General features: G+C 36.5%; 2 protein-coding genes across 2 annotated transcripts in view; both read right to left on the bottom strand.

The window, feature by feature from the left end:
• Nucleotides 1–42,925: 42,925 nt before the first annotated feature.
• On the bottom strand, nt 42,926–103,389 carry LOC144371205 (uncharacterized). The gene is made up of 5 exons (XM_078033635.1): nt 103,386–103,389; nt 103,191–103,292; nt 102,252–102,409; nt 101,693–101,911; nt 42,926–44,302 (listed from the first exon to the last, which is right to left on the bottom strand). Exons 1-5 carry the CDS (start codon nt 103,387–103,389, stop codon nt 42,926–42,928), a joined length of 1,860 nt encoding a protein of 619 aa, XP_077889761.1.
• A 36,517-nt stretch (nt 103,390–139,906) lies between these two features.
• Nucleotides 139,907–144,179, bottom strand: part of LOC144371333 (uncharacterized) — a 10,795-nt gene continuing 6,522 nt past the window's right edge. Inside the window, exon 3 of the mRNA XM_078033704.1 lies at nt 139,907–141,862. Within this exon, the coding sequence (XP_077889830.1) occupies nt 140,830–141,862 (1,033 nt within the window). The 3' untranslated portion in view covers nt 139,907–140,829. The remainder of the gene's footprint in view (nt 141,863–144,179) is intronic.

Below are 144,179 nucleotides of genomic sequence, written 5' to 3'. Positions count from 1 at the left end.
TGCTGTCAGTCCAAAGTCAAGAAGTGTACCTGGGCAGGACTCTTTAGAATATTTTTTTTCTCATGTTTAATGCTCACAAAGAGAAATCAAAATTTGTAAACTGTCATCCATTTCTTAAAATATACATATATTTTAGAGGCACTTCAGAATAGTAGGCTTTTAAGTAATAGGCTTTAACTTCTTTAAGGGTTTTATTGGGATGTAGAAACATTGCTGCCTCAGGGAATTACTTATGAGTAGAAATCTCAAGCTTTTTTCTCATCAGATGTTTAGAAGTAATAAAGCTTACCAATAATCACAGGTATTCTTTTAATTGTAAAAAAAATTATAAAAATAAAGGCCCCTCTAGGGTCAACAGGCACTTCTGAAGGCTGCTCATAAATTACAACTATATTCCTGTCTCCTTTTTTTCACTGAAGCCACTCATCTTTTAGGATCCCTGGATCTCTGGTAGCTAGGGCTTGACCCCAGCAATAGAGATTTTTTTTCCTTTAAATTTAATGTAGACTTTGTTGATGGGCTGTATTGAGCTATAGTTGTGTGTGTATATATATACCTGTTATTTGTGCTCATGTTCTCATAGTACCTCATACCAATGGCGGGGGGGGGGGTGACATCATAATCCTACCATTATGCTCAAGACAAAATTGCAAATAAGTGTGTTTTTAATTGCTTTTACTCCAGAGTCTCGGATACTGACAGATCTAGAGACCTGGCATTCTCCATCTCTTTTTCATTTTTAATGTTAATACTAGAAACTTTAAATTTTATTTGTGCCTCATTTTTTTTTCAGGAAGTAGGAACATTGCTGCATCAGGGAATTACTTATGAGTAGAAATCTCAAACTGTTTTCTCATAAGACCAGAGAACAGAATTATTAAAAAAAAATTTTAAATTGTGTTTTTTATAAAAATATATACATATGTATTCACAAATTGATTTATCCTTATATACAGTGATAAATTTAAATGCACTTCTGTCTGGGCTTGGTCTATGTATTGGGAGAAAACAATGCCATGATATGATTTCATCCTGAGACACTTAATGCAATTCATAGCAAAGTATGAAAAATAAAAAGATTCCAGGGCTATGAAACATTATTTTATATCAGTTAGTTTAAAATCAACCTCAGGAGAATTAGAGACCCTGTCCCAGGAATATATATATTTAAGAATGTTTCAATCTGTCCATCAATCTATATATCAATCTGTGGTCATTGGGGCTCTGTAGAAAGTACCCATGGATCTGATTCCCTTTTTTTTTTTCTATTTTCTTTTTTTTTTTTTTTTTTTTGCTACTGGGGATTTAACTCCATGTCACATAATGACTGAGCCACATCTCAGCCATATTTTTATTTTATTTAGAGGGAGTGTCTCATTGAATTTCTTAATACCTAACCATTGCTGAAGCTGTCTTTGAACTTGCAATCCTCCTTCCTCAGCCTCTCCAGTTGCTGGGATTACAGGCATGCACCACAGCTCATGGTTGATCCCCATTCTTTTATCAACAACAACAACAAAAAAGAGCAGCCAAGAACCTGTCTTCCTGACATTATTTCTTTCTGGATTGGATCCAACTTAGTGTCACTCAAACATTTAGCCTGCTAGGCTTTGTTTGGAGGAAGTGCCTGATCTGTCTCTTAGGTGAGAACTGTCCAATCTTCACACAGCCAGTGACGAGGGGCAGGCTTGCACAATCTTCTGTTTCTTTTGTTTCTGGAGCCTGCATTCTTTGAATCCATTTCTATGATTTCAGTCCTCGATCAGAAGCCCCAGGTTTCTGAACTACACAGGAGCTGAAAGAAAATTTGGGGGAAAGAAAATAAGCATACTGAAAGCCAGGATATGGTAAGTGTGTGTTTGTATGTTGAGACTGGGTAGGTAGGCTATTTGAAGCCAGTGGGACTGGCGATGGCAGGAAATGGAATTGGTGGTCAGAGACTCCTTAGACTTCTCTCCAGAGTCTGGAGGCCAGAAGGTCTCTCTGTGGCAATTCAGTCTTCAGTTTGCTCTGATAAGTCTAGTGGAGCTTAGATCAGCATTTGAGATACCTCTGGCATTCTTTTCCATCATTGTATGGTGTTTTTAGGGCCTTCCTGAATTCCTATGTGGGAATCTGTGTGCCACTAGCCTGGCATGACCCCAGATTGTGTGTTGAAGACTTGGATAATCATCATGAGAGGTTCCCCACTACATAGGCTGTGTTCCTGCATGAGAGAAGCTGTGGTTTTTATGAACCCCTAGTTTTGCTCCTCCTGAAGTTTTTTTTTTGTTGTTGTTCAAGTTTGTTGGTAACCAGGAATTAATTCTAGAAATATTTATCTACTGATTCACAATCCCAGTCAATTTTTTTATATTTTTATTTAGAGACAAGGTCACACTGGGTTGCTTAGGGCCTCAGTAGGTTGTAAGGCTAGCTTTGAACTTGCCATTCTCATGCCTCTTGAACTTTATAAATGTAGGGTTAGCAGTATCTCAAATCCTGAACAGCTATCTGACATCCAGAATTCCAGTTTAGCTATCCTTAGGTCTGAGAATAAATCTCTAAATTTTCAGCTCTCCCTTCAAATTCCCCAAACAAGGTTTCCAAAATGACCAGGCTGCTTTATAATGGAGAGCTTTCTCCCACACCCAGAGGCTAATGGATAGATATGTTACTGAGCACCATTAAGGCCTATTTCAAATGTAAAGCACATTGAGGCTCACTTGAGGGAATACCTTTAACCAAATTATTTTTCCCTGGGGTGAATCCAGATGGAAGTTACAGGAAGGAGGATGGGATTCAGAAAGAACAGATGTAAACCTAGGTGGTAGCCTAGATGCTTTTTTAAATATTTATTTTAAGTAGATTTTTTCTAGTGCTCTATCCAAAACCACACATATACTCCAAAGCTGGCACTGAAAACCAGCCTCTACCTCAGAGAAAAGCCTTTCCAAGGAATGGGCATGAACTTTGTCCTTGGAAAGACCCAAAGAACACTCCTAGGCACACACCCACCCTGCAGAGATTTTAATCTACAAATAATAGAAGAGATCTGATTCATTCAGGCTAGGTGAGGACCCATAGCACCCCCTAGAAACCACCAATCAGCATGAGGCAGGGAAAATACCTGCAATGCCAGATGACCCGCCCAGTACTTTGTGGTGGTTGATAATATGTTGGACAACCATGTAGTACAGCACATCTTCGCTTTGTGGTTTAAACCAATCATTTCAAACAAATCCCCCTCTTGTACTAACCAATCACCCCTACCCAACTTGTTTGCTGTTGGGTGCAGAGCAGGCTGAACTGTGTTGTCTGCAGGGCAGGCTGAACAGTTGTTGGTTGCAAGATAGCCCACGCACTAAAACCCCCCTTTAACTGGTCCTTTATCACCTGTTTGCCTCAAGTCTGAACATTCAACCTTGCTCAGGGCTGAGCACTCAACCCCTCTTGGGCCAACAAGGAAGCTTGCAGACCCAGAGGCCTCATTAGATTAGGGCTATAAAAACTCCCTCCTGCCAGGACCCTCTCTCTCTTGCTCTTTCTCTCTCTCTCTCTCTCTCTCTCTCTCTCTCTCTCTCTCTTACTCTCTTTATCTTTCTTGCGCACACTCTCTGTCTCTTGCTCTCTCCCTCTTTATCTCTTCTCTTTTCTCTCTTCTTTCTTTTCTCTTTGTTGCACTGCTGCAATAGAGATCTTTTGGTTGCTCAGAGTGTTGTGGTTACTTTCCTTTTATTTCCAACAGTGAATATGCTAATCATGTTTTAGAGTTGTTTTATTATTTTCCCGCAGTGCGTGATGGTTTGCTAAGAGACGCTATGACGTATGTGAAGTCCTGCTTTCCCCAAAGAGCGTATAAAACTGCTGCAAACCCTGGGCTCGGGGACTCTCAGCATCACCAGTTGCTTTGTGCACATGGATGACTGAGCTAGTGAAAATGTAAAGTTTCTAAGCTGCAAAGCCTGAGTTAAAATGTAAAGGACCAGGCATGGTAAACCTGCTTCTAAACTGCAAAGCATGGGTTAAATTCCTGAGGCAGTTAAGACAAGGCCCTACTGGAAATTTAGTTGATTTTTGGCCTGGGATCCTGTGTAACTCCTCACATAAGCATTCAAGACCCTGTGCTGCTTGTCATTTAGACATTCAGGGCCCGAACCAATCAGTTAAAATGTAACCCCCTCTTTAGGAATGACCTATCACTCCAGCTCACCCTGTTCCCGCCTATGAATGTACTAATCAAGTCTAGGAGTTGTTGTTTGATTTTCCCCTGGTGTATGGTGATTTGTTAAAGGAGACTATGATGTATGCAAAGTCCCCGCCCTCCCCAAAAAGTGTACTTAAGCATTGTTCAACTTCTGCTCTAGGCTCTGGGCTGTTTTCCCTTCCTGAGTGAACCTAGAGTCTCAGCGCGCTGAATTAGATCCTCAATAAAAATCCCCGTCTGCTTATTGCATGAAGCCAGTGTCTTTCTCTTTCTTGCGCTCTCTCTCTCTCTCTCTCTCTCTCTCTCTCTGTCTCTTGTGGTCTCTTCCTCCGACGTTTCGCCGGTCCCTTACACTAGCTTAGAATAAACACCTCTTTGCTGCTTACATCGATCTGGGTCTCTGGTGGTCTTTTGGAGGTCCAGAATTTGAGCATAACAGCACACCAAAATGGTGTTTATGTTTGTTTGTTTGGTTTTTGTTTGCTATTATTCCCTCTCCCATGTCGTGGAGTTCTATTTTTTCTTCTTAAATAAATTTTATTATTTTTACTCTTACCTTCCCTGAGTGTCCAAAGATTATAATCTTCAAATTTTATGATACAGGATCCCAGTGAAAATTGGTTAAATGGGAAATTTAGTTTCATCTCAAAACTCCAGTTTCAACATGATTAATTATTTTTTTCTCATGTTTAATTTTGAAGGGATGCCTTATTTGTAATTTTTTTCTCCATGAACTGGAGGGCAGATATTGCTTTATCCTTGTGAGTCTTTCACATAAAAAAGAAGAGAAATTAGAAAAGCATGTGACGTTAAAAAGAATGACTCTCTTCTAAATAAAATAGTATAGTTAATGTGTCCTAATTAAGGATTTTTCCCCTTATATTTGAGACCATTTTTTTAAAATGACCTGCAGAATCATTCCAGCTAACATCTTTGTGGTGGTGTGGAGGAAAATAGTAATGAGACTAGACTTGTTATAAACTAAAGAAAAGTTTAATCACAACGGCTAGAGTACACAGTAAATTTGAAGGTCAGAAGCCATGTAAATAACCTTGTACACTTTAATAACCTGTTGTTGCTTCTGTTTATTACTGATTAGTTCTTGCTTCCCTGAATGCTGAAATATAACACTAGAGGAGCATGCCTAGGCAAGTGTAGAGTGGAAAGTGGAAGGCTTTATTAAAGGATAGCAGAAAAGTTTTCCTCCCAGGGAAAGAAGGGGACCCAAAAGGTGGAATCTGTTGAAGGGGGTGGTCTTCCCTTTTTTGTAGTTAAAGTCTTTTTTTTAGTTCTCTCACATTTATGTCCTTTGTTTCCCTCTATCCTGCAGTATATAATGCTACTGGGAAGGCCAAAAGATGGGAGATAGGTGGGCTGCAGGAGTAATCTGGGCAGCAAGGGCCTGGGGTGGTTTGATCAGCACCTCCCTGTTTGCTGGGAGCTACTTTATTAACAGTTCTTTAGGTTGGGTTCAGGGCCTTGGGAACATTAACACATCGATATCCCCAGCTGTTCTTCTGGTTTCCTTGATCCCATTCTTAATAATGGTCTCCATTTTCTTTATCTTACTCAATATTAGACCCAATTTACCTAACTACAGTAACTACCTATCTTGATCTGGCTTCACTGTTTTACATTAATATTAACCAGTAGCTTAAATAGTTTTTCAATAACTATTTGGATTGAATCAATAGCCCAGGATGGGATTATAAGAATTCCCACCATGGTTGACTGAAAGATTTTTTTCTTATTTTATTAAATACTGTGAGTAAAGCTGCAATGAAAATGGAACTACTCTTATTTCTCTGAGAAATAAGAAACTGTATGGCATTTTAAACCCAGATTTATTATTATTTTACATTATTTAGGTACTACAGATTTACTCATGGTCATTTTGTCACTGTGCTATAGCTCAACCTGTTCCCCTTTTTTGAGACAGTGTCTCACTCATTTGCTTAGGACCTTGCCAAATTGCTGAGACTGGTCTTGAACTTAAGATCATCTCTTCTTATCCTCCTGAATCACTAGGAGCACAGGCATATGAAACCTTACTCTCTTACCCAAAATTATTATTAGTGGAATATATGTCATTTTTATCTTAAGCTTTTGAAATACATTAACATTTTTTTCAAAAATATATTTATTAAATTTATATTTCTTCAATATTTTTACATGTATATGTACTCTGGCATCCCTATAATCTTTCATGTATTTGTTTGCTTTTGTTTGGTTTGGTACTAGAAAATAAACCCAGGAAGGCTTTCCACTGAGCAACATCCCCAGTCTTTTTTATGTTTCATTTTGAGACAAGGTTTTACTAAGTTGCTTAGAGGCTTGCTAAGATGCAGAGACTCTGTTTCAAATCACAATTCTAAACCTCTGAGACTACAGGCCTCTTCCACTACACCTGTCTCTCATATTTTTTCTAAAGCCAAACTAAGAGCCCTAAGAAGGTGCAAGAAATCTATTCGACTCATGTATTAAATTTTCCAGGCAAGTGAAGTAGCCAGTTTAGGAGTGTTCTGCAAAGATTTGTTGGAATAAACATCGATTTCTTGTTTCTCACACCTATTCTGAACCACCATAGGGTACCATAGTCCACAAAGGTACTAGAAAAACAATGTAAACTCATTAGTTTTCAATCTGTAGATTTGTATATGCTCAGTTACCTTTGCTTCCAGATCTTGGAACTTCAGAACATAGTGACTTAAATAAAATATGTTCACGTTGAGAAACTCAGTGTACAAGCGAACTCTTTTTAGGAGCAATTTATAGCTCTGGCTTTATTACTATGGAGAGCAGGTTTGGGGCTGGGCTCATGAAGTGCTAAAATCTCACCTAGGGTACTAGTGGTTTATTGTGTTCCCTTCTGTTACACCCACAATACAAACTCGGGAGAATCTCCACTGACAGCAATAGCAATTGGAAAAATATGTTGGCAAATGTCTTTTTGAAATAAACTTACAGCTTTGGTATTTGGCTATTTCTCTGCCTTGAACCCAGATGATAAAACACTTGCAGAGTCATTCATGGTCCCTAGAAATCATCATATTTTCTGTGGCTTGGACCCTTGTGTATCACTTCTCCTACATTTCTGTTTACTGTGAGTGATGCTGGCCATTGGGGATTTGGTCCCAAATGCAGTGCTTTGCTTAAGACAGGACTAATATTCAGTGTACCCCCATTTTTTATTCTGATTAAAGGTAGATATTTTCTAAATTGTTGAATGTATTTAAGTCTCTCTACTCATTTATAACTTGGTCAAAGAGACAATCAGAACATGAGTGACATTTTTATTAACTGATGGAGGGAGAGCCAAGTATTTTAATATTCTGCTTTATCATCAACACCATCCCCCCAACCTTAACATCTATCTTTTATTGTGTTTCTAAGTTTGGAACCAAGAACATTCTGCACACACACTCTACCAGTGAACTGTGCTACCAATCCAAAAGTCTAACATCAGATTGGATTATTTCACCATCATGTCTAATATTAATTTATATATGGATGGTTTCATTTAGGCCTTTCTATTTCTCTTAACAATGCCAAAAATTACATATATATATGAATTCAGATTTGGTTAATTTACAGTTCATTTGTTTGTATTATTGCCACATAGTTTAATAATAAACATTAATGTTACATAACAATAGCAACTTTATTTTGTCTTTAAAATTGAAGGTTTGGGGCTATTTTACATATTTTTTCCTAGACAAATTTCAGAAAAGCAATGTAATCATAAAATTTTAGTGGAAGTATATTATACATTAAATTTTGATAATTTTTTTTTGTAATTATGAGTTTTATTTACACACATAGTGTTTATAATGGAGCATTTTAGGTCCTCTGTAAATTTCTGTTTTGTGATAAGTTGCACATATTGTCCTTGAAAGCCTCTATATATGTGTTGTGTTACACAAATATTAGTTGATATGTTACACAGATATCACTTGATGTATTACAGAGATATCACTCCTATTCTGGATACATGTTTGTGAGAAACTAATAATGGGTTGTCCAGCATCTGGAATGCTAATTTTTTCCCAGTCAGTTGCCAAGTAAAACAGGGCAACATGAAAATTGGAAGTTACTCTACATTGAACTGACAGTCCTAAAATTAGCCAAAGTGAAGATTTCTGGAGAAGCCCAGTTAAGACTTTTCTGTGGAGAAAGGGGGTACCAATTCAATAAAACTAAAAATGTGTCTGATTTCAAGAAATAAATTTTTTGAACTTAATTATTTATTTCATTTTGAATGTACCTCTTCTTTGCACCTATTTTCCTGGTTTTAACTGCATAGACTAACATAGCTGTGACCTTATGCTATCGAGTAACTATATATTACCAGTGTTCAGAAGCACTGTAATTTCTATAGGCTATGCTATAGGTTAAGGAATATCATATATATTAAACAAACACTTTACAAACACACACACACACACACACAAAATAGCAATTTACACTTGTTTAATTCAAAAGGATTTGTTTTTTGTCCTCACAATACTGTGTAATGTTTTGTGTCTGATTTTAGTTTGTATTTTTCTAATTTGTTACGATGTTGAGAGGTTTTAATTTTTGAACCTTTTTTTCTACCAAAAGTGTCATTTCCTTTTTTATTAAACATACTTAATTTTAAGTGAGGATATTAGTTCTCCCACTTTTTCACTTCTCTTTGTAACTATTCTCTGTTTAAAAATTATTATTTAGTTGTGGCTGTACACAATGCACTTATTTTATTTATTGATTGATATGGGTGCTCAGGATGGAACCAAGGGCCTCACATGTGCCAGGTGAGTAATCTACCACTGAATCACAACCCCAGCTCATCTTTGTACTGTTTAATGAACAAAATTTCTATTTTATTTTATTTTAATATTGTTTTATGAATTTTTAACATATTTCTATAACTTTTGAAAGTAAATATCTGTCCTTTTTTGTGGTTCTTGAGATTTAAACCAAAGCTGCCATTACAGTGATTAACATTCTTAGCCATTTTTTTTAATCTTAGCCATTTTTTTTAATCAGGTTGTCAACAACTGGCTCAGGCTGACCTTGAAATTTTAATCTTTCTATTTCACTCTCTCAAATAGATGGCATTAGAGACATTTACTATGAGATTTTCAATATAACTACCTTTAATTCATACTGGGGATTCAATACAGGGGCACTTGACAAATGAATCACATCCCCAGTATTATTTTATATGTTATTTAGGGACAGGGTCTCACTGAGTTTCTTAGTGACTCATTTGGTGAGGCTGGCATTGAACTCACAATCCTCCTGCCTCAGCCTTCAGAGTTTTGGGATTGTAGGCATGTGCCACCAGACCTAGCATAAATCCTTTGTTATAGTAACTTTTTACAGATATATATCAGATATTGAAACTAGGGGTGGTATACTCTTAAGGCACAACCATATACCCAGGCCACTTATTATTATATTTGGAGATAGGAAATTCCTCATGGTGGTCATGGCGTTGATAAGTTGCTGAGACTTGCCCCTGCCTCTCAAGCCATTAGGATTATAAGTGTAATACAATTCACAGCTATATTTTATTTTTATATGAAGTACATATTACTTCGAAAAATGATTTTTTTGGTATTAAGAAAGCATATAATATAGTTTTTTCCCAAAAAATATTCCCCAATTTCAACAATTTTCTTTGGAAACAATGTCATATTTCTATTTCTTCACAGTATTGCAAATTTTCCCTAAATTTTAAAATTTTTTGTTTTCTTTCTAAATAAAGGTTCTATGTTCTATTTATTCATATTATTATAAGGTGTATACTTATTTCTATAACTGTATAGAATACAATTATCAGTTGTTCAGTGTTTACTGTTGTTTACTTCAAGTAAATATAATATGTAGCCTAAGAATTTGGCAATACAAAAATCTACATGTTAGTATTTACTATGGCATTTCAAAAAATAAAATAATGTTAGATATAATAAAAAAATTAGAGTGCTTTTTTTTGCAATATATATCCATCATTAAATGAGGCATATTTCATATTGGTACTTATATATTAACGTTATATACAATTAATATATTACTGCTACATCTCAAATTAATCATATCTCTTTAAATTTAATTTGTCTTTTGAAAGCACCCATATATGACACATATATGACACTCTATGCATATGAAAATTTTGTGCATTTTGAAAATTTTTGCTTTTGCTTATTGTTATGTTCTGTTCTTTACTCTTCTTTTTATGAAATTCTTTTTAAAATTCTTGATAATCATGAATTTTAGACCCTTTATTTTAACTAGTAAAGTCTGCAGATTTTTTTTAACCTTCAGCTTTAGATGCATTCCACTATTTATAGTTTCATTGTTATGTAATTGACCTCTAATATTCTGCATTTTTTAACCCCCAATTTTGAGCACCCTGGACTATTGATGTCTGAATGGAGGGGATCTAAATATCATGCATGCACAAGGCAGGAAATAAATGAAGCAGGATGTAAGACTAGTGGCTGCTTAGTGTATAGGTGTCGTTATTTAAAAAAAAAATTGTGGAAGGGCTGAAGTTTGGTTCAGCTGTAGAGTGCTCACCTAGCATGTGAGAGGTCCTGGGTTCCATCCTCAGAACCACAAATAAATAAGTAAATAAATAAAATATATTGTATCCAACTTCAACTGAAAAATAAATATTTAAATTAAAATTTGGGGAAATATGGGGTAGTGAGGAAAAGAGCAATGAAGAATAAAAGAAAATCTTGAGAAATAGAAGGGTTCAGATGCAACAAGCCTACAATGGCAGCATGAGGTCAGAGGGGTAGTGTTCTTGGAAGTAGAAATAAAATTGGGGGAGAAAGGAAATGGTAACTGTTGCACAGTTTCCAAGTGAGAGAGCCAGGTGAATGGGTTCATTGTTTAACTCTTTCCATTTAGACGTGGAATTCATAGTTCATAAGTTCTCAGCAAGTAGTAAAAAACCATATTCAAGTACCTTTGCACTTTTTCAAGGCTACAAGCTGTCTTTTACAATTCCAGTCACATTACATCTTTATACTTTTTAGTTATCCATTCTTCATTCATTCCATTGTTTATTTGTTTTTTATTCATTCACGTTTTCTTTAGTTGTCATTGTTTTGACATTCCGGGTTATTATATAATGATATAAATACTTTTAATGTTAACTTCTCTATATTTCTGTATGTGTTTATTTATATAGTTACTTGTTATTTGAATGTTGTTTTCATTTTCCAAGCAGATTTATATTAGGTCTTAATCTTGTTTAATGGATACTTAAAAAAAACTCATTATTTCTAACAGTTCAAGGATCTATCACCTGGTCATAACTCCAATTTCCAACTAAAGTGGGCCTTTGGGTCAACTAAAAGCTGTGCCAAAACTCTTCTTTGTTCCTGTACACACCTTAAAATAGGATTCCTCTCCCATTTCTATATGTTTGAGGGGCTGGGGATGTGGCTCAAGTGGTAGCGCACTCGCCTGGCATGCGTGCCTCCCGGGTTCGATCCTCAGCACCACATACAAACAAAGATGTTGTGTCTGCCGAAAACTAAAAAATAAATATTAAAAAAAATTCTCCCTCTCTCTCCCCACCTTTCTCTCTCTCTCTCTCTCTCTCTCTCTCTCTCAAAAAAAATCTTTATATGTTTGAGAGCAAACTAACTTCTCAAAGCAGCAGTTAATAAACATAGATGAGTTTCCATTGACTAACCTACTATAGTTTTTAAATTGTTTAAAGCCTTGATCCTGAAAGTGTCAGATTACATTTTTTATTCATTCTCTCTCTCTCTCTCTCTCTCTCTCTCTCTCTCTCTCTCACTTTTACAGATTGAATCCAGAAATGCTTTTCTGCTAAGACACAGCTTCAGCTCTTTATTAAATATTTTATATAGAAAAAGGGTTTTGTTGAGTTTCTTAGAGTCTCACTAAATTGCTGGGGATGGCTGCCTTTAAACTAGTGATCTTACACCCATAGCCTCGGAAGTCTCCAGTATTGTAGTCATGCACTACACAAAGCTTTTGATACTCTTTTTAAAATAATCAGTCGCAACTCTAAAAATTAAAGTTGCATTTATATGACCTTTTCCTAATGCAGTAAGATATTACCAACTGAAATATTTTTGAAACAAATTTAATGAATGACTACTATTTTATTCCCAGAGTTTATTTTGTACCTCTTTAGGACTTGGCGAATGGTCTTTTCCTTTGTTTTTAGAGTATAGGTGTTTTCTGTTATCAAATGGGTCTAGAGTAAGTATGTTGAAAATTATGATTCTAAATTTATCACCAATCCCCACATTTCTAAGAGTATTGAGGGCAGAAAAAGAATGATATTCATAACTAATGAAGCACTTTCAGTAAAAGCATAGTAACAGTGTTCAAGGTGAAATTCAATCAAGATGCTTCAGTGGTAAGCTGATGTCACAACTAACATCCTAAGGATTTGGGAACCTCTAAAGCACCATGTAAGAATTGTAATGCAGTCTTTTCTTTGTCTTATTCATTTTAACTTCTTGAATTTACACATAGAATTAATTTAACTATGTTATATTTTATTTTTGTTTTAAATATTTCAAGGAGTCTACATTATTTTTACAGATAACTTTCCTAAACTTACATTTTCACTAAGAGTGTGCAAGCATTTTCTTTTTCACATATCTATAGTTTCTTGACCATTTTTTGTAATTATATTGTTTATAAAACTATTCTCTCCCTTTTTGGGGAGTAGGAACTGATGATTGAACTCAGGGGCACTCAACCACTTAGCCACACCCCAAGCCCTATTTTGCATTATATTTAGAAACAGGGTCTCACTGAGTTGTTTAGTACCTCACTTTTTCTGAGGCTGGGCATTTAACTTGAGGTCCTTCTGCCTCAACTTTCCAAACTACTAGGATTACAGGCATGTGCAACCATTCCTGGTGACAAAAGCTACTCTAAAACCTGTGCTGAGTATACAAGTGTCCACATTTTGACTTGTGCATCAAATCTGTCATGGAGGATTGTAGAGTCCAGTCTGTTAAGTAGCCATAGAGAGTGTGTGGAAACTTTTTCTGAGAATTAACAACTGTGTTTGCTTTCTAACACCTGCTTGGGATTTTAGAAGCCCATTGAGATGTTTGCCAACCAATGAAAAACCAATAGTGTGTGAGCTAGAGGAGATTTGCATATGATCAGTAAACTTTATTCCCAGAACTCGAGCATCTGGAATGGCTTTCTGTTTGAGGTCCTCCTGCCTAAGCCTTCTACATTTCTTTTGAAGAGTTGGAGGTAATTAGTTTCTTCCATTGAATAGAAGATGTTAAGAGATTAAAAACCTTTGGTGGAAAAAATAAAATCTTGCTGGGAAAAATTGGCTGTCATGGAATTTTTAAAGGGGAAAGCTGGAGACTGGAGCTCTTTGTGTGCTGAACATCCATAAATGCATAAACCAAATTATTTGTGATTTAACTTCTCTCTCCTGATCCCAGGGTTTTGAGCCCATAGATTCCCTTTCATGAACATAGATAACTATCACATTTTCTGTGTTCTTAGCACTTATAAACGTGAAAATCCTTCTTTAGCACAAACAAAATTAAGATCTAAAGCACAGAAAATTATTTAGAGGTAGGTGACACTTCTCAGGGTGACACTGGCTTTTGGTAATTCTTTTCCAATTACATAGTACATTGCCTAAGGCTGGAATGTCTCAAGTCTACCCTAGCTTTTTAAAATCATCAAGTGTTATGTACATATACATTTAACTATGGATTTTCTTTTTTTTTAATATTTATTTTTTAGTTATCGGTGGACACATCATCTTTGTTTGTATGTGGTGCTGAGGATCGAACCCGAGGCGCAAGCATGCCAGGCTAGCGCGCTACCACTTGAGCCACATCCCCAGCCCCTAACTATGGATTTTCTATTGCATTACAATTCTTTGTCTTTTATTATTGTAAAATAAGTTCTTTTAATTCAGAATTTGGGGGCTGAAAATCATGTATAACATATAACATTCCAAAAGAATTTTACAATATTTGCTCTGGTAACTTCTTTCTTAAAAAGTAAAATTTGCTAACATTTTAATAAGGTGATTTTGTAGATTTAGGGGGAATTTTACATCTTGGAAATGATGAGTTTTATCATGTACACAAGTCTTTTTTTCTGTATACTTTTATTTTCTCAAACTACCTATTTTTAAACATGCATGCATAAAAAATATTACATGTTAATGACATACATAAAATTATGTAATGACTAACATATATAAAACTGGATATATTATGATAAAAATGGGTTTGGGAAATTATTATTCTCACCCTAATCTCTATCTTTCTCACCCTATTCTCTTTATATTTTTCTTTATATACATTGCCTTTTCTGCATGTCATGGATTTTATCTGTTTGGACAAATACTACCATATCATTATATGTTATCATGTTTCAGATATGCAGTAATTTTTATAAATATATGCTTCTACTGGGAAATGAACATGTATTTTCAATAGCTAGTTTTTTTTTTAAATAAATAACAACTTTTACTCTCTCATTAGTTCCTAAGAATTTGTTTGCTCCATGTGTTTGCTGATACTATTTAATTTTGTCTCACAAATATGATTTTATTTGAAATTTTCAAATTGAGCTATTTTGTAATTATTGAACACTTATGTTTCCTATTGAAAGGTGGCTATTGAAGTCTATTCCCTTTTATTAGTACTAGGGATTGAATCCAGAGGCACTTTACCACTAAACAACATTCTACTTTTTTTAGTATTATATTTTGATATATGATTTCATTTAATTGCTTTGGTCCTCAATAAATTCCTGAAACTGGGATTGAACTCACAATTCTCATTTCTGAGTATCCCAGGGTGCTTGAAGTATAGAAATATGCCAACATGAATAGCTCTTACCTTTTTTTTTTTTTTGGTGGGGGGTCTCTGATTTTGATATTTTTTTCTATATTTTTATTTACCTTTTGGCACCCAGTTTTAAAATCAGGCATGCTTAACTACTGTGCAACATACCCTGATCTTTTTATTTTAATTTTCTCCCTTTTTCATATTGAGGCATACATTTTGTCCTACATGAGGCAATTAGTTTTTCCCAATTGGTTACTTCAGTTTGTACCCTTTAATGATATGATATTATGAATATGAATTGCATTTAATTTTTTTTTCTGTTTTGTTATAAAGGTATCATTTAACTTTGAAAACACACAGCCATAAATCTGGCTTTTATTATTATTATTATTTTAGATGATTAAAGAAAAGTGTAATGTACTACTTGCCAACATTTACAGTCCTATCTAAAGTATATTTTAAGTATGCATTGAAAGACCCCCAGCCCAAAAGCCTGAAGCTTAATGTTAAGAAATACAACCTTTTGCCCTACAAGATGCTTCCTCCTAACCCCACACCCCCCCCTTGTAACCCATATGTTAACACACTCATGTCAAAACTCCACCAGTTGCACGTAACACTCCAAGCCCTATACAATGCTCCCACCAGATGTCCCCTATAGATAACCCTGGGAAATCCAAGCTTGAGGAAATAAGGTAAAAACAGGAACTAAAAGGACAGAATACAATTTATAGGCTTTTGTCCGAGAACATAAAGTAGAAAAACGAGTTTACCCCCCAGGTGACCCCAGGGCTGGATTCAGAGGAACCAATAGAATGGCTGTTGCTGTGCCAAACTAAAAACTAACCCCTTGCTCCCTATAAAAAACCCTGTAACCCCAAGCCCGGGTGTGCAAGCTACCGAAGCTACGGCCGAGGTTTTGCTGTGCACCCACAGACGACGCCTGTGAGAATAAAGCCTCTGCTGTTGCATCCAGTGTCTCGCGTGCTCCATTCTGGATTGGGGTCTCGGGGTCTTTCAGCATCTCACTAAGCTGCTTAAGCTGATCTTGATTTTGCAATTTTTTCTTCCTTTTCCTTTGATTCAAAATTGCTGTGTCCGTCTAACGGAGCTGAGTCCGGCTAGAGAAGGTGGGGTTAACAAATACACAGGACACCAAGGTTCTTCATCCAGGAGGAGGCGTGTGCGCCTTTATTGCCAAATTTGTTCTTATATATCTTTATTAACAGCTGCGGGAAATTACTCCAAAGCAAGGAGGGAAGAGTGGTAACTGCGTCCTTGGGTTACACCAACGTCCCCTATCAGAAAGCTCGAACAGGTCAAGCTGTTCCGAGAGACACCTATGCTGGAGGCAGATAAACAGGAAACCGCAAGCCTGTGTCACGGCCTTGTGAGCTGGCCACATTGACATGAATAACAAAAGACTGGGGGTTGAATCCCCAGGGGCCAGGGCGGGCCTGCTATCAGCACAAAATAAGATTTTTCTATTTGTTAGTTGATTATCACAAGTATTTTTTAAGCTAAAACCAAAACAAGACAAACAAACAAACAAAAAAAAAACTCAAAAATTGGTTAATTGGGTAGCCAAAGTCATGAGCACACATTATATATCTCTTGGAAGCTCATTCATTAAAAGATGTTAATTTAAAATATATTTTTTTTAGTTTTACTACACATGATAATTTCTTTCCAATCTTTCAAAAACACTGATGCCTGGGTTTCTCTCCAGGGATATGAATTCCACAAATATGGATTACATTGTTTTAATGCATTTTTTTTTTTAAATTGAAAAGCCCTTCAGGTGAACATACCCTTAAGTCAGACCTAGGAACCACTGAATCACAGTTGAAAATACATTAGCTCATTTGGTTTCCTTGTGTGCTGTGTGGATTTGTCTACTTAAGCCTTTTATGTGTGAGTTTATAGAGAACATATTTACCGTGATGAGGAAAATAAAATGGTTTTCTTAAATCTTCAGGTGTTTAGTCAAACTGCTGCTGGAGAAAGTACTTTTTTCAGTAGATGTATCTTGTTCTCTTGCTTTCATACCAAGAAACTATTTTATGAAAAGAATGTCTAGGTTTAGTCTAGGTTAAAAATCATAAGTAGAGTACAAACACCAAATAAAAACATAAACTAAGTTGAAAATATACTGTGTGTTAAGCACATTCGTAAAATTATCTCATGGTGAGAAATAAAATGAAGCATTTAGCTTCATTTTCAAACATAGTCCAAATTGATTAACTTAAATTATATGCTCTTAAAAAAAAATCTTGAGTGTTCTTGAAAGTATTTGAATAGTAAATACTAGTAAATGATATGAAGCTTAAAAAATATGCTTCTATAGCAGAGGTGTAATTCTTCAGTTCCTAAATTCCTAAAAAAAAAAAATTATGATTTTTTTTGATGCTGGGCATTCATCCCCGGGTTTTTTGCATTCAAGCCAAGCATTATATCAATTGAACTATATTAAGAGCCCAAGTTACCAACTTTGCTTCATTTTAATAGTAGGCAGGGAGAGGAAAGAAAGGGGAGAAGAAGTTCTCCCTTTCTCAGGTGTTGTCTTTGAAGAGGTAACACGCTCATACTAGTAAAAGAATAAAGCTGCTTTTATGTGAACTTATTCAGACTGTGAAATTCTGAGACTCTGCCTTTACATGCTGGGTATAAAACTCTGAAACTCCCTCAACTAGGGGTTCAGGGGATTAATTGATTACAGCAAAACCTGTGAACTCTGAACCTGGCTGCAGCCAAATAAAACTGTTTTCTGCTATTTTTTGTGCCTTGCCTCCTTTGTTCCTACAACAGGAGGTGGGTCTTCCTGCCCTCTGAAGTCTTTAGCTACTACTTACTTGAGACTCCACCTCCAGCAGCATTCCAAGTGCCTGGGGAAATTCCAGTGCCAGTGCAAAGATATCATCAAATTCCTAGGACCTTATATTCTTATGACACTTACGGTTCAATTTGTCTTGGCTGACATCTTGTTGGTCCTCTGAGTCCTGTGACTTTTTATGTGAATATAAGGAGACCTAATTTCGGGTTATGGTATAGTTTCTCACAGCTTCTTTTACTTGATTTATTTTTTCTGCCTCTTGCACACCTTCTGCCTTCTTCTTAATTCAGGGAAGCTCCTGAAAAACTGGATTGTGTCCTGCCCATCGGTTCTTTGTTTGGATTGCCAACACACACACACAAACACATACACACACAAGACATACAGGCTCAGAAAAACATGCACACACAGATGCACTCTTATAGATGAACCCAAACACATAAAAATAAAGACACACAAATGCACACACACAGAAATGGACTGTCTCACAGACACACAAAAACATAGAAATATAGATATATATACTTGTAGACACTCAAATACTTAGACATACACACACACATACAAATTGATAGACCCCCAGAACCCCATGGACACTCACAACAGGCCTATGTGTGCAGCAGACTTTATAAGCGTCTGGGAATCTAGAAGTTTTCAATGCAAACAACTTATACATAAATGTTAGGTATCTTCCTTCAAACCTCCTTTAACATTTGTCCCTTTCCACCTTTTATATTACCTTCCCCTCCCCAATATTCTCCTCCATTTTGTCCATTATCAGAACAATTAATTTCTTTTCAACTCCCTAATTTCAAAGGCTGCTCTGGACTTCCCTTTACACCTTGCTCTTCTAATGACCTAGCTAAGCTAAGAAACACCTTGTGATTTGGTCTCCTGCACTCACATCAGGTTTTGCAAGGGTAAAAGTGCAGCAGAGAGATTTATTTGCCCACTGATGTGAAATATGTCACACACCCTCACACAGACCTAATATAAAATGCTGGCCAGGAACTCACCACTTGGTGACTACCCTTGTTAATGAAGGGTTTTGTCCTGGTGCTGTTGGAAGTTTTCTTCACCCTATGCAAAACCACAGAATGTTCCCATATTTCTTTTACCCAGTTTCCTCTAATATTGACTCTTAAAAAATTAAATAGGCTGGGCAGGAGGATTGCAAACTTAAGGCCAGCCTCAGCAAGTAATAAAGGCCCTAAACAACTTAGAAAGACCCTTTCTCAAGATTAAAAATAGAAAAAAAAGCTATTGGGATGTCTCTCAGTGGCCAAGCACCCCTGACTTCAATCCCCAATATAAATACATAAATAATTAACTATAGTATAATGATCAAAACAAAAACATAAACCTGGATTCAAAACTATCAACTAACCTATAGACTTTATTTGAATTTCACCAATTTTCACCAAAAGGAAAAATACCAAACCCAAGGCCTCTCCTCTTGGGGTTGGTGTTTACTTATGACTGGGACAGGATATGGATTTTGTAGGGAGATGCCACAGAGGTGAGAGTTCCTTATGAAATTATTTGGTGGGAAGGGGAATACATCAACATGACTGGTAAGGAGTTATGTTAATTTCAATTATTTGATTAATGTGATGCTTCTTGGACTTCTTACTATATTCTTACTATCTCTCCTTTTGTGATTAATAAATATTTTGGGGGAGATACCTTGAGAATATCTTATTTCTATCCCAATTCTTATTCACTTAGGGGATTTGGCTCAGTGGTAGAACACTGGCCTGTCATGGGTGAGGACCTGGGTTGAATTCCCATACTAGAGGAAAAAAATTTTGCTTTTGCTCACTTAGATTTTGGCATCCATTCATAGATCTTACCCATAACAATTCTTATTATGGTCTCCTGAAGGTGATTTTGTTTTTATTTCCCTCATTCTTTCTTTATTTATAAACTTTAATTCTCTTTAAGGAAACAAATCTCTCTTTTTTTATTCTTTTCTTTCCAATTTTTTCTATTCATATGGTCTCATGGTTTTCCATTTACTTCTATCACTTATAATCCAATACTATCATTATTTAGTTGCTCAAACTGTTCCAACTTTGGCTGGTGGGAAATCTTTCAGATTGGTTTCTGTATCCTTTCAATAAGTCCCTATCATATTGACCAAGTTATGCTGCATGCATTACAAATATGTCTCAATTAATCCTCCTGATATATATAATTATAATGTACTAATTTAAAAAAAATAAGCCCTTATCCGTTATTAAGCAGCTCTCTATCTTTTGGCACCACAAAGTGTTCCAGGATTATTTTACATTTTCCCTGCTCCAGCTCTGGGAGCAACCATTTCTTCAAGAGCCCTGGTCTCTTTTATTGGAGAATAGTATTTTAAAGCCAGATCTGGGTGGAGATCTGTCCTGATAATTGCTATGTAACAAGAGTTCTAAGTCCTCTTAGTGTTCAGAAATTGGAACTATGTTATATCTATAGTGCATGCATATATGTACATCTCTTTTTCTTTGTTTACTTTTTTCTTTCATTAAAAATCTCTAGTTCTTAATGATACTACTGAAATTTATCACCACAGTGTTCATTGTAAAGCCATCTTTTTTTTTCTTTTTTTTTTTTTTTATACGTGAGATTGAAATTGAAGTCAGAGGTACTCTACCATTGGGCTACATCCCCAGCTCTTTTTATTTTAATTTGGGACAGAGTCTCACTAAGTTGCTGGGACTGGCTTTAGACTTTCAATCATGCTGCATCAGCTTCCTGAGTAGTTGCAATCACAATCTTGCACTACCATACCCAGCTAATGTCCTCTTTCCTTACTTGTAACTGCGGAATTTGTTCTTCCTTTTCTTTTTTTTTTAATTGAAAGGCTGTTGCTTACATATTGCTAAATTGTGAAAAAATTTTTCTTGAACATACCTCTCCAACTTTTTTTATCCCCTAGAAATGGTGAATATAAGAACACTAGATATATTGCTAGATATTGCTGTCAGAAGCTACACAAAAGAGAAGCCAACTGATTTCACGGTCCTTCTTTTGCATGACCATAAATGCAAAAATGCAAAAAGAACTAACCAAACACTTTATGTTTTATTAGCAGTGGAATACAGGAGGGTCAGCCCACGCTGTGGAATGTAAGCTTATTGTTCCAGTCAAATGAGTCAGATGAGATGGGATTGAAAATTTATTTAAGTAGTTGTGTGTCAACATGTTTCTGGAAAAAAAAAAGGCTTTTTCCTAACTCCATCCCTCTGGGGAAACTTCCCACTCTTAGGCCCTCTCACTTTGGCCACTGGCTTCCCTGGTGGCAATTGCCTCTTGGGCCATCTCTTTATCTCTTCATTGATTTCTAGTCTCTTTTCATTCCAACAATCCCAACATACCTGCTGCTTCCTTCTCTTTCTAAAAACAGGAGTCTATTTCCTTTTTCCACAATCCCCCTGAGTGTTCATCTCAGTGTGGGGGTGTCAGCAAACACTGCTCAACCAACTTGCATCTTCAGAATCTTCTTAAACAGAAAAGCCAAACTTACATTTTTTCTTTTGTAATGTAAAATTTTCATTTTACATTTTGTGGCTTGAGCTTTGGTTTCCCTCATAGGTTGCCTGTTCTGATGACATTTGGTGTCTGGAGAAATGATCTGTTTTCCTGTCCTTTTATAACAGCCCAGGCAACCCCAACTGGAATGCCTCATCAAAACCCCAATTTTGCCTACTGTTTTTAGATACGTGAAAGATGAGGAGGGAAGGGAAACAAGATTAGATCACACTAAGGGCCTATGGAGGATTATTATTCCCAAATGAAATTCCCACTCTTTGTGTTCCTTCTAGTAAGAAAAAAAATAAGCTTGGTGCAGGTATTATTCCTTTTAGAGTTATCAATGATTCTAGAAGCCCACATGCCTATTTGACTGTCATCCTGAACCTCCCATAGGGAGAGGGGGGGCCACCTCCATATTGGCCTGGGCTCACAATAAATTGATTGGAAACACTCATAGTGTGGAGAATGTCAGTGAAATTGGGAGCCTAAGAAAAACATATTTTTTCTTAGCTATATACAAAAAGCCTGAATGGAACTGTTTTGCAGCCACAGACTTCCTGAGGATGCACTCAGCAGCTTCTTGGAGGTACCAGGGTGATAATTCATGATTGGGAAACAGAACCATCACAAGACTGTGAAGAACTCATTTTGAAGATTCTGAGAATACTATGCATTCTAGGAAGAAATATTTAGCACAGTCACTTAGAGTTGGTGGGATGTATGAGTGATAATATTAATAATATTAATGATACAAAGTAGCATAATATTTGTATAACCTATACATATTTTTGGTACATTTTGAATCACCTCTAAATTACTTATAAACATAGTACAATATCAATTCTATCAAAATAGTTATTATTCTATATTGTTTAGAAAATAATGGCAAGAAGAAATGTCCATACATGTTCAGTATAAAATGCAGTTTTTAAAATATTTTTAGTTACATATGGACACAATACTTTTATTTTATTTGTTTTATCTAATTTTTTTAAAATGTGGAACTGAGAATCAAACCCAGTGCCGCACTTATGCTAGGCAAGTGCTCTACCACTGAGCCACCACCCCATCACATATACACAGTTTAAAAAAAAATTACTTTTGTAGTTGTTGATGAACAGTATGTCTTTATTGTATTTGTTTGTTTTTATGCAGTCTAAGAATCAAACCCTGTGCCTCAGACATGCTAGGCACGCACTCTGCCCCTGAGCTATAACCCCAGCCTTCAAAGCAGTTTTTTAAAGAAAGTTTTTGATCCTCAACTGGTTGAACTCTGGATAAAGGAGTCGAGCTGAATCAGTCAGGATAGACTACAGCAGGCTATGATAGTTATTAACCCCCAAATTTCAATGGCTTAAAATCAAAAAGGTCTGTATGTTGCTCACATTATGCAACCATGATAGTTTGGTTGAGGACTCTGCTCAATGGAGAAAACACCATCATGGGCATTATTATTTGTCCTATAAGAGAGACAGATCTCAGGTTCGTGTCTCACTAGAATTAATACTCTACCCAGTAATAGTACAAACTCCTTCCATGCACACTCTTTGGTCAGGACTAGTCATGTGACCTGGAAGTGCAATCCTGCAGGTTCCCAGAAGGTGGAGAGGAGAAGTCATTGGTGAGCAGTGCAAATGACTACCAGACTGTACAAAATTGGCACCATCAACTTTATTTCACAGCAATACTTACAAGGTGTGTTAAAAGCCAAATAGAAAATATGGAGTGAAATTTGATATTTTTGTTGTTGTTGTTTGGCTCAGGGCACTATTTTTTTTTTAATTTAATGAGGCTAGATGGTATATGGCACTAAACTTGGTGGTTAAATCTTGGAATCTGGATGGTGTCCAGACCTTTAGCTCTGCCACTTACCAGATGTGTGAGCTGGGCAAGTAAAGACTATTTATACCCATCAAATAGACAATCAAAGAATGTGAGAGGCCAAGGAAGGAGGTTCTTTCTCAAATACAGTGCTTAGAACCAGACAGCACTTACCTCAGTAAGACTGATGGGGAGAGGGCTACTTTAAGAGGTTGCATAGGAATTGGGGTGGCTCCATGTGGCCTGGAGGATGCATGTTTATCCCCTGACTCAGTGTGAATATTTGAGCTTTAAGAAACAGAGAAGATAAGTAGAGTTGGTTTAAACACATTAGTTAGCTAAGGAAAGGGGATGTACAGGCTTCCTGAAGTTAGTCTCTCTCTCTCTCTCTCTCTCTCTCTCTCTCTCTCTCTCTCTCTCTCTCTCTCTCTCTCTCCAGAATCTTGGATGTGCACTCTACCACTAAGCTACATCTCCAGCCCTTTTGAAAAGCATTCATATTGAGATATGGTCTCACTAGGTTGCATAGGCTAACTTTAAAATTGCCATCCTCCTAGACCAGCTTTCCAAGCACCTGGGAATACAGGCATGTGAGACCTCATCTGCTCAGGGATCTCTCTTAAAGCAGAAAAGTTTCTCTTAGTTGGGCTGCAGATGTGGCTCAAGTGGTAGCGTGCTCACCTGGCATACCTGCAGCCCAATTTTGATCCTCACAACCACATACAAACAAAGGTGTAGTGTCCACCAAAAATTTGGTTCTAATGGGCTTTGGCTTATGAGAGGCCAGTGTTCTTGGGTAAAAATACTAGCTGCTTTAAGTAGAAAGGATAGTGTACTAGAGGATGTCAGACATTTCAAAGAATCATTGGAAGGGCTGGAGAAAAGAACTTGAGGCTAAGCTTCAAAGAAAAATGCCCCAAACCACATGCAGCCTTGACCAGTTGAACTAAGGATGGCTTCTCCCTTGCTTCGCTGGAGTGCCACATGCCAGGAGCCTTCCCTTTCTTCAACTCCTGCTGCTGTCAGCCCAGTGCTGCTTATCCTAACTGATACAGAATTATCAGACTAAATGAGTTAGTGAGTGAACAGCACTTGGAGCTATGCTAGACACCTTGTAGCTAGACTTTTGATGTGATTTCACGTTAGGACCCACTCCTTCAGCTGGTGGATTGGATTGGGTTGATATGGAGAAGGGGACTCATATCCTCTGGCTCATATAGCAGAATTATTTCCTGGAGAGTGAACTATCTTGGAGGGTGAATGGACCTGCATTTTCTAACAGACATAACTATCATGTAAGCTGCTGTAGCCCAGGAAGACTCCAACAAAGGGTAAACTGAACCTTAAAGGCTCATGATTTTACAGAACCTGACCCAGAAGAAGTAGACCATGCTGTCTTGTGGAACAGGATCAAACTCAGACTCAGGTTCAAATTCTGACTAACTATGAACACTTATGCTAGTTTCTTCATCTCCCAGACTGGAAAAATATATGCCTTCAATAAATGTTAGCTCCTCTTCTTTAGAAACGATCATTATGATTTCCACTGGGAAGAAGTGCCATGTGTCTTCTTTCTAACATCATGTATATTCTATGACCTCTATGCCATTCCATGGTACTTTTTATCAGCAAAATATCACCCAAGGAGACTACAGAATTCAATACAGTCTCATCATTTACTGGGTCCTTCCCAAGAAATGTGACATGGAGATTTTAGAAAATTCATGCAATGAAGCTGAAACATTTAATGGATAACAATTTTATCCAGACCAGGAATATTGTAGCAGATGACCTGCTAGGCTTGTCTCTTTTCATGTTGATGAATAGTGGGGCCAGGGATGGGGTAGGGAGTGAAGACTGGGGCTAAGAGGCAGTGCTCTTGGTGCAAGCAGGGACAGGACCTAGGGGTTTTCATGGAGGGCAATGGTTTAGGTACCAGAGGAACCTGGATTCCTATGTGGGCTCTTGCTACTTCCTAGCTCTGTGACTTGGAGCCCATTGCTTAATCTTGCCACACCATTTTTTCCTCTGTGGAATGGGGAGGAGGCAATACCCTCTTAGGGCAATTGTGAGAACCCAAGGGGTGTCATTAAAGTTCTCAGCTGCTATGATTACTACTTTTACTGTGGTCCAAGCCAGGGCTGAGGCTCTAAGGTCCAGGGCATGAGCAAAAGGCGCATGAGCAAAAACAACAGGGGGGAGAGGGCATATGAGTCAGAGGCGCTGCCTAGCACTTGGGTTTTAATCCTTTGGGGTCAAGGGGTAGGCAGAGTGGATTAAGGGGAAGGGATATGGATAGAAGGTCACAAGATAGAGTAGTACTGATCTTCAGGGGCTGTGGGTGGTGTACAGGGGTGGGGCCAAGCTTGTTTCAGGGTGGGTTCACGCAGTAGGGAGGGCTGAGTAGTGAGGGGAGGAACAAAGTCTCTGAGATGTCCCCAAGCCAGTGGTAGCAGCGGTGGAGAAGGCAGCAGTAGAGGTGAGCTGCTGGCTGTGGGAGGCGGTGGCGGCCATTGGCGGTTGAGGAAAGTGAAAGCAGCAGAGAATGAGGACACCAATGAGGGAAGCGGGGCGGTTGGGTGGCCAGCAACTTTGGAGGCAGTCCAGCATGTCCTGCGGCTGCAGAGGCGTGCCTGGTCGGCGCCATACAGGGCCCGCGAGGGGTGAGGCGGCTGGGCCAGTCCCCCTTGCCAGCCAGACCTCACGCTTGGTGCGACACCATCCCGCCTCAGTTTCCCAGCATGGCGGGGTTGGCACTGCTGGCCATGGCTGCTCCACTTTGCTGTGTGCCAGGCACTTGTTCACTTCCATGCTTGGGCTGCACAGAGAGGTACAGCGCCTTGCCCAAAGTTGCCCTGCTGGGATGTGGTGGAATGGGGCTTCCAACACCCTTGCAGGCCTATTCCTCTTCTTTGTCTCTGGTCCTTGTCCCAGCAGGGCTTACAGCTGGTTTCTTTGGGTCCTTGTGGGACTGCAAAGGTGTGTGAAACCCACTCTATAATTGGATGCAGCAAGGTATGTGAGTTCATTGGGAAGGCTGTTTCCAAGCCTTTTGTCCAATTTCTGGAAGGTCTTCCATCCCTAAACTGTTGTTTGGCCCAGTGTGAGAGAACAGAGGTGGGCTTAGAGTGAGTGACCTTTGTATGCTAGGGGTGGGATCACTAGCCCAAGGCTTGCCTCAGGCAGACAAAGTTTGATTCCCAGGAAACACGTGATTCTAGCCTGGAACAGTTGGTTGTCAACCACAGAAACAAGGTCCCTCTCTTTGGTGTTGAGCATTTGTAGAGCCCACTTTGCTACTGAGCAGTGAGGTTGGTAAATAAGAAAACCTACGTACACACATAAGTGAAAGTGGTTATGATACTTTCACTTACATGTAAAAGGGAAATAAAGGGATAACAATGTATGATATGCATTTCTTTCACTTATAACCAAAACTTTCAGCTGTGGTGGAAGACAGTATTCATTCCAGTGCTTGCACCTGCTGCTGAAGAAGTTTGAGTTGTTTTTTTTTTTTTTTTTAAAGTATTAGGATCTAGTTCAAACAAGAAAATCAAAGAGGGAGATGAAGATGGAAACTAGGGAGAAAACACATAGTGTTGGGATAACCTTCTTTAAGCTAATAAAAAGGAGAGGCTAGATTGAAGTAGAGGTGACATGCCAAGGTCAATTACAGGCTGCCTCAGTCTACCCACAGGTCGTACTCTGACTCTTTCATGGATCCCTTCTTTTCTCTCCGTGTCGCAGCACATCCTTTGTGTCTTCTGCTTTGAGGTACTGCTACTTGAAGGAACAGTAATGAATTCCTTCAATTGCTAGTAATAACAGTAAAATATTAACAAGATTGAAATTTTGGATTCATTAGGGTGAGATTTATGTGCCATCTCATACTGTTAGAATATATACTAGTCTATGTACACTCATTATAATTTTAAATTTATGTTGAGTTAATGTGTAGTGTGAAGAAATGAGCACTAACTTTCAGACAGTTATTCTCCTTAAGCATCTCTTACTAACTTGTCTTACATAATTAGAGGCAAGCTGTGGGGTTCCCTATAAAAACTTTTCAATATTGTGTCTTAAAGAAATGCTCGTTTAAAGTGGGCTTGATTAAATCATTTTAAGATCAAAATTCTTGTGACCAGGATGAATCTTGATGATACAGATCCATCCCACCCAAGCATTGTGTGAAGCCTATATCCTGGCCCGCAAACACTAAATTCCTCAAGGTGTCCCCCAAACTCTTTGATAACTAAATTTTTTTCTTAAGGATATTTCTGCCTCTTTGAGAATACTATTAAGAACACATTCATTATCTACTGAATTTTAACAATAAAGGGGTGACAAACAAGTTTTTTCTGGCAATTTTTTTTTTTCTGAAGTGTCTGACATGTAACAAAGACACGGTCTTGGTTAGTGACACTTTGATCAATTATTCTAGAATCTTGGGATGCAAGGTTATTTCCTGTCACAAAATTTTGTCTGTGTTTGATGGGAATTCACATTAGAAATGTTGACAACTAAACGCTAGAATTATTTTAGTAGTTTTATGTGAGAAAAGAGTTGAAAAGTGACAGCAGTGTGTACTAAAGCAGGTCTCGCTTGAGTAGAATATACACTTGTGTCATCACTTAGGGGCTAAGTTACTTATAGGGATTAGATTGAATGAATAAGTGCTCTACCACAGAGTGACAGCCCTTTTCCCTTTCTTGAAATGGGATCTTCTGAAGCTGTTGAATCAGTCTCAAACTTGGAATCCTCCTGCTTCAGCCTCCCAAATTGTTGGGATTACAAGCAGGCATCACCATGCCCAGCTGTAATCACTTTTAAAATAACCCTTTCTACTTACTGGTGTTCATTTTAGCATATTTGAAAATGTAGATAGATGTACATATACCAGCCTTCATGGTATGACTTGTGACAAATTATCTTTTCATTTGAAACACTGTTAGCTATGACAGAGAAAAATTTAATAAAGTTTAGCTTAAACTAGCTACAGTGTAAAAAATTTTTTTTCAACTTGTTTAACTCTAAAAAAGGATATTTATTTTGATTTTTAAAAAATCTTGTAATGTGTTTGTTGCTTATTACTATTTAAAGGTGCTGTGAAAAAAAATCCATATAAGTAAAGACTTCTCAGAAGAGGATATATTTTCAATTGCCTAGAGATATATTGAATCTCTTTGACCTTCAAAGTCAGCCAAGTTGAAAATAATTAATAATTATTTTAGCAAGTAAAATTTCCAGAGAGAAAGAGGTCAGTACTGTTAAAAATACTGTTAAAAATTATTACTTTTTTTCATATTAACATGTTCCTAAGTAAACTATATAAATAACAAATTACAAATATAGTGAAAATGTTCCAGTTTCTAAGCATAGAGGATATGTTTTCAATAGACAAAACATGCTACCTTTATGGAATTTTACATTTGAGAGACATAAGAGTTAGCTATGAGGAAAACAAATACTTTACCATACAATTCTGTAGTTTATAATTAAGACATTTCTTTGATTTTTAAGATGCACATCTGAGATGGATGGAATCTTAAAATTGGCTTGTCATAACCACATGGCAATTTTTCTTCTGAGTGGTACATAGGATAAGAATGTTCTAATTATCTTAAAGGTGATCATATCTCAGAGGCAATGAAATAGAAAATATATGAAAATGTCAGGTCATTGGTTAATTTTTAGCACCAAAAACTATTCAAGGGTGACTTGCAAAAAGAACATACACAATTCTTTATCCTTCTTTTTTTTCTGGGGGGGGGTGAGTACCAGGGATTGAACTCAGGGGCACAGAGCCACATCCCCAGCCCTATTTTATATTTTATTTAGCAACAGGGTCTCACTGAGTTGCTTAGTGCCTCGCTGTTGCTGAGGCTGGCATTGAATTTGAGATCCTCTTGTCTCAACCTCCTTAGCTGCTGAGATTATAGTCATGTGCCACTACATTTGACTTCTAAATCCTTCTGTCTAAACTAGAATTCTTTATTCAGAAGATTCTTATAGAGATTTTTCTCCTCATGTAAAACAAATGGAACACCAGTGTTTACAAACATGAGCACATTTTTTTTTTTGAAAAGGGTTTGAGGAAAACAAACTTCTTAGTTCTTTTTCATGAAGAGCCCATGGTGGGCAGTTAATGCATTTGATGTTACGTTGTTCAGAAAACACAAGCAGAATTTATGAAATATTTATTATTTTTGTTTCTTTCTCCTATTTCTGAAAGCTTGTGCATCCACTTATGCTGTTTTTCAAGACATTCAAAAGTTGAATTTTGATGATTCATAGTTGTTATTGTTTTCACAAGAATGTATTTGAAAACATTTATTCTCTATGTAAACAGTTAATATGGGAAAGTAGCTTCATGATATATCTTGTCTAGGAAGCCTGTAAAAGCACTTGTTCCACTTGATACTGAGGACAGGTTTCATAGGAAACTCAACCATATGAAGGTTACATACTTTTTTTTTCCCCAGGAAGACTTCAGCTTTGCTAATCCAAGTGTGGTCCTAGGTCCTGGAGCTTGTTTGAAATGCAGACTGGTTCTGTATGTGAATCTGTGGGAAGCACCAGACAAGATATGTGACTCTCAGACTTCAGGGTATTACCAGGATTGCTGGAATAGTACAAAGTTTCTTATTCAGTAGTCTGGGTGGGAGCCTGAGAATTTTAATTTCAACAAGTTATCACATGATGCTCATGCTGCTGGTACAGGGGCCATACATGGTGAACCATTATACTAGAGTGTCCTCATTGTACATTTCTCTCCTCTTTCCTAATCTCTTACTCCTTCAAATAGCTTATTAAAAACAGATTATCATATCCTTTAAATTGATTGAAGGGGGGAAAAGCATATGTTTATGCAATGACCACACCAAGATTGATTTTCAGCATCTAATTTCAGAGAAAAAAATGTATTTAAAGGTTGCCTTTAAGTCTTATCTATAGATTTCTCTTTCTCTTTTTTTATAAGTATTCTTTTTAATGTTTTTTTAAAAAAAACTTTTTAATGTAGATAACATGTTCTTATGGTTCAAAAGTTAAAATGACACAGGCTTGGGAAAATCTGATTTCCAATGGCTTTGGCCCCCCTTTACCCCTCTTTCTTAGATAACCTCCTTTAATTTATTTCCCATAGATGTCATTTGTTTTCTTTTATAGTTAGAGAAATGCCAGTGTACTCTATTATTTTTATATAAACTGTTATGTGATATGTAACTAATTCTGTCTCATGGCTTTTTCTTTATATGCTCTTGAGATCTTTTCCTATTATTATTTATTTAGAAATAATATAATCTTTGTTTATAAAAAACACTTTAAAAAACAGCTGTGTTTAAACAGCATCTATTAAGTGCTTTGTTTACTTAACCAGCCCCCCCCTTGTGGGTATTTGGGTCTTCTCTATGTTTATAACAGACCATACTGTGGTTAAACAGCTTGTATACATATCATTTTACTTGTGCAGGTACATCTGTGGGATACATTCCTAGAAGTGGGATCACTGTGCCAGTGGGCAGGGCATTTATGATTTTGTTAAATACTTCCTTTCTTAAGTGTTGCACCACTTTAAACTTAAATTTCCTCAAATTTTCACTTATTTTTTATTTACCTTCACATATTTTGATATTCAGAATTCTTACATTTTTTTAATTCTACAGATTATATTACTCATTTTGCTATCTTTATTTTTAAAAAAAAATTTTCTTTATTTCTATGTGATGCTGAGGATTGAACCCAGTGCCTCACAAGTGCTAGGCAAGCGCTTTACCACTGAGCTACAGCCCCAGCCTTGGTATCTGGATTTTAAGTCACTGGAAGGCCTCCAAGATTTTTAGTATTTGCACATGGTTTCGTTTAGTACTTTTATGGTATCACTTTTACATTTAAATGTTCAAACTATTATTTTTTCTGGTGTTCAGAACGATGTATAGGTTCAACTTTATCCTTTTCTGAGTACCTGTTATATTTCCCTGTTGATTTCAGAGTCCTTCTTTGAATACTCTTATGGTATTAACTTTTGGATGTATTGGGATGTTTCTGGGGTTTATATTCTATTAGTCTTTTTCTTCATATACCAGCATCACATTATTCGTTTTGTAAAAGTTTTAACATCTGTTTAAAACTAGTTTCCCCTTGTTGCTTTTCATATACCTGAGAAATCTTGCTTGCTTATTTTTCCATGAGTACTTTTGAACTATTTTGCCTAGTGCCAGAAAAACAAAAATCTAAATGAAATAAATATCAGATTAAATGTATACATTTAAAATCTCTTTAACTTCTCCAAACTTTTTTTTCTTTTTTTCAGATTCTTAATAAAGGTGCTAAGAAAGAATGTAAGAGAGGAAAATAATTGAATATTTTCTCTGTGGTGTTTTATGATTTTACATTTAAAAAATTATTTATTATTATTATTTATTCTGCTTCTTTAAGTTGTAAAAGGGATATTGTTTTAGGAGTGTTTGAGTTCATAGAACCTGTGGGTGGTAAGGTAGATTCCAATAATATGGGCAGTCTGATTAATGATGTTTGTCTTTCCCTATCTCTTTGACTCTAGTATTTAAATTTCTATTATCTTGTCATTTTAAAATGCGGTTCTTAGAAGGAGATCCTGTATTACATCTACTTGCAACATTCAATGAATTCTTTTCTCTTAAATAGGAAGTTGAAAAGACTTGAAGTAATTTTGGTTACATAGAGGCACTTCTGTATCTTAAAAGTTTGTTGTGATTTTTTATTATAATAATTAGAAAAAATTCTACCTATAAAAACTACATAATGACAAAAGTAAGCCCTCAATTTCTGCACAAAGAAACGGCCACCATTAACTCACTTTTGGAAACTTATTTATGGATATGAAAGTATATAGAAGACTTTAAATATACAGCAGTTTCTCTCTATATAAAGCTATGTGGTCATTTTAATGTGTTTTATATATCTCTATTTGTGAGTTGAAACTGATGTGCATAATCATAGATAATCATTTTACTGGCTGCCTAGTTTTATTTTTTAATTATTTTTTTATTCATCAGTAGATCTTTTTTTATATATGCGGTGCTGAGAATCAAACCTATTCTTCACAGGTGCCAGACAAGTGCTTTACCAGTGAGCTACAACCCCAGCCCTTGCTGCCTAGTTTTCCATCACTTAGAGGCATCATACTTTATCATCTACTCTTTTGATAACCATTTAGATCATTACTTGTTTTTCTTTCTTGTGAATAATGGTATGTTGATGAATGAATAGTATACTTATTCATTTATCTTCTTAGAGGTATAACTGCCAGGTCAAACTACATATAAAATAATGATAAATATGGCCAAGCACTTATCTGTAAAATCTATTCCCTTAAAGGTCCATGAGAATCTTATTTTCAAAACCCTTGCTCACACAAAATTTTGTTAATCTTTTTAATCTTTGCTAATCCAATAGGGAAGAAAAAGTACATTTTGAGATAATATGTTTTTAATTGGTCCTGGAGATTTAACCCAGGGGCCCTTCACCAGGATCTAATTAGATCCCCAGGACATTTTATTTTTATTTATTATGAGACAGAGCCTTGCTAAGTGGCTGAGGTTGTTCTTGAACTTTTGATCCTCCTGCATCAGTCTCCTGAGTTTCTGGGATAACAGGTGTGTTCCACTATACTCAACTATTGAAGGAAATCTTGTGTTATTCAAAGATTTCTTTCATCCAATATTCTTATTAACAGAGAATTTTCTCCTTAAGAACATACTTGTGATTCTTATGTGTCAGATATTCTTGGGCTTAAATGTGGTGGAAATATTTGAATATATTGAGTTGTTTTTATGTCTTTTGCCTTGATTTTAACTCATTATTAATATTTGAAAACTTGAGGGTTGGGGATGTGGCTCAAGTGGTAGTGTGTTAGCCTGGCATGTATGCAACACTGGGTTCAATTCTCAGCACAACATACAAATAAAATAAAGATATTGTGTCCATCTAAAAAGTAAATATTAAAAAAATGAAAACTTGATCAACCAGCTATACTTGTTTTTAAATCAAAATGTTTTCCCCTGCAAATAGCAGTACTTTTGTGTTTTATTAACCTAAAGGGAAGTCCAAAGTAACCTTCAAAATAAATTTCTTAACAATTTTCAAACATGGATACCAATGGCTGAATAGCATACAGAATATTATTTCCATAATTGGTTGATAATATAGTGTTTTTGAGTCATGTAAACTATGTGATTGTGTGTTCATGTGTAAACCTATGTGTATTTTCTCTGTCCAAAAGATTTTATCACTTCCTGATGTAAATATGATTTTTAATTTTATGTTTGCTTTAGATTTTATTTCAATCAAATAAGAGTTACATATAAGGATAGCCTCAAATGAAGCAGATTCACAACTTTGTCATTGACCTACTATTTATTCTTTGGCTTAATAAAAAAATTAAACTGTCTTTTATATATAAAGTACATCTAGATTGCCTTTCCTGAGGGGGCTTTTTTTTTCACTTCAATTAACATTGTACAAAATACCCCAAGGTTGGGACCATATGGTCCATCTGGTGATTTATTCACCAGTTTTTATTCAGCACTGAATACCTACCTACCTGGTGGGCATCCACAGTAACCCAAATCATTATTTACTTATTTTTTTAATTTTTTGGTACTAGGGATTGAATCTAGGGACACTTTTCCACTGAAGCACATCTCCAGCCCTTTTGTTTATTTGTTTACTTTTTATTTTGAGATAGGGTCTTGCTAAGTTGCTTAGGGCCTCACTAAGTTCCTAACACCAGCCATGAACTTAGGATCCTCCTGCCTCAGCCTCAATATCCCAATGGTTGATGTGTATTAATTATTAGATTAAAGATGTGAAAGTGAATACTCATACATTTTAATTTAGAGAAGACTAACATAGTTTCATTTAATTTAGATGTGCATAACTGTATAGCACTTGCAACTATTTCATTTGATGAATAATAATACCCATGGGTCTGATCTCCAGTGATTTTTTTTCTACTGACAATTGAACTCAGGGGCACATGACCACTGAGACCACATTCACAGCCCTATTTTTATTTTATTTAAACACATCATCTCAGTGAGATTATTAGTGCCTTGCCATTGCTGAGGCTGGCTTTGAACTCACTATCCTCCTGCCTTAGCCTCTCCCGTTGCTAGGATTACAGGCATACACCCCTGCATGTGGTAGATCCCCAGGGTTTTATCAACAAAAACAAAGCAGACATAAACCTCTTACTTGTGCCTCTTTGTGTGCTGGGAATCTATAAATATCACTAGGGAGAAATGACTGACACCTAAGAGAGGGTGACACCATCACCCAGCCCCTCTGCTGCAAAACACACCCTCCAGTAACACAATGAGCAAACCCTGGGCAAAACATGACTTAATGGCAGCTCTTTGTGAGAAGTAGATATGAGAACCATGGGTTGCTTTTGTAAATTGTTAGGGTTTGAAAATACAGCTCAGGGTTAACAAAGCTATGATATTTATATTACTATTATTTTAAATTTCTCCTGAGAAAAGCAACTAAAAGAGAAATTCTTTTTTAAAGTCAAGAAAGAAGCAGCCCCAGAAGTGCTTCTCTGTGGGCACAAGTGCATGGAGTACTGCATATAGGGCACAGGTTAAGGACGTCTGAGTGGCAGGCCACCCCCTATGCTAGGCATGTGAGTGGCAAACTGATTACCCAATCAGCACAACTCTTGGCACGAGGCCATGCCTTGCAGTCCCACTCTTTGTTCACTTCAAGGACAGTTAGCAGACATTACATTGGTGGCTGTCTATATTTTGCTTAGGCATTGCCTGAGTACATATACATGGTAATTGCACAATAAAATCAGGCCTACTTCCTGATTGGTCTCTGGAGGACTTGTTTAGAGACCCCACAGCCACACTCTTCTCTACCCTGTTCTATGGACCTCCTCAAAGATGAGAGAGCCCATGCACTTCTCTGCAGACCCCAAGCTCTCATTCTGGGAAACATACATGATCCTGCAAGAGAGTCTTTTTCCCCTGACAGATATTGTGATGGAAAAGTAAAGTTCAGCTTTCAGCTTTCCTGCTTTATCTTTCTTTGTGTGTCTTAGAGTCACATTTATCTGTGCATGCTAATGACAAAAAAAATTCAATTTTGGAAAAAAATCTGAAAGTGACCAGGGCAGGATGGATTTCAAGTGTCCAGAATGTTCCTCTAAGCAAAATTAAATTTACACATTTCCATTATTAGATATTGCAAAATGTTTTTAGTGATTAAAACAGAAAGGACTAATACATAAAAACATTCTTCCAAATTCTTGTAAATTATATTAACAAGCCTATAATTTGGCACCATGAATTGGAACTTACCAGCACATTTATTTGATTTTCTAAAATATTTAATGTACTTCTTTCTGATCACGGTCCCTTGTTTGACATTTACCAACTGAAAGTTCTTAACCATGTGAGATTCCATTCTATAAAATAAGGTTTTGAACATAGAACCTCATTTCCCTCTAAAGATTTCAAAATGTACAATTACTCAAACAATAATGGTTCTATGAGTTATGAAGATGACCAAAGCAAGATTATCAATCAAAATATTAAAACTTATTAATTCCCTGGTAATAAGTATACAAATTAGTAGTGTTTAAAATCTCTACATGACATACCATATGTAAGTTATGTCCCATGAAGTTATTAAATTTAAAATTGAAGAAGTAAAACTGACATTCCCTATTAAAAAAATTTATTCGTTTTAGCCGGATCTCAAAGAAACTACTGGAAAAGCAAACTAGTAGATTGAATTCCCTCCTCCAATGCCCTTTTTAGAATCCACACTAACTCTGCATCTGAGGACACAGAGGTACTTTGTCACCTGAATAAGCTGAGCAGAGCACAAACACTTGTAAGTTTTATGGAAAAGATTGTTTAAGTTCTGTCTCTGCAGAATTGTAATTCTAATGTCTATAGAAAGGCAAGAAGTTCCCACTGGAGAACACAGAACTGTGGCTTCCCCAGTGGGACATGTCATCTCTCTTAATTTTATTGTCTTCTCTGATAGATAACAGCAATCCAAGAGATCTGAGCTTCAAACCCTTAAAGTTTCCTGGACACATCTGGAAAAGGATCTTGATTGAAATTATTTTCTCATGTTGATAAGGAAACTTAAATTACTCTAATTCTGGTCCTAAAATCAAATTAGTCTAAACCTGTCTCACAACCTATAATGCCTCTACTTTGATGTGAGGGACTCCTAGCACCCCCATAATTTGTCTGAAGCCCTGAAATGTTTTATGGACCCCTCTTTTCTAGTTTGTACATGGAGTACACCTTCTTGGGGGTAGTGATGGTTTGGTAAGTCATCCTTTCGAAAGTGACAGTCCTGTGGCTCAAGCTCTAAGTCAAATATTAAATTTAAGAAGAAGAAGACCTATAGATTACATGTTGTAGAAATCACAGGCAGATGGAATCTAGTCAGAGCCAAGGCAGAGTCCGAGCTGGAGTCCACTCTAAAAAACCTACATGATCAACTGCACCTTCTCTGAGAGAAAACCATGTAAAAAGCAGTCTCCGTATCCTGACTACTGTATATAAATATACATAAATGCATTAATGCACTATATTAAAAAGGATTCCCATTATTTGGAGTCAAAAGAAACAACAGTCATTTCAAGCAGACCCACTTATGTTCCAGTTGTAGAAATCAGAAGATAGTTCTTGAACACTGCCATTATCAACATGTGAAGGGTAAGTACAAGCATGATAATGAATTAAACATTTATTTTTTCTAGAGTTAATGGAAACTTGGACTAAATGGAAATAAATGAAATGAAAACTAATATCCACAGAAAGAAATTCTACATGGATGGGATAAGGGAGGTTGGAAAACTGAAGAAGAAAGTCACAATAATTGCCAAAGCATGAGACCTGCAAAGCCACATGAGAGAGAAACATAAAACAGAAAAAGAGTGCAAGTCATTGAACAAGTATATTAGCATATGAACAGTTAGGAAAGACACATCAAGGGTGGAGGAAAAGAATCCCCTCATGCAGCCCCCATCCTGGACCAGCCACATGAAAGTTTTGTGCCTTTGGTGAATGAGGCTCCGCCTCACTCCCTGGCATAGCCCATTAATCACCAACGTGCCTCCTGGAATACTGTCCCTCATATATATTCACTTCCTTGGAGGCTTCTGAATAAGCCATGGCAGAGGGTTGGCCAGTATTCCCAACTTTGTGGAGCCAAGAAGAGCACTTTGGAGAGGTGGAGAATTTCAGACCACACCATTGTTTTAATGTGGACATGCTGTGTAATTAGGTGTTGTTGAACATGATTTTCATAGAGAGAAATAAATTTTATCTCTAATTGTGAGAATTAGGACAAAACATACTGAACATGTGGGTTCCAACCAGTTAAAGAAGGCTCTCTGTGGAGTTAGGCATTGTGGCACTTGCCTGTAATCTCAGCAGCTTGGAAGGCTGAGGAAGGAGGGTCATGAGTTCAGAGCCAGCCTCAGTGAAAAAAATCTACTAAGAAGATCAGTGAGATCCTGTCTCTACATAAAATAAGGACGGGGATATGGCTCAGGGGTTGAATGCCCCTGAGTTCAATCTTCATCAACGTACCCCCCCCCAAAAAAAAGAAAGAATGTCTGGGAGAGTGAGTCTCAGGCTTTGGATTTATAACAGCTTTCATGGAGGTTTTAAAGTGTAGAACTAGTATAGAATAAGTGTTATGGGCCAAGAACTGGGTTGGATGTGCATGCATTTGAATCCAGGCTTATATATGTATATATTATAGATTTGATGTTGATCGATAGATGGTATATTTGCAAGACATGTATGTGCTTTATTTAAAGTCTGAAATAGTAGATTTATATTTTAAATAATCTGCATCTACAAATTGAAAAATAATAGTCATCAGAAAATCATGTATGTGAATATAGATCATTTCATGACTCTTTAGAACATGTAGATCTATAAGGCAAGATAGTAAGAGAAACAATAACTCCGAAACATTCAGAAACTTGGGATGCCATTTAAAAATCTGAGGTGAATGTTGGTCTACAATCTGACATCCATAACAAGACCCCTACAGCACAAAAATTAAAAACCAAGAATAAATCAAGGGGATAGATTCAAACTAAAAAGCTGCTTCTCAGCAAAAGAAACAATGATGTGAAGAAAGAACCTACAGATTTTATACAAATCTTTACCACACGTAATTCAGAAAAAGCACTAATGTCTAGGGTATGTAAAGAACTCAAAATTAACACAAAAACAATAACAAAAACCAATTAACAAATGGGCTAAGTAACTGAACAGAAACTTCACAGAAGAAATAACATTAACAATTATATGAAAAAAACATTCCACCCATCTAGCAATTAGGAAAATGTAAATCTAAATTACTTTAAGATTTTATCTCATTTCAGTCCAAATGGCAATCATTAATAATACAGGCAACAATAAATGTTGGTGAGGTTGTGGGGGAAAAGGAACACTCACACATTGCTCATGAGATTGAATCCAAATTGGTGCACCACCATGGAAAGCAGTATGGAGATGCCTTGAAAAACCAGAATGGAAACATCATTTGACCCAGCTATCCCTCTCTTCGGACTATACCTAAAGGAATTAAAAACAGCATACTAGAGGGAAGCAGCTGCACCAATGTTTATAGCAGCACAATTCACAATAGATAAACCATAGAACCAGCCGATGTTTCCTTCAACAGATGAATGGATAAATAAAATGTGAGATATATATATAATTTCCCCCACCAATGGAATATTACTTAGCTTTAAAGATGAATGATATTCCATTTGGTGGTAAAAGAATAGAGTTGAAGAATATCATTCTAAGTGAAATAAGCCACCCACCCACGCTCCCACACACACACACAAACACAAAGGCCTAATTTTCTCTCCTTAAGTGTATGCTAATTCACAATGGGTTTGGGGAAAATGGTTATTTAGATTAAGTAGAGAGGAGTGCAGGGAGAAGAGGGAATATGGGGATAGAAATGATAGAGGAATGAAACAGACATTACATATAATACATTATATATAGATGCTAAATCACTCAACAAGGGAGGGGGAGAGAATAGAAATTCAGGGGATTAGACAAAGTTGGATTGAAGGGAAGAAAAAGGAAATAGGAATACAAATGACAGTAGAATGAATCAGACACAACTTTTCAATGTTTATATATAAATACACCACCAGGGAAAGTCCACACCATGTACACCTCAAGAATGGAATGCTAACTAAAATGCGTTTTACTCCATGTATACTATGTCAAAATTTGCTCTACTGTCATGTATACCTAAAAAGAGTAAGAAATTTTTAAAATGACAAGGGAAAATTTGTATACACAGAAAGTTTGTGAGTTAAAAACTCTTCAATGAATGGTAATGTCATTAAGGTTAAATAAAACTATAAAAGAGTACCTTGAGCCCACACAAAACGACAATGGTAAATAGAATTGTCCCAGTCAGTCTGCGCAACTACCTATAATCACAAAATTTTTGGTTTGCAACTCTTTTCTATTTGTTTTACAAAGCAGAACAAGAACAATACTTACAAGTTGAGCAGAGAGGAAACATTACATAGCAGTGTTATGAATACTATGAATAGTGTTGTGGGCACTCAAAGAAAGCATTCTCAATTTTCTCCCCCATGCAATAAAAAATCATGCAGTTGAAAGATACATTAGTTACTTATTAAAAAACACATACATGTGTTTGTGACATTCAGTATGTGGGCAGCTGCTCAACATCGCAGGTCAGATCCAATAGATAAGGAAGACACTCTCTTCACACAAGACAGTATTTCCTTGAGTAATACTATGAAAGCAAGAGAGAAAGCAAAAGTAACAGACACAGGCAACTGTATTGCCAGATTAGGAAAACCCAACCACTGAACCTATGTACTGGGGAGTCCCTAAGAGCTTTTCAGGGTCCTGACTGGGAAGTGCTGGGCAGATCATCCTCTCCACAGGTGAGAGTCTGAAGTCTTGTTTTACCTTGTATTGAAAGTGAGGCCAAATAAATACAAGTTAGAACAAAGAAAACTTCATTCTAACATCTTGCATGACCTGGTGATCCCCTGAAGAACACCAAGTCCTCCCAAGAACAGGTCAGATCCTAGACGAGGGAGTGACAGCCTTGAGATGACTAAATAAATTGGGATTCCAATGAGTGAGCCACCCAGCTAGATGCATTGAGAAATCAGCATTCTTTATCTCTTTCATTTAGGACTGCAGACATCGGATGTGGCTCAAACGGTAGCGCGCTCGCCTGGCATGCGTGCGGCCCGGGTTCGATCCTCAGCACCACATACCAACAAAGATGTTGTGTCCGCTGAGAACTAAAAAAAAAATAAGTAAATATTAAAATTCTCTCTCTCTCTCTGTCCCCCTCTCTCTCACTCTCTCTTAAAAAAAAATAAAAGGGAAGATCTTTAGTATTTTCCTTAGACCTCTAGGACTGAATCTTCCTTCTTGGCCTTATAAATAGTATAAAGTTTCATATGTAATATCAAGCCAGTTTTCTGCATAAAATAATGTGGAGATGAGCATGAAACCTAGATACTTACCCTTTGCAATAAAGAATGGTGTGAATATTATTCTCCTAGAATTTATCATTATATTTCAATATTTATTTTTCCAAATAAATAATGAAAAATGAAATGTCGGTGGGTGGTGTCTTTTGACCCAAAGGCTCATATATGAAGAGAATATTGTGTTTTTACTTTTTGATCAGGACTTGTAGATGAGAGTCTAGAGGTTTATTTCAATCAAAATTGTGTTTCTCTCTCTGTGGTGTCATGGGCTCTTGGAGCTTTAAGATATGAGGAGGGAAAGGTTAAGTTTATAGTATCTTATAATTACTGGGTTGCAGAGGGTTCTGGAAGATAATGATACATGCTATCTATCATATGATCCAATAAATATAATAAACATTATATTGTAAGTTATTAAGTAAAAACAAAAGGTCTACAAAATCAAAATATATAATGAAATAAAAAATGTGGGGGCATAAATGCTCCTGTAGTATGTCTTTTTCTTTTTACAGTCATCATTTTACATATTTCTAGTTACACTTTTCTACTGGGTATTCAAAACTTAAAAAGTCGTCCTAAATTGTGATGTTTTTCCTACAATAGTAGTGAGTACAGTAACCTCAGTGATGAATGTCATACAATTCATAAAGAACTGCATGATGTCTTGAGTTCAAGAGTCAGAATGCGCCTATAAACCATGTGGATTCCCCAGGAAACATTACGAATATTTTCCCCTTCAGCAACCCTCTTTTATTCCTGAATATGCACGTTGGCTCCTAGTCTCTTGGGTCTCTCTCCTCTCCCTCAATGGGAGCTTGTATAAATCTCCAGAGTTGTAGATTCCTTAGGGTGAACTGCTACTCTATAAGGTGAAATGTTAAACTCATAATTCAATCCAGGAATCTGGGCATATTTTAGTATCCCTAGGTCCTTCCTGTAACCCTCTTAATTTTCTCATAATTACAAACAAAAAATTATATAATTTACGTAAATAATATTACCCAAATAATACTTGATTAAACATATAAAATAATTAATGAAGACGTTATAGCATTATTTACCCAATAGAATGTTTTACTATTCCATCGATCCATTAGCAAAGTGAATAGGGGGAGATGTGTGAACTAATAACATCATTAAATGCACAACAATGTTAACATTAAGAAATTCACACTTTATTTAGTAACAAATTGCATCTGTAATGAAATATAAGTAAAAATGCTCTGTAAAATGGGCATAGTGGACAATGCCATGACCCTAGGGATGTGAGAAGCTTTGCAAGTACAAAGTCAGGCTCCATAACTCACTGAGGCCCTATACAACTTAGCAAAACCTATCTCTAAATAAAAAAGAAAAAAAATCTGGGAATGTGGTTTACTGATAAAGTGTCCTTAAGTTTAAGAGGCTCTTAAAATTTTAAATTTTAAATTTCATATAAATCTTAAGAGACTTCTGAAATAATTAACTCTGAGTATTATTATTTCTTCAGTTGTGAAAAATGAGACTCTTTAGTAATTGTTGATTTGTACTAAAATTATATCTTTTTTAGAGATGCACAATTCTATACCTGTATTTCCTTATTTCTAAAATAACAGCTAAAGATGTTAAGAAAATTTTCAGCAAATGTCGAAAGCAATTACCCATTTTCTACATTTAAATAATTTTTTCCCTCCTAGGTCCCAAATACTTTAAGGGATGGGCTATAGATGAGAATTTTACTACAATCTTTATATTTGTCAAGGTGTTTTGTTAAATATTTTGCTGTTATCTAAGGTACACACTTTGGACAAATGCTACTCCACATTTGCTACAGATATGAGGTCAGAAATAAAAAATGTCAGAAATTTGAATACAGTCTTGGACACATTCTTTGGGTTTCTATATGCTATAAATCCTCCAGTGTTTTTAAAAGGTTTGATCAATGCCCAAAAGCTTTGCAAAAATTTTTCCGCACCTCCTCTCACTCGTATGAATTCTGAGGTGCTGAGTAAGGTGTGAACAACTATTGGAGACTCTGTCACCTATTTTACATTTATACAATTTCTGTGCTATCATATCTCTGGTGTGAAATAGTGTTGAACTACTGTAAAATAGGGTTGATTCATCCTTAAAGACACTGATGCAATGTTTTCATTCTAAAACTTCTCTCCAGTATAATATCTATAATGTTTAGTAAGATGTCATCTTCAATATTAAAAGCTTTGCAAATCTTCACATTTATAGGAGTTCTCTCTAGTATGGGTTCTCTGGTGTCTAGTAAGTGATGATTGTTGATTAAAAGCTTTCCCACATTCTCTACATTTGTAGGGCTTCTCTCCAGTGTGAATTCGTTGGTGCTGAGTGAGTGATGATATGTGATTAAAACTCTTGCCACACTCTTTACACTTGTAGGACTTCTCTCTAGTGTGAATTTGCTGGTGCTGAGTAAGTGATGACTTTTGACTGAAACTTTTGCCACACACTGTACATTTGTAGGGCTTCTCTCCAGTGTGGATTCTCAGATGCTGAGTAAGTACTATTTTTTGATTAAAACTCTTGCCACATTCTTTACATTTGTAGGGCTTCTCTCCAGTGTGGATTCGCTGGTGCTGAGTAAGTGATGATTTGTGACTGAAACTCTTGCCACACAATTTACATTTGTACGGCTTCTCTCTAGTATGAATCCTGTTGTGGCAATAGAGATGTGAGATGCTATTAAAAACTTTGCCACACTCTTTACACTTATAGGGCTTCTCTCCAGTGTGGATTCGCTGGTGATGAGTAAGTGATGATTTGTGACTGAAACTTTTGCCACACACTTTACATTTGTAGGGCTTCTCTCCAGTATGAATTCTGCTGTGGCGATTCAGATGTGAGTTTATATTGAAACTTTTGCCACACACTTTACATTTGTAAGGCTTTTCTCCAGAATGAATCCTGTTGTGGCAATTAAGATATGAGTTTCTATTAAAACTCTTGCCACACACTTTACATTTGTAGGGCTTCTCTCCAGTATGAATCCTGTTATGGCGATCAAGATGTGAGTTTGTATTAAAACTTTTGCCACACACTTTACATTTGTAAGGCTTTTCTCCAGAATGAATCCTGTTGTGGCAATCAAGATTTGAGATTCTATTAAAACTCTTGCCATACACTTTACATTTGTAGGTCCTCTCTCCAGTATGAATCTTGTTGTGGCGATCAAGATTTGAGTTTCCATAAAAACTCTTGCCACACACTTTACATTTGTGGGGCTTCTCTCCAGTATAAATTCTCTGGTAATTTTTAAGGCTTGGTTTTTGATGGAAACCTTTGCAAAATTGTTTACATATGTAGGGCATCGCTCCAGGGTGTGTCCACTGGTGACAAATAAGATTTGAGCTTTTATTAGAAGTTTTGTCACATTCTTTGCATTTGCATGGCATATCTCCTGTATGAACACTGTGATGTTGAATAAAGTTCTCGAGTACATTGCATTCTTCACATTGGTATATCTTCTCTGCAGAATAAATTTTTTGGTGTTGAGTAAGGGTTGAAAAACTTTTTAAGGCTTTCCCACACTTTTTACATTTACAGGTCTCTCCTTCAGTCTAAATCCTTTGATACTTAACAAGTTGTAACTTTTTACTAAAAGTTTTTTCACATTCTTTAAATTTGTAGAATTTATCACTGTCATAATATCTGCTGTGTTTAAAAAATACAGCAAAGCATTTGCTTGCTCAATATCTTCTATACTTATAGGGCTCTCTTTCTCTATTAATTTTCTTGTATTAAGCAAGCTCTGCACTGTGGTTAAGAGCCCTTTCACATATCTTACACTTGCACGTTTTGTCTTAACTATGAATAATTTAATGAATACTAGTTTTTGATAACTAAAGCAAGACTTTCCTACATTTTTCATTTTGGTAAATTTTCTTTAGAAGAGGACTAGGATTTCTCTATATTCATAATTTTTATCACAAATGTAAATATACTGGTTTTTACTAAGGGTAGAGACATGGCTTACTGTGTTACTTATAGCATTGTCTATACAGTACACTTTCCAGAAATCTGAATCAGAATTGTCATTGAGCAATATTGGGTAAGTAGATACTTTTCTACAATTCTTAATATTATCCATTTGGGCACAAGGAGAAATTAATCTTTTGTTTCAGAAAAATGGATATTTTATAAAGAAACTCCCAAAAGGATCACTTTCAGAAATATCTTTTCTGTGCAAATGTTTGACTGGAATTTTAAATCAGTGCTACTTTTATAATTGGCCAAGTTAAAAACTGATGTATGGACTAGATTTCAAATTTTACACATTGCCTTTCAGTTCAAACATGGCTGTGGATTTATTCTTAAGGAAATATAACACTCCTCAAAATAATTGGAATACATTTAATTTTTATTTCAGATATTAATTTTCTCTGGTGTTTTTTGATAATAAAATTTTTATCTTAAATAGGGACTACTGATTGATTTTGTCTATAATACAATTTTTGAACTTTACTCTCACCTATATTTTCCCATTTTTTTTTTGGTTGTAAATAGTCAAAGTCACACTTTCCATATCTTCCCTCTATCTCTTTCATTCCTTGCTCTGGGAAAATTTCTCGAAGATGATGAGAAGTCATAGCTGAAATAAATAAAAATAACAAACATGTTTACTTACTGTACTGGGCTGAGTATATTTTGCAAACCTAAGAAATTACAGCAAAAAATAACATCAGCAGGGGAGTGGATTATTAAATCCAAGTCCATCATTACTGTAGAAATATATAAAGCAAATAAAAATACACACAGAAAATTACTTTGAAGATTTTCCTAATCATTTGTGTTCACAGTATCAAAGATGCGTACATTACTATGGAGAGTAATATAGTAGAAAAAAATACATTGTGTTACACAAAGATTTTCCTCCTTTAGAATATATTTTCAAAATCTACCAACTTTCTTCTGTTTCAATAAAGATAAAAATATAAAACATGTGAATATTTGGGGACTGTTCAAAAAGGTGTTCCTGCTTACCAACAGAAAAAATCATGGCTAAATCAACTGTAAGCAAAGTTATGAATCACTCAAAGGGAATAGTCAATTATCATTTAAAAAAAGTTTACTGAACTAAACCAATACACACAAAAAAAACCAGAATAAAAATTAGTCAAGAATTGTTAATTGGGGCTGGGGATGTGGCTCAAGCGGTAGCGTGCTCGCCTGGCATGCGTGCGGCCCGAGTTCGATCCTCAGCACCACATACCAACAAAGATGTTGTGTCTTCCAAGAACTAAAAAATAAATAAATATTAAAAAAAAAGAATTGTTAATAGTAATAAGCAGAAAATGTATGTTTGAAGACATAAAATGTCTGAAAGAATCAGGGGTGGATGTACATAGCAACATAGGAGGTTGAACTAGAGGATCAAAATTTGAAGACCAAAGTAAAAAATTCAAAGTGCTAAATTGCCCTTTTGTTCTCTTTCCAGTACTAATAAACACCTCTTGGAAAATAGAAAAAAATGAAACATCCAAGCAGCTCAGTTTTTTCCAAGTTGTAAAGACTCAAAGTAGGTTTTAATCCAAGTTTTAAAACTCAGAATACTGAGAGCATCCAAGAGAAAAAGATGGGTCACCTAGAAATGTGTAATTATATAATTGTGAAATCCTTATGGAATCTTCACAACACAGGAAGGAATTAAAGTCTATTTATATTCAAGAGATGAAAAAATAAAATTACCAAGAAAGACATTATATTCACAGCTACTACCTTTCAAAAGAGAAGAAAAATAAAAACTTTAAACATATTAAAATACACACACTACTCATCAACACTGGATCTGTTCTCCAAATGTACTAAAGCTAATCCTTCATAATAAAATGTAAATGCCCACCATCATAAGTCATATGAAATTTTAAACATTTTTTGGCAAAACAATTCTATTTTATTGTAATGACAGGTCTTCAAACATGTAATTTTGCAATAGAATTTGAAAGAAAAAAAGCATAACAACAATACTGTTAATAAGCATATATACCTGTAACAATAATATAATTTTAAAAAGACACATAAGTATATTCAGTTTTTTAATAAAGTGAAGTCAAGTTGATACTCATACAAAGTATAAGTAGGAGATTCTTCATTTTTAGAGTTTTTGTTAGCAAATGCAAGATTACAAAATTCTGATCAAAACAAAGCTTGGATATCTGAATTAACTCTAAATATTGCAATTGTAGGTAGTCTACAGGATACTCTAAATCTAAGAATGCACAAATACTGAAAGAAAAAGGATATAATAATGAAAAATACAAAAGTGATCGAACAAAACCTGAGCTTAAATTATAGTACACAAAACATAGTTTGAGAAAGTTATAGGACATAGAAGACGTTTTAAATTAGAATTTAAAACAAAATTTAAAATGAAAGAATTTATTCTAATTATATATTTTACAAAATGAATGTAAATAGGTTAACTGAAATGTCACAGAAAGAATACTGCACAATTCTATTAACATGACATCTCTAAACTAAAAAGGAAGCTTTCTGAAAAAAGGAGAATAGTTATGTGCTGAGGAGACAGAAATGAGTCCTTGCTTTCTAGACATTTTTTTTTGAGATGTAAACTTTGTACAGATATATTGCATAACAATTTAAATTAATTATACTGAACTGTTTATTTAAAATTTTGGAGACAGTAAGTTTTATTTTGTGGTTTTGATTACAATGAAAATAAATAGATAAAGAGAATGGAAACATTTCTTAAAGCTACATTTAAAATAATGTTGTCTTTATCGTATAAATAAGAACAAGCTCATCAATATACAAATGATGAACATGCATGTAATCTCAGCTACTAGGAAGTCTGAGGCAAGTGAATTGCAAATTCAAGACATCCTCAATGACTTAGTGAGACCCTCCCTCCAAATATTAGTGAAAAGGAGCTTGGGGTTTATTTCAGCATGAGAGTATCACTGCCATCAATCCCCATTACACTTATACATAGAAAACTTCAATATCTATGTACATGAGCAGAATAAAAATCCAATCAAGATAAAATACAAAAGTCATGGACAAAAGAGACTTAATATTTTTACAAGCAAATGCACATATAATATTATTGGCAATAAACAAGAATCATATATATCTTAGTTTGTGAAGCAATTAACTGATATCAGGACACTCAGTCTATAACATAGAACCTACTGTACACAATTAAAAAAGAGAAAATAATAATTAAATGTATTATTTTACAAATCCTCTCACTCAAATGAAACTTACACCATCTCTCAAAAACAGCAGTCTTTGTCCAACTTGACATTCATTTCATGGCAGATAATTTCACAGAAAATCCATTACACATATCAGAATGAACACTGATAAGGAAATTTTAGTGAAAAAAATGTACAAATAAGATTAGAGAAACTGACTTATGATAGTAATGTATTACAATGGGTGGACCTAGTGGTCTCCAGAAATGTGCAAAACTTCCCTGCAAATGATGGAAGAAGGGCTGGAGTTGTACAGTAGTGTTAGAGAGCTTGTCTAGCATGTGGGAGGCCCTGGGTTCAATTATCAGCAGCATATATAGATAAATAGGAAATTGATTAACAACTAAAAATATTTTTTAAATTATAGAAGAGCCTTCAGATAATATTAACACTCGCAAGGCAAAGGGAGTGTTTTGTTGTTAATTTGAATGTATGGATGAAAAGCAGAATATTACATAATTTTAAAACACAAAACACAGGACAGGTTTTTCTATGATAACAAGAGAAAGAATTCAAAACTTCTCAAAAATATTTTCTGCTGGATAATGTCTCAATGAACCTTTTTGAATTTAGGCTTCCTCCTCTACCTCAACTATGTGCTCTGCTATATGTGGGCCACAGAATTTGACATCACTACATTCCTCTAAGTCAACCATATGTCAAGTGAAAGATATATATCATGCCACCAAAGGAAAACATTAAGGATGAAAGGAAACATCATTAACATTTTCTTGTCAGCACCAAGGACTAACCTATCTTGTTTATTGAAAGCATAAATCTGGAACACATTCTTGTGGAAAAGTTCCCAAAAGATATACTTCAAGGAAAGAAAACTAAACAATATGATAATTAAAAATTTTTAAAGAAAGGTATGCTCACCCACAAAGACTAGGTTGCTGTAGTTCTCCAACATCACTTCTCTATATAAATTCTGCTGAGCAGAATCAAGGCATTCCCATTCCTCCTCAGAAAAATCAATAGCCACATCCTTGAATGTCAATGTCTCCTGAAATAAAAATTGTTAGATTAATAGAACATGGACCAAACCATTATTCAGTTTTTAATTTGAATTAAGAGTGTGTAAAACTGACTGTCATGTAGAAGAGTGACTTTAATTATGTAAGAAGATATTTTGCATTATCTAAGTCAGAGGAAAATACATAAGTCCAAAAACAGTATATATATTCCATATCAGAGTGATGTGAAAGATATATACCATAACCCAAGCACTGAATAAAAGCCTAACTCCTAACTTTTGTGCCATCAGTGAATGTAAAATTTGGTGAATGTTCCAGATGCAAATTAGACTTGTCAAAGATATTTTCATAAGGATATTGTGCACAAGGGAGACAAAGAGACTGGTAAAAAAGCTTTTGAAAACAGTCTGGTTCCTATTCTCTCTGCTTTCTATCCATGAGATAGATCGAGATCCCCAATACAATTAATTTCAAGTTTCATCCATGACACATTCCCAATGTGTAAAATATTCATAAAATATTAATATTTGGAGACATGGAAAGTGACACTTCCACCTTGTGAAAAGAAAAATTTAAAATATTTCAAGTTCTATAAGCAGTTCAATGAGTGAATCAATTTGGTACTATAGAATGAACAATGGGTTACATAAGACTTCAAGGAGGAAATTAAAAATTCTTAGAGGTAAACAAGAACATAGACACAACATATCAAAATTTCTTGAACACTATGAAAGCAGTACTAGGAGGAAACGTCATTGCATGGAGTTCATTCATTAAAAAAAGAAAAAGTCAATAATTGATCTCATACTTCATCTCAAAGCCATAGAAGAACAAATCAACAGCAAAAGCAGTAGAAGGCAAGAAATAATTGAAATTAGAACTGAAATTGAATTAAAAGAAACAAAATAAACCTTGACAAAAAGTTGGCTCTCTGATAGATCTCTAGCTATGCTAATGAAAAGAAGAAGAGAGAAAATTCAAATTACCAGCATACATGATAAAAAAGGCAATATCCCAACAGACACTACAGAAATAGAGAAGATATTTAGAAATTATCTTGAAAATGTATACCCCGATAAAATAGAAGACATTGAAGGCATCAACAAATTTCTTAAGTCATATGATATGCCCAGATTGAATCAAGAAGACATACATAATTTAAACAGACAAATATTAAATGAATTCAGAAAAGCAGCAGATATAAAATTAACACATATTAAAAAAAGGCATTTCTTTACATCAGTGACAAAGCCTCAAAAAGGAAATAAGAAAAAAAACTACCCCATTTACAGTAACTTCAAAACAGAAAACATAAGATATTTAGGAATCAACTTAATGAAAGATGTGAAAGAGCTATACAAGGAAACCTACAGAACCCTAAAGAAAAAAATCAAAGAAGACCTTAGAAGATGGAAAAATCTACCTTACTCTTGCATAGGCAGAAATAATATTATAAAAATGACAATGCAACCAAAAGCACTATACTGATTTAATGCAATTCTGATCAAAATACCAATAACATTTCTCATAGAAGTAGAAACAGCAATCATTAAATTCATCTGGAAAAATAAGAAGCCAATAATAGCTAAAGCAATTATAAGCAGGAAAAGCAAAACAGGTGGTATCACTATACCAGACCTTAAACTATACTACAGAGCAATAGTAACAAAAACAGCATGGAATTGGCACTAAAACAGGCTGGTAGACCTATGGTACAGATTAGAGGACACATAGACTAACTCACAAAATTACAATTATCTTACATTAGACAAAGGTGCCAAGAACATGGATTGGAGAAAAGAAAGGCTCTTCAACAAATGTTGCTTTAAAAACTGGAAACACATTTTCAAAAAAAATGAAATTAAAATCCTATCTCTCACCATGCACATAACTCAACTCAAAGTGGATCAAGGACCTACAATTTAAACCAGAGACTCTGCATCTAATAGATGAAAAAGTAGGCCATAATCTTCATTACATAGGGCTAGGCTGCCCCAACGTCTTAATAAGATGCCTATAGCACAATTAAAACCAAGAATCAACAAATTGGATGGATTCAAATTAAAAAGATTCTTCTCAGAAAAAAAATCTTAGGTGAATAGAGAGCCTACATCCTGGGAGTAGATTTTTACCCCTCACACATCAGATAGAGAACTAATATCTAGTATATAAAGAGCTCAAAATGCTAAGCACCAAAAAAACCAATAATCCAACCAATAAATTGGCCAAGGACCTGAACAGACACTTCTCAGAAAAGTATGTAGAATCAATCAACAAATATTTTTTTAAAAGTTCATCATCTCTTGCAATTAGAGAAATGCAAATCAAAAACACTCTAAGATATCATCTCACTCTAGTCAGAATGGCAGCTATCATAAAGACAAACAACAAGTGTTGGCAAGTATGTGGGGGAAAAGGCACACTCATACACTGCTGATGGGACTGCAAATTGCTACAAACAACATAGAAAACTGTATAGAGATTCCTTTGAAATCTGAGAATGAAAACACCATTTGACCCAGCTATTCCTCTTCTTAGACTATTCTCAAAGGACTTGAAAACAGCATACTACAGGGTCACAGCTATGTCAATGTTTATAGCAGCACAATGCAGAATAGCAAACTGTGGAGCCAACCCAGATGCCCTTAAATGAATGAATGGATAAAAATATGGGGCATATATATACAATTCAACTTTACTCAGCAATAATAAAATCATGACAGTTGCACATAAGTAAACATACACACCCCAAAACAATGGAGCATCTATGTTCAAACAGACTCTTCTCAACTGTAAGGGCCAAATAGAGCACAAGACAATAATTCTGGGTAACTTTAACACACCTCTTTTACCACTAGATAAATCTTCCGAACAGTATTCAGACAGAAACTATAGAACTCATAATACAATCAACAACTTAGATTTCACTGACATACATAGACTGTTTCATCCTTCAACAGGCGAAGACACTTTCTTCTCAGCAGCAAATGGATCCTTCTCTAAAATAGACCATATGTCATGCCAAAAAGGAACTCTAAGCAATACAGAAAAGTAAAGATATTACAATGCATTCTATCAGATCATAATGGAACAAAATTAGAAATCAATGATTAAAATAGAAGCTACTCTTAAACCTGAACACAAAATAATATGATAGTGAATGAACAATGATTTGCAGAAAACATCAAAGAGGAGATTTAAAAATTCTTAAAGGTGAAGGAGGACACAGATACAACATATCAAAATCTATGGGACACTATGAAGGCATTACTAAGAGGAAAGTTTATTGCATGGAGTTCATTCCTTAAAAAAAAAAGTTAAATGAATGACCTAAAATTACATCTCAAAGCCCTAGAAAAAACAATTAATCAACACCAAAAGCAGTAAAGGACAAAAAATAATTAAAATCAGAGCTGAGATCAATGAAATTAGAACAAAAGAAGCAAATGAAAATTAACAAAGTGACTGGGAATGGAAACACCATTTGACCCAGCTATCCCACTCCCCGGTCTATACCGAAAAGGACTTAAAAACAGCATACTACAGGGGCACAGTCACAATGTTTTTAGCAGCACAATTCACAAGTGTTAAACTGTGGCGCCAACATAGATGCCCTTCAATGGATTAATGGATAATGAAAATGTGGCATTTGTACACAATGGAATATTCCTCAGCAATAAAAGAAAATCAAATCCTGGCATTTGCAGGTAACTGTATAGCCTTGGAGAAGATAATGCTATGTTAGCCAAACCCGAAATAAGAAATGCTGAATATTTTCTCTGATATAAGGAGGCTGACTCATAGTGGGATAGGGAGGGGGATCATGGTAGGAATAGATGAATTTAGGGCAGAGTGGTGGGAGGAATAGGGAGGGGAAAGGGATTAGCAAGAATGGATAGTGATGTCTATTATATTCCACCAACTTACACATATGAAGACACGAATTGATGTCAACCTAGTTTATATACTGAGATATAAAAAATTGTGCTGTATATGTGTAATAAGAATTGTAATATATTTTGCTTCCATATATTTTTAATTTTTTAAAAAATTTTCAAAATGAAATGTTGGCTCTTTGAAAAACAAATACATTTGATAAAGCCTTATGCATGCTACTGTAGAGAAAGAGAAAAATACTCCAATTACTAAAATACATGATGAAAAAGGAAATATCACCATGAACACTAGAGAAATAAAGAAGATAATTAGAAATTATTTTGAAAATTTGTACTACAATAACACAGAAAATATTAAAGTGATAAACAAATGTCTAGAATCCTGTGACTTACCAAAACTGAGTAAGTTAAACAGATCATTTTCAAGCAATAAAATAGAAGACACCATCAAAAGCCTATCAACCAAAAAAATTAATAAATAAAGCCCAGAACTCAATGGATCCAAGACATTCAAAAAAGAACTAACACCAATACTCCTCAAATTATTCCATGAAATATAAAAAGAGGGAGCACTTCCAAACGCACTCTATAAGACCAATATCTCCTTGATTCTAAAATCAGACAAACACAGAAAAGAAAGTGTACTTCAGACTAATACCTCTAATAAGCAGAAGCAAAAATTCTGAATAAAATTCTGGCAAATCAAATACAAAAGCATATCAAAAAGATGGTTCATCATGATCAAGTGGGATTCATCCCAGGGATGCAAGGTTGGTTCAATATACATAAACCATTTAATGTAATTCATCACATCAGTAGATTTAAACATAAAAACCTTATGATCACCTCAACAAATGCTGAAAAAGCATTTGACAAAATACAGCACCCCTTCATGTTCAAAACACTACAAAAACTAGGGATAACAAAAACTTACCACAACATTTTAAAGCATATCTATGCTAAGTCTCAGGCCAACATCATTCTAAATGGAGAGAAACTGAAGGCATTCCCTCTAACATCGGAAACAAGACAGGGATGCCCTCTCTCACCCCTTCTATTCAATATAGTTCTTGAAACACTGGCCAGAGCAATTAGACAGATGAAAGAAATTAAAAGAATATGTATAAGAAAAGAAGAACTTAAACTAGCACTATTTGCTGATAATATGATTCTGTACCTAGAAGACTCAAAAAACTCCACTAGAAAACTTCTAGAAGTAGAATTCAGTAAAGTAGCAGGATATAGAATCAACACCCACAAATCAAAGGCATTTTTGTATATCAGTGACAAATCCTCTGAGAGAGAAATTAGAAAAACTACCCCATTCACAATATCCTCAAAAAGTAAAAAGAAACTTGGGAATAAACAAAAGGTGAAGGAACTATACAATGAAAACTACGAGACACTAAAGAGAAATCAAAGACCTTAGAAGATGGAAAAATTTAACTTGATCTTGAATAGGCAGAACTAATATTATAAAAATGGTCCTACTACCAAAAGCACTCTACAGATTTAGTGCAATTCTGATCAAAATCCCAATGGCATTCCTCATAGAAATAGAAAAAGCAATCATGAAATTTATCTGGAAAAATGAGAGACCCAGAATAGCTAAAGCAATCTTTAGCAGGAAAAGGGAGATAGGTGGCATTGCTATACCAGACCTTAAACTATACTACAGAGCCACAGTAACAAAAACAGCATGGTACTGGCATCAAAACAGGCTGGTAGACCAATAGTACAGAATAAGGACACAGAGACCAACCCACAAAACCACAATTATCTTATTTTAGACAAAGGTGCTAAAAATATGCACTGGAAAAAAGATAGCATCTTCAGTAAATGGTGCTGGGAAAACTGGAAATCCATATGCAGCAAAATAAAATTGAATCCCTCTCTCTCACCATGCATAAAAGTTAACTCAAAATGGATCAAGGGTCTAGAAATTAAACCAGAGACTCTCCAAATAAAAGAAAAAGTAGGCCCTAATCTCCATCAAGTGGGATTAGGCCACTTCTCCCTTAATAACACTCCTGTAGCACAGGAATCAAAACCATGAATCAACACATAGAATAAATTTAAACTAAAGATTTTTATTTAAAAAAAAATAGAATAGAGAGCCTACTTCTGGGGAGCAAATCTTTAACCCTCACACATCAGTAACAGCACTAATCTCTAGGGTATATAAAGAACTCAAACGTCTTAACACACACACAAAAAAAATAATAACCAATCAATAAATGGGCCAAGGACCTGAACAGACACTTCTTAGAAGAGGATACACAATCAATAAACAATTATATGAAAAAATGCTCATCATCTCTAGCAGTCAGAAAAATGCAAATTAAAATCACTCTAAGATACCATCTCACTTCAGTCAGAAGGGCAGCTATTATCAAGACAAACAACAGTAAGTGATGGCGAGGATGTGGGGGAAAGGTACACTCATACACTGCTGTTGGGACTGCAAATTGGTGCAGCCAATTTGGAAATCAGTATGGAGATTTCTTGGAAATCTGGGAATGGAACCACCATTTGACCCAACTATTTCTCTTCTCAGACTATACCAAGTAACAAAAACAGCACACTACAGGGACACAGCCAGGTCAATGTTTATAGCAGCACAATTCACAATAGCTAAACTATGGAGTCAATCTAGATGCCCTTCAGTGGATGACTGGATAAAAAAAAAATGTGGCTTATATACACAATGGAATATTACTCGTCATTAAAAAAAGAACAAAATCATAGCACTTGCATGTAAATGGATGGAGTTGGAGAAGATAATGCTAAGTGAATTCAGCCAATCCCCCCCCAAAAAAATGCCGCATTTTTTTTCTGATATAGTGGGTTAGGGAGGGGGAGCATGGGAGGAATAGATGAATTCTAAATATGGCAGAGGGGTGGAAAGGAATAGATGAATTCTAAATAGGGCAGAGGGGTGAAAAGGCACAAGGAATTAGCAAGGATTGATAGAATGTGATGGACATCTTTAGACAAAGTTCATGTATGAAGACTTGAATTGGGTGTCAACATACCTTATATACAAAGAGAAATAAAAAATTGTGATATATATGTATATTAAGAGTTGTAATGCAAAAAAGTACATGTATAATGGCATAAATTGATTTGAACATACTCTATATACAGAAATATGAAAAATTGTGCTCTATGTGAACTAAGGATTATGATACATTCCACTGTTGTCATGTATATAAAAAAAATAATAAAAATCATATAAAATATGATCTAAAAAACATCTAGAAATAAAGAAAGAAAAAAAGAAAGAAAGAAAGAAAGAAAGAAAGAAAGAAAGAAAGAAAGAAAGAAAGAAAGAAAGAAAGAAAGAAAGAAAGAAAGAAACTGAGATAGGATGCATTTGGTGCTACATACCTGATATATCCAGTGGTCTGGAGGCTGAGGCAGGGGGATCACAACTGTGAAGCTTACCCTAGCAACTGAGTGAAACCCTGCCTAAATTTAAAAATATATAGGCAGTAGTAATATTTTAAAAAATTAAGAAAAAAATAATTTTTTAAATAAAAATTTTAAAAGTACTGAGGATATTGTTCAGTAATAAGACATCCTGGTTCCAATCCCCAGTTTCACAAAAGGAAAAAAAGAATGAAAATTTTAAAAGTTACAGAAAAAAATATTTTTAAATTTATAAATTGTATATATGGAAAACAAAAATTCTATTCCTCAAATGACTCCATTAAAGAGAACAAGAAGTCACAAATGAAAGAAACCAATTGCCTCACCTTCAACCAAAATACCATGGGTAACTTTTACACAGGTGCCATATGCAGGTGGTATTATTTATAACTCTTATGCACTAATAAACAATCAAGCATGCTTTACTCTTAATGGAAGCACCCAGTCCTAAAATTCATCCACAAAGTTAAATATATGAAAACTTAACCAAGAAACTTTTGAATTATAACAGCAAAAAATTATAAGAGAAAAAAATAATAAGAAGAAGAAGTTATTACCTAACACATGCATTGTGAAGCTGTTCTGTTACAATTTTCATCAAGAAATCCTGACTTCAACAGAGTCCACCCACGAAGCCACGTGGTTGTAAAAATCATACACTTAATTGCGACAGAAAAGTCATTATAAATCAAACCCTAACAAGGCCAATCTCAGCAACTTAGCTAGACCAGCGGGCAGAATAAAAACTAAAAACTACCAGGGAGAGAGCTCAGCTGTAAAGCACCTTTCTGTTAACTATCAAAACAACAACAGCAACAACAACAACAAAAAAAACAATAAACTCCACAAAACTAGCTTAGAAATAGGCAAGGTCTCTGTTCACTGCAGCTTCCCTCTTGCAGGAAAATGCTGTTTGGAAATTTGATTTTTTTTTGGGGGGGGGGGTGGTGGTGCTGGACATTGAACTCAGGAACACTCCACCACTGAGTCCTATCCGCAGCCCTATTTTGCATTTGATTTCAAGGCAGGGTCTCCCTGAGTCTCTAAGTGCCTCACCCACTTGTGGAGGCTGGCCTTGACCTCGCAATCCTCCTGCATCAGCCCCCACCCCCAGCCACTGGGAATGACAGGTGTGCGCCATTGCCTGGCTTGGAATTGAATTTTTCTAGTGGTCCCACCTGTCAATCACCACAGCCCGGGAAGATGCCAGGCTGCCTCCCTCACCTGCCAGATAGATAGGACTTAAGCAGGGGCTGAGGCTGCCCCAGGGGATGGGGAGGCTGCCAGGAGTCTTCACCACTGTCATGCTATCCACCCAGCTGGCCAGGGGGAGAGAGGGGCACTGTCCCCACTGGGCTCAGGCCAGTGGTTGCAGAGAGCCCCCGGAGTCAGGGTCGGCAAACTGGGGTTCCCCCCACAGCTGGTCCCGCATCGTAATCCTTGCCAGCCTACCCCATGTTAAATGGACTTGCCTTGGAAATTTGCTGTGACCTTGCTTGTGTGTTTGAGAAAGGTGACCCTGCTCAATGACCAGGGTGGATCCAGGATTAGGGTGTATCCTGCAGAAAGTATCCCTGTCCTTGGGTTTAGGGCGTGACAATAGGAGTTTTAGGGAAGTTGGAAGTTGAAGATTATTTTTGCTGGGAGTAGGGCGTGCCTACGGCCTGAGTTCCCGCTGAGTTCTCCTGGAGAGAAAGTATTTAGGAATTGTGCGGGAGATTTGGATTGCCTCTGAACCTGTGTGGAGGCGGTGTGAGATCAGGAATAAAGAATTGCTGTTTGAACCTACAAAGCTGTGTGGTGGCTCATGATTCTGTGCCCAGCCGAGACATTGGCATTTGGCACCCCGCCTCCCTCCTGAGCCTCCCTGTCCAGGCACCAGGTGCCACTGCACACTCACCGTCTCCTGGTGCCCAGCAGCCAAGCCTGCCCTGGGGAGCTTCGGCTCCTGCATGGCAGGGCCACCCGGGATGCTGGGCCTGGAGCGAACCCTGGAGTCCAGATGCAGGAATCTGATTGGAACCCAGGACCGCTAAGAAATAAATCCCACTCCAAGCACGGAGGCCCGCCCCCTGCTGCTGGCTACGCTCAGGATTGGACAGCGCTCAGCACAGGGGCTTCTGATTTGACAGGTAATCAGTCAGTCTCCCGAGTTTGAGCCCAGTGAGATTTTTTTTTGAGTGACAGGGTGGTGATATCCGCTCCAGGCAAGGAGGAAACAAGAATGGCAGGAGCAACTTTTTTTGTTTTTATTTTCCTTTTGAAGTCTCAGCTTTGGGTTAGGGTTGGGGTGACCAGAATTGTAAGTTCTTTTGGGTTTGATGTTAGGAAATTGAAGTCAATTCTTGAAAGTTTCATCACCTGGATCTCTTCCTATAATAAGACCACCAAAAGCATCTTCGAAAGGCTGACTTGTCCTCTGTTTATCTGTGCAAAATTCTCCAAGCAGAACTGGCCCTTCACCCTGTAGGAACTGCCCAGTTCCTCAGGGCCAGCACTGGTGGAGTCTCACAGGGACCTGGCAGGCACTCTGGAGAAGTTTACCACCCAGTTGGCAGCCTGAGACCTGATGTTCCTCTAGCTGAGTTGAATCTATTGAAGCTCACATTGAGGCTGGAGGCAGAGTAAGGAGATCAGCCCAGAAGAGACCTGAGAGTGGAGACCTGAGTAAACCGCAGCTGCAATAGGGCTCCCTCGCTCTCTGGAGCACTAGGGGTTGAATTCAGAGGCCTCGAATTCTGAGCTCCTTCCCCAGCCCTAGTTTGAATTTTATTTAGAGACAGGGTCTCACTGAGTTGCTTAACACCTTGCTTTTGCTGAGGCTGCGGTGGCCACAGTATAACAGCCTTGCACAGATAAAGGCCTCCCTGGTTCCTGACAGTCCCCTGGATCCCAGGCAATGGAATCCTGCCTCCTCCTAAAGCCAAAGACCCCCTGCCCAGGTGTGCATCCTTAGTATCAGCTGAATACTCTGCACTTGACAAGAAAAAACAACAACAACAACAACAAAAGAGACTCTACCTGCTTGTCTTGATGCAAACAAAGTCAATGAGTTTCCAAAGAGAGCTCTGGTCTTGTCCCCCCAATTCAGTGGTGCAAAAAGTCACATAATACATAGAACACTTCTCATTAAGAGGGGCTCAAGGGTCTCTCTCTTTAAGGAATAACAATTTGCATTTGATTGGGAGTCCAGGAAAGCCAATTCCAGATTTTCCTAATTTGGTAAATAACTCCATAGACTCCAATGCACCCTGCTTCTCTCTGCCTTTGTTAACTGTAGAGGCCTGGAGATTACTTGCCCCCTGGAACCCCTGCACTTGCAGATGAATGGGGAGGTCCTATCTTCTCCATTCAGTGCCCTGAACATCCACCTTCCCACAGGCTCCAATACCTTTGGCAGCATCCAATGGGGGAGTGGTTTAGAAAATTCTGGAATATACCTAAAGACATTTCCTTATTCAGCTATGATTCTATCAAATTGGACCCATAATCCTTTTAAGTACTTTTTATCTTTTTCTATTTTATTCATTTTTTTTTAGTTGTACATGACCATAGAGTCCATTTTGGTAAAATTATCCAAACATAAAATATACCTTATTCTCCTTAGGACCCTATTCGTGTGGGTGGCATGGTGGGTGGATTCACTTAGGTATTTCATATATTTAAATAGGAAGATTATAGTCGACTCATGCTACTGTCTTTCCTGTTCTTATCTCCCCTCCCTTCCTGTTGTGCCCCTTTGTCTAATTTACTGAGCTTCTCTTTGTGCTGCCACCTTCCTTGTGATGTAGATAACATATGTCAGAGAAAACATGTGACTTTCGGTTAGGGGGGGATTGACTTATTTTACTTTAGCATGATAATCTCTAGTTCCATTCATTTACTGGCCAGTGTTATGAAGTCATCCTCTTTTGAAGCTGAGGAATATTCCACCATGTATACATACCACAATTTCTTTATCTATTCATCTGTTCATGGACATTTAGGCTGGTTTTGTAGCTTAGCTATTGTGAGTTGTGCTATCATGAACATTGATGTGGCTGTGTCTCTGTAGTATGCTGATTTTAAGTCCTCTGGATATATTCTGAGGAGTGGGATAACTGAGTCAAATGGTGGTTCCAGTCCTAGTTTCTTGAGGATTCTCCATTCTGCTTTCCAGAGGGGTTACACCAATGTGTAGTGCCTCCAACAATGTGTGAGCATTCCCTGTCCCCCACATCCTTACCAATTTATTGTTACTGTATTCTTGATAATTGCTATTGTAACTGGAGTGAAAGAGAAGCTCAGTGAAGTTTTAATTTGCATTTCCCTAATTGCTAGATATGTTGCCTTTTCAGTATTTTTTTAAAATATTTTTTTCTATTTGAGTCAGACCCAATTCTTTATTTTTTCCATATATTTTTCTGTGGTGCTGAGGATGGAACCCAGGGTCTCGCATGTGCTAGGCAAGCACTCTACAGCGGAGCCTCAGCCCCAGCCCTCATTTTCAGTATTTTTTACATTTGCTTCTCAGTAACAGCACCCCAGTTATTTGAGGGACCAGTTTTGCTGCATTTATAAAATGGGAACATTTCTCTTGAGGGAAAACTGAGAAGGTCAAGCCACATGCCCAGGATTCCAGGAATGAGCAATACACAGTTGTCTTGCCCAGGATGAGGAGAAGATTATGTGGCTAAGAGTAGGGAAAGAGCCAGGGACCCCCTGGGGCCAGAACCCCTTTTTCCCCATGAGGGAAATTATTATTGCTGTTACTTTTCTTCACCAAAATGTGAAATTTCCCTAATCTACCAGTTCCACTAAATTTAGGTCCCTGGATGGAGCTCAGATTTGTCTTGAGAGGCAAGGAAAAGTGAATAACAAACCCAGTCGTTCCAATAACTAAAAAGCTAGACCTTGGGCTCCTTGGAGACAAAGCACTGGGTTTTACCCAATAACCAACAATCCAAGAGTACCCGACACCCAATTAATGGGGGAATGGAGAATTGGGTCAGTGGGTGTTGGGGTCTTTATGTGGCCAGCTGCAGGAGCTTGTCTATGGGTGCATTCCTTGAATCTAGGAGGTTTTTCAACACCAATGAGATAAACAAAGTGGTGAGAACACAAGCAAAACCCTCTGCAATATTCTAGCCAGGAAAATTCATAAGCACTTTAAAAGCATCTTAATGTTTACCCTCAGTCAAATGTGCCTCAATTCGAATAAAACCATGTAAAAAGAGCTGTCAACATGAAAAGTTTCTGTAATCTGCTGGTTTGTGGATCACTGCAAATCCATATGAGTCCATGGCTAAATACATAAGTAAAAAATGGAAATCTAATAATGAGCATTTTCTTAAAACTTCTATTCTGAAAACACTGCCCTATTTGCTTTGATAACTAAATGACCATTTAATCATTCCTCTAGCAACACTTGAGGTCCATAAAGAACTGTGGAACACATTTGGTTGGGGCAGAAATGTTGAGATACCAAAAAGAAAGTTACTCTAAATCTCAAAGGAAAATATTCATAAATCACCAGAATGCTGGAATGCCTACAAAATATTTGAAATTAAAAACAAGGGACTGGAGTTGGGGCCCAGTGATAGAGCACCTGCCTAGCACCTGTGAGGCACTGGGTTTGATACTTAGCACCACATTAAATATAAATATATAAAATAAAGTTATACTGTCCAACTAAAAACTATTTTTAAAAATAAAGATCAGATTTATAAAAAAAAAAAAAAGCAACTCCCCGTAATGCAGCATTTCTTCTAGACCAGCTTCCTGTATCCACAAGTATGAGCATGATATGAGCAAGGATAGAAAAATGGGTGAGAAATTGCAGAGGTCTGATCTGGCCCCATCTCTAGTCCAGTTCCACTTAAATGTCCCTCTCCAAACAGCAACACCTCAGACAACGTATTTGCTGTCTCTCTCTTCAGGGCTTTTTCACATTTTTTTCTTTCTTTCTTCTTGTGGTGCTGGGGATTGAACCTGGGACCTTGTGCATGCAGGGCAAGAACACTACTGTCATCACTGAATTCCCAGGCCCTCACGTTCTTTCCTGAATGTGTATCTGCTTTTCTAAATAGGTGTATTCATGCGCCTGAAAAATGAAGTTCTTTTCTGCCATGAAAACCAAGGAAGCTACTTTTTCTGAGCTGATGTCTCCTTCTCTTCTTGGAATCCCTTCCCATCACATAACCTCTCACAGCCAGAGTCAGACTTGAGCTTTGGAATCGTGTGGGATTTTTTATTGTTTGGTGTCTGATATTACATATATCACTGGAGGGAGGTAACCAGCAGCTATGCATTTGTTTAATAAGCAAAGGACAAGGTTTGGTAGCACATGTCTGTAAGCCCATGCATTTAGGAGGCTGCTGCAGAGGGATCTAAAGTCCGAGGCCACAGTTGGCCTGTTAGCAAGACCCTGCCTCAAAATAAAATATTCAAAGTTCTGATATTGGGTGAGTCTTCATGAACAATGAAGGGTCAGAGTTCCTGTTTCAACAGTCTCCCCTTAGGATGCTGTGTGTAGGTGTGTGACTCTTACCCTCCAACAGGACCTAGAGCTGTTGCTGGTGTCCACCTGTATTAATAAATAGATCAAATGAAGTGAGTAAATAAGTAGAGCAATAAAAGATCTTACACTGTAGCTGGTTGTGATCCCAGGGATATGGAGGTTATATTGTGTTTCTTGGCTCTTGTGTTCTTGCAAATAAAAATTTTAGATAATACATAAAATGTAATCAAAGTAGAGCAAAGCTTATTGGCCCAGAAAACATTATCAATAAATGGGGAGGAAAACAGTGAGTCTTTTCTGACATCTCTAGGCCTCACACCCCTTTGATCCTGAAGTTTATGGGAGATGTTGTGGGTGATTCCAGAATTCTGCCTATAGACCAATTCCTACTATTAACTGGCAGTAGGATGACATTCTGTTTGTAGGTTCCTACTCCACATGGTCTTGTCCAGAGACACCAAAGCAAAACCCGAGTGTGTGTGTGTGTGTGTGTGTGTGTGTGTGTCTTTGTGAATTTTAGTGTAATAAAATTTTATTATGGCAGCTGTTATGAAGACAAACAACAACAAGTGTTGGCGAGGATGTGGGGAAAATCGTACACTCATACACTGCTGGTGGGACTACAAATTGGTGCAGCCAATATAGAAAGCAGTATGAAAATTTTTTTGGAAATTTGAGAATGGAACCACCATTTTAAACACCTATCCTGTGGAGCCAACCTAGATGCTCTTCAGGAGATGAATAGATAAAAAAAATTTGCATTATCTATAAACAATGGAATTTTATTCAGCAATAAAAGAATAAAATCATGTGTGTGGGGGAGATTATGGTCTATTTCTCTTGGTTTCTTACTTTTAGGGAATAGAGTTTTTCTGAGATTCTCACCAGTATCTTTGACTTTGTCAAAGGGGTATTGCAACTTATTTCTGTTTCTTGCTGTCTAACTTTTGTGGTTTTCCAATATGAGGTATGAGGTAGAAGTGGATTTTAATTGGATATTTTTAATGTAGGAGTTAACTAATTACTATTAGAAGCATCAGATGAGCTCAGTACAGTAATATAATTTAATATCATCAGTTATTTATGTGCATAAGAAAATAAGTAGAAAACACAAAATTAAAGAGAGTTCTAATGACCATAATATAAAAAGCAAAATACTTGGAAAATTTTCAAGAAATGTGAACACTTGAAAATTTAACATGGCTTGTTATTAGAAAATATATCATTATCCCTAAGCCACCTTCTTTTTTGTGGTGACCTTAACTCATAGAAAAAAAGATAGGATTTAAAAACTTTCCCCTGTGATTCTGAGGACAAGACTTAGGTATGGTCTACCAGTGAGCTCTGTCATCATCTCATTTTTATTTTTATTTGAGATATGGTCTTTCCAAGTTAGTGAGGCTAGACTCAAAGTTGTGACCCTCAAGGCTCAGCTTCCAGAGCAGCTGGGGTTACATGCATGTGCCATCATAACCCTGGTAGAGATTAGCCTTTTTTGTTTTCTTTAGTTGTAGTGGACAGAGTACCTTTATTTTATATATTTATTTTTATGTGGTGCTGAGGATTGAACCCAGTGCCTCACATGTTCTAGGCAGATGCTCTAACCCTGAGCCCCAGCCCCAGAGATTAAATTCATGACTTTCATATTACAGGTTGGCTCAGGATAATATCTAGGTTTGTGAACGTGAATAATGTCCCCATTTTGTGAGTAGAAGGTAGAGGCCACAATGAGAGAAAATGTCTATCCTTATCCTGGAAGAGGAACATCAACTGTGGATTCACCTGCAACTTAGTATTTGAGGATTTTCCAGATATTAAATATATAAGAAAAAGAAACATGAGGTCAAGGCTATGAGGAAGAGGGACTAAGTATTTAAAATTGTGAGGCATCAGACTGAGAAAAGCAATTCTAAGGTAGCTGGGTATGAAGAATAGGGTCCCTACATTTAACTGTAGGATCAGGATCCCAGAAGATATATAAGAAAACAATCCATTTACTGGGTACATTTTAAAAAGATGATCATGGGTAGGACTTGGTCAGAAGTCATCATTATCACACCCCACCCATACGCCCACACACATTACTTCCCTTTTACTTCTTCCCCTCTTTAGCAGTCAAGTCTACATCCACTCCTCAAGGTGCAACCTTGCATGAAGAGAAAGGACTGAGCCACAGTACCCTGGGTATAACAATGGGCAGATCTTTGCCTAGCTTATGGCAGAAACTAGCAAAGGAATGGAAGTGTTCAGGAACATCTCTGTCTCCTTTCTCTCACAAACAAATAACCAGAGATATCAATTATAAATTGATGGATGAAGTAAAATTGAGAGTATTGGGTCAAATATTTGTAACACTGAAAATATAAATATTCAGCAGCCTTAATGTCTTATTTATCTTAGTCTTTGTTTTTAATGCTGTGGATTGAGCCCAGGGGCACTCAACCTCTCAGCAACATTCCTGATCTTTTTTTTGGTACTTTAGTTAGAGAAAGGATTTCACTGAATTGCTTAGTCCTTTCCTAAGTTGTTGAGGCTGGCTTTGTATCAGCCTCCAGAGACACTGGAATTATAGTCATGCACCACCACACCTTGCTAATGTTTTATTTTATTATTTACACAAGAGCAGTTTTTCATGTAATATAACCTACTGAATGCTCTCAAAATATTGCACTTTGTGAAAAATTCAAAGAGATAACTTATTACCTTTATGTTAACAAACTTAAAGAATATGTTTTTCTTATGCCTTGGCTTCTTTTCACTTGATAAAATCAGGTTAGGAGATAGTTTCTAGTTTCTTTTTTGGGGGGGGGAGGTATACTAGGGATATGTCCCAGTATCACTCAACCACAAAGCCACTTCCCCAGTCATGTTTATTTTTTTAAAAAAAACAGGGTCTCACTGAGTTGTATAGGTCCATATTAATTTACTGAGTCTGTCTTTGAACTCGTGAATTTCCTGCCTCAGCCTCCCAAGCCATTGGGATTGCAGGTATGTGCCACCACTCCAAGTTTCTTCATTCTTTTGTAGTTGTTGCTTTCTTTTCTTACATAAATTCAAGTTGAATAACAGTATGTTTAACAATACAGATATAGAGAAAAGCCAGTGAGGTAGGTAGGCAATTGAACATATCCACCAGAAAGTACATTACATATTTACCATGGTGTATTACTCAGCCATTAATAATGGTCAGTAAAATAGATGAAATTGGATGATGTCATGCTAAGGGAAGAAATACACAATAGTGTCACATCTCATATGTTAACTAATATACTATCCTGTGCAAGTACAATAATGATTAGTATTGCTGAGGAGTGTGTGGGGGGCATCAATGGCAGAAGAGGATGTTTGGATATTATGAATACATGTATATGCATATATATAAACATCACTCTGAATACCAAAAGTATGTGCAATTGCTATGTGATGAAAAAACCCATCATCTCTCATAATTATCAAATTCTACACTAAGAACACAATCCTGTTGTCATTTGGAATTTCCATTATATGATGTGATATTATTGATGAAGCTCCCTGATAACAACCAGGCTCTTCCTACATATCAATTCTATTTTCTTCCAGGCTCTGAACATAGAGTATACAATGTATTTCTGCATCTGAATCATCTCACTTATCCTAAAGTCCTCCTGCTTGTCTGTATTATTGAAAAATATTCTTTTGTTTCTGTGGTTTGGACCCAGAGTTGCCTTACCAGTGAGAGATCCACCATCATTATCTTTTTCAGTTTTAAGACAGAATGTTACCAAACTACTAAGGCTAGCCTTAAAATTTTGGCAACAGTTCCATATACATCATCCTTATTTTAAAGTTGAGTAATAAGTAAGGTGTGGAGGTACACTTTTTTTGTCATGCTAGGGATTCGATAGGCTGAGGGAAGAGAATCATGATCTTGGAGCATGCTTCACATCTTGGTGACACCCAGTGCACCTTAAAAGACCTTGTCTCAAAATAATTTTTTAAAAATTGAAGAAGTTATATATGTATGTTGATACATCTGTGTGTAAATACAATGATAAATCTCTTTCGATATTATCTGTAATATACCATAGGTTTTTTTTTCTGAGTTACTCTTTGGAAATTTAGGGTGTGATAGTATTGCAGCTAACTTGGGAGGGTAAATATTACTAAAGATGGATTTTATTTCCTTCAGTTGTTGACTTGGTTAATGTCAGCTGTCCATTTGAGTTGATTGAGATACCCAGAAAATTGGTGTGGACAATCTCTGCAGGTGTCTGTGAGTGTGCTTCAAGAAAGCTGAGTCAGAAAGCCTGGGAAATACTGATAATGAACATATATATTGGTGTTCAATAGGTTTGATTTAAAAAAAGCAGTAACTCACTTATGCTCCAAGCTTCTTGAGGTCCCCTTTGGGGACTTGCACTATTGGCTCTACCTGGGTCTTTTTAAAAATTTTTATTTGTTTTAATTAGTTATCCATGACAGTAGATTGCATTTATATACTTTGATATATCATACATAGATGGGATATAATTTCTCATTTTTCTGAGTATACATATTGTAGAATCACATGGGTCATACAGTCACATACATACATAAAGTAATAATGTCTTTTTCATTCTTTTTCTTATCCCCACATCCCCTGCCCTCCCCTTCTTTCACTTTCCTCTACCTAATGTAAGTTAATGCAATTCTTTTTTTTTAATATTACAATTTTTAATACACATATATATATTACAATTTTTGGATCTTTTTTTATGCAATGTAAGTTGACACCCAATTCAAGTCTTCATACATGTATTTTGGAAGTATGACACATTCTACCATTCTTGCTAATCCCCATCCCCCTCTCGTTTCCTCCCACCCTTCTGCCTTATCTAGAATTCATCTATTCCTCCTATGCTCCCCCTGCATACTCCACTGTAAGTCAGCCCACTTATGTCAGGGGTATATTCAGCATTTGTTTTTAGAGGGCAGTCATTGGTAGCTTCACTTATCATTATCTTCTTCAACTTCATCCATTTACATGCAAATGCCACAATTTTATTCTTTCATTGCTGAGTAAAATTCCATTGTGTATATATGCCACATTTTTTTTATCTATTCATCCACTGAATGGCATCTATGTTGGCTCTATAGTTTAGCTATTGTGTGTTATGGTGTCATAAACATTGATCTGGCTGTGTCCCTGTAGTATGATGTTTTTAAACCTTTATGCTTAGACGGAGGAGAGGGATAGGTGGGTCAAATGGAGGTTCCATTCCAATATTTCCAAGGAATCTCTATACAACTTTTCAAATTGGCTGAATCAATTTGCAGTCTCACCAGCAGTGTATAAGTGTACCTTTTCCCCACATGCTCTCCAACACTTACTGTTGTTTTTCTTCATAATAGAGGCAATTCTGACTGGAGTGAGATGATATCTTAGAGTAGTTTTGATTTGAATTTGAATCTGATTCCTAGAGATGAAGAACAATTTTTCATATATTTATTGATTGTATATCCTATCCTGACAAGTATCTGTTCAGATCTTTAGCCCACTTTGATCAGGTTATTTGTTTTTTCGTCTACCAGGATCATTTAAGTCCTCTGTTTTGGACCACAGCTGCTTCATTTGCTTCCTCATATTGTGAAGTTTCCAGCTTCTTGGACTGAGCTGTTATCAGTTTCTTAGTTTTGCCATCCTGTAGGCAAACATTTGGTGACTATTACTCCTATGATTATGTGAGTGAATATAATAAGCTTCCTTCTGTATACACATGTACATTCTTTGTGTATTCTACTTTTCTGAAGAATCCTAAAAATACAGGAGTATTCTCAATGTCTGGGTCATATGGCATCTCTAGTTTTAATTTTTTTCAAAAACCTCCTTATAGTATTTTTAATGTCTATTCAAATTCATATTCCTGGCAAGGATGTCGAAATGTTTCCTTTTCTGCATATCCTCTGCAGTATGTGTTTTCTACCAACATTTTGAGGATTGAGCCCACAGCATGTGGTTATATCTCATTGTGATATAACCTAAAAGCATAAAAATTCCAGAAGTGAATTAGAAATTTTTTTTTTTTGCCATTTGTGTTGGCAATTGTTTTAGATAGAATATGCAGAGACTGGGCAAGGAAAAACAGCTGAGACTATATAAAGATAAAAATGCTTCTATACAGCAAAGGAATCAATCAATGAAATGTAAAAGTAGACTGGGTTAAAGAAAACTGTTTCTAGCCCCATGTCTTATAAACGATAAAATCAAAAATATAAGAAACTTACACAACTCACCAAAATTTAATATAAACCCCTCATAACCTAATTTAAATATGGTAAAATATTAGATTCTGCCCTAAAATTAAACAAGTGTGTAAAGACATATGAAAGTTACTCAAAATCACGTATTAGGCTACATAAAATGATAATTTAGCTTTTCTGCTTTATTTGTCTCACAGTATTATGGGTGCACACTCTCCATTTTTCACGGAGCATTTGAGATCAATTAGCAAAATGTCAGGTTCTCATTTTCTCACATTGTGCTCCCTCATTATTCCATGTTAATTTCCAAGAAAATCTCAAGCCTGGAAAACAACAGTATATAGATAAATTACTAGATAATCATCAACTTTGAAAATTACTTCAGAAATCAATAGAATACATTAGTAGACCCAGATGTGAAGAAATGTAAAATAGACCTACAAATCAACATTTAAATTTACAGCTGCTCAAAAAAAATACATGCAGTTATGCTGATATGGGAGCACATGCCACTAGTCTTAACTACCTTGAGGCCACAAAAGGATGAGGATTTAGACAAAGAAATTTGAGGCCAAAATGGCAAAAACCTACCTCTAAAAATTGACCCACCAAAAAACCAAACCGTAATCACATTTTTAAAAAGGAACCTTCACAGGTGATTTCTATGAAACATGTAATTAGGATAGGTAACAATAAATCATGATCACGTCTAAATGTAGAAGAAGGAAATTGATTAATTCTTTCTGTAAGGCCAGAAATACCATTTAACACAGCATAAAAATGGAAATTGCAGACCTTCTTTTTATAGATGTTGATGCAGATATTCAAAACCCCTAGCAAACTGAGAACAACAACAAAAAAGAATGATTGGACTTCATGACCAAGAGGGACATTGTCATATGGGAAGTTTCCAAAAATCATTTTGATAGAGCAAATCTCTGGCAAATCACTTTCTAAATTACTGTAAAACCTATGGCCAATTATGACCAGAGGAAAATTTTTTTTCAATCCACTTAATGGCAGCTATGGACTGTTTTCATACTTAATGGTGTGAACTGAAGTATTTATCAATTTATTTTTAGGAAAAGAAAAATAATGTATGCTTTTCTAACTAATAAATGTTGTTTCAGAATATTAAATTGTATTCTATACATCAAAAATCAAATATCATATGCAGATGATACTATTATTTCTATAATGTTTCTAAGCAATTTCCATGAACAAATGAAACATAAGAATTACTTAAATAATGTCATGAGTTAAATGGTCAACATTTAATCATTTAAATTATATACAGTAGTAATGAGCAGTGTTAAAATTGAGGCACAATCCATTCACAAATATAGGGAAAACAATCTAAATGAAAGTATTAACAAAAGAATTGTTCACTGCAAAGTAAAAAATTAAGGTGAAAGTAAATTGCAAAAAAGATTATGGAAACAAAATGGGAAAACTGTTAATATTCAATAATTAATAGTTTAATTTTAGGTTTTAAGGGTTGATAGCCCTCCTCCAGATTAGCGTGTGGGGTGGGGCCATGCTTCCTCCTCCAATCTGATATGTATTCTATATATATGAGTTAAGTTATTGATGTGTTATTGAGCTCTATAGTTTCTTTATTCAACTTTTGTTTGGAAGATCTATCCAGTGGTGAGAGAGGTGTGTTAGAGTCACCCCGGATCACGTTGTGGTCAATTTGACCCTTGAACTTGAGAAGAGTTTGTTTGAACATAGGTGCCCCATTGTTTGGTGCATATACATTTATGATTGTTATGTCTTGTTGGTGTATGGTTCCCTTGAGCAGTATGGGATGTTCTTCTTTATCTATTTTGATTAACTTTGGCTTGAAGTCTAGTTTATTTAATATAAGTATGGAGACCTCTGCTTGCTTTCAAGGTTCATATGAGGGGTATGTTTTTTCCCAATCTTTCACCTTCAGTCCGTCTTTTCCCAAGTCTCCTGGAGGCAGAATATGGTTGGATTTTTTTTTAAATCCAGGCTACTAGCCTATGTCTTTTGGTTGGTGTGTTTAAGCCAGTAACATTTAAGGTTACTATTGAGGCATGGTTTGTATTTCCAGCCATTCATGTTTATTTTGCTACTTGACTTGAAGTGTTAATTATTCTTTAATTTTTAATTGGTATCTACATATAGGACCGAGCATTTTAATTGAATATGTGTAGAGATCAAATCTGTGTGATGTCTACATTCTAAAATATCATTTTGATGTTTGAAACCTGTGAATCTTTTTAGAATGTCTACAGTCTAATAATTACTTGTCTGATTCAAACTATGGGCTATAAAATTTAAGAGTTACTTTTCCCTCTTAACGGCTTTTTGGCACTCCTTGCCATCTGTCTCTTAGAACAGATATAAAAAGCTTTTCTCATTTGTGGTTCTTTGTGATCAACTTTTTCAGCTTCATTATATGAGTGCAAACATACAGGATTTGTGAAATATGAAAAATCACTAGAAAAAGACAGTCTCCCATGGTAAATCCAGAAAAAATTATATAAATTTAAAAATTGTAGACTATAATTCCAGTGCCTTGGGAGGCTAAGACAGGAGGATGGTGAGTTCAAATCCAGCAACAGCAAGACCCTGAGCAACTTGGTGAGATGCTGTCTCTAAATAAAATACAAAATAGTAGTGGAGATGTGGCTCACTTGTTGAGTTCCCATGAGTTTAATCCCTGGTACCTCCCCAAATATATTAGGGTTCACATTTAATCACTAGGCCTTAGTTATTTTTTGGTGAGATCTATATTATAAATGGCATATGCAAATTCTTATGAATTTATTTTATGTAAGTCAAATATTTTTATAGTATAAGCTTAAACTGATCTATATTAGCATGTAAAAAATAACTTAAAAATGCTTTTAGGTGAGGCTGAATGCCTGCAATCCCATCGGCTAAGGAGTCAGAGAATTACAAGGCCAAAGCTCAGTAACTTAGCAAGATTTTCTCCCAATATAAAAAATGGCTGGTGAGACAGTTTAATGACTAAATGCCCTGGGTTCAATCTGGGGTACAAAGGAAATAAGGAGGGTTTTTAAATTGCCTTGTCTCAACAACAAAAAGACATGTGCAATTTAAAACCAACAACTGCATTTTATCACTTTTCTGTGACACACAAAATCTGCTTCAATTCATTTTAAACATTTGAATCTTACGCAATCAAAGTTTTCTAACACTCAATAAATGACATGTTTTAATCACGTGTGTCTTCAGGCCATTAGATGAATTTAATATCAGTGTATCTGAGGAAAATGCAGTCATACAAACTGGACTGTGCAGGTGCCATGAATTTGCAGTAATAATCAAGAACTCATGGATGGGTTGTTCATTGCCTTGAAACTGTTGGAAAATTGTTTTTTGAGAGTAAATTTCTGTATTAGTATTGGAAAGAACTTAGACCCTTTCCTGATAGTATGCTTCAAAAAAAAGGGACACAATTTCATGCAATAATGAGAACTAATCTTCCTACACATAGTGGCCAGGATAAAGCACAGTCTGGTCATTCTGCTAGCTCCAGTTTTGAATCACAATCATCACTAAATGATATGCATCAAGTATGATAAAAATTGTGTAAATGTACCATGGTAGTGTTGTGAAGAAATATGTGTAGTAATGTCCCTGCTGAGGCTCCATTGTTGTTAGGAAGCACCTTGGGGAACGGGAGTGATTCATAGATGACTGAAATGCTGAGCTATGTACCTTCCAAGCTGTGCACATTATGCCTCGCACAACATAGTCCAGGAGATCATAAGACATAGCACAAACTCTCTGAAATCAAGGAGGTAATCTGAGAAATACCTCTCAAACAAGGGTCTACGGAGTGATACTTCCAGCTTGGTCCACGGATACCCTATTGTATTGGGCACTCATGTCATTTATGCACTGGAGAAATCAAGCTGCCCCCTAGAGTAGGCATTCTATGTGGAAGGATATGTAAATCACAGGGAATCTAACACAGATTTCTGAAATAGGTTACATTTGAAGAATTCACATATGGTAAGAAGAAGGAAAGGCCAAGTGAGGAGATGAAAAAAAAAAAACAGATCACACATGAAAAAGAAATTTTCAAAAAAATCAGAAGTTTTGTTTGTTAGAGCTGATAGTAAAGACTCCCTCTAGTATCTGGATCCAGGAAGGAGTCATGTTAGATATGGTGATGTCACTAAACTCAGGGGAGGCTGTATGATCCATGCACCATCATCTGTGTTGCAACCATCTAGTGAGGTCAGCTTAGGCAGTAGACACAAGCTGGTGGTAAAGACATAAGTAGAGAGAATCACAGGAGAAGGACACCCCACTGTAAGTTAGAGTTATTCAGATGCTCTGGGTGGGCATATTTCAGGGTGAATGTGAGAGGAAGAAACATCTATTCTCTAATATGCAATCTGAGCACCATCCTGTTCATAACGGGAGAGGAAATAGGATCTGTCACCCCTAACAACAAATGTGCAGACTTACAGCTTGAAGTTGTCCTCATCTCACAGATCAGCTTTACCATTACTGCCAACCTTCCCAATGTCCTCTTTGTATAAACTAACAGCCAAAGAGAGATGGAGAATTGAGACTGGTGTTGCTTCAAGCAAGTGAGCTTGGGACTGATGACAGCTTTAGCAGAAACCTCTTACTTGTGCCTCTTTGTGTTCTGGGAATCTATAAATAACACTAGAAAGAAATGACTGACACCGCAGAGAGGGCGACACAATCATCCAGCCCCTCTGCTGCAAAACACACCCTCCAGTAACACAATGAGCAAACCCTGGGCAAGAATTGACTGAATGGCAGCTCTTTGTGAGAAGTAGATATGAGAACCATGGGTTGCTTTTGTAAATTGTCAGGGTTTGAAAATACAGCACAGGGTTAACACTTACAGCTATGATATTTATATTACTATTATTTTAAATTTTCCTGAGAAAAGCAACTAAAAGATAAATTGTTCTTTAAAGTCAAGAAAGAAGAAGCCCCAGAGGTTCTTCTCTGTGGCCACAAGTGCATGGAGTACTGCATATAGGGCATAGGTTAAGGGCTTCTGAGTGACAGGCCACCCCCTATGCTAGGTGTGGGAGTGGCAAACTGCTTACCCCATCAGCACAACTCTGGGCATGAAGCCATGTGTTGCAGTCCCACTCTTTGATTGTTCACTGCAAGGACAGTTAGCAGACATTGCATTGGTGACTGTCTATATTTTGCTTAGGCACTGCCTGAGTGCATATACATGGTAACTGCACAATAAAATCAGGCCTGCTTCCTGGAGGACTTGATTAAAGACCCCACAGCCACACTCTTCTCTACCCTGTTCTATGGACCTCCTCAAAGATGAGAGAGCCCATGCACTTCTCCGCAGACCCCAAGCTCTCATTCTGGGAAACATACATGATCCTGTAAGAGAGTCTTTTTCCCCTGACTGATGTTGTGATGGAAAAGTGAAGTTCAGCTTTCAGCTTTCCTGCTTTATCTTTCTCTGTGTGTCTTAGAGTCACATTTATCTGTGCATGCTAATGACAAAAGATATTCAATTTTAGAAAAAAAAATTGAAAGTGACCAGGGCAGAATGGATATCAAGTGTCCAGAATGCTCTTCTAAGAAAAATTAAATTTACACATTTCCATTATTAGATATTGCAAAATGTTTTTAGTGATTAAAACAGAATGGACTAATACATAAAAACATTCTTCCAAATTCTTGTGAATTATATTCACAAGCCTATAATTTGGCACCATGAATTGGAACTTACCAGCACAGTTATTTGATTTTCTAAAATATTTAATGTACTTTCTTCTGATCACAGTCCCTTGTTTGATATTTACCAACTGAAAGTTCTTAACCATGTGAGATTCCATTCTATAAAATAAGGTTTTGAACATAGAATTTCATTTCCCAGTAAAGATTTCAAAATGTACAATTACTCAAACAATAATGGTTCTATGAGTTATGAAGATGACCAAAGCAAGATTATCAATCAAAATATTAAAACTTATTAATTCTCTGGTAATAACTATACAAATTAGTAGTGTTTAAAATCTCTACATGACATACCATATGTAAGTTATGTTCCATGAAGTTATTAAATTGAAAATTGAAAAAGTAAAGCTGACATTCCCTATAAGAAAAATTGACTCATTTGAGCAGGATCTCAAAGAAGCAAACATCTTTAGAAGAGAATATCCTCATTACACCATACAGAACATGGCCCTCTGGGCTCCAACAGTCCTAATGAGCTCAGAGGACCATGTTCGGGATGGTGCAATGAGGATATTGTCTTCTAAAGATGTTTGCTTTTTGAGAAGCAAAGAAGCTACTGGGAAAGCTCACTAGTAGACTGAATTTCCTCCTTTAATGCCCTTTTAGAGTCCACACTAACTCTGCATCTGAAGACACAGAGGTACTTTGTCACCTAAATAAGCTGAGCAGAGCACAAACATTTGTAAGTTTTATGGAAAGGATGTTTTTAAGTTCTGTCTCTGCAGATTTGTAATTTTAATGTCTGTAGAAAAGCAAGAAGTTTCCACTAGAGAACACAGAACTGTGGCTTCCAGAGTGAGACATGGCATCTCTCTTAATTTTATTATCTTCTCTGATAGATAACAGCAATCCAAGTGATCTGGGCTTCAAAAACTTAAAGTTTTCTGGACACATCTGGGAAAGGATCTTGATTGAGATTATTTTCTCATGTTGATAAGGAAACTTAAATTACTCTAATTCTTGTCCTAAAATCAAATTAGTCCAAACCTGTTCCACAACATATAATGCCTCTACTTTGATGTGAGGGACTCCTGGCACCTGTATAATTTCCCTGAATCCCTGAAGTGTGTAATGGGCCCCTCATTTTTAGTTTGCATTGGAGCACACTTTCTTGGGGATAGTGATGGTTTGGTAAGTCATCTTTTCCAAAGTGACAATCCTGTGGCTCAAGCTCTAAGCGAAATATTAAAATTAAGAAAAGAAGAGGAAGAGCTATAGGTCACATGTTGTAGAAATCACAGGCAGATGGAATCTAGTCAGAGCATAGGCAGAGTCCGAGCTGGAGTCTACTCTAAAAAACCTACATGATCAATTCCACCTTCTCTGAGAGAAAACCATGTAAAAAGCAGCCTCAGTCTCCTGGGTACTGTATATAAATATGCATAAAAGCATTAACATGCTATATTAAAAATGATCCTCATTATCTGGAGTCAAAAGAAAGGGCAGTCATTTCAAGCAGACCCACTTATGTTCCAGTTGTAGAAATCAGAAGATAGTTCTTAAATACTGCCATCATCAACATGTAAAGGGCAAGTACAAGCATGATAATGAATTAAACATTTATTTTTTCTAGAAGTAATGGAAATTTGGACTAAATGGAAATATATAAAATGAAAACTAATAACCATAGACAGAAATTCCACATGGATGGGATGAGGGAGGTTGGAAAACTGAAGAAGAAAGTCACAATAATTGCCAAAGCATGAGACCTCCAAAGCCACATGAGAGAGAAACATAAAACAGGAAAAGAGTGCAAGTCATTGAACGAGTATTTCAGCATACGCACAGTTAGGAAAGACACATCAAGGGTGGAGGAAAAGAATCCCCTCATGGAGCCCCCATCCTGGACCAGCCACATGTAAGTTTTGTGCCTTTGATGAATAGGGCTCTGCCTTACTCCCTGGAATAGCCTATTAATCACCAACATGCCACCTGGAATTCTGTCCTTCATACACGCTGACTTCCTTGGAGGCTTCTGAAGGAGCCATGGCAGAAGGTTGGCCAGTACTCTAAACTTTGTGGAGCCAAGAAGAGCACTTTGGAGAGGTTGAGAATTGCATACCACACCTTTGTTGTAATGTGGACATGCTGTGTAATTATGTGTTGTTGAGTCCAATCTCTTTGTAGCCATGATTATTCATAGAGAGGAAAATAATTTCATCTCTAATTGTGAGGATTAGGACAAAACATACTGAACAAGTGGGTTCCAACCAGTTAAAGAAGGCTCTGTGGGGATCTCACATGGTGGTATTTGCCTGTAATCTCAGCAGCTTGGAAGGCTGAGAAAAAGGGTCATGAGTTCAGAGACAGCCTCAGTCAAAAAAATTTACTAAGCAGATCAGTGAGATCCTGTCTCTACATAAAATAAAAATAGGGATGTGACTCAGGGGTTGAGTGCCCCTGAGTTCAATCTTTGTCATTGTACCACCCCCCCAAAAGAAGAATGTCTGGTGGAGTTAGTCTCAGTCTTTGGATTTATAAGAGCTTTTATGGAGGTTCTAAAGTGTAGATCTAGTATACAATAAGTGTTATGGGCCAAGCTCTGGGTATGATGTGCATGCATTTGAATCCAGGCTTTTATATATTTATATATATATATATATATATATATATATATATATATATTATAGATTTGATGTTGATTTATTGATGGGATATTTTCTACACAAGGCATGCATGTGCTTTATTTAAAGTCTGAAAAAATAGATTTATTTTTTAAACCATCTGCAGCTACATATTGAAAAATAACAGTCATCAGAAAATTATGTATGTGAAGCTAGATCATTTCATGTCTCTTTAGAACAGGTAGATCTGTAAGGCAAGATAGTAAGAGAAACAATAAAAGTGAAGCATTCCTGAACTTGGGATGCCATTTAAAAATCTGAGGTGAATGTTGGTCCACAATCTGACTTCCATAACAAGACCTCTGCAGCACAAAAATTAAAAATCAAGAATAAATAAAGAGGATAGATTCAAACTAAAAAGCTGCTTCTCAGCAAAAGAAACAATAATGTGAAGAAAGAACCTACCTACAGATTTTATACAAATCACTTGAGTCAGAATGGCAATCATTAATAATACAGGCAACAATAAATGTTGGGGAGGATGTTTGAAAAGGAACACTCACACATTGCTCATGAGATTGACTCCAAATTGGTGCAACCATCATGGAAAGCAGTATGGAGACACCTTAAAAAACCTGAATGGAAACATCATTTGACCCAGCTATCCCTCTCTTTGGACTATACCCAAAGGACTAAAAAACAGTAAACTACAGAGAAGCAGCTGCACCAATGCTTATAGCAGCACAATTCACAAGAGATAAACCATAGAACCAACTGATGTTTCCCTCAAGAGATGAATGGATAAATAAAAATGTTATGTGTGTGTATATATATAATTTTCCCCATCAATGGAATATTACTGAGCTTTAAAGATGAATGAAACTATGCCATTTGGTGATAAAAGGATAGAGCTGAAGAATAACATGCTAAGTAAAATAAGCCCCACCACACACACACACACACACACACACACACACACACACACAATCACAAAGACCAAATGTTCTCTCAAATAAGTGTATGCTAATTCACAATGGGGATGGGAAAAATACTTATTCAGATTTAGTAGAGGAGTGCAGGGAGGGGAGGGAATATGGGGATAGAAATGATAGTAGAATGAAACAGACATTACATATAATACATAATATATAGAGATGCTAAAGCACTCAACAAGGGAGGGGGAGAGAATAGAAATTCAAGGGATTATACAAAGTTGGATTGAAGGGAAGAAAAAGGAAATAGGAATACAAATGACAGTAGAATGAATCAGACTCAACTTTTCAATGTTTTTATATAAATACACCACCAGGGAAGGTCCACAGCATGTACACCTCAAGAATGGAATGCTAACTAAAATGAGTTTTACTCCATGTATAATATGTCAAAATTTGCTCTACTATCATGTATACCTAAAAAGAGTAAGAAATTTTAAAAATGACAAGGGAAAATTGGTATACCGAGAAGGTTTGTCAGTTAAAAACTCTTCAATGAATGGTAATGTCATTAAGGTTAAATAAAAGTATAAAAGAGTACCTTGAGCCCATACAAAACAACAATAGTAAATAGAGTTGCTCAAGTCAGTCTGCCCAACTAGCTATAATCACAAAATTTTTGGTTTACAACTCTTTTCTATTTGTTTTACAAAGCAGCACAAGAACAATACTTACAAGTTGAACAGACACGAAACATCACATAGAAGTGCTATGAATACTATGAATAGTGCTGTGGGAACTCAAAGAAAGCATTCTCAATTTCCTCCCCCATGCAATAAAAAATTATGCAGTTTTAAGATACACTACTTACTGATTAGATAACACATACATGTGTTTGTAACATTCAGTATGTGGGCAGCTGCTCAACTTTGCAGGTCAGATCTAATAGATAAGGAAGACACTCTCTTCACACAAGACAGTGTTTCCTTGAGTAATACTATGAATGCAAGAGAAAACAAAAGTAACAGACACAGGCAACTGTATTGACAGACTAGGAAAACGCAAGCACTGACCTTATGTACTGGGGAGTCCCAAAGAGCTTTTCAGGGTCCTGACTGGGAAGTGCTGGGCAGAGCATCCTCTCCACAGGTGAGAGTCTGAAGTCTTGTTCTAACTTATATTGAAAGTGAGGCCGAATAAACACAAGTTAGAACAAAGAAAAAACTTCATTCTAACATCTTGCATGACCTGGTAATCCCCTGAAGAAAACCAAGTCCTCCCAAGAACAGGTCAGATCCTAGAAGAGGCAGTGATAGCCTTGAGATGACTAAATAAATTGGGATTCCAATGAGTAAACCACCGAGCAAGAGGCATTGAGAAATCAGCATTCTTTATCTGTTTTATTAAAGATTGCAAACATCATTCAATCAAGAAAAGGAAAGATCTTTAGTATTTTCCTTAGACCTCTAGTACTGAATCTTCCCTACTGGCCTTATAAATAGCTTAAACTCTCATAAGTAAAATGAAGCCAGTTTTCTGCATAAAATAATGTGGAGATAAGCATGAAACCTATATATTTACCCTTTGGAATAAAGAATGGTGTGAATATTACTCTCCTAGAACTTATCATTATATTTCAATATTTATTTTCTCAAATAAAGTTAAATGAAATGTTGGTGGGTGGTGTTTTGTTGACCCAAAAGGCTCACATATGAAAAGAATATTGTGTTTTTACTTTTTGAACAGGACTTGTAGATGAGAGTCTAGAGGTTTATTTCAATCAAAATTGTGTTTTTCTCTCTGTGGTGTCGTGGGCTCTTGGAGCTATAAGATCTGAGAAGGGACATGGTTAGTTTATAGTGTCTTATAATTACTGGGTTACAGAGGGTTCTGGAGACCATGACACATGCTATCTATCGTATAATCCAGTAAGTATAACAAACATTATATTGTAAATTATTAAGTAGAACCAAAGGGTATACAAAATCAAAATATATAATGAAATAAAAAAATGTGGGGGCATAAATGCTCCTACAGTATGTCTTTTACTTTTTACAGTCATCAATTTACATGTTTCTAGTTACACTTTTTTACTGGGTATGCAAAACTAAAAAATTGGTCCCAAATTGTGATGTTTTTCCTACACTAGAGGTGAGTATAGTCACCTCATTGATGAAAGTCATAGAATTCATGAGGAACTGCATGGTTTCTTCAGTCCAATAGTCAGGATGGGCCTATGGACCATATGGATTCCCCAGGAAATATTAAGACTATTTCCCCCTTCAGCAACCCTGCTTTATTCCCTGAATACGCACCTTGGCTCCTAGTCTCTTGGGTCTTTCTCCTCTCCCTGACTGGGAGCTTGTATAACTCTCTGGAGTTGTAGATCCCTTAGGGAGTACTGCTACTCTATAAGGTGAAATGTTAAACTCATGATTCAAAATAGGGATATCTGGGCATTATTTTAGTATCTCTAGGTCCTTTCTATAACTATCTTAATTTTCCTGTAATTACAAACAAGAGAGTATATAATTTACATAAATAATATTCTCCAAATAATACTTGATTAAACATATGAAATAATTAATGGAGACGTTATAGCATTATTTACTCAATAGAATGTTTTACTATTGCATCGATCCATTAGCAAAGTGAATCGTGGGAGATGTGTGATGTAATAACATAATTAAATGCATGACAATGTTTACATTAAGAAATTCACACTTTATTTAGTAACAAATTGCATCTGTAATAAAATATAAGTAAAAATGCTATGTAAAATGGGCATGGTGGACCATGCCGTGACCTTAGGTACGTGAGAAGCTTTGCAAGTTCAAAGACAGGCTCCATAACTTAGTGAGGCCCTATACAATTAAGCAAACCATATCTCTAAATATAAATGAGAAAAAATCTGAGGATGAGGTTTATTGATTTAGTGCCCCTAAGTTAAAAGGCTCTTAAAAAAAATTTAAATTTTAAATTTCATATAAATCTTAAGAGACTTCTGAAATAATCAACTCTGAGTATTTTTATTTCTCCGGTTGTGAAAAATGAGACTCTTTAGTAATTGTTGATTTATACTAAAATTTATATCCTTTTATGGATGCATAATTCTATACTTGTATTTTCTTATTTCTACAATATCAGATAAAGATGTTAAGAAAATTTTCAGCAAATGTCAAAAGCAATTACCCATTTTCTAAATTTAAATAATTTTTTCCACCTAGGTCCCAAATACTTCAAGGGATGAGCTATATATAAGAAACTTACTACAATCTCTGTATTTGTCAAGATGTTTTTGTGAATATTTTGCTGTTATCAAAGGTATACACTTTGGACAAATGGTACTCCACATTTGCTACAGATAGGTGATCAGAAATTAAAAAATGTCAGAAATTTGAATACAGTCTTGGACACATTCTTTGGGTTTCTATATGCTATAAATCCTGCAGTGTTTTAAAAATGTTTGATCAATGCCCAAAAGCCTTGCAAAAATTTTTCTGCATGTCCTCTCACTTGTATGAATTCTGAGGTGCTGAGTAGGGTGTGAACAACTGTTGGAGACTCTGACACCTATTTTACACTTGTATGATTTCTGTGCTATCATATCTCTGGTGTGAAATAGTGTTGAACTACTGTGAAATAAGGGTTGATTCATCCTTAAAGACCCTGATGCAATGTTTTCACTTGTAAAGCTTCTCTCCAGTATAAAATCTATCATGTTTAGTAAGATATAATCTTCAATTTGAAAAGGTTTGCCATTCTTCAGATTTATAGGACTTCTCTCTAGAATGGGTTCTCTGGTGTCAAGTAAGTATTGATTTTTGATTAAAAGCGTTCCCACATTCTCTACATTTGTAGGGCTTCTCTCTAGTGTGGATTCTCTGATGCTGAGTGATATTTTGTGATGAAAACTTTTGCCACATTCTTTACAGTTGTAGGGCTTCTCTCCAGTGTGGATTCTGTGGTGCTGAGTAAATGATGATGTGTGATTAAAACTCTTGCAAATCACTTTACATTTGTAGGGCTTCTCTCCAGTATGAATTTTTTGTTACAATTATGCTGTGAGATGCTATTAAAAGCTTTGCCACACTCTTTACATTTGTAGGGCTTCTCTCCAGTATGGATCCGCTGGTGCTGGGTAATTGATAATTTTTGGCTAAAACTCTTGCCACACACATTATATTTGTAGGGCTTCTCTCCAGTATAAATCTTGTTGTGGCAATAGAGATGTGAGTTTGTATTAAAACTTTTTCCTCACACTTTACATTTTTAGGGATTCTCTCCAGCATTAATTCTCTGGTGATTTTTAAGGCTTGGTTATAAGTTTCGCAAAGTTGTTTACATATGTGGGGCATCTGTTTAGTATGTGTCCACTGGTGACAAATAAGATTGGAGCTTTTATTAAAAGTTTTGTCACATTGTTTGCATTTGCATGGCATATCTCCTGTATGAACACTGTGATGTTGAGTAACGTTTTTGAGTGTGTTGCATTCTTCACATTTGTAGGTCTTATCTGTAGAATAAATTCTTGGTGTTTAGTAAGAGTTGAAAATGTTTTAAAGCTTTGCCACAGTTTTTACATTTACAGGTCTTTTTTTTCAGTATAAATCCTCGGATGCTTAACAAGTTGTAACATTTCACTAAAAGTTTTTTCATATTCTTTAGTCTTATAGGGTTTATCATTTTCATAGTATCTACTGTGTTTAGAAGATGTTGAGCAAGCTTATTCTTTGATATTTTCTTTAAAAGTATAGGGCTCTCATTCTCTATAAATTTTCTTGTATTGAGCAAGCTCTGCACTGTTATTAAGAGCCCTTTCACATACCTTACACTTGCAAGTTTTGTCTTGATTATGAATATTTGGATAAGTAATAGATTTTGAGCACTGAAGCAAGACTTTCCCACATTTTTCATCTTGGTATATTGTTTTTACAACATTACTAGGAGTTTCTCTATATTCATAATTTTTATCACCAATGTAAATATTCTGGTAATTACTCAGGGTAGAGACATGGCTAATGGTGTTACTTATACCATTATCTATATAGTGCACTTTCCAGAAATCTGTATCAGAATTGTCATTGAGCAATAGTGGGGGAAGTAGAAATCTTTCTACAATTCTTAATATTGTCCATTTGTTTTGTTGCAAAAAAATGGATATTTTGTAAAGAAACTCTCAAAAAATCACTTTTAGAAATTTGTCTTAAATATTGTCTCTGTGTAAATGTTTGATGGGAAGTTTAACTCAGTGCTACATTTATAATTGGCTAAGTTAAAAAGTTATGCATGGACCAGATATCTTTTCAAATTTTCAACATTTCCTTTCATAAAAAATATAGTCATCAAAAATGGCTGTGGATATATTCATATATATATCCTTAATACTAATAGGAATACATTACTTAATTTTTCAGATATTAATTGTTTATGGTGTATTTTGGCTATAAAATTTTTATTGCAAATACAGACTAATTGCTTTTGTCCATTATAATATGATTTTTGAACTTTATTCTCGCCTATATTTTTCCATTATTTCCTTAGTTGTAAATAGTCAAGGTCACACTTTCCATATCTTCTCTCTCTCTCTCTTTTATTCCCTGCTCTGGTGAAATTTCTCGAGAATGATGAGAAGTCATAGCTGAAATAAATAAAAAATGAATTTAAAAAAATCATGTTTACTTACTGTACTGGGCTGAGTATATTTTGCAAACATAGGAAACTACAGCAATTAAGGAACATCACCAGAGGAGTGGATTATTAAATCTAAGTCCATCATTACAGCAGAAATATATATGAATCAAAGAAAAATCTACACAGAAAAATACATTGAGAAATTTTCAAATCATCTTACTGTTTACAGTATCCAAGATGCATACATTACTGTGAAGAGTAATACAGTAGAGGAAAATACATTGTGTTACACAAAGCCTTTCCTCCTTCACAATATATTTTAAAAATTTACCAACTTTCTTCTGCTTCATTAAAAATATATGAAACATGCAAATATTTGGGGACTATTCAAAAAAGGGATTCCTGCTTACCACCAGAAAAAAAACAGCTAAGTCAACTGAAAGAAAAGCTATGAATTAATCCAAGGGAATAGTAAATTACCATTTAAATGAAGTTTACTGAACTAAACCAACACACAAAAGCAGAATAAAAATTAGTCAAAAATTGTTAATTGTAATAAGCAGAAAATGTGTGTTGAAAGAATTTTTTTAGAAAATGTCTGAAAGTGTCTAGGAGGACACAGCAACATAGGAGGTTGAGCCAGAAGAATCAAAATTTGAAGGCCAAAGTAAAATGAAAAAAAAAGAAAAGTGGGAAATAATCCTTAAGTTTTATTTCTAGTACTAATAAACACATCTCAGAAAATAGGAAAAATATAACATCCACAAAACTCAATTATCACCAAGTTGTAAAGACTCAAAGCAGGTATTCAACTAAGTTTTTAAACTCAGAATATTGAGAGCATCCAAGAGGAAAAGATGGATCACCTAGAAATGTGTAACTATATAATTGTGAAATTCTTAGTTGAAACTTCACAACACAGAAAGGAATTCAGGGCTATTTTCAAAAAATGAAAGAATAAAATTATCAACCAAGACATTATATTCACAGCTACTATATTTCAATAGAGAAGGAAAATAATGACTTTAAAGATATAAAAATGCACATACTACTCATCAACACTAGCTGTTCTCCACAAATACGAAAGGTAATCCTTCATACTACAATGTAAATGTGCCCAGCAACACAAGTCATATGAAATTTTAAACATGTCTTGGCACAAACAATTCTATTGTATTGTAATGATGGTTCACAATATATGTAATTTTTCAATAGAATTTGAAAAAAAAGCATAAAAACAAAAGTGTAAATAGGCATATATATCTGTAACAATAATATAATTTTGAAAAGACACATAAATATATTCAATTTTTTAATAAAGTGAAGTCAAGTTGAAACTCATACAAAGTATGTAAAGGAGATAATTCAGTTTTAAGATTTTTTTGTTACCAAATGCAAGATTACAAAATTCTGATCAAAACAAAACTTGGATATCTGAATTAACTCTAAAAATTACAACTGTTGGTAGTCTGCAGGATACTCTAAATCTAAAAACACACACATACACAGAAAGCAAGAGGATATAAGAAGGACACATACAAAGGTGACCGAACACAATCTGGGCTGTCTAAATTATTGTACACAAAACATAGTTTAAGACAGTAATAGGACATAGAAGACATTTTAAATTTAAAAATAACCTTTGAAAAGAGGCAAAATAGAGAAAAGGAACCTTTTCCTAGGTTCTGAATTAAGAGTAAATACATTCACAACAAAAATCCTACGTTCCAAACACATAAAGAAAACATTGAGAGAGCTGAATGAAAACCAAGAATCACTATCATACTAAAAGAAATCAATCCCCACTTACTGAAAAGGGAAATACAGTAAAGTAAAATGGTAATTGCAAAGCATAAGACTTTACAATAGTTTCAAAATATTTTCAGACTGATAGAATCCCTGTTCTTAATCACAAATGGAATATTATGCTGGATGGACCAATTTTATGTATTAAAAAAATGTTAATAAATATTTAAGTGATAGTTATTTTTTAACCAACATGAAATAAATATTTGAAGTCAAAAGTGGTAGGGATTTTCAAAAATCACTCAATATGTGTCAGTTGATTGAACACTCTTGGGCATGCTGCTTTTCAAGAATTGAAAGATAAAAATTAAAAGATGTTTATACTACTTAAAGTTAACTAGAGGCTCCAGGTAACATTCATTAAATGCACATTGTTAAAAAGGTTTGGGTTTTTTTTTGCAGAAAAATCTGTTAAATTATATTAATATCCCCCAAAATACAAATAAGAATAATTTTCCAAGCTAAAAAATATACTAAAATTTACAGCATTCAATTGTAAATGCAGACATGGAGTTAGGTAAACGGAGTTCTTAGTGAGTGTGGCAATAAGCCCTCACATCAATAGCAAATTAAAAACATTACACATCAGTATTGTTACAATGTTATTCAACAGAGCCATCATGGGGGATGCAAACAAATATCCCTTGAAAAGAATGAAAGAGCCAATTTGAAATATAGAAACAATAAAACTTTGAAGTCAAGCAATTTATTCTAATTATATATTTTACAAAATGTATATACACTAGGTTAACTGAAATGTCACAGAAAGAATACTGCAGAATTCTAGAACATGACATCTCTAAACTAAAAAAGTAGCTTTCTGAACAAAAGAGAATGGTTATGTCATGGGAAGACAGAAATCAGACCTTGCTTCCTAGGCATTGTTGTTGTTGTTGTTGTTTTGTTTTGTTTTGTTTTTGAGATGCAAATTTTTTAAAGATATATTGCATAACAATTTGAATTAATGTTACTGAGCTGTATATTTAAAATTTTGGAAGCAGTAAGTTTGTCCAACTTGACATTCATTCCGTGGCAGATAATTTCACAGAAAATCCATTACATGTATCAGAAAAAATACTGATAAGGAAATTTTAGTGAAAAAAAATGTACAAATAAGATTAGAGAAACTGACTTATGATAGTAATGTATTACAATGGGTGGACCTAGAGGTCTTAAGAAATGTTTAAAAATTTCCTGCAAATAATGATGAGGGGTTGGAGTTGTAGAGTAGTGGTAGAGTGCTTGCCTACCATGTATGAGGCCCTGGGTTCAATCCTCAGCACCATATATGAATAAACGGGAAATGCATTAACATTTAAAAAAAATTTAAAAAGTTATGGAAGTGCTGTCAGATAATATTGATATTTACAAGGCAATTGGTAGTGTTTTGTTGTTAATTTGAATTTATGGAGTCATTACTGGAGGAAAAGCAGGAGACTAGGTAATTTTAAAGCACAAAACACAGGACAGGTATTTCAATAACAAGAGAAAGAAATCAAAGCTTTTCAAAAAATCTTTTCTGTTGGGTAACTTCTCAATCAACCTTTTTGAATTTAGGCTTCTTCCTCTACCTCAACTATGTCCTCTGCTATATGTGGGCCACAGGATTTTACATCACTGCATTCCTCTAAGGAAACCATATGTCAAATGAAGGATATATATCATGTTAACAAAGGAAAACATTAAGGGTGAAAAGAAACATCATTAACATTTTTTTGTCAGCACCAAGAACTACCCCATCTTTTTTATTGATAGCACAAATGTGAAACTCATTCTTGTGGAGAAGTTCCCAAAATATATACTTCAAGGGAAAAAAATTGAATAATGATAATTAGGAATTTTGAAGTAAAGTTATGCTTACCCACAAAGAGCAGGTTGCTGTAGGTCTCCAACATCACTTCTCTATATAAATTCTGCTGAGCAAGATCTAGGCATTCCCATTCCTCCTCAGAGAACTTAATGGCCACATCCCCGAATGTCAATGGCTCCTGAAATAAAAATTGTTAGATCAATAGCACATGGACCAAACCATTATTTAGTTTTTAGTTTGAATTAAGAGTTAGTAGAACCGACTGTCATGTAGGAGAGTGACTTTTATTATGTAAAAATATACTTTCCATTATCGTTCCATTATCTAATTCAGAGTAAAATACATAAGTCCAAAACAGTGTGTATGTGTGTGTGTGTGTGTGTGTGTGTGTGTGTGTATTCCATATCAGAGTGAAGTGAAGGATATATACCATAATCCAAGCAATGAATAAAGCCCAAATCCTAACTTTTCTGCTACCAGTGAATGTGAAATTTAGTGGACATTACAGATGCAAATCAGACCCGTGAAAGATATTCTCATAAGGAGATTGTGCCCAAGGGAGACAAAAAGAGTGGTAAAAAAGGTTTTGAAAACAGTCTGGTTCCTATTCTCTCTGCTTTATATCCATGAGATACATTGAGCTCCCAAAACAATTAGTTTCAAGTATCATCCATGACACAGTCCCAATGTGTAAAATATTCATATAATATTAACGTTTAGAGACATGTAAAGTGACACTTCCACCTTTTGAAAAGACATAATTGAAATATTTCATGTTCTATAAGCAGTTCAATGAGTGAATAAGTTTGGAAGAATAGAGGTCCAGACAACAGCACATAGGTGTTCAAAATACTGAGGCAAAGAAATGGTTAATAAAAGAAAAAATACCTTTTGATATAATTGTAATGGAAAAATAATAGTAACAATAAGTTACTTAAGGCTCATACAACCAAGTAAATATAACCAAGGAAAACGATGGTTTTGAGAAATACATAATAAAATTATTAGTCATAAGAGGCACAGGACTGTCAACATCTGTGTGTGCAAAAGGAAGATGAGATCAGTAAGACACACCAGAAGTGTCCACACGGGTTTTTTGCATGTGGATGGATCCTAATTACTTAAACATAGCTACTTTATTGGAACAATTACCTTGACACCAGAGCATAATCACCCCATTTACACAAATAACTAATTAAAAATCTTCAATAGCAAAATGTTTAAATAACTGAGCGAATTTGAATTGTAAGATATCAAGATTTTATGAAAGAACAACCATGAGAAGACAAATCAGGTTAGTAGATGATTAGAGTCACTGTTCACAAAACACAAAAAATAAAAATCCTGACATGTTAGAATAAATATATTTTCCAAACTGTGGAGCACCCTCACTGTAACACTGTAGCCTTCTGTGGCTCATTCCTAAGAAGTGAGTGAGGTAATTCTGGAAAGCTAAGAAAATAATTTTGTAAAGTCCACGCACCTCAGATACCTTTGGCAAAGAAAGGAAATGCTTAGTCTTCCAGAGTCACAATTCTCACCAGTTAACAGACACATAGCTGCAGTCAGTTATAAGTCACTTAGAAGTCTGATATCACAAATAAGTCCCAGAATGTCATCTACACTGCTGATCAACTTCCTGTAAGTTGGTGGACCCTACAACTACCAAACATAGAAAGGAGCATTCAATATTAAGTGTTAGTTATCTACAACTCTAATAAATTATTAAACACAACCATGATAAAATCCTAACAAGTTTTTGCATAAATATTAAAAAATTGGCTTTTAAAGGCTATATGGAGAAGGCAGGCATATAGAGTGGTAAACAATTCTGTAGAATAAGCTTATAGGACTGAAATATTGCATGCTGAGATGTACTATGAAATTAAAGTAACCCAAAAGGTGAGCTATGTGTCAAGGAGTATACAAACAGATTAGTGGAATAGAACAAAGCCTAGAAAGAAACTAAAAAAAAAATTACAAGAAATGGAAGGACTTCACTGGAGATGATATAATATTTTTAATTAATTATGAATAACTTGGCATCTATATGCAAAGAAATGAATTTGACACAGAACTTGCAACTTTTAAAAATTAAATCATTCATCTGAAAAAAAAATATTAAATTTGTAGCTTGTGTCAGACAACATAGCAGAAATTCTATATGGCTTTCTCCTTGACATGAACATTCAGAGCCAGAAGCAGCATCTATAAATGAGAAGCTTAATGAATTTTTATTCTGTTGAAAACTATTCTGTATTTTGAAGTATGCTATAAACTGAATGAGAAGAAATTAGATGAAGTATTTGCCATATATATATGTATGAGGCCCTGGGTTTGATCATCAGCTCCACATATAAACTAATAACAAATCAAGGTCCATTGATAACTAAATAATATTTTTAAAAAACACTGATTGAGAAAACAATGAGTTTCAAAATGGCACTATCACATATAATAATATTAGAAACTCATAAGGAGCAATAGTAAGAATAATATAATTAGAAACTATAATATATACAGATCCATGGAGATGAGATTTGTGTATCTATCTACATCTGTTTTTCTATAGACTTCTGTATAGGTACATACTTAGATTTGTAATTATTGATAAATAAAATACAGAATTACATAGTTTAAGCATATATCTTAAAAAAACCTTTATTATAATTCATTCATTAATGACTCATTGTATATAATTTATGCATAAATACAGAATAACTTGTAAGGTTTTCGCTTAGAGATATTTACACAATAATATTTTATAGAGTTATGGTTGTAGTTAAGTGGTGCAGAATTTGTACAGCTTGTGCAAGACCTTGGGTTTGATTACAGCAGCACAAAAACAAATGCAATAGTTTCCACTAAGGCCATGATAACATAGTGACATTTGAAAGATATTTCAGTCATTTTCTTGGAAAACCACAGAATTTAGTGGGTTTCTGTGTCTCCTATATGTAGTAGAAACTTCAATGTCTGAAAACTTCTACTTGAAATATTTTTACCAATCCCTATTAATTTCTAATATCATTAGGTTAAAACAATCAATCATGATCCTCGTGAACCTTAAGCATCATTTTTATTTAAACTTTCATTTTTTACTTTTCTTTGTTTCTACTTAGTACCTAGCCTTTTTTACTTTGGAATTTATAAAGTCCCCAAATTATTTCTCCTCTTCAAACACCATGGTTCCAAGAACTGTAGCTGAAATGTACAAACTGCCCCCTTAGGAAATCTAGACTGATAGCCCTGCCCTGCATGAGCCCATGTATCAGTAGATTCTTAAAAGTCAAAGCCATACGGAACAAATTGTTATGCCTTTTATCTTTCTAAAGGTTGTTGTCTAGTGAACAAACCAGTATTAAAATTTACACAAATCTAAAAATGTAAGAAAACAGATTTATAAATAAAAAGGGATGCAAAAATTAAAAATAATTTCTTGGGAGAATGTAAATAGGTGTTAGAAAGAACTGATTTTTTATGTATAATAATAGCAGAAACTAAACTCTGGTGATTGTTTTACAACATTGTGACTACTGTATAAGCTATGAAATTGTAACCTTAAAAATTGTAAATTAGATTTTAATTATATTTTGCCAGACGAAAAAAAAAGTTTTTGTAAGAGGAACAAGAAAAAAGTCAAAACCTTAGGAAAAATAATAATTATAAAATAATAAAAGATTTCAAAAGGCAAACAAAAATGCAAGTGATATTTGCTTAATAAATAACACTATTTCCATAATGAGAAAAATTTATTTGAATATGCTACTGTCTATATATAATGATCAACAGTGGGTTTTTTTCTTATGCCTGACATATTTGTATCAGGAAAGCATGTCCGAGTAGCCATGAATATTGGCTATCTGTAATTTTAATTAATAGTTGATTTAGATAGAGCCACATTTATTCCCAGCATCCCAATTCACCATAGCCAAATTATGGAAATACTTCCCATTATGGACGAATTTCCCAATAGATAAATTGAGTAATAAAATGTGATACACACAATGGAGTTTTTAGTCAGCTATAAATAATATTATTGACAAATGTCACAATTTAAATGGACAGAAATTAACAACATCATGCTATGTGAAATAAATCAGACTGATCAAGGGTCAAATGTTTTGTTTCACATGCAGCAGCTACAGCAAAACAAAGGGAAAGGAGAGTTGGATATTATAAATATATAGGGAAGATTAGTGGAGTATAAGGAGATTGGGTGGGAGTGACAGGAAAGGAGAATATCAAATGTAATACACACATACCACTGTAAATTCCACCTTCCTGTATATGAAGAAAGCATCAACCGTAAATGAATAAATAGATTAATAAAATAGATAAAGGAGAATATTTGGGGCAAATAATGAAGGGGAAAAATAAGGTAATGAGAATTGAAAGGGATTAAATTAATTTAACAAAAGAGGTGAAAGCCTTGTACAATGAAAAGTACAACATGCTACAGGAAAAGAACTAAAGAAGACCTAGAAAATAGAAAGTTGTACCTTGTTCTTAAATAGGCAGAAGTAATATTGTCAAAATGACCATGCTACCAAAAGCACTGTACAGATTTAATGCAATTCCAATCAAAATCCAAAGACACTCCTCATGGAAATAGAAAAATAAATAAAAATTAATCCTGGAAAAACAAAGAAACTTAGAAGAGGCAAAGCAATCTTTAGAAGAGGAAGGCAGATGGCATCACTATACCAGACCTTAAACTATCCTTCAGAGGAGTAGTAACAAAAACAGTGTGGTACTGGCACCAAAATAGACAAGTAAACCAATGGTATAGAATAGAGAACACAGAGAATAACCCACATAAATACAGATATATCATACGAGACAAAGGTACCCAAAACATATTGGAGAAAAAATATCTTTTTCAACAAATGGTACTAGGGAAAGTGCAAATCAATATGCAGCAAAATGAATTTAAGACCCTCTCTTTTATCATGCACAAAACTCAAATCAAAGTGCATCAAAGGCCTAGGAATTAAACCAGAGACCCTGTATCTAAGAGAAAAAAATATAGGTCCAAATCTTCATCATGTCTGATTAGGCCCCGACATCCTTAAAAAGACTATTATAGCATAAGAATTAAAACCAGGAATAAATAAGTGGACGGATCAGAACTAAACAGCTTCTCAGCAAAAGAAACAAGCAGTGAGGTTAAGAGAGAGCCTACATCCTGTGATCAAATTCTTACCACTCACATGTCAGATACAGCCCTCATCTCTAGGATATATGAAGAACTCAATCTTGACCCCGCCCCCCCCCAAAAAAACACAACCATATAACCCAATGGAAAAATGGACCAAGTAACTCAACAAGAATTTCGCAGAATATGAGATACAAATTAACAACAAATATATATTAAAAGTTCAACATAGCAATTAGAGAAATGCAAATCAAAGCTAAGATTTCATCTCACTCCAGCCAGAATTGCAGCTATTATGCAATGAACAATAAGTGTTGACAAAAATATGGGGGAAAAGGCACATTGATACAGCTGGTGGGGATGCACATTGGTGCAGGCAATATGGAAAGCAGTATGGGGAGTCCTTGGAAACCTGGGAATGGAACCACCATTTGACCCAGCTATCCCACTCCTCAGTCTATACCCAAAGGACTTAAAAACAGCATACTACAGAGACACAGGCACACCAATGTTTATAGCAGCACAATTCACAATAGCTAAACTGTGGAGCCAACCTAGATGCCCTTCAGTGGATGAATGGATAAAGAATATGTGATATATATACACAATGGAATATTACTCAGCACTAAAAAAGAATAAATACATTGTGTTTTACTGTAAAGAAATGGAGTTGGAGACTATTATGTTAAGTGAAGTTAGCCAGTCCCAAAAAAACAAATGCTAAGTATTTTCTCTGATATATGTAGGGTGGCTCAAAGTGGGGTAGGGAGAGAGAACATGAGAGGATTAGATTAATTCTAGATAGGGAAGACAGTGAAAGAAAAATGGATGGGGAAGGTGATTAGCAAGGATGGTGGAATATGATCAACATCATTATTCAAAAACATATGTATGAAAATTTGAATTTGATGCCAACATACCTTATATACAAACAGATATGAAAATTGTGTTATATAAGAGTTGTAATGGAGAAAGAAATAAGTACATGTATAATGGCATGAATTAGCATAAACATACTTTTTATACAGAGATATGAAAAATTGTGCTCTGTGTACAATATGGATTGTAATGCATTCCACTGTTGTCATGTATTTAAAGAACATTTTTTTTTAAAGAAAAATATTGGAACCCATTGGGGACACTATAAGCCTACAGGGTAAAGATTGTAAAACCTTAAAAACACAGAGATGGAAGAGAAGATGCATGAACAACGTGAAAAACCAAGAAGAATGTGCCCCAAACAAAGATGCTACATTATTAGAATCCATGGTCAGAACAGCAGGAGAAATAACAGAGAAAGAGTGGAGGAGGACCATATTTTTCTGTGATTTAAAGGATGATATAAGAGCAAATACAGGCAACAGAGGATCATTTTGATAAAGAGCTACATAAGCAAATACAGAAAGCAAAAGATTCCTTCAATAAGGAGATAGAAATTCTGAAAAAAAAAAACAAACAAACTGATATCCTTGAAATGAAAAAAACAGTAAATCAAATTAAGAACTCAATAGGAAGCATCTCCAACAGAATAGATCACTTGGAAGACAGAACCTCTGACATTGAAGGCAAAATATATAATCTTGAAAAAATTAAGTTGACCCCAGTGAAGATGGTAAGAAACTATGAGCAGAACATTCAAAAATAATGAGATAACACGAAAAAAAAAAAAAACAAATTTAACAACTATTGGGATAGAGGAAGGCATAGAGATCTAAATTACAAAAATAGACTATCTATTCAATGAAATAATATCAAAAAAATTTCCAAACATGAAGGTTAATTGGAAAATCAAATACAAGCAGCATACAGGACACCAAATGAAAAAAATCACAACAGAGCCACATTAGCCACATCTAATGAAAACACCTAGCATGCAGGAGAAGCAGAGTATTTTAAAAGACACAAGAAAAAGGAATCAGAATTTATATGGGAGAAACAAATCGGAATCTCTAATTTCTCAACCAAGACCCTGAAAGGTACAAGATCCTGCAACAACATATACCAAGCTCTGAAAGAAACAGACGCCAACAAAGAATCATACCCAGCAAAATTAAATTTTGATTAGCAATTAAATTTTGATATAGATATTATTTTTCTGACAAAATAAAAACCTTCCATGATACACAAAAGTTAAAAGAATTTACAACTAGAAGGCCTGCACTACAGCACATCCTTGGCAAAACATTCCATGAGGAGGAAATGAAAAACAATGAAAATTAGAAAACGGAAGTATTCCTCTAAATGAAAAACCTATCAAAGAGAAAGTTAAATACCAAAAATGAACAGAAAATAACTGGGAATACAAATCATGTCTCAATAATAACCCTGAATGTTAATTTCTAAAACTCAGCAATCAAAAGATTGGCGGATTGGATTTAAAAAGAAGACCCAACAATATGCTGCCTCCAAGAGACTCATCTCATAGGAAGACACCCACAGACTAAAAGTGAAAGGTTGGAAAAAACATATCACTCGGGCTAGGGCTGGGGCTCAGCGGTATAGTGCTCACCTAGCATGTTTGAGGCCCTGGGTTCAATCCTCAGCACCACATAAAAATAAATAGGTAAAATAAAGATATTGTGTCCATCTATAAAAAATAAATATTAAAAAACATACCACTCACATGGAGTGTGGAAGCAATCAGGGGTTTCCATCTTTATTTCAAATAATGTGGACTTCAAGTGAAATTTTATCAGAAGGGATAAAGGAGGACTTTTCATACTGCTTAAGGGAACCATACACCAACAAGACAGAACAATTATAAATATTTATGCCCCAAACAATGGAGCATCTATGTTCAAACAGAATCTTCTCAAGTTCAAGGTCCAAGTAGACTACAAGACAATAATTCTGGGTGACTTTCACACACCTCTTTTACCACTGGATAGATCTTCCAAACAAAAGCCAAACAGAAATTATTGAACTCAATAATACAATCAATAACTTAGATTTAACTGACACACATAAACTATTTCATCTTTCAACAGGTGAAGATACTTTCTTCTCAGCAGCAAATGGATATTTCTCTAAAATAAACCATATATTATGCCACAAAGCAACTCTAAGCAAATACAGAAAAGAAAGGATACTACCCTGCATTCTATAAGATCATAATGGATTGAAATTACAAATCAATAATAAAAATAGAAGCTACTTCTACACCTGGAGACTAAATAATATGCTAGTAAATAAAAAAGGGGTTGCAGAAAACATCAAAGTAGATATTTTAAAATTCTTAGAGGTGAATGAGAACACAGATATAACATATCAAAGTCTCTGGGACACTATGATGGCATTACTAAGAGAAAAGTTCATTGCATGGAGTTCATTCCTTAAAAAAAGAAAAAGTCAAATAAATGACCTAAAATTGCATCTCAAAGCCCTAGAGAAATAAATGAATAAATACCAAAAGCAGTAAAGGACAGAAAATAATTAAAATCAGAGCTGAAATCAATGAAATTGAAACCAAAGAAGTAATTAAACATTAACAAAATGCCTGGGAATGGAACCACCATTTTACCGAGGTATTCCACTCCCCAGTCTATACCCAAAAGACTTTAAAAAAGCATACTACAGGGGCACAGCCACAATGATTTTAGCAGAACAATTCACAATAGCCAAACTGTGGAGCCAACCTAAGTGCCCTTCAATAGATGAATGGATAAAGAAAATGTGGCATTTGTACACAGGAGTAAAAGAGAATAAAATCATGGCATTTGCAGGTAAATGGATGGCAATGGAGAAGATAATGCTAAGTGAAGTTATCCAATCCCCCAAAATAAATGCCCAATGTTTTCTTTGATATATGGAGGCTGACTATAGTGGGGAAGGGAGGGGAAGCATGGAAGGAATAGATGAATTCTATTCAGGGCAGAGGGGTGGGAAGGGAGGGGCCAGGGGATTAGCAAGGGTGGTGGAATGTCATGGACACCATTATCCAAAGTACGTGTATGAAGAAATGAATTGGTGTCAACATACTTTATATACAGAGATGAAAAATTGTGCTGTACATGTGTAGTAAGAATTGTGATACATTCTTCTGCCAGATATTTTTTAAAATTAATTAATTTTTTTTAATTTTCAAAATGAAAAGTTGGCCCTTTGAAAAAATAAATACATTTGATAAACCCTTATCCATGCTAATGTAGAGAAAGAAAAACTCCAGTTACTAAAATCCATGACAGAAAAGGAATATCACCATGAACATTAGAGAAATAAACATAATTTGAAATTATTTTGAAAATTTGTACTCTGATAAAACAGAAAATATTGAAGACATCAACTAATGTGTAGAATCATAGAGTTTATCCAAACTGAATGAGGATGATGTATACAAGTTAAAGAGATCATTTTCAAGCAATGAATTAGAGACACCTTCAAAATCCTATCAACCAAAAATAAAAAAGCCCAGGACTTAATGGATACAAGACCTTCAAAGAAAAACTAACACAAACAATCCTCAAATGATTCCATGTATTTGAAAAAAAAAGAGAACACTTCCAAACTCACTCTATGAGGCCAATATCACCTTTATTCTAAAATCAGACAAAGACACAGCAAAAAAAAAGAGTACTTCAGACAAACCTCTCTAAAAAACAGATGAAAATATTCTCAATGAAATTCTGGCAAATGAAATACAAATACATATTAAAAAAATGATGCATCATGATCAAGTGGAGTTCACCGCAGGGATGCAAGTTTGGTTAAACATACAGAAATCAATAAATGTAATTCATCGCATCAGTAGATTTAAACATAAAAATCATATGATGATCTTAATAAATGAAGAAAAAGCATTTGAAAAAATACAGCACCTCTTCATTTTCAAAACACTAGAAAAACTAGGGATAACAGGAACTTACCTCAACATTGTAAAGGCTGTCTACACTAAGCCCCAGGCCAACATCATTCTAAATGGAGAACAACTAAAGGCATTCCCTCTAAAATCTGGAACAATACGGGGATGCCCTCTCTCACCATTTCTATTCAACATAGTTCTTGAAACACTAGCCAGAGCAATTAGACAGAGGAAAGAAATTAAAGGAATAAGTATAGGAAAAGAAGAAATTAAATTAGCACTATTTGCTGATGATATAATTCTGTACCTATAAGACCTAAAAAATTCAACTAGAAAACTTCTATAACAAGAATTCAGCATAGTAGCAGGATATAAAATCAACACCCATAAATCAAAGGCATTTCTGTATATCAGTGACAAATCCTCTGAGAAGGAGATGAGGAAAAACTACCCCATTAACAATATCCTCAGAAAAAGATACTTGGGAATCATCAAAAGAGGTGAAGGATCTATACAATGTAAACTAGGGAACACTAAAGAGAAATCAAAGACCTTAGAAGACGGAAAGATTTAATTTGATCTTGAATAGGCAGAATTAATATTATCAAAATGCCCATAATACCTAAGCACTATACAGATTTAATTCAATTCTGATCAAAATCCCAATGGTATTCCTCATGGAAATAGAAAAATAAATCATGAAATTCATCTGGAAAAATAGGAGACGCAAAATGGCTAGAGCAATTCTAAGCCAGAAGAGTGAAGCAGGTGATATTGCTATATCAAACCTTAAATAATTCTACAGAGCCATAGTAACAAAAACAGCATGGTATTGGCACCAACACAGGCTGGTAGACCAATGGTACAGAATAGAGGACACATCAACTAACCCATAAAATTACAACTATCTTATATTAGACAAAGGTGCAAAAAACATGCACTGGAAAAAGAATAGCATTTTCAAAAAATAGTGCTGGGGAAACTGGAAATTCATATGCAACAAAATAAAATTGAACCCCTATCTCTCACCATTAACAGAAGTTAACTCAAAATGGATCAAGGATCTAAAAATTAAATCAGAGACACTGCATCTAACAGAAGCAAAACTAGGCCCTAAACTTCATCATGTGGGATTAGGACACAACTTTCCTAATAAGACTCCTATAGCACAAGAATTAAAACCAGAAATTAACAAATGGGATGGATTCAAACTAAAAAGTTTTTTTATAAAAAAAAAAAACAAACAAACAACAGAATAGAGAGTCTACTTCCTGGGAGCAAATTTTTACCCCTCATCCATCAGAAAGAGCACTAATCTCTAGGGTATATAAAGAACCCAAAAATCTTAACACCAAAAAAATATAATAATCCAATCAATAAATAGGCCAAGGACCTGAACACACACTTTTCATCATCTCGAGCAATCAGAAAAATGCAAATCAAAACCACTCTAAGATACCATCTCACTCTAGTAAGAATGGCAGCTATTATGAAGACAAACAACAATAAGCATTGGCTAGGATGTGGGGGAAAAGATACACTCATACACTGCTGGTGGAACTGGAATTTGGTGCAACAAATACAGAAATAAGTATGGAGACTCCTTGGAAATCTGGAAATGGAACCACCATTTGACCCAGCTATTCCTCTTCTCAACTATACCCCAAAATTTAAAAACAACAAACAACAAGGACACAGCCACAGAAATTTTTATAGCAGCATAATTCACAATAGCTACACTGTGGAGCCAACCTGTTTGCCCTTCAGTTGATGAATGCATAAAGAAATGTGGCATAAATAAACAATGGAATATTACTCAGCACTAAAAGAGAATAAAATCATGGCATTTGCCAGTAAATGGATGGAGTTGGAGAATATTATGTTAAGTGAAGTTAGCCAATCCCCAAAAAACAAATGCCAAATATTTTCTCTGATATATGGGGGGTGACTAACAGTGGGGTAGGGAGGGAGAGCATGGGAGGATTAGATTAATTCTTGATAGGGAAGGGGAGTGGGAGGGAATTGGAGGGGGAAGGGGATTAGCAAGGATTGTGGAATGTGATGGTTTTCATTATACAATGATACGATCAACATCATTATTCAAGTTACACTTTTGAAGACTTGATTTGAGTGTAAACATATCTTATATACAGAGACATGAAAATTGTGATATATTTGTGTATTAATAATTGTAATGCAGAAAGAAATGACTTCATATATAATGGTGCAAGTTGATGTGAGCATACATTATATACAGAGATATGAAAAATTGTGCTATGTATGTGTAATAAGGATCATAATGCATTCCACTGTTATCCTTTATCTTTAAAAATAATAAAAAATATTTAAAAACATAAAAAATAAAAAAAATAAATCATGACGATAAAAAATCTGAAAAAAAAAATTGTGAGATGGGATGCATGTGGTGCTACACACCTGATATATCCAGTCTTCTGGAGGCTTAGGCAGGTGAAATCACAATTGATAAGCTGACCCCAGAAACTGAGTGAAACTCTGCCTTAATTTTTTAAAAAGTAATAGTAATTTAAAGAAATAAATTAAAAAAACATTTAAAAATTTAATTTTCTAAAACAAAAATTTAAAAAGGGCTGAGGATATAATTCAGTAATAGGATACCCTGGAAATTCCATCCAGAAATAACCATTTCTGGCAATCAGCCACATTTTGTTTGCCATATGACATACAGTTGGACAAATACTATGAAACACTGTGTCAATTTTATATTGATGTAACATAAATGTCACATTTCACACATAAACATATTTTAATAGGACACCTGCAGAATTTGAAAAAAAAAATACAAATACAGATCACCACAAAACAGAGTGAATCACACACCCTAGGAATAGATAATAGGACTCATTTTAAAGAGGACTGCTTCCCTCAGGTTCATCTCTGATAACACCCCATCAAAATTTCACCATGATTTCCTTTTCATTGAAGAAGGGATCAAAGCAAAAAGTTTGAAAATTCTCCTGGAAGGTTAAATGGATATGAAATTAGCCAAAAATTCTAAACTCTTAAGAGCAAAAGCAGGAGCTATCATTACCAGGCACTAATGCATGTTATAAAATTATCATATTGCAGTGATTTGAGGTCCAAGAAAATCACAATGCAAAAATTTCATAGATGACTCCACGTGTATGTAAATGTCAGTTTTATTATGAAGTGCAATGAAAAGGCCTAGATAAATGTAACCATCTCCAGCAGAGGATTTGATGTGAATGAACAAGAAAACCCAAAATGAAGGGAGGTGTGGGAACTGGATGCGCAGAGCACTGGTAGGGCTTGGGGGCAGGACGTGCGTGGTACTGGATTATACTCCAGCATCCCAAAGAAGCACATGTTGAGCAGGATTATGTTTCAAAATTATACCAGAATAGGAGGTTCCTGATATAATTTGGAATAACTGTTACAATTATCATCAAGGAATCATGACGTCAACAGAGTCCACCCACGGACCCACGTGGATGTAATAATCATACACTTAATTGCAAAGGAAAAGTCATTATCAATCAAACCCTAACCAGGCCATCCTCAGCAATGTAGCTAGACCAGCGCTCAGAATAAAAACTATAAACTTCCGGGGTCAGAGATCAGTGGTAAAGCACCTTTCTGTTAAGTACAAAAACACAAAACAAATAAACTCCACAAAACTAGCTCAGGAATAAGCAGGGTCCCTGTACACAGCATCTCCCCTCCTACAGGAAAAAAGTGTTTGAAGGATTTTGCATTTTATTTAGAGGTAGGGTCTCATCTAGCTGGTCTCTAAGTGCCTCGCCAAGTTGCCAAGGCTGGCCTTGACCTCGCAATCTTCCTCCATAAGCCTGTCCCCCACTCCTCAGCCTCTGGGATGACAGGTGTGTGCCATCGCTGGGCTAGGAGATTGGATTCTTCTAGTGGTCCCACCTGTCAATCACCACATCCCGGGAAGATGCCAGGCAGCAGCGCTAACCTGCCAGATAAGGACTGGAGCAGGGCCTGAGGCTGCCCCCAGGGGATAGGGAGGTTATGAGGGGTCTCTGCCACTGTCACGTTCCCCACATGGGGGGGGGCGTGGGACTGAGGGGCGCTGTCCCAGAGGGGCTCAGACCTGTGGATGCAGAGAGCACCCGGAATTGTGGTTGGCCAACTGGGTTCCTGCCACAGTGTGTCCGGCCAGACAGGCTCCCTGCTTCATCTTCCCCCTGAGCCTCCCTGTCCAGATACCAGGTGCCACTGCACACTCACCATCTCCTGGTGCACAGAAGCCAAACCTGTCCTGGAGAACTTCAGCTCCTGCATGGCAAGCCCACGCGGGATCCCGGGCACAGAGCAAAGCCTGGATTCCAACTGCAGGAATCCTAGAAGCCCGGACCTGGGAGAAATAAATCCCATCCCAAGCCACGGAGGCCTGCCCCCTGCTCTCTGGCTGCGCTCAGCATTGGACAGAGCTCGGCACGGGGGCTTCTGATTGGACAGGGCGTCAGTCAGTCTCTGCTCTCCCCCGCAACCAGAGCACAGGGTGCCTTCTTATTGAGTGACAGTGGGGTGATATATGCTCCAGGCAAGAAGGAGGCCAGAATGGCAGGGTTGGGTAGAGCATTTTTTCTTTTTCTTTTCCTTTTGAGGTCTGGGCATTGGGTTAGGGTCAGGGTGACCAGAATTCTAAGTTCTGTTGGGTTTTGATGTCAGGAAATTGAAGTCATTTTTTGAAAGTTTCACCACCTGGGCCTCCTCCTATAATAAGACCACCCAGAGCATCCTAGGGAGGCTGACTTGTCCTCTGTTCATCTGTGCAAAATTCTACAAGCAGAAGTCCCCTTTCACCCCTTGGGAACTGCTTGCGCTGGTGGTGGCTCACGAGGGGCCTGGAAGGCTCCTTGGAGGAGGCTCCCACCGGCTTGGCAGCATGAGAGCTGATTTTCCTGCACCTGACCTGACTCTGTATCTGGAGTCCACATTGAGCTGGAGGCAGAGTAAGGAGATCAGCACAGAAGAGACCCGGAGAGCACAGACCTGAGTAAACCCCACCTGCACCCGGGCTCCCTCACTCTCTGGCTACTGGGGGTTGAATTCAGAGGACTTGACCTCTGAGCCCCTTCCCCAGCCCTAGCTTGAAGTTTAGACACAGGGTCTCACTGAGTTGCTTAGCACCTTGCTTTTACTGAGGCTGCCTTTGAATTCCCCATCCTCCTGCCTCAGCCTCCCCAGCCACTGCAATGACAGGCGTATGCCACTTTTTTTTGTCTTTCTTTTATAGAGAAATACCTGCGGTGGCCACAGGATAACATCCTTGCAAAGATCAATGCCACCCTTGGTACTCTCCTTGGTTCCCACCAGTTGCCTGGATCCCAGGCAATGGGATCCTGCCTCCTCCAAAAACCAGAGACCCCCTGCCCAGGTGTGCATCTTTAGTATCAGCTGAATACTCTGCACTTGACAAGAAAAAAAGAAAAAAAAGACAGACCCTTCATTCTTGTCTTGATGCAAACAAAGCTGATGTGTTTTCAAAGAGAGCTCTGGTCTTGTCCCACCAGTTCAGTTTTGCAAAAAGTCACATAATAGACAAAAGACTTCTCCTTAAGATGGGCTCAAGGGTCTCTCTCTTTAAGGAAAAACAATTTGGGTTTGATTGGTAGTCCAGGAAAGCCAATTCCAGGTTTTCCTAATTTGGTAAATAACTCCATAGACTCCAATGCACCCTGCTCCTCTCTGCCTTAGTTAATCATGGAGGCCTCGAGATTACCTGCCCCCTGGGACCTCTGCACGTGCAGATGAATGTGGAGGAAGGAGTCCTTTCTTCTCCATGCAGCACCCTGAACCTCCACCTTCCCACAGGCTTTAAAACCTTTGGCATAATCCAATGGAGGAGCAGTTTAGAAAATTCTGGAATGTACCTAAAGACATTTTCTCATGTGGCTAGGATGCTATCAATTTGTACCCATGGTCCTTTTCAGTACTTTTAAGTCTTTTTCTATTTTATTGTTTTTTCTTAGTTATACATGGCCATAGAATCCATTATGGTAAACTTATCCAAACAAAAAATATACCTTATTCTCCTTAGGACCCCATTCTTGTGAGTGGGCATGATGGGTAGATTCACTTAGGTATTTTCATACAATTAAATAGAAACATTATGGTCACTTCATGCTACTGTCTTTCCTGTTCTTATCTCCCCTCCCTTCCCGTTGCTCCCCTTTATCTCATCTACAGAACTTCTCTTCTTGCCCTCACCTTCCTTGTGATATAGATAATGCATGTCATGGAAAACATGTGACTTTTGATTTTGGGGGATTGCCTTATTTTACTTTAGCATGATAATCTTCAGATCCATTCACTTACTGGCCAAAGTTATGAAGTCATCCTTTTTTAAAGCAGAGTAATATTCCACCGTTTATACACACCACAATTTCTTTATCTATTCATCTGTTGGTGGGCATTTAGTCTGGCTCCATAGCTTAGCTATTGTGAGTTGTTCTCTCATAAATATTGATGTGGCTGTGTCCCTGTAGTATGCTGATTTTATCCTCTTTATGCTGAAGAGTGAGATAACTGAGTCTTAAAGTGTTTCCAATGCTAGTTTCTTGAGGAATCTCCATCCTGCTTTCCATAAGGGTTGCACCAATGTGCAGTTTCTCCAAAAAGGTGTGAGCATTCCCTGTCCCCCACATCCTCACCAATTTATTGTTTCTGTATTTTTGATAATTGCCATTCTGACTGGAGTGAAAGAGAAGCTCAATGCAGTTTCAATTTGCATTTCCCAACCTGCTAGATCCATTGCCTTTTCAGTATTTATAAAAAATATTTTTTCTAGTTGGAGTCAGACCCAATACCTTTATTCTATCCATTTATTTTTCTGTGGTGCTGAAGATGGATCCCAGGGCCTTGCACGTGCTATGGGAGTGCTCGACAGCTGAGCCCCAGCCCCAATCCCTATCTTCAGTATTTTTTTCTTTTGCTTCTCAGTAACAGCAGCCCAGGTATTTGGGGGATCAGTTTTGCTGCATTTGTGAAATGGGAACATTTCTCTAGATGGAAGACTGAGAAGGTAAAACCACATGCCCAGGATTCCAGGGATGAGCAGTACATGGTTGTCTTGCCCATGATGAGGAAATTATGGGGGTGAGAAGAAGAAAAGAGCTGGGGACACCTTGGGGCCATAACCCCTCTGTCCCCCATGAGGGAAATTATTCTTGCTATTAGTTTTCTTAAAGAAAATTAGAAATTTTCTTAAGCTACCAGTGCCATTAGATATAGGTCCCTGGATGGAGCTCAGATTTGTCTTGAGAGGCAAGGAAAAGTGAATAACCAACCCAGTGGTTTTTGTCTTGTTATCAAAAAAAGACAAAACTAACAAGCTAGACATTAGGCTTCTTGGGGATAAAACACTGGATTTTACCCAATAATTAACAATCCAATGGCACTTGACACCCAATTAAAGGGGGATGGAGAATTGAATGGATGGCCACCTGCAGGAGCTGTCCTCTAGGGTGCATTCCTTGCATCTGAGAGGTTTTTCAACACCAATGAGATAAGCAGAGTGGCAGAAAACTGGTAAAGCCCTCTGCAATATTCTAGCCAAAAAAAATTCATAAGCACTTTAGAAGCATCTTAATGTTTACCCTCATTCGAATGTGCCTCAATCAGAATGCCACCATTTGACAATAGCTGTCAACATGAAAAGTTTCTGAAATCTGCTGGTTTGTGGACCACATTTGAGGATAACGACAAAAACCATATGAGTCCATGGCTAAATACATAAGTAAAAATAGAAATCGAATAACAAGCATTGTCTTAAGACTTCCTTCCTGAAAACAATACCCTATTTGCTTTTAATAATTCCTCTAGCAACACTTGAGGTCATAAAGAACCGAAGAACATGTCTGGTTGGGGCAGAAATGCTGGATACCAAGAAGAATGTTGCACTGAACCTCAAAGGAGAAGGTTCATAAATCACCAGAATGCAGGAATGCCCACAAATTTTGAAATTAAAAACAAGGGACTGGGGTTCTGGCTTAGTGATAGAGCACCTGCCTAGCACCTGTGAGGCACTGGGTTCAATCCTCAGCACCACATTAAAAAGAAATATATAAAATAAAGGTATCCTGTCCAACTAAAAATTATTTTTAAAAATAAAGATCAGATTTAAAAATAAAAATTTTTTAAAAAGCCAGAGATGATTTTAGATAATACATAAAATATAATCAAAGTAGAGCAAAGTATATTGGTCCAGAAATCACTAGCAGGAGGGAGGGAGGAAACAGTGAGGCTTCTCTGACAACTCTAGCACTCACACCCGATTTGCTCCTCAAGGTTATGGGAGATGCTGTGGGTGATACCAGAGGCCTGCCCATGGACCAAGTCCGACTTCTTAACTGGCAGTACGATTGCATCATATTTGTAGGTTCCTACTCCACATGGTCTTGTCCAGGGACACCAAAGGAAACAGTGTGTGTGTGTGTGTGTGTGTGTGTGTGTGTGTGTGTGTGTGTGAATTTACTGTAATAAAACTTTATTATGGCAACTATTATGAAGACAAACACAATAAGTGTTGGCGAGGATGTGGGGAAAAGGTACACTCATACATTTCTGATGGGACTGCAAATTGGTGCAGCCAATATGGAAAGCAGTATGGAGATTCCTTTGAAATCGAGAATGGAACCACCACTTGACCCTAAAGGACTTAAAATCAGCACACTATAGGGACACAGCCACATCGATGTTTATAGCAGCACAATTCATAATAGCTAAACTGTTGAGCCAACCTAGATGCCTTTTAGTGGATGCATGGATAAAAAATATGCATTATATATACACAATGGAATTTTACTCAGCAACAAAAGAGAATAAAATCATGGCATTTGCAGGTAAATGGATGGCATTGGAGAAGATAATACTAAGTGAAGTTAGACAATCCAAAAACAACAAATTCCAAATGTTTTCTCTGATATAAGGAGGGTGACTATATAGTAAGGTATGGAGGGGAATCATGGGAGGAATAGATGAATTTTAGATAGAGCAGAGGGGTGGAAGGGAAAGGGAGGGGGCAGGAGATTAGCAAGGATGATGGAATGTGATGGACATCATTATCCAAAGTACATGTATGAAGACAAAAATTGGTGTCAACATAATTTATATACAAACAGAGGTATGAATAATTGTGCTCTATATGTGTAATAGGAATTGTGATGCATTGTGCTGTCATTTAGTTTTTAAAAATCAATAGAAAAAACTTATTATGAAAAGTTTAAGATGATATTCTAAATATATAAATGCAACTCTCAAGTCACCTTGCTCTGCCCTGACCAGTTCTAATTTGACCTTTTCTGGGACCAGTAGGAAAATAGGGAACAACATACTATCAGAGAGGACACTCCAGCTTGAGAGTGTCCTTTCTTCCCTTTTCTATGTCTTTAAATAAACTAATACCAGACATAGTGAGGGATGTGTCTGAAATAGTAGTTAGCAGGTGCCCACTACTGACAGGAAAAGGAAGTTGACATGCCAAAGATCCAGGACAACTCTAGGTCACTTTGGCCCACACTGGTCTGGAATGGTTCTTACACATTTGATGGTTAGGTGCAATCATTCTATCTTCTTGAGTTCTGGAATCTAGTCTGTGAAAGTGTCCCAGAACTTGTCCCCACCAGCGTAATTTGTGTTCTCACTGGTAGAGAAACCTGTATTGCTCACATAAATCACTGATTGTTGGCTGAGGAATGGAATCTAGCACATCGACGTGACCCAGGCAGGGCTCTAGGTAAATTACATTTCTAAAAAAAGTTGGGGTCTGCACAGAGGGCAGGTTTATAAAATGACTCCCTAATCTGCATGATCCCATCAATCATGTCTGCATGCTACCTGTCTCTATCAGTATGTAGCTGAGTGGTAGAGCTACCACGAGCACTGAAAATAAATAGATAGATAGATAGATAGATAGATAGATAGATAGATAGATAGATAGATAGATAGATGATAGATACATAACTTCATCTCCAAACCCTAGAAAAGAAAGAGCAAAACAACAGCAAATGTAGTAGAAGGCAAGAAATAATTAAAATCAGAGTGGAAATCAACGAAATTGAAACAAGAAAATCCATTTAAAAATTGATAAAACAAAAAGTTGGTTCTTTAAAAAAATAAGTAAGATTGACAGACCCTTAGCCATACTAACAAAGAGAAGAAGAGAGAGAGCTCAAATTACTAACATACGGGATGAAAAAGGCAATATCACATTGTGTCAGTTTTATATCGATGACACATAAATGTCACATTTAACATATAAGCATATTTTTAAAAGGACACCTGCAGAATTTGAAAAAATGCAAATACAGATCAGCACATAAGAGATTGAATGATAAAATTCCTCCTTATAAAGACGGTCGCTTTCTTAAGGTTCATCTATGATAACACCCCATCAAAATTTCACCATGATTTCCTTTTCATTGAAGAAGGGACCAAAGCAGAGAGTTTAAAAATTCTCCTGGAAGGTTAAATTGATATGAAATTAGCCAAGAAGTCTGAACTCTAAGAGCTAAATCAGGAGCTATCCTTAGCAGGAACTAATGCATATTATAAAATTATCATATTGCCGTAAGTTCAGGACCAAAAAAATCACAATGTAGAAACTTTATAGATGACTCCATATGTATGTAAATGTCATTTTCATTATTAAGTGTGATGAAAAGGCCTAGATAAATTCAACTATCTACAGCAGAGGATTTGATGTGAATCAACAAGGCAACCAAGCATGAAGGGAGGTGTCAGAACTGGAGGTGCAGAGCACTGGTAGGGCTTGGGTGAAAGACATGTGTGGTACTGGATTATACTCCAGTACCCCCAAAGAAGCACATATTGAGTAAGATTATGTTTCAAAATTATACCAGAATAGGAGGCTCCTGGATTTTCTCCACACATGGATACATCAAATAAATACCTACTTCTACTTTGAGTCCCTCTTAAATAAAGTTATACAAAAATTGAGAGAAATATGCATTGGACCACTGAGAAAATATCTACCATCCCAAGAGCAGTCAAAGTTGAGGGACACTTGGGCATTAGTCCTGCCTTGAGCAATGTTCCACATAATTGGGACAGAATACCCCAATTCTGTGTCACCCAGGGTAGAGGAAGACTGATTGGGGTCACAAATGGAGCACATTGGACACTAAATGCCTGGTAGCTGGAAACACAATTTCTCTGGTGCTCACAGAGGAAAGAGCTGGATATACACAAGTATCAGGATGAAAAGAAAGAGGCGGTTTTCTATGGCTGTGGTGGGTCATGAGCTTTATCCATGGGACCAGAACAGAAGGGGAGTGAGATCAAGGGTCCCAGTTTATCCCTAGAAGGAATTTGCCAGCATGATCTGCAAACTGTGGTTGATAAGAGTTGAGCTCCTGAGATTCACGAACATGGCAGTGGGCGCGGAGAAATCAAGTCTCTGACCTCTTATGCTGTGCAGGCATAGGGAGTTGTAAACAGCCTAAATCTGTTTGCACAGGATCACTAGGCAATGCTGAGCTGACGTGGATCTGGGGCGAGCATTCTGGGCCTCTCAGAACACACACTGAACCCAGATCGGCTGAATTCAAGCTCCCATTCGCCTGCTTCCCACAGACAAACAGCTGTGACTCAGCACTAATCCATCCAGCTGAAACAACCGGTCAGCCCTTCTGATTTTACGGAGGTAAATGCCAACCGAGCCTTCATAGGTAGTGGCCACAGGTTTGAAACGGGGCTTGGGAGAGACAGTAAGGACCCACCCATTGCATTGGTCACCTGGCAAAGGGAAACAAACTGTCGCCATTTGCAAGAGATACCACCATGGTAGAGAACTGATGTAATCAGACTGCGGCAGAGGAGATAACTTCATTGAAACCTGTGGCTAAAGGTGTGTAATTCCCTAGCCTTCCCCCTCCACACATCGGGGAAACCTTAAGGGCCCCTCCCAGCTCACCCGTGAGCATGATAGCCAGACCAAGGAAATTAGATGTGGCGCAGGACCCGAGGCGCGGAACTGCCGCTCCCACCAGTGCTGACAGCTGAGGTCTCTTGCACCAGCTACCGGGGGTGTGGCTACTGGAGGGGCAGTAAAATTCGCTGAGAATTCTCAGTCCCAAGCTCTACAAACTTAGGGTCTGAGGGAATGGCAAACTGGAAGAGTGTGCCCAGTCATTCATGACAACAGAGCTCCCGGGAGCAGGAGACCTGGCGTGTACCCAGTATTGTGGTGAGCAGCACCCATGAGAGGGGCCTGGCTAGAGGAAAAGTGGGGAAGTGACTAGACACAAGAGGAGGCCCTAGGCACCCAGGATTGGAGACTCGCCCAGTCTGGGAGCAGGAGCTGCTGCACAGTGATTGGTTCACGCGTATTGATAAAAGAAACTTGGCCTTGTGGGCACAGCGCCACCTACTGGTAGAGAAGTTAATCGAACTCTAAGACTGCATTTATTAGTTTTTTTTTTTTTTTAAATTTTGATTTGGGGTTTTCATTTTTCTTTCTGTTTTTTTAATTTTTTTACAATTTTTAAAAATTTTTTTTCTTCCAATTTTAATTTTAATTTCTTTTTATTTGTTTTTTAAATTTTTTTTATTTCCTATTTTTTTCTTCTTTTGTCTTTTCATTTCTTTTCTATTATCTTATCCCCCCTTCCTTGAATTCTACCAGCTTACTCTCATTCTCTTTAGTGACTTCTTCCCTTCCCTTCTAATACCTTTACTCCCAAGCATCAAATAAATTTATAGAAGTAAATAGTAACTCAGCAGTCAAACAGAACAAGAAGTAACATGAGCAGCTTCAAAAAGCAAGGAAGAAAAGGAGTACAAACAATGCAGGACAGCCTAAATATTCAGGAGGACCTAGAGTCATCAGAAAAATGGTCATATAAAGAACTCAAGGAACACCTTAGACAGATGGAATGGAACCTTAAAGAGGATACAAGACAGCAAATTCAAGCAGTGAAAGAACACATTGAGAATGAATTACATAAACAGATAAAAGAAGAAGTTAATCATCTTTATCAGGAGATAGAGATTATAAAAAATAATCAAACAATAATTCTAGAAATGAAGGTAACGATAAACCAAATTAAAAACTCAATTGAGAGTACCACTAACAGAGTGGAGCAAGTAGAAGCCAGAACGTCAGATAATGAAGACAAAATACATCATCTTGAAAAGAGTCTAGCCAACTCAGAAAGGCTGGTAAAAAATCACGAAAAAAACATCCAAGAGCTATGGGATAACATAAAAAAAACAAACTTACGAGTCATCGGGATAGAAGAAGGTACAGAGATTCAAACCAAGGGAATGAGTATCCTGCTGAATGAAATAATTACAAAAAACTTTCCAGAAATAATAAAAGAAACAGATATACAAATTGAAGATGCATACAGGACACCGAGCACACAAAATCACAGTAGACCAGTGCCAAGACACATTGTTATGAAGATATCCAATATATACAACAAAGAGAAAATATTAAAAGCTACAAGAGAAAGGAGACAGATTACAGTCAGGGGTAAACCAATAAGGTTAACAATGGATTTTTCATCAGAGACACTGAAAGCAAAAAGGTCATGGAACAATATATTTCAAACACTGAAAGACAATGGATGCCAATCAAGAATTCTGTATCCAGCAAAATTAAGCTTCAGGTATGAAAACAAAATAAAAATCTTTCATGATAAACAAAAGTTAAAAGAATTTGCAGCCAGAAAACCAGCATTGCAAAGAATTTTGAGCAAAATACTACACGAGGAAGAAATGAAAAACAGTAACCAAAACCATCAGAGGGAAGTGCCTCTGTAAAGACAGAGGGCGAGGGGAAAGATAATCATGGAGAAACAAACTAGATTTTTTAAGAAAAGGATAAATAATCAAACATGGATGGAAGTACAAACCACATATCAATAGTAACTCTGAATGTTAATGGCTTAAACTCTCCAATAAAGCGACATAGGCTGGTATCATGGACTAAAAAAACAAATTCAACAATATGTTGCCTCCAAGAGACACATCTGATTGGAAAAGACATACACAGGCTGAAGGTGAAAGAATGGGAAAAATATACCACGCACAGGGTCCTCGTAAGCAAGCAGGGGTGGCCATCCTCATATCGAATAAAATCGACTTTAAGACTAAGTTAATCAAAAGGGATAAAGAAGGACATTATATACTGTTAAAAGGAACCATTCACCAACAAGACATAACAATTATCAATATTTATGCACCAAATAATGGCGCTGCGACATTCATAAAACAAATACTCCTCAAGTTCAAGAATCAAATAGACCACAACACAATAATTATGGGTGACTTCAACACACCTCTCTCACCATTGGACAGATCCTCCAAACAAAAGTTGAATAAAGAAACTATAGAACTCAATACCACAATCAATAACCTAGACTTAACTGACATATATAGAATACATCAACCATCATCAAATAGATATACTTTTTTCTCAGCAGCACATGGATCCTTCTCAAAAATAGACAATATATTATGCCATAGGGCAACTCTCAGTAAATATAAAGGAGTGGAGATAATACCATGCATTTTATCTGATCATAATGCAATGAAACTGGAAATCAGTGATAAAAGAAGGAAGGAAAAATCCTACATCACATGGAAAATGAACAATATGTTACTGAATGATCAATGATTTACAGAAGACATAAAGGAGGAAATCAAAAAATTCTTAGAGATAAATGAAAATACAGACACAACATATCGGAATCTACGGGACACAATGAAAGCAGTTTTAAGAGGGAAATTCATCGCCTAGTGGTCATTCCTCAAAAAAAGAATAAACCAACAAATAAATGAGCTCACACTTCATCTCAAAGCCCTAGAAAAGGAAGAGCAAAACAACAGCAAATGTAGCAGAAGGCAAGAAATAATTAAAATCAGAGCGGAAATCAATGAAATTGAAACAAAAGAAACTATTGAAAAAATTAACAAAACTAAAAGTTGGTTCTTCAAAAAAATAAATAAGATCGACAGACCTTTAGCCATGCTAATGAAGAAAAGAAGAGAGAGAACTCAAATTACTAACATATGGGATGAAAAAGGCAATATCACAACAGATGCTACAGAAATACAGAAGACAATTAGAAATTATTTTGAAAACCTATATTCCAATAAAATAGAAAATAGTGAAGACATCGATAAATTTCTTAAGTCATATGATTTGCCCAGACTGAGTCAGGAGGATACACACAATTTGAACAGACCAATATCAATGGATGAAATTGAAGAAGCCATCAAAAGACTACCAACCAAGAAAAGCCCAGGACCAGATGGGTATACAGCGGAGTTTTACAAAACCTTTAAAGAAGAATTATACCAATACTTTTCAAGTTATTTTAGGAAATAGAAAAAGAGGGAGCTCTTCCAAATTCATTCTATGAGGCCAACATCACCCTGATTCCGAAACCAGACAAAGATACCTCAAAGAAAGAAAACTACAGACCAATATCTCTAATGAACCTAGATGCAAAAATCCTCAATAAAATTCTGGCGAATCGAATACAAAAACACATCTAAAAAATTGTGCACCATGATCAAGTAGGGTTCATTCCAGGGATGCAAGGATGGTTCAATATATGGAAATCAATAAATGTTATTCACCACATTAATAGACTTAAAGATAAGAACCATATGATCATCTCAATAGACGCAGAGAAAGCATTCCACAAAGTACAGCATCCCTTTATGTTCAAAACACTTGAAAAACTAGGGATAACAGGAATGTACCTTGACATTGTAAAAGCTATCTATGCTAAGCCTCAGGCTAACATCATTCTGAATGGACAAAAGTTGAAGGCATTCCCTCTAAAATTTGGAACAAGACAGGGATGCCCTCTATCACCACTTCTATTCAATATAGTTCTCGAAACACTGGCCAGAGCAATTTGACAGATGAAAAAAATTAAAGGCATAAAAATAGGAAAAAAAGAAGTTAAATTATCACTATTTGCAGATGATATGATTCTATACTTAGAAGACCCAAAAAGGGTCTACAAAGAAACTACTAGAACTAATAAATGAATTCAGCAAAGTGGCAGAATATAAAATCACACACGCATAAATCAAAGGCATTTCTGTATATCAGTAACAAAACTTCTGAAACGGAAATGAGGAAAAACACTCCATTCACAATATCCTCCAAAAAAATAAAATAGTTGGGAATGAACCTAACAAAAGAGGTGCAAGATTTATACAATGAAAACTACAGAACCCTAAAGAGAGAAGTAGAAGAAGATCTAAGAAGATGAAAAAATATACCCTGTTCATAGATAAACAGAACTAACATTATCAAAATGGCGATATTACCAAAAGTTCTCTATAGGTTTAATGCAATGCCCATCAAAATCCCAACGGCATTTCTTGTAGAAATAGATGAAGCAATCATGAAATTCATATGGAAAAAATAAAAGACCCAGAATAGCAAAAGCAATTCTAAGCAGGAAGTGTGAATCAGGCGGTATAGCGATACCAGATTTCAAATTATATTAAAGAGCAATAGTGACAAAAACAGCATGGTACTGGTACCAAAACAGGCGGGTGGACCAATGGTATAGAATAAACAGAGACTAATCCAAAAAGTCACAATTATCTTATATTTGATAAAGGGGCTAAAAGCATGCAATGGAAGAAGGATAGCATCTTCAACAAATGGTGTTGGGAAAACTGGAAATCCATATGCAACAAAATGAAACTGAATCCCTTCCTCTCGCCATGCACAAAAGTTGACTCAAAATGGATCAAGGAGCTTGATATCAAATCAGAGACTCTGCATCTCATAGAAGAAAAAGTTGGCTCCGATCTACATATTGTGGGGTCGGGCTCCAAATTCCTTAATAGGACACCCATAGCACAAGAGTTAATAACAAGAATCAACAAATGGGACTTACTTAAACTAAAAAGTTTTTTCTCAGCAAGAGAAACAATAAGAGAGGTAAGTAGGGAGCCTACATCCTGGGAACAAATTTTTACTCCTCACACTTCAGATAGAGCCCTAATATCCATAGTATACAAAAACTCAAAAAATTAGACAATAAGATAACAAATAACCCAATCAACAATTGGGCCAAAGATCTGAACAGACACTTCTCAGAGGAGGATATACAATCAATCAACAAGTACATGAAAAAATGCTCACCATCTCTAGCAGTCAGAGAAATGCAAATCAAGACCACCCTAAGATACCATCTCACTACAGTAAGATTGGCAGCCACTATGAAGTCAAACAACAACAAGTGCTGGAGAAGATGTGGAGAAAAGGGTACTCTTGTACATTTCTGGTGGGACTGCAAATTGGTGTGGCCAATTTGGAAAACAGTTTGGAGATTCCTGGGAAACCTGGGAATGGAACCACCATTTGACCCTGCTATTGCCCTTCTCGGACTATTTTCTGAAGACCTTAAAAGAGCATGCTACAGGGATGCTGCCATATCAATGTTCACAGCAGCACAATTCACAATAGCTAGACTGTGGAACCAACCCAGATACCCTTCAATAGATGAATGGATAAAAAAAAATGTGGCATCTATACACAATGGAGTACTATGCAGCAATAAAAAATGACAAAATCATAGAATTTGCAGGGAAATGGATGGCACTAGAGCAGATTATGCTTAGTGAAGCTAGTCAATCCCTAAAAAACAAATACCAAATGTCTTCTTTGATATAATGAGAGCAACTATGAACAAAGCAGGGAGGAAGAGCAGGAAGAAAAGATTAACATTAAACAGAGACATGAGATGGGAGGGAAAGGGAGAGAAAAGGGAAATTGCATGAAATGAAGGAAGACCCTCATTGCTATACAAAATTTCATATAAGAGGTTGTGAGGGAAATAGGAAAATAAACAAGGAGAGTAATGAATTACAGTAGATGGGGTAGAGAGAGAAGATGGGAGGGGAGGGGAGGGGGGATAGTAGGGGATAGGAAAGGTAGCAGAATACAATAATTACTAATTGGGCATTATGTAAAATTGTGGATGTGTAACTGACGTGATTCTGCAATCTGCATTTGGGATAAAATTGGGAGTTCATAACCCACTTCAATCTAATGTATGAAATATGATATGTCAAGAGCTTTGTAATGTTGTGAACAACAAATAAAAATAATAAATAAATAAAATTTAAAAAATATATATAAAAAAGAGTTGAGCTCCTCTCTAGCCAGTCCCTAAGGGTAGACATGAGAAATGCAGTCTACCCTGGCAGCCCTGCCTGAGCCCTCTGCCCCCTACCTCAGTAATAACTCTCAGGCCTGACCAGTTCTTTCTGGAAGGAGTATGTCCAGGCACTGAGAGTCCCAACATTTTTTTCCATTCAATTGACTCCATCCTAACCCATCAAACTTTGGGAGCAATGGCAACTGTGCATGTGCAAATCTCCCTAGATCAGTAAGGAGGGGCTTCACATTTGTGTGCAAGCACTTCCACGGACTATGATCCACAAGAGGAGCGAAGAAAAAGGATGAAAACCACAGCTTCCCGTTTCTTTCTAGAATAGGCTCACACCACCTTCTTGCAGTGAGCACAGGAGATAAATGATAAAAAGTACGAGGGATGTAGCTCAATGGGAAAGGATCTCTGTGTTCAATCCACTATGCTCCCCATGCCCCCCCCAAAAAAAGGAAAAGCTCAGGGGGAAGAAAAACCTGAGACCCCTGCAGATTCTAGCCCTCTTGGGTAGGAAAAGGGCATAGGGAGTTGTGATTCTCAGGGTCCGGAAAGTCTGAAATCCACTAGAGAAGAAATTCAGGGAGGAGACTTGAGCTGCCAATTTGTACAGGAGATACCCGTATGTTCAAAATGAGAATAAAAAGAATCCAACATCTTTAGAAACCCAAGAAATGTAAAATAAAACCCTATCAGAAAGAAAATTAAATAATATCAATGACGATAGCAAACAAAAGAATTCTAATAAACTCAAGGAGTTTAAGTGCTTCTTAACTATTTGTGGAAACCGTTTTACTGTTAAAGACACATGATAGTCCCCCACCACAGGGACTTGCTGAAATAAGTTCTATGACCAGGATAATACATTAATAGTCATGGGATATTCAGCTTAAAAATAGTATAAAATACCATGGAAAAGCTTTAGACGGGTACCATATGCATGTGGTATTATGTATAACTATGATGCACTAATGAACAATCAAGCATGCTTTACTCTTAACAGAAGCATCCAGTCCTAAACTTCATCCACAAAGTTAAATATATGTAAAATTATCTAACAAACTTTTAAGTTATAAGAGAAAAAAAATAGAAGTTATTACCTAACATGTACATTGGGAAGCTGTACTGTTACAATTTACAATTGTCGTGGAGGAATCTCGACATCAACAGAGTCCACCCACGAACCCACATGATTGTAAAAAATCATACAATGAATTGCAATGGTAAAGTCATTATAAATCCAACCATAAAAAGGCCAATGTCAGCAACTTAGCTAGACCTCTGGGCTTAAAAATCTAAAAACTACCAGGAACAGAGCTGAGTGGTAAAGCATCCTTCTGTTAACTACCAGAACAAAAATCCAATAAACTCCACAAAACTAGCTCAGGAATAAGCGAGGTCCTTGTTCACTGCAGCTCGCCTCCTGCAGGAGAACGTATTTGGAGATTTGATTTTTTTTTTTTTAACCGGGCATTGAATTCAGGGGCACTCGACCACTGAGCCACATCCCCACCCTAATTTTGCATTTTATTTAGAGGCAGGGTCTCCCTGAGTCTCTAAGTGCCTTGCCAACTTGTGAGGCTGGCCTTGACCTCACAGTTCTCCTGCATCAACACCCCCTCCCCTGCCCCAGCCGCTGGGATGACAGGTGTGCGCCATTGCCTGACTTGGAGATTGGATTCTTGTAGTGGTCCCATCTGTAAATCACCACAATCCAGGAAGACACCGGGCAGCCGATCTCACTTGCCACTTAGGACTTGAGCAGGGGCTGAGACTGTCCCAGGCGATGGGGAGGCCGCGAGGGGTGTCAGCCACTGTCATGCTCTCCACTCCGCTGGCCAGGGGGACTGAGGGGAGCTGTCCCCAAGGGGCTCAGGCCTGCAGAGGAGGAGAACGCCTGGAGTCAGGATTGGCCAGCTCGGATTCCCCCCACAGCTGGTTCCACCGGACTGCCTCCCTGCCCGGTATTCCTCGCCAGCCTCCCTGTCCAGGTAAAAGGTGCCACTGCACACTCACCATTTTCTGGAGAGCAGCAGCCAAGCCTGCCCTGGGGAGCTTCAGCCCCTGCATGGCAGGGCCACGCAGATCCTGGGCATGAAGGGAAGCCTGGTGTCCAACTGCAGAAACCTTGGAACCTCGGACTGTGGAGAAATAAATCTTATCCCAAGCGCGGAAGCCCGCTCCCTTCTCACTGGCTGCGCTCAGGATTGGACAGCGCTCAGCACGGGGGCTTCTGATTGGACAGGGCGTCAGTCAGTCTCCGCTCTCCCCAGCCTGAGACCAAGGAGCCCTCTTTTTGAGTGATAGACAGGAATGTGATATCTGCTCCAGGGAAGAAGGAAACCAGAATGGCAGGGTTTGGGTGCAGGTTTTTTCCTTTTTCTCTTCCTTTTGAGATCTGGGCATTTGGTTAGGATCAGAGTGGCCAGAATTCTCAGTTGTTTTGGGTTATGATGTTAGGAAATTTAAGTAATTTCTTGAAAGTTTCGTCCCCTGGGCCTCCTCCTATAATAAAACCTCCCAAAGTATCTTGGGATGGAAAAGGGATGACTTGTCCTCTGTTTATTTGTGCAAAATTCTCCAAGCAGAACTCCCCTTTCACCCCTTGGGAACTGCCCAGTGCATCACAGCCCACGCTGGTGGAGGCTCACGGGGCCTGGCAGGCGCTCTGGAGGAGGCTCCGACCGGGTTGGCAGCAGTAGAGATGATTTTCCTCCAGCTGAGTTGAATCTGTAGCTGGAGGCAGAGTAAGGAGATCAGCACAGAAGAGACACCAGAGAGCCCAGACCTGGGTAAACACCACTGCACTGGGGCTCCCTCACTCTCTGGCCACTGGAGGTTGAATTCAGAGAACTCAACCTCTGAGACCCATTCCCAGCCCTATTTTAAATTTTATTTAGAGACAGAGTCTCACTGAGTTGCTTAGCACCTTGCTTTTGCTGAGGCTGGCTTTGAATTCACCATCATCCTGCCTCAGCCTCCCCAGCTACAGGAATGACAGGCCTGTGCCACTTTTTTTCTTTCTTTCTTTTTGAGAGAAATACCTGTGGTGGCCACAGGATAACAACCTTGCACAAATCAAGGCCACCCTGCCATTCCGCTGAATCCCAGGCAATGGGACCCTGCCTCTTTCAAAAACCAGAGACACCTTGCCCAGGTGTGCATCCTTAGTATCAGCTGAATACTATGCACTTGACAAGAAAAAATAAAAGACAGACCATACTTGCTTGTCTTGATGCAAACAAAGCCAATGCGTTTCCAAAGAGAGCTCTGGTCTTGTACCCCCAATTCAGTGGTGCAAAAGTCACATAATACAGAAAAGACTTCTCATTAATATGGGCTCAATGGTCTGTCTCTCTAAGGAAAAACAATTTGGGTTTGTTTGGGAGTCCAGGAAAGCCAATTCCAGGTTTTCCTAATTTGGTAAATAATTCATAGACTCCAATGCACCCTGCTCCTCTCTGCCTTAATTAACCCCAGAGGCCTCAAGATTACCTGCTCTCTGGGACCACTGCACCTGCAGATGAATGTGAGGAGGGGGGGGTTCTTTCTTCTCCATGCAGTGCCCTGAACCTCCAGCTTCCCACAGTCTCCAACACCTTTGGCAGCATCCAATGGGGGAGTGGTTTAGAAAATTCTGGAATGTACCTAAAGACATTTCCTCATCTGGCTATGATGCTATCCATTTGGTCCAATGGTCTTTTTCAGTACTTTTTAATTTTTTTATGTTTTATTGGTTCTTCTTAGATTATATATGACCATAGAGTCCATTTTGATAAAATCATCCAAACATACAATATACCTTATTCTCATTAGGACCTCATTAGTTTGGGTGGGCATCATGGTGGATTCACTTAGGTATTTTCATATATTTAAATAGGAATATTATGGTTGATTCATGTCTTTCCTGTTCTTATCTCCCCTCCCTTCCTATTGTTCCCCTTTGTCTAACCCCCACCTTCTTTGTGATGTAGATAAAAATGTCTGGGAAAACATGTGGCCTGTGATTGTGGAGGATTGCCTTATTTTACTTTAGCATGATAATCTCCAGATCCATTCACTTACTGGGCAATGTTACAAAGCCATCCTTTTTTAAAGCTGAGTAATATTCCACTGTGTATACATACCACAATTTTTTTATCTATTTATCTGTTGATGGACATTTAGGCTGGCTCTATAGCTTAGCTATTGTGAGTTGTGCTATCATAAACATTCACGTGGCTGTTTCCCTGTAGTATGCTGATTTTATCCTCTGGATTTATACTGATTTCCCCCATGAAGGATATTATTAAAGCTGTTGATTTTCTTAATCAAAATGAGAGACTTTTGTAAGCTACCAATGCCATTAGACATAAGTCCCTAGAAGGAGCTCAGATTTGTCTTGAGAGACAAGGAAAAGTGAATAAGCAAGCTAGTGGTTCCAATAGCCAACAAGCTAGTCCTTGAAATCTTTGCAGGCAAAACACTGGGTTTTACCCAATAATTAACAATCCAAACACCTGACACCCAATTAACAGGGGATGAAGAATTGGAAGGGTGGGTGTGGGGTTCTGTGGGTGGCCAGCTGCAGGAGCTTGCCTTTGGGGTGCACTACTTGCATCTGAGTGGTTTTTCAACACCAATGAGATAAACAAAGTGGTGAAAAAATTGGCAAAACCCTCTGTAATACTCTAGCCAGGAAAATTAATAAGAAATTTAAAAGCATCTTACTGTTTACCCTTGGTCAAATGTGTCTCAATCAGAATGCAACCATTTGAAAATACCTGTCAACATGAAAAGTTTCTGAAATCTGCTGGTTTGTGCACCACATTTGTGGATCACTGCAAAAACCATATGAGTGCATAGCTAAATCCATAAGTAAAAATAGAAATCTAATAATGAGCATTCTCTTAAGACTTCTGTCCTGAAAACACTGCCCTATTCGCTTTGATAACTAAATGATGGTTTAATCATTCCTCTAGCAATACTGGAGGTCCATAAAGAACTGTGAAATATGTCTGGTTGGGACAGAAATGCTGGGACACCAAGGAGAAAGTTACACTGAACCTCAAAGGAGAAGGTTCATAAATCACCAGAATGCAGGAATGCCCACAAAAAATTTGAAATTAAAAACAAGGGACTGGAGTTGGGGCTCAGTGAGCACCTGCCTAGCACCTTTGAGGCACTGGGTTCAATTCTCAGTACCACATTAAAAAGAAATATATTAAATAAAGGTATCCTGTCCAACTAAAACCTATTTTTAAAAATAAAGATCAGATTTTTTTTTTAAAGCAACTCCGTACAATGCAGCATTTCTCTGCGACCAGCTTTCTGGACCCCCAAATAGTAGCATGATATGAGCAAGCTTAGAAAAACTGGCCCCGTCTCTAGTCCAGCACCACTTAAATGTTGCTCTCCAAATAGCAACACCTCTGACCATGTATTTGCTGTCTCTCCCTTTAGAGCTTTCTCACATTTTTCATTTCTCTCTTCTGGTGCTGGGAATTGAACCTGGGACCTTGTGCCTACAAGGCAAGCACACTACCGATCTCACTGTATCCCCGGCCCCTCACGTTCTTTTCTGAATGTGTGTCTGTTTTCTAATTTGGTCTGTCCATGTGCTGAAAAATGTTGAAGTTCTTTTCTGCCATGAAAACCAAGGAACCTATTTTTTCTGAGCCGATGTTTTTCTCTCTCCCTGGAATCCCTTCCCATTACATAACCTCAAAAAGCAAGAGTCAGACTTGAGCTTTGGAACTGTGTGGGTTTTTTATTGTTTTAAGTCTGATATAACATACATCACTGGAGGGAGATAACAAGCAGCTATGCACTTTTTTTAATAAGCAAAGGACAAGTTTTGGTAGCACCTGTCTGTAAGGCCAGGCATTTGGGAGGCTGCTTCAGGAGGATCTCAAGTCTGAGGCCACAGTCGGCCTCATAGCAAGACCCTGCCTCAAAAAATATATTCAAAGTTCTAACACTGGTTGAGTCTACATAGACAATAAAGGGTCAGAGTTCCTGTTTTAACAGTCTCCCCTTAGGATGCTGTGTGTACGTATGTGACTGTTACCTTCCAACAGGACCTAGAGTGGTTGCTGGTGCCCACTCATATTAATAAATGGATCAAATGAAGTGAGTAAATAAGTAAAGCAATAAAAGATCTGACACTGTTGCTGGTTGTAATCCCAGGGATATAGAGGTTAGTCTGTTTTTCTTGACTCTTGTGTTCTTGCAAGAGAGGATTTTTAGATACTACCTAAAATGTAATCAAAGTAGAGCAAAGTTTATTGTCCCAGAAATCACTATCAAGAAGGGGTGAGGAAAACAATGAGGCTTCTCTGACATATCTAGGCCTCATACCCCCTTTGTTTCTTAAATTTACGGGAGATGCTGTGGGTGACTCCAGAGGCCTACACATGGACCAATTCCTAGTTCTTAACTGGCAGTAGGATTGCATCATATTTGTAGGTTCCTACTCCACATGGTCTTTTCCAGAGACACCAAAGCAAAACCTATGTGTGTGTGTGTGTGTGTGTGTGTGTGTGTGTAAATTTTACTGTAATAAAAGTTTTATTATGGCAGCTATTATGAAGACAAACAAGAAGTGTTGGTGAGGATGTGGAAAAAAAGATACACTCATACATTTCTGGTGGGACTGCAAATTGGTGCAGCCAATATGGAAAGCAGTATGGAGATTCTTTGGAAATCTGGGAATGGAACCACTATTTGACTGAGGTATCCCTGTCCTCAATCTAAACCCATAGGACTTAAAAAAAGCAACTTGGGGGACACAGCCACATCAATGTTTATAGCAGCACAATTCACAAAACCTAATCTGTGGAGCCAACATAGATGCCTTATAGTGGATGCATGGATTAAAAATATGTGTTATATATACACAATGCAATTTTACTCAGCAACAAAAGAAAATAAAATCATAGCATTTGCAGGTAAATGGATAGTTTCAGAGGAGATAATGCTAAATGAAGTTATCCAATCCCAAAAAAAAACAAATGCCAAATATTTTCTCTGATATAAGGAGGCTGACTATAGTGGGGAAAGGAGTGGGAGCATGGGAGGAATAGATGATTTCTCGATAGGGAAGATGGGTGGTAAGGGAAAGAGAGGGCAGGGGATTAGCAAGGATGGTGGAATGTGATGGACATCATTATCCAAATTACATGTATAAAGATATGAATTGGTGTCAACATAATTTATATACAAACAGAGGTATGAAAATTTTGCTTTATATGTGTAATAAGAATTGTAATGCACTCTGCTGTCATTTAGTTTTTAAAAAATCAATAGAAAATACATTATAAAAATTTAAGATGATATTCTAAATATATAAATGCAACTCTTAAGTCACCTTGCTCTGCACTGACCAGTTCTAATTGGAACTTTTCTGAGACCAGTAAAGATATAGGGACACAATATACTCTCTGAGAGGACACTCCTGCTTGAGAGTGTCCCTCTTTCCCTTCTCTATGTCTTTAAATAAACTAATACCTGATAGAGTGAAATAGTAGTTAGCAGGTGCACACTTGTGACAGAAACAGGAAGTTGACATGGCAAAGATCCAGGACAACTCTAGGTCGCTTTGGCCCATGCTGGTCTGGAATGGTTCTTACATACTTGATGGTTAGGTGCAATAATCCTATCTCCTTGAGTTCTGGAATATGGTCTGTGAAAGTGTCTCAGAACTTACTCCCTCCAGGGTAACTTGTGTTCTCAAGCAGGGTAGAAATCACTTCTCACAGAAATCACAGGTTGTTGGCTGAGGAATGGAAGATAGCACATTGACATGGCCCAGGCAGGGATCTAGGTAAAGTACTTTTCTAAGAGAAAAGTCGGGGTCTGTAGAGTGGGCCAGGTTTCTAAAATAATTCTCTCACCTGCATGATCTCATCAATCACATCTGCTTGCTACCCATCCATAACAATAAGTATGTAGTTGAGTGGTAGATCCACCACCAGCACTGAAAATAGAGAGACAGATATATATATATATATATATATATATATATATATATATAAACCAAGGCAGGGATGAGCTGCTTCTTTGAGAACCACTTATGTATCACCCCATAGAGTTCCCTAATAATTTTGCATTTTAAAAATACAATCACTGGCTTATAAAATTTAGTATACACTCTCAGGCCAGGTCTTAGATATTCATCAAAAATGGAAAAAAGTAGAAACCAATACTGTGTGACCAGAAACTCAAGGAAACCTTAATCATGGGCCATAAATCATCTTTCAAAACCAGTGAACACTTTTACCAGTTAAAAAACAAACAACAAAAAAAACCCCACTGTGCATTCTGCTCAGAAAGATGAAGGCAATATTCGGGAATGGAGGAGGAGTTTGAAAGTCAAGACTTACTGAGCTTCTAAATCTCTTCTATCCCCATTTTTATTTTATTAATGGTGACGTCATTTTTCTCCATCTGCTTCCCCAAGCATTCAGTGTTTCCCCATCTCAATATCTGCCCACCACCCCTTTGTCCCCAGAGGTTCTGCATGTCCTTTTTGCCACCCCACTGCTCATGGCTCTGCCTGTCACTCACTGCTTTCTCAGGTGCCACCTCTTACCCTCTACTTGCCTCTCTCTCTGGTCCAGATGTTATTGGAATTCCTACAACATATTTCTAAGCCTTTTCTAGACAACCTGCCCTGGGTTTTCTCCAGGGATTCGAAATACCTGTGGCCATATGTATGGATTTTGCACCCAAAGTCTCAAACCCTAGTGGATGAGAAGGATTTGAACATGATTTGCACATGTACCAAGTAAATGTACAAACTTTTTCCCAAGTAATGACAATGGTATAATGGCTACTTACATAGTTGTTACCTTGTACCAGTTTTTTAAAGATATTCTTAGTTGTAGATGGGCACAATACCTTTTTTTCTATTCATTTATTTTCATGTGGTGCTGAGGATCAAACCCAGTACATCACAAGTGCTAGGTGAGCACTCTGCCACTAAGCCCATAGCCTCAGCCCTGTATCAAATTGTACTAGTAACCAAGAGATTATTTAATTTACAGGAGGATGTGATCAGGCTGTCTGCAAACTGTATACATAAATTCATGCACTTTGTGATCCTTTGGGGATTGCTGGCCTGAAACAAGTCATCAACCTATGTTGAATGAAAACTGCAAGACATCTCCACTGCTGGACTCAGTCTTCACTTTTCTCCTCCCACAAACTTGTTTTTTATTTGGGTTCTCACATTTCATCACCAAGACGTTTGAAGTGGACTTTGACTCCTTGTCCTTGGCCAGCTATCTATTCGATTACTTGCAATCAACTTCATATGGAAGTTCTTCTGTAACTCCCTTCTTATCCAGCACTGGTACAGACCCTTACTTACTCTTGCTTAAACTGATGGGAACTAAACAAATCAAAAACAACTTTTCTCTGACTTCTTGACTTAAAACCTTATCATCAAAACTATCATTATTTTTATCATTAAGGAAAATTAACTGAGCCAGTCAGAATGGTTCATGCCCATGATCCCAGCAACTTGGGAGGCTGAGGCAGGAGGATTGTGATTTCAAAGATAGCCTCAGAAACTTAGTTAGGACTAAGCAACCCAGTGAGACCTTGTCTCTAAATAAAGTATATATTTTAAAAAGGGGGGAGGGGCTGGAGATGTGGCTCAGTGGTTAAGCAGCCCTGGGTTCAATCCCTGGTGCCAAAAACAAATAAATAAATAATGAGCAGAATTTGCACCTGAAATTCCTTCTAAGAAGCTTTCAAACTCTCACAGCCTAGGAATTGGTAGAGGTTGCAAATTGTTAGCCCAGGATCGCAAGAAATATGTACTTCTGCATGTATTACATGATATGAGAATGAGGCTTACATTCTCCCATGGATGACAAGTGTAGCATTTTCCTTTTGGAGAGAAAAAGGGACTCCATTGGCTCCTAGTTATGCACAGGGACTGATACCTCATCCCTCAGATCATGGTGGCATTGTGGCGGAGGTGGGGGTTACCTTGCATTATCAGATAAAATCAGGTTCAATCCTGGGAGTTAAGCATGCACCAGACTGCATTGGTTAAACATGAGCCATTCTTAAGGACACTTTGGCATACAACCATATACCATAGAAACATGGTTCAACTTCCTTCCTGGTTGCACATTTTAGCATTACAATGAAGTAGAATTGATTTCCTAGTAACCAGTACTTTCTCTTAAGGTTATTTGTGAAAGAGTTTTATCCTAAACTTGTTAAACACACCTCAACTTCTTAGGTCATAGTCTCTTGGGAAATCATGTTTTTCCATTAGGAGAGGGTCAAGATTTGTTTTCTATTCTAAGGCTCCAAGGTGCTAACAAAGCAACATGGGCACAAAAGGTATTTGGTGAATTAGTAATTGAAGAGATGTTCTTTTCTACACAAGTGGAGCACTATCACCACAGTCAGTCTCTCAACAAAGATGGCAACTCACAACCAACAGAAAGGTATTACAAAAGCAGTATATCAACTGGGAAACTGCTGGAGAAGGCAGAAGCTCATGCCTTGGAGGGCTGGGGTAGGGTGGAGTGAGATGGCATCATGCTACTCAGAACACTTTGCAATTTAAAACTCATATGATTTGCTCATTTTGGAACTTTCTATAGCTTACAGAAAGGAAAACCATGGATAAGAGGAACTATGGAGAAGAATTGCTGTAAAACAAATACCAAGAAGCAATCTTGTGAGTGGTCAGAGAGAAACGGTTGTTCGGGTACAAGCCAGCATTAGTGAGTTTCCCTAGAGAATCCAAGAATCTGAAAGGCAGTGGGAGGGCATGATAAAACTTGCTTTTTAACCATCAATAATTTCTACCTTGCTAACCTGTGCTTCAAAAGATAAGGGGAGATTTGTATAAGGAAAGTTTTGTGGTGAGTAAACAACTCTTCCAAAATTACAAATAGAGGAATCAAGGTTAAAGGAAATGATAAAAGAGAGAACCTTGAGTCCACATAAAATAATGAGAAATAATGGTAGATGTAGCTAGGTAGCTCAATATGGTAGCAAATATAGCCAGTGCCATGGAGTATTTGGTTTCTAACTCTTTTATATTTGTTTTAAAAACATAAGTGTAAAAACTTGTACTCTATATGTGTAATAAAAATTGCAGTGCATTACATTGTTGTGTATGTAAAAAATAAAATTCAAACAATTTAAAAAATAAATGAGTGCAAAAATAACACTTATCACACAACACACACACACACACACACACACACACACACACACAAACACTTATAACCAAAAAACATTGATGCAGAATGACTACAACACTCCATTTTTCATTGCTATCAGGAAATACCTAAGGCTGAGAGATTTCTGATTAAAAAGTCAGTTAGGTCAGAATTTTAGAGGCTGAGAGTCCACTATAAAGGGGCCATACACTTGGCTTCTGGAGAGTAACCACTTTGCTCTATTCCAGCATGATGGCTGTCATCAGAGTGAGGACAAGTGGAAGAGGAAAAAAATCATATGGACAAATATGAGCCACAGAGCAGAGAGGGACAGTCTTGATTTTTCATAACAAGTTATTTTCTCAAAGACTCATTCCAAGAGACTAGTGTCCATTCTGCCTGAGGGTGGTGTCCCCAATGACTTAATTAACTCCCAGTAGACAGCACATTTGAAAGGTTCCCCTTCCTCAGTGCTACCATAATGTGGACCAAGTGTCCAAAATATAAGCTTGTTTGGGGACAAATGCCATCCAAGCCTTAGAAGACACACAATGCATGAAGTTATAGACTATGACAAAGATAAAAACCAGGACTGAGGGACAAATCTGTAAGATTAGCAAAACTTTTCTATACTACTGAAACTAATTTTTCATGAATAAAAACTGATTGTCATAAATTTAACATGTTAGAGCTCCCAGAACAATCAATAAGAAAAAATTAAAACATGTGCCAAAAATAAAAAATAAAATAAAAATGGTACACAAGAAAAATGAATCATTAATAGGAAGTAATGAGAAAATTGATGAACCAAAAACATAGGTAGAAAACAAGTGACAACATAGAAGAAGCATTTTGTTCATTACTATTACTTCTTTCATTACTATTACTGCATATAGATCAGATTTGTTCCAATTTTAGAAAGTATATTGATCAACTTGGGCATGCAGCACACATCTATGACTCTAAAAACTTGGGAAGCTGAGGTAAGAAGATTGCAATTTTGAGTCCAAACTCGGTGACTTATAGAGAGCCTGTCTAAATTATCATCATCTGGGCACAGTGGTGCAATGCTGTCACTAAACTACTTGTGAGACTGAGGCTAGGGTATCACAAGTTTGATGTTGGCATCAGCAACTTAACGTAACACCATCTGAAAATAAAAGATAATAAAATTTAAAAGTTGCTGGGGATGCAGCCCAGTGTTAAGGCACCTTTGGGTATAAGACCTAGAATTAAAAAATAATTTTCTGCTGTGTACATCAGATTCACTTTAGATTCCAAAAACAAAGATGCGTTGAGAGTAAAAATAAAATATAAAAAATATAAAAAAGCAATCAAGAGCCCACCACAGTGGTTCAGTTCTATAATCTCAATGACTCAGGAGGCTGAGGCAATAGGAATCATGAATTCAATACTGCAGATGGCAAAAATAGAGTTCCTTTTGGTGGAATGGTCTGGCTGAAAATAAAAGCTAAGAAAGGTAAAGAAGAGAAAACAACCCACAGGATACAGGAAGTAAATTTAAAAGCGGGGTGGGATGGACTAGCCAATTTAGGGATGAAGCTTCCACACTCAAAAGATAAAAATAGAGCCCATGTTTGCTTTATTTATATCAGGGAATATCAAAGGTTTTCCATGGAATGTTCTTTGCCAAGTAAGATAGAAGGTGGGTTTTGCAGTTCCCAATGAGTTATGCTCAACTTCAGAGCTAGAAGACAGGTCTTTCCAGTAGAGCAGAGATAGGGTCATGTGCCTTGGGCAATCTAGTGCACTCTGGGGAGCTGCAGACAGTTCCCACATTTAGACCTAAATCTCCATGGCTCCATACCCAGAGAAGACCCTCAAGTAATTTACAGGTGGCACCCTGCACACTCCCCCTTTTTACTTTGCAATAGAAAATGATGAGCCATTATTTCAAGTTCCTGGATTCTTGTTCTGAGGGAGTGACAACCAATTATCACAATACAAAAAAGAACTAGTAGCAAACATCTCATTCCAATAATAGACCACCCAGAGTGTTTCAGTGTGTTTCCAGAGTTATAGTCATTCTATTCTTGAAGTATTTCCAGTTAGAGAGGTAGGATCCATAAGATTGATTTTGCTTTTTTGAATATACTGGATGTTGTAATGCGACTCTATAAGATCCAGGCTATTATTATTGGTATGCCAAATACCTATTAGATGATTTAACCTTCTCCAAATCCCATTGGGAAGCCTTATATTTTGCTAGAGTAACAGAGACCTTCAGAGTCAGATGGCATTTAAACCTTTCCTTAAACTTGAGAGTAGAATGCTCATTACCAATATTCATGACAAAAATTTCTAAGGCATTCAAGTTAGCTTCAATACTTTCATTAGTATTTGTGATTTTTGAAGGCTTTGGAAGTATTTTAAGCCAAATTATTTTAAGAAATTGCATGTTGAATGTCCTGAGATACAGTCACTGAGGCTGTAACTGTAGAGTGATGAATGAGATTAAATAAAATTTTAAAAATTATAACCAAAAATTATGAGTCGAAAAACTTTCTTAAGTCTGGTCACCTGAGCATGCATCTGTTGTAAAACCTGAACAAAAGCATCAGCATGCCATAGCTCTGGAATGTTGGCTGGTAGTAGGACAAAGGACGACTGGTGAAGGATTAATGTTCTTTTCCCTCTGTTATATCTAGTGATGCCATTAGGTAAATTGCACTTTTTACAGGCTATGAGATTTTTAACATCCTTTCTCTTAACTCTAATATTTTCAGTAATTACAGCATAAGGAGATTGAGCTTTGGCCTGCAGGCCATACCAGGAACCCTTTTTACACCCCCTGCCTACAAAGTCAGGCATTGGGCTTTCAGTGTAATATAGGAAATCTGAGGCTGCAATTAAGCACCAAACATCTTGTTGGATACCTTCTTCACTTAAGGTTAGGATATTACTAACAAAACATCCAGAGATCATAGCATCTTTATGTGATTGTCTTTTGTCAATTCTTGGAGACAAGTCTAAAATATATCCACTATTTCAGGAACCTTATTGTTGTATTGGCAAGACATCTGCACAGTCTATCCATTTAGGAAATGTGTCAAATTCTATTACAGAATGATTAGGACAGTAAGGAATTGGCAGACTTTCTGGGGCAATGACTGGCTTATTAGAGAAAGTCCCATTTTAATAACTGTTAGGACATATTGCTTAGAGTCCCCGGGTACAGTAAAATTGGCTGGTCTAGACACCCCATATGCTATCTTTTCTTCAAAAGATACCCCGAGATAGCCAGCATGCTTATCATGAAACAAATATATACGTAGTTGTCCACTGTAACCAGTATAATTAAATCCAGTCAGAGTTCTCCTTTCCTGTCCATGTGGTTTTTAAATTCATTTTGTCTGTCTAATTGATCTGGCTAAAATTCTAAAAACTATATTGAATAGAAGTGTGAAAGAGGGCATCCCTGTCTTGTTCTAGTTTTCAGAGAGAATGTTTTCAAGTTTTTTTTATTTTAGAATGATGTTAGCCTTTGGCGTAGCATAGATAGATTTAAAATATTGAGATGGCTTTCTATTACCTCTAGTTTTTCTAGATTTTTTATTTTCTTTCTTTTCAAATTTATTTATTCATTTTTGCATTTCAGTTCTTAATACATCATTATAGCACAATTTATCATATCTCTGTATACCAGATATGTTGACACCAAATTCACATCTTCATACATGTATTTTGTATAATGATGAGAATCTCCTTCCACCATCCATGCAATTTCCCTTTTCCCTCATTTCATTCTCACCCCTCTTCCCTATCTAGAGGTAATCTTCTTTCCATACTCTTTCTCTCTACTCCATTTTTGAGTGCCCCTCTTATATCAGAGAAGACATTAGGAATTTTTGGGGGGGATATTGGCTAACTTAACTTAGCATAATCTGCTCTAATGCCATCCATTTCCCTGCAAATGCCATGATCCAATTATTTGTTTAGTGCTGAGTAATATTACATTGTGTATAAATGCCTCATTTTTTTATCCATTCATACACTGAAGGGCATCTTCAATGGATGTGAAGGATGTTAAGGTTGGCTCCACAGTCTTGCTATTGTGTATTGTGTATTGCTATACACATTGATGTGGCGGTGTTCCTGTAGTATACTGTTTTTAGATCCTTTGGGTATAGTCCAAGAAATGGAATAGCTGGGTCAAATGGTGGTTCCATTCCCATTTTCCCAAGGAATTTTCATACTGCTATTCATATTGCCTGCACCAATTTACAGTCACACTTATACACTGCAGGTGAATCTTTTCCCCAATATTCTCACCTGCACTTGTTGCTGTTTGTCTTCATAATAGCTGCCATTCTGACTGGAGTGAGATGTTATCTTAATTTTGATTTCCATTTCTGTAATTGCTGTGTTGAACTTTTTATATATATTTGTTGCTCAATTATATTATATTCTGAGAAGTGTTTGTTGAGTTCCTTGGCCCATTTATTGATTGGTTTATTTGGGGGGTTTTCTGTTGTTATGATTGGGTTCTTTAAATATCCTAAAGCTGAATGCTGTATCTGACGTGTGTGTAGTAAGAATTTGCTCCCAGAATGTAGACTATCTCTTCACCTCACTGATTGTTTCTTTTGCTGAGAAGCTGTTCAGTTTAATTCTATCCATTTATTGATTCTTGATTTTAATTCTTGTTCTCTGGGAGTCTTATTAAGGAAGTTGGGGCCTAATCCAACATGATAAAGATTTTGGCCTGCTTTTTATTCTCTTAGGTGCAGGGTCTCTGGCTTAATTCATAGGTCCTTGATCCACGTTGAATGAGTTTTGTGCATGGTGAGGAAGAGGGATTTAATTTCATTTTTCTGTATATGGATTTCTGGTTTTCCCAGCACCATTTGTTGAAGATGCTATCTTTTCTCCAATGTATGTCTTTAGTGCCTTTGTCTAGTATGTGAGTTATTCTCTGTATTCTCTATTCTGTACCATAGGTCTACATGTCTATTTTGGTGCCAGTACTATGCCGTTTTTGTTACTGTTGCTCTTTTAGTATAGTTTAAGGTCTGGTATAGTGATGCCACCTGCTTCACTCTTTCTGCTAAGGAATGCTTCGGATATTCTCGGTCTCCTTATTTTTTCAGGATTAATTTCATTGTTTCTTTTTCTATTTATATGAGGAATGTCATTGGGATTTTGATTGGAATTGCATAAAATCTGTGTAGTGCTTTTGGTAGTTTGGCCATTTTGATAATATTAATTCTGCCTAAATATGAACAATGAAAATTTTTCCATTTTCTAAGGTCTTCTTTAATTTATTTTTAGTGTTCTGTAGTTTTCATTGTAGAAATCTTACACCTTTTTCACTATGTTGATTCCTTTGTTGGAATAAGATTTGACATTCCCGAATGAAGTCATAGAATGAAGGAAATCACATAGATATACCGAAGGGCTTCTGTTACAAAATGCAACCCTAACCTTAACCCTAACCCTTACCCCAAACCAACCCAGGAAGTTGGGGAAAGCACTCAAAGCACTGGAATAGTGGAATGAATTTGATCAAATTTTTCTCTGTATGCATATGTACCTACAACACTGAATTTGGTCTTCATGTATACCCATAATCCACTAAAAAATACAAATAAATATAAGATCAAAAGAAGAAAGATATAGATAGAGAAGAGGAAAGAGAATACAGAGAGAAAGCAGGGGAGATAAAGTGGAAGTACTGGTCACTGAATTAGATCAGATTATATTTCATTCTTTTTTAATTATGTCAAAATTAATCTCAACATTATATATATCTAAATGCACTAACAACTTTTTTTCATCAAATAAAATAATAATTTAAAAGTTGCCATAAGAGTTAGTGAAGGGATTGTGGTGCATTAGTAGAGTACTTGCCTACACCTGTGAGGCATTGAATTCAATCCTAGCACCACATAAAACAAATAAAGAAAATAAATGTATTGTGTTCATCTACAACTAAATAAAAAAATTTAAAAAAGATTAGGTGGAAATTGTAAGTGGGCACTAACTGATATTACAGTAAGATTACACACAATAAAAAAAATCAGAGCAGAGGTAGTGCCTGCAATTATAGGTTTGTACTTGCTCAAAAGAAGTGTACATATTTCTAGGATAATTCAAACTTGTAATTAAAGAAATGTAGGTGGAAGAGAAACAGCAATCAGAGATGTAGGATTTTGCAGGTAACAATGCTGCCTTCTTGAAAGACTCTCCTTGGAAGATTCTTGAGGATGCAATTAGAAATATTGGTATTTTAACTGTAAACATATCAGATGTTCTATACATTAGTTTATTTGAATATCAAAGCTATTTTACTATGTTGAAGTATATTAAATCATCATGGTTTCCTTAAACCTAAGCAACTAGATAATTTTAATAAAGCTAGAAAAATTCATATTTACAGAACCAGTTAATGATGTTTTTAAGCATTTACTACTGCCATATTTACATTCTACCCATTACCTAGATAAATTAAGCATTTGGCACTGAGCCAATTCAGAGGAACAACCGCTGGTGCAGAACAAGTTAGTTGGGTTGGTGATCAAGACAGATTAAAGCTGCTGCCAAAAAAGTTGGCTCATGCATTTGTTACCAGGGCTTTAAGAGACTCCTGCCCATTTATTCAGTAATTTACAGGCCCCAAAACTGAACATGAGAATATTTTTACCCAATTTGAAAGTTGTACTTCCCTTCATCTTGTGATCATCTTTCCCTTTATTACCAGTATGACAATGTAGAGAGAGGAAAAAAACTATATAGAATATTTTGTCTCTAGGTATCATCTAAGGATAATATCAAAGATCAAAATAAAAGGCAGTTAATCTATCAGGTGTCAGAATTCACACAGAGTGTAGTTTTAGCTACACTGGAAACTCAGGGTTTAAGTTATAATCTTTTAAAAATCATTAAACTTGTTCATGTTTCCATGTAATGGAATACTTAGAAAAAAATTTGGTCAAATTATAACCATCTGAATTATAAAACTTCAAAAATACCTACCTGAAAGTTTAATAGACCAGATTTCACACAGGAAAAATCTAAAAATAATGTTGATAGTTTTCTTAGAGATGTAAAATGCAAAGTTGGGTGAAAGATAAACTTCCTAGACAAATATTTCAAAAATTCACTCATTTTCTAACATTGCTTCCACAAATTATATGGTCTAGTTAGCTTTTGCATGATACTGATCTCAGAAACCTGTCTCAAAGTTATTCACTAGAGACAAATTAAGGAGATTTGGTTGCTTTCTTTTATTCTAGGTTTTGAGATACTTGTAGAATTTAGATTCTTCTATATAAAAGGGCCTATATTCTTTCAGTTGTATTTATTAAAATTTTCAGTTCAGATTCCAGATTGCTAATTCTGAGTTCCATCTGCCTTCTTAGTGAAGAAAAATTAGTCTTTTATAACTGCTCTGAAATTTCCACAGCTGCTGCTTGTGTCTAAAGAAAATTAAAAGAATATATTTTAAAAAAATAGAATTCAAATAATTATTATGTATTTATTTTATTTAGTTCTGAGTCAAAAATTCAAACAGCAATTTTAAATGTGAAGAAGTAAGATGCTATACTTTAAACTTCTGTCATCAGTATCAATTACATTAAATCTGAAATAATAATAATTGAGTTCTTTCTCTCTTCCTTTCTTTCCTCATCCCCTGCCGTCCCCTTTCTCCCCATCCTCCCTCCCCCTCGTCTTCTCCTCCTCCTTTTTATTGTGAATGGAACCCAGGGCCTGGCACAGGCTAGGCAAAGTATTTACTTTTGAAATGTACTCTCAGTCATGAATCATTCTCATGTTAATACTCAGATGATCTGACAAATTAAAGAATTTTATACTTTGAATTATATAGACTTAATTCAAAGTATAAAAGTTGAAAATTTAACCTAAAAATTCAAAAGTATCTTATATTTATATATTACATTTTTCTTTTCTCCTTGTTGTCTTATTTATGCCCACTATTTCTAATATCACATGATTATTTTAAGAAAATCATTACTCAGATCAAATTAGCTGTAAAAATAATGGAAACTGAGGTATTTGAAGGGAGCATAAAATGTCTTCTTCCTGTTAGAAATCTACAAAACATCTTTCCTCAAGAGATACAGAATATTGGGCTGGGGATGTGGCTCAAGCGGTAGCGCGCTCGCCTGGTATGCATGCGACCCGGGTTCGATCCTCAGCACCACATATCAACAAAGATGTTTTGTCCGCCGAGAACTGAAAAATAAATATTAAAAATTCATTCTCTCTCTCTCTCTCTCTCTCTCTCTCTCTCTCTCTCTCTCTCTCTCTCTCTCCCCTCTCTCACTCTCTCTTTAAAAAAAAAAGAGATACAGAATACACATATAATATATATATCCAAAATACAATTTACAGTGAAATTAATTAAAGCACATTACAGATAAATAAGATAGCCTGTAAAATCAGAAGTACTCATTTTTGCTGCTCCTCTAAATTCCATCTTGCTCGCTGTTAAAAATCACATTTACATGGTACTCTGGCATCATTCTACTCTAGTGCTCCGTGTATGCCTTAGGAAGTTTACTACATTTTCTTTCAACTTCTTTTGATTCCTGTCCATATTTTCTAAAAGTATCTTGTATATTATTTTAAAAAATATTCAAAATCACAAATATATGATGTTTTGTATTTGTTGTTGGAGTACACGACCAAGTCAAGATGGTGCCTGGAAGTTTGCCAGGAGGAGTGGTTTGTTAGGCAATACCACCGAGCCATTAAGATAATGGGGATTCCTTATTGGCTGACTGCTGTATCTAGATGATACTAATTGAGTCAAGCTGTGTGTAATCAGTTAGGTATATATACCTCTGCTGTTCTGCAATAAATCGGCTCAAGCTGCAACCTTCACAAGTTGCTTGTCACCTCCCGGTTATTTTGCCCAGCCAGACTTCAGCATTTTTTTCTGCTTGAGGCGGAGGTCTGTGGTCTGTAGGTGTCCCATTTTTTACCTCTTCCTGAGTTTCCTTTTTATTCTTTTTGGAAGATCATGGTATTGTGTATTGAACCCAGATTACCTTTACCACTTAGCTACACTCTTGGTACATTCTAATTTTTTTTCATGAGACAGTTGATGAGTGTGATATTGAATTTGTGCCCCAGTCTCCTGAATTGCTGGTAATAGAGGTGTGTGTCACACTATCTGCATACTCTTGAATGAGTATGTGGTGCTGAGGATTGAACACAGCGCCCCTTGTATGCCAGGCAAGTGCATTACCACTTGAACCACATCCCCAGCCCAAACTAGGGTTTGCTATAAGCAGTAGTGAAGAGACATTTCAGAAGCTCCAGGGGTGGTCAGAAGATAAGGGTGTAGAAGGTGATAGAGAACTTGGAAAAGAGACTTTTTTCTATTTGTGGAGGAAGAAAAGATGAGACAGTATAAGTGGATTTAAGGTTAGTATATTACTATAATTTCAGTGAGATTTATGAGGCATAAGCCATCTCTGGTATTCTGGTACCTAGACATGTTATGATTAGATGAGACAAAGACTGACCTTGAATGTGGGAGAACAAAAGAAGGATATTTGTAGTATGGAAATTATATTAGTTATTTTGCACATGAACAACTTGTGAAGATGGCTGACTATCTCTAAGAATTACCTCTCTACAGAAGGTCATGACTGGGTGAAGTGGTCTATGCCTGAGTGAGTAGACCCATGCCTATAAATCAAGTGATTCAGAGGACTAAAGCTGGTGGAATGTAAGTTCAAGGTCAGCCTGAACAATTTAGTGAGTAAAATTTAAAAAAAAAAAACACATCTAGAGATCTTCTTCAGGTATAGTAGAACAGCTCTGAAATGCTCCTGAGTTAAATCCCCAGTATACTTCTTCTCTCCCCAACATACACACACCCACCAACAACCCCCCACACACACACACAGTCTACAAAATTTATCCCCTTTATTGTCAGCAAAGCCCCATTGTCAAAGAAAGAGAGTCTCAACTGTAAAAGGCCTTGGTAACACAAGTACTTTGTATTTCTAGGAAATAAAAGGAAAGGACCCTGTAGGTGCTTCTAGAGGCTGGCTCTCTGCTTTCTCAGGCAAGGAACTGTGTTTGTGATCATTTTTTTTTTTTGCTTCATGGACCCTATGCAGCCTTATGGGTGACTGCAGAGAAGAAGGACTCTTTGTTTTAATAGAGAGTCTTCCAGTGAGGCCTAGATCTTGGCCATCAGAGCAGAGTATTCTGATGCCTTTCAACAGTCTCTCCTCTGTCATTTGATTCTCAATTTGTCACCAGGTGATACCTGCCTGGGGCAAGCTCAGGATGTTTTGGACAAAGACAGACTACTCAGGTACAGAGAAGAGGAAAGTGGCCTGGTTTTGAATCTCACTGAAGCTGTATGTCTCTCAGATGGCAACTTAGAAAGGGAAAGTTAAACACTGCACAGAAAATTCTGGAATGTGCAGGATCAGAAGTCAAAGGTTTTTCTTGTAGATGACAAGATAATGTTTTCACCAGCTCCAGCATGAGGCTGCAGATTCTGATTGTCTGAATATTCTTGTGTGTGTGTGTGTGTGTGTGTGTGTGTGTGTGTGTGTGTGTGTGTGTGTGCAGGTCAAATGCAGGTGAATGTGAATGCAGGTTAAATGTTCAATTACTCACTATTAATTCCTGGAATGTAAGACTACTTCCTCAATGGGGTTTGTGCTAAGGAAGAATCTTGCCTGTTGTTCAAGTAGGCCATCTGGCTTAATATTGACAACTGACCTAGGACTGGTAAGGTTTGGGAAGGATGGTAGAACTTTTTGACAGAGTTAGTAGCACAACAATCAGGCCCAAATTAATAATTCTCCTGCCTGCAGGCTTTAGGTACCTTCTGATAATATTCTGTGTGACTCCTTCTGCTCCTTCTTTTGTTTATTTTCTCCCTTCCTCACTACTGGGAGACAAATATTGTGCTTAACGCATTGGGGAGAAAATAATAAATTAGAAAAATACCAGTGGTTTTTTTTTTTTTTCAGCATGTATGATCTAACCCAGGGTTCCTGATTCTCAGCATGGTTAAACATAGAGACAAAGGCTTGTTTTTGGTAAGGGACTTGCCCATAATGATGATTTTTAGTAATCCTATTCCCTACATTGAAAATAAGAAATGCCTCTAGAAGGCCCAATGCTCACTGGGTGTAACCACTGCCATGGCTGAGAACTACTGAGCAGTGAGGCACAAATCTAAGTTCACACCTGCAGTGGAGTTTGCATGGATGTCTCTGTGACTTCTTAGAGTCTGTTTTATTTAGAGTTATGATCCTTCTAAGTTTCTAAGCTTTGCCACATTATTGATATTTGTATGGTTTTTTCCCAGTGTGAATTCTCTGGTGTTGAGTAAGGCATAATATTTTATTTAAGCTTTACCACCTTCTTTACATTTTTATGGGTTTTCTTCATTATGAATTTTCTGGTGTTGAGTAAGGCATAATTTTTTAGTCTGAATTACTAGTACTTTCAGGGGTTTAGTGCATACCTATTGTGAGACAGTAATTGAGCAGAGGCTATGTAATGAATCCCCCATAACAGAGGCACCATCTTAATATTCTGGAATTATCATGGAGGTATTTCTATGACAGTAAAAGTCAGTGGAGCTATCTGTGCTTTATAACTATTATCATTTTTTTAAAAAAAAATCTTTTTAAATGATACAATTGTTCAGAGTTATGCACAGCAAAAACTGAGTCTGATAACCATAAAACCCGAGTCTCTTTTTTTTTTTTTTTTTTGGTACTTGGGATCAAACCAAAGTGCTCTCTACCACTGAGCCACATCCCTAAATCTTTTTTACTTACAGTTAGGATCTTCCTAAGTTGCTTATATTCTTGTGAAATTACTGAGGGTGGTTTTGAAAGTGTGATCCTCCTTCCTCAGCCTCCCCTGCTGCTTGGATGAAAAGTGTGTACCTCTGTGCCCAGATGAAGTCTGAGTCTTCCAGAATCCTGAGAGAACCTGAAGTACTGCAGTGGAAGAGATTTTCTCATACTTTATTGACTGTTAAAAACATCATTCCCTGGGAAGAAGCACATTGAGGAGCCAAGGATGGGTCCAGAAAAAAAATGTAACTTTCTGAGCTTTCACAGTGTGGCTTGGGACAGACCTGCCTTTTCCTGGGTGACACAACTGTATCCTTGTAAATGTTACTGAAAAAATTGACTCATCAGTGCAAATGCTTTTCATTTACACCATTTTTAACCATTCTTTTTTTTAAAAAATGTAACAAAATTATTGACTTAAAAATTGTGCATGGCTGCAGCTTTCTTTTAAAAGATAAAAGTGCAACTATGTTTCATCAGGTACTCTCTGAGTGTTCTCTAAAACAGATGTCATGTATATGCAAGCAGACTTTCACATTGGTACAAAGACACACAGTGCTTCCCCTGGTCTTTCTAGTAAATGCTATAGTATGTTTAGGGGTGGGTTAATGTAGTATGCTTGTTTCTCATTTGTGCAGACCTTCTGGAGGCTAAGGAGCTCAAAGTCATAAATGGAGGATTAGGCCCTCAGGGGTCATGGACAGGCCTCCTGCTATTTAGTGAAAGCATTCACACCAACTACATGTGTGGATTTAAACACAACATGCATTGAATTTTGCTGTTCAATATCTTTGTTTTTCAGCTTGGTTTTAAACTTGTAAACTCTGCATTTGATGTAGAAAGCTAAGATGTATCAAGTAGGACATTTTAAAAGCCAGAATCTGATGCCTAAAGCGTGACAAAAATATATTTTAATGCTTTTTATGGATATGAAAACCTGAGTAAAATTTGTTAACTAACTACAGACAAAAGATATTGACTTCTGGATGCAGTGATGCATGCCTGCCATCCAAGTAGTGCAGGAGGCTGACACAGGAGAATCACAAGTTCAAATCCAGCCTGAGTAGTAAAATTGAGGCCCTAAGCAACTCAGTGAAATTGTGTCTCTAAATGAATACAAAAAAGGGCTGGTATGTGGTTTAGTGTCCCTAAATTCAATCCTCAGTATACCCCCAAAATAAAATAAATAAGACATTTACAAAGGAACATGCTGTCCATCTGAGGTTATGGGGAAAACATTGATGTGATCTTAGACTTCAGGCATAAGACATTTTTATTAATAAGTTGGTTTGGTACAAAAGAGGCCTTTAAGTCCAGGGATAGCTTTGGGGAAAAAAAAGATGAATTAAATTCAATCAATACAGAGAAACTGAGGAAAAAACGAGTGAACCTGGAAGGTCCACAGAAGGAAAGAGGGCCAAGGATCCAAACATGCTTCCTGCTCATTTCTATGGGCTCCTGAGTAATGGCCAGTTTGGGCAAAGGTTGGGGTTTCATGGAGTCAGCGCTGCAGAGCTGTCTCTGGGCAATTGTAATTTTTCTTTCCAGTATGAAGTTTCTCGTGACCAATGAGGTGTGATCTTACAACAAATGACATTTGCAGTGTATAGATTTGTGAGAATTGTCTCAACTATAAATGATCAGTTTCTTGTTAACACTTGAAGCATACTTAAAACTTTGCCAAATTCTTAAGATTTACATGGCTCTTATCCAGTATTTTCATTTGGTAAACAACAATTATTTTCCTAATAAAATAGCTTTTCCACATTCTTTCCAGTAGTATGGTTTCTCCCTAATATGAATTCTCTTGTGTTGAGAGATGTGTGATCTTTGATAAAAAGTTCTGCCGTATTCTTTACACTTGTATGGCATTTCCCCAGTGTTAATTCTCTGGTGTCAAGTAAGGCATTATCTTTGATTAAAAGCTTTGCCACATTCTTTGCATTTGTAAGGCTTTTCTCCTGTATAAAGTCTCTGGTGTTGACAATAGTGAGATTTTGTATTAAAAGTTTTGCCACATTCTTTACATTTGTATGGCTTTTCTTCAGTATGAATACTCTTGTATTGAGTAAGGGTCGATTTTTTACTAAAAGCTTTGCCACATTCTTTACATTTGTAGGGCTTTTCTCCTGTATCATGTCTCTGGTGTTGAGTAGGGGTTGATTTTATATTAAATCTTTGCCACATTATTTACATTTGTATGGCTTTTCTCCAGTATGAATTCTCTGGTGTTTAGTAAGTTGTGAGTTTCTATTAAAAGCTTTGCCACACTCTTTACATTTGTATGGCTTTTCTCCTGTATGAAGTCTCTCGTGTTGAGTAAGGTGTGGTTTTTGATTAAAAGCTTTGCCACATTCTTTACATTTGTATGGCTTTTCTCCAGTATGAAGTCTTTGGTGTTGAGTAAGGCTTGACTTTTTATTAAAAGCTTTGCCACATTCTTTACATTTGTATGGCTTTTCTCCTGTATGAATTCTCTGGTGTTGAGTAAGGGTTGACTTTTTATTAAAAGCTTTGCCACATTCTTTACATTTGTATGGCTTTTCTCCAGTATGATTTCTCTGGTGTTGAGTAAGGCATGTGTTTTGGGTGAAAGCTTTGCCACATTCATTGCATTTATATGGCTTTTCTCCAGTATGAATTCTCTGATGTTGAGTAAGGTGTGATTTCCGATTAAAAGCTTTTCCACATTCTTTACATTTGTATGGCTTTTCTCCAGTATAAATTTTCTGGTGTTCAGTAAGGTGTGATTTTTGAATAAAAGCTTTGACACGCCTTTTACATTTCCAGATTTTCTCTCCAGTATGATTACTGTAGTGTTTTAAAAGGTTTGAGCAACACTTAAAGACATTTTCATGTTTCTTCAATTTGTAAGGTATATCTCCATTGTAAAGCCTATGGTTTTTAGTAATGGATGAGATTGGAGTAAAATATTTTACACAATCTTTACTTATGGAGGCTTTATCACTGCTCTGATAAACAATTGAGGACTCTTTAAATGCATTTACATATTTTTTTAACTTGTAGGGCTTCCCACAAACATTAATTCTCTGGAGTTCAGAAATTCTTGTAGTTTTATTAAAAGTACTTTCACATACTTTATATCTGTAATTTGTCTCTTGATTATGAAAGCTTGGATAAATAAGTTTTAGGCATGGATTAAAACCTTTTTCACATTTATCATTGTAAAGCTCTTTTAAATGATCACATGGGTGTTTTCTAGGATTTAAAAAAGAAGAAAATTTTAATGAATTTCACAGAATGTACACTGTTTTACACCAAATCTAATATACTGCTAATTACCTAGGGTAGAGATTGTCTATAGGTCCTAAAAGACTTATCATAAACATAGATGTCTCTCCAAGTATCTGCATTTTCTTTTAAATTAAGCAACACTAGGTAAGTACAAATACTCCCACATTCATTATAATTCCATAAATTGCCAAAAAGAGAAATTATTCATTTCATCATTTTTGTAAAGTAACAATCAGCCTACTAAAACTCAGAAATTTCTTCTTCTTTTCCTCCACCTCCAACTCCTCCTCCTCCTTTTATCTTGTCTACAGAAATATTTGTGGATATTTACAAAATGGTGCATTTCAAATTATTCCAGTGACTAAAGCATGAAATAGACAACACATAAAATTTTTCAATTTTTAGAGAAAGGGTATAATTACAAAATGCTATGCAAATATATTTAAAAGCACACACAAGTCTCCAAATATGACTGCCATATGTGTTGTTGTCTCTCTCCAGCTTAGTCAATGCCGCATATCCCTACAGTTCCACTTTGCCTCCAACACACCATTGTCTGGTTTTAAGTTGTTGGGAATCCTGCAGGCACTGGGATATAATTATGGCCCTGATGTGCTAGAGCATTTTCATTAAGGCAAAGAGCAAACTACATCTGAGCTGGGATGTTCAACTTTCCAGCAAAAATATCTATCACTAAGGGTGTTGTTAAAATTCTTTCTATGTAACTAGCTCACTAAAATCAGTTAGAGAATACTTTTGAAATGTTGAAAACATAGTCTGAGATGCACAGATGAATAGTGCTAGGGCATTAGAAAACTCTAATGGCAAAAAGATTTAGTTCACTGCAGACATGTATAGGATCGAGGAAGACTCTGGATCTCACACTTGGAAAGTTTTTCCCATTTCACCCACAACCACAGAATGCATAGATTTTTTAAGATATTCACTTGGAGTTTGGCCAAAATCTCTGTTGCTATGAAAGATGAAGCAGTGCATGACAGATGGTGAAAGATATCGATGAACTGTGCATGAAATATTTAAAAAAGCATGAAAGCCTTAGGGAAAAAAGTATGGTATCTGAGGACTCACAGTTAACATACGGCTGGTTTAAGACTATCCAGTATATGTTGTATACTTCCTAGTTTTGTCTAAATTTATCATGGCACTGGAGATGGTACCATCCATTAGAGCCACATAGCCACATAGCATCACAGATATAGGAGGGACTTGCCAGAATGCCAATCAAACTTTATGAAGAAAGACTCTTCCTGTTAGAATCTCATTCCTACCCCTGATGTACACTCCCTTAAATGAAAAATGGAAAAATTATCTAGTCATTGTTTTTTAGATCCTATGTGGTCTAGAGAATCTACAAAGTGCTTTACCTCTTATAACATAAGGTATGGCCCTGTCTCATATTCATTTACTATTTATTTCAGATATTACTTTTTTTAAGGTGGCTCATCACTTAGCCACCGTAAAAAGAAGGAAATGACTCAGGTGGGATGCTTGAGGTCCCATGACATGGAATGATTACGCTAACTTATGAGGCATAAATAGATAGGTAACTACACAAAGACTGCTTCAAGTTAAATTAAATTATAAATGAATATTTACAAGCACCCTTGACACAAACCATCAAGTTTCAGGAAGAAGGGTCTACAAAAATGGTATTCTGAAACAGTAGACAGAATCATGGAATGACAAAGACATTATAGATCTTTGTTTTGTAAAGGATATTTCATGGTAAGCCATGCCCCATTCCAAGGTGGTCTTACCTCACCAATGTGGCTGTCTTAATTGTCTTAAAAGTTTTAGAATTAGAAGCTATAGTCCTTCATTGTTCTTCAGTAGCCCCACACTTTTCATATTGCTAATGTCCCAGGAATATTTTCTGCCTCTCAGCATGAGCCCAGAAGAGTGTCAGAATACTTACACTGTTCTCATAAGACCCTCATATCTCCTTTTGGGGTGTGATGCATTCCTGCAAGCCATTTGAGCTTTTGGATTTCTGAAAGACTGTGCTAGAAGTTCCTGAGTCTTTCCTTTGTTTCACCTGCTGTACATGACAGATGAGCTGTATGCTTATTCGATGTGTTTTAGAAGGACCTAACTGCTACTCTTCTCTTTTATTAATTATTATTGCATTTAAAAAGCAATTCCTACCAAACCTTCACCTTAAACATATTTAATTACTCAATAGTTCTTTAAAACAGAAAGTTCTAGTGAGGCGTATTGGAGCATTTCCATTTCTTCTTAATCTAAGTATTTTTCTTGTCTC

This window comes from Ictidomys tridecemlineatus, chromosome 16, assembly GCF_052094955.1.
Source record: "Ictidomys tridecemlineatus isolate mIctTri1 chromosome 16, mIctTri1.hap1, whole genome shotgun sequence".
Taxonomy (NCBI): Eukaryota; Metazoa; Chordata; class Mammalia; order Rodentia; family Sciuridae; genus Ictidomys; species Ictidomys tridecemlineatus.
Note: the sequence above shows the minus strand (reverse complement) of the source record. Positions and strands in the feature narration are given on the sequence as shown.

Excerpts from the sequence above, each read along its gene's own strand:
- LOC144371205 (XM_078033635.1), bottom strand. Across the intron at positions 101,912-102,251 it reads GTGAAAGGGGACTTCTGCTT|AAGCCCCCGTGCCGAGCTCT; the intron begins GTAGAATTTTGC and ends CTGTCCAATCAG. Across the intron at positions 44,303-101,692 it reads CTTCTGTGCACCAGGAGATG|ACTGAAGGAGAGACCTGTAA; the intron begins GTGAGTGTGCAG and ends CAAAGGATTTAG.